Raw genomic sequence first — 133539 nt, 5'->3', positions numbered from 1 at the left:
CCCCCCCCCCACCCCCCGCCCCCGGGGGTTGGGCACACTGCCCTCACCACCCAACCGAGCAGAATAGGCTTCTTTTGGCGAGGAAGCAAAGGGCGAGTGCCTGCCCCGGAGCAGAGCCCAGGCTTAGCTGGAGGCTCTCAGCTCCCTGGGATTGAAAGAAGGTTGGCTCCGACCCCATCCCTCACCCTCCGCGCGCGACTTCTGCAAAGTCTCAGGCTTCAATTGTGTGGCTCTGGCTTCCTGCTTCTGCTGAAATTCTAGCAGCTGTTCCCTTTATTTCTGCCCTGGAATTGACTCAAACATAGGATGCGGCCCATTTCTTCTCCGGAGAAACCATGAATACCAGGCTGCTTTGTGAGCAGAATTTCACTGAAGATGTGTCGGTGTGAGGAAGTTACACAGCGCTGCTCAGCACCCGACTGAAAGTGGCACGGAGACGTTCCTGTTCTTCGGGGCTGTGGCCACCAGGCATTCCTCCCTCCTCCCTCTCCCTCTCTCCCTCCTCCCAGCCCCCACCCCTCCCTTCCACCCTGCCTCCGTCGCAGCTCCTGCCACCACGATGCCCCAGGGGCTTCCGGGCCTCAGATCCTCACGTGACTCCAAACAGTTTGGGCCGTTGGGCCTCCAGCCCCGCCTTCTCTTCCCCACTGCTACCGGGCTGTCTCTGCCGGACCAGACCCAATAGAGGCCTCAGAACAAAGGGGCCTTTTTATTTAATGCAGCAGGATTTACTCTCTGGAGAAGGAAGCTGTGGTTGTAAAATAACAATGGTCCCCTTCTGGGCTCCTCCAGGTGCATCGGAAATTCAAATTTCAGAATAAGCTGACAGCCAAGAGAGTCCTCCCCTGTGTCAGGACCTGCCCAAACACCCCCAAAGTTCACAGCGAAGGACACAGCCGCTTCTCCAGAGCCTGAGGAGGTCAAACCAACCTGCATTTGAAAGACACTGTCCTATAGTTTTCTAAAACACTGTCCTTCAAACTGGTGTCCCTGGATGCCTTCAGGGGTTCCTCTGCCTGGCCAGCAGGTTCTCTGCCTCTGAGGCTCAAAAGCTTCAGAGATTCCTTTTGGGAGCCTGTTGAGAGTGGTTTTGAGAGCTGAAGAAGAGGGGGAGGTCCCCCGCCCTTCTCGCGCAGCAGAAGTGCCAGCATCCCCACCAATGTTTCCAGAACCATCTCCGGACCGGGATAGCTCAGAAGGAAAGCCCACTCCGCACTCCAGCTCACCAGAAGGCAGGGTCCCACCCTAGCCCCCATGCATCTGCACACAACCTCCCAGGGACGGACCCAGAACCAGGTCTTGTCTGTTGCCTGGGAAGCGCTGCCTTCCCCCAGGGGAAGCCTCGACCTCAATATCCTCACTCACGCTATCCCACATGCATTTTCGTGGCTCTCCTGGGGGCCTCTCCCGGGGACCTCTCCCCTCTAGCAGGGGGATAGGGGTGGGGTTTGGCCACAGGCCTGATGAAAGCAGGGGGGTAGAGGGAGCTTCAGAGTTCTGGTTGCCCCAGGGGCAGCTAGGAGGGAGGGGAGCATTGGAGAGGAGGAAAGGAGGGAGAGGAGCTGGCTGGAGTGACAGACCCTGGGAACGTGAGAACCGAGAACCGCAGGGTCAGGTGGCCTCAGGGCTTTTAAGAACACAATGTCTCTTGAGCCGCTTTCTGCTGTGTGCTGTGCCGTTAGTAAAAGTCACACGACAGCCTGTATCCAGGACGGCTCTGGGAGCCAGGGAAAATATTCTCATCCCTTGTCCCTTGTTTGGGTCAATTCCAGGGAAGAAATAAAGGCAACAGCTGCAAGAAGTCAGCAGAAACAGGACAGTGGCCATGAGAACATGAGCCCTGAGGACAGGCAGAAATCTCCAGGCGGTCTTTGGCTAGTCACGGGGTTTGCACACACCTGGCTCCATCTCCTGGGGCCGAGGCTGCAGTTGGAGACTGGGTTACGTTTTGGGGGCAGACATTGATCCTTCTCTGTGCCGAGAGCGTCAGAATGTGGTCCCTGGACCAGGAGCATCTGGAAATTCGTGAGAACGTAGATTCCTGACCCCACCTCAGGCCCACCTAATCAAGCCCTGGGGTGGGGGTGGGGGGGGTGCGGCGCGGGGAGAGGGGGCCAGAAATCCGAGTTGTAACAAACCTCTGGGTGATTCTGACGCATCTGGAGTTTGAGAAGCACGGGTCAAGGCTAACAGAACCCAATTTCGTTCAGGTGTTCTGTAACTGGGCACTCCCATTCCTCTCTGCCAGGTGTGGGACCCTGTTCTGCTCAGTGAGACAGAAGCGGGTTCTGGAAAAACCCCCGTCTCTCACAAAACAAGGAAGACATCTGAGGAGAGAACTTGCTCTGGCCTTGTGCTTTTGGATGCTGTCAGAGGCCACGTGGGCAGAGGGCTTGAAAGTGGGGGCTCCACAGACTGTGGGCGCGAGTGTCCTTGGGTAGAGGGCAAAGGGAAGGAAGGAGAAAATAATAATGGCAGGGGCGCCTGGGTGGCTCAGTCGGTTGAGTGTCCGACATCGGCTCAGATTATGATCCCACGGTTCATGAGTTCGAGCCCCGCGTCGGGCTCTGTGCTGCCGGCTCAGAGCCTGGAGCCTGCTTTAGATTCTGTGTCCCCCTCTCTGTCCGCCCCACCCCTGCTGTGCTTTGTCTCTCTCTGTCTTTCAAAAATGAATAAACATTTAAAAAAAAAAAAGTGATGGTAATTTCCGCCCACACTTACAAGGGTTTTCCACACACCAGGTACTGTTCTATGGACTTAGCACATTTCACCTCATAACAGTTCTAGGATGTAGGCTCTGTTATGCCCGTTTTATAGGCAAGAAAACAGAGGCGCAGAGAGGTTTAAATCACTTGCATTCAGGATTCAGACTCAGGCCAGCGGATGCAGCCTTTGGAGATCTTGGCTTTTTACTAAGTACAACAGGAAGCTGTTGGAAGATTGTAAGCAGGGGTGGCAGTTCTGATTTGTCTTTCTTTTTTTTTTTTTTAAGTTTATTTATTTATTTTGGGGGAGAGAGAGAGAGAGAGAGCACGAGCAGGGGAGGGGCAGAGAGAGAGGGGGAGAGAGAGAATCCCAAGCAAGCTCCACACCGTCAGCACAGAGTCCAATGCAGGGCTCAACCTCATGAACCGTGAGATCATGACCTGAGCAGAAATCAAGGGTCAGATGCTTAGTCTACTGAGCCACCCAGGTGCCCCTGTGATTTGCCTTTTAAAAGTCGTGGGGGAAAAAATGTCACAGAAACACTTTGCTTATAAAATTTTCCAGGTGGCTGGGGACAAGCCAGCCACACTTGCCCCACCTGCTCTTCAGCCTCTCTCTTGTCTCTGAGACATCACCTTCCACCATCATTAGGGAAGCCAGAAGCTTGGGTGACTGTTTGGGACCAGGGTGACTCAGATGCTGACGGGTCCTGGGAGGACCACGGGTCCCAGTCACCCTGTGGGGAGGAAAACAAACAGCACCAGATCACCATGGTATTTGTTAAATACAAGAATGGAAAGACGATGTTTGGAGAGTGGGCTTGTGGGTGATTTTTTTTTTAATCTGAATTTTTACTCTTTCTACCAGTTGGCAATGTATCGCCTCTTATTTAAAAGCCAGTTTTATTGTGTATAAAAAGAAGAAAGAGGGGCCAGAACTCAGCCCTCTCTGGCTGGTTGGCTTCCACTGGTACCAGCTTCAGCTGGAATAGTCATAATGGTGGCTAACCCCGGGAGACTGTTGACAGTGTGCTGGCTCCTTTTCTCGGTGCTTTCTGTGACATGTAGTAGCTCATTTAATCCTCGCTAGCTTGGCCAAGGTCACGAAGCAGAGGCGTGCCAAGCTAGGGTCCCGCCTCTCAACTATGTACTAGGCTGCTTTTCTAGAAATTTTTTCCAAGTGCCTGTGGATGAAAGCCTGTCCATCCCTTCCTCCCTCCGTAGTGAAAATGATCTCGATTCTGTGCTATGTAGGATTCCTCAGGTGGGGAGCTGGGGGAGAAAACAGAGAAGACAGCCAGGAGGATCCCACAGTTGTTCAAATCCCTGAAAGCCTACACAAAACTCATTCTTCCTGCAGGTGTCTGTCCACAGAACCATCAGCCTAGATCCCGGGCTCCAGAGATTTTCATGATCCGTGTGGGTAGAGAGGGGTGGCTATTTGAGGCTATCTGAGCATTACGATTAAAAATTTGTGGCTTCAAATCCCAGCTCTGCCACATAGCGGGGGTGATAACTTTTTGGGTCTCAGTTCTTTCTTTGGTAACATTAAGATCTTGGCACCAAAAGGCATAATGTAAGTAAAGCTCTTAGCACAGCGCCTGGCACATGGTGAGCACTTATTCAATGATGGTTATTGTTATTAGTCAGCAAGAACCTACTGAGTATCTACTTTGTGCCCAGCGCTGTGCCCACAGCAAATTTCCCTGCAGGTGCCAGAGCCCAGCAATTGCCCCAGGTTCCAAATACCCACAGACATAACGTGTCAGCAGAAAGAAGAAGCCAGAGCTAGAAACCTCTAGCACGTCCACAGAGCATAAGATGGGGTTTGAGTGAAACCTCAGCCTTATAGAGCAGCCCTGCTGACCCCTGGTTTATAGACATCAGAATGGCATGTACACTTTCTTCCTGGCTGGCAGAGGTCTGACTTTTCAAGGTTTTGGGGGCAATGTACCCGGGTCGGGGGTGGCGGGGGGCAGGTTGTAACTTGTGTCTTGTCTCAACCAAGTATACAGGATATGATTTTCCTATTCCCTTTTGCCAGCACAGAGCTTGCTCAGAGTTGCTCAGGGAGTAAGCAGGCAAGGCTAATCTTTCCATCTGTGTGGTTTAGGGGTGGGTATGTGACAAAGAATGAATAGTGGGACCTACCTCACAGGATCGTTGGGAGAATTAAATTCAAGGTAACGTGTAAAGTGCTGAGAACAGTGACAGGCATTTAGTAAGTAGACAATTGGTGTTAGCTGATTTTATCTTTCACTTCTACCACCCTCTCCCTCTTTTTCAGCTACTTTGGACATTCTTTCTGTGCCTTAAATCACCATTTACAAACACTCAAGTAAATATTTGCATTTTTCCCTCCTCCCTTATAGCATATCTAACTTTATCACCAATGGAATGTAGTAGGAGCGGGACGCACAACTTCCAGGAATTGCCTTTAAGTGGAGGGATGTCTCCACTTTTGCCTGTCTCTTCCCCTTTCCTCTTTCCCGCTAGATGAAACATAGGTGTGATGGCTGGAGCTGGAGCAGCCATTTTGGACCATCAGGCAACAGCTGAATGTGGAGGATTTTGGAGCAAAAGTCTGGGTCCTGAATGATTGTGGTGCCACCATACCAGCCTGGACTACCTTTCTAGACATATGCATGGCAAAAGTAAACTTCTGTCTTGTTTAGGCCACTGTTATTTCTTTTTTTTTTTTAATTTTTAGATATTTTATTTATTTTTTTAAAGTAAAGTCTACACCCAATGTGGGGCTTAAACTTACAACTCCCCAAGAATTGCACACTGTACTTACTGAGCCAGCCAGGTGCCCCAAGAACCCTGTTATTTTGGTTAACTGAAATGATTCCAAACTAATACAGGGATAGAACTTGGATTTAGACCCAGGCTTGCCTGATTATGGCACTCCACCGGTGTAGATGGCAGACTATCTGAATCAGAATCATAGGGTGGGGAGCTTGGTTCGAATGCATATTCCAGGGCCCCACTTCAGCTCTGCTGATCCCGACTCTCGAGGGTGGGGGCTTGGGCAATTCTATTTTAAGCAAGCTGCTCACCCAGAGAGTTCTAATGTACACTCATGTGGGAATACAGCCTATCCATCTATCCCTTCTTGCAAGTTTTTAGAAAATCAGGAGTCCATTCTGATCCTTTGGGAGGAACTAAAGGCAGGTAGAATTGAGGGGCCTCACACAACAGGATTCTGAGGAGGAGGAAGGGTCAAGAATCAGGCTTCAGATAATCTACATCCTCCCCCTCTTCCGGGAGGCAGCTGTGTCCCCTGGGGTCTTAGATGGTGTGGAGGACCAGCTGCTTCCTCACCCCTGCTCTTACACATGGTCGTTGCTCCAAAGCTGGAGTCCTCTGGAATCCCGAGTGTCTATGGCATATTGAGATGCTCTTATGGAACCCGGGACAAGCCCCAGGAGGCAACTCTCAGCTCAGGAGCCAGGATTTTAGTGCTAAGCTGTGCCCTCTTTGCAAGCCACTAGTTTTTTGAGAAACAGCTCATGCCTTTCATAAGCTGTTGGGCCTCAGGGGAGACTAAAAGCCTGACACGAGGCACCTGGGGACCATGTGATGCGGGCTGAATGCTGTCTGACCTTGCCACAAAGTCAGGTGTGACCAGTGGCGTCTGTCGTCAAAGGGAGAAGGCACACGTGGGAGAGGGGCTGGGCCCAGGCATGTCCTAAAGCCTGGGCGAGCTGCTGAGCGGACATCGCATTCCCCAGAGTCCCTTCCTGGGCTTCCAGCCACCCCTCCCTTCACTCACACCTCAGACTCAGGTCCCCATGACCAGTTGCCCAAAGATTGAAAACTCGGGCCGGGGCCAAGCAGAGAGGTCGGGGTACGCTTGCGGCAACATGAGTGGGGGCCAGAGCTCACGGGCAGAGCACCAGCAAGGACGGGGTCCCTGCCTGGGGCCGAAGGCACCGGGGGGCAGAGGACTCCAGTCCCCAGCTATGTGTTCCATTTTCAAAGGCGAGTATGAGAATGACCTTGGGGGCAATGGAAGGGAATGAACGCTAAAGCGGTCGGTACTTAAGGGTCAGCTATTGGGGAAAGCATGGTCTGGAGGCCCGGGGTGGGGCCGGGGTGGGGGGCTGTGTCCCGCCTCACCCCACGGGAGACTGAGTTCAGGCATAGCCCCTCCTTTGGGGACAGGGAGCCATCCCCGGCTTGCTAGTTGCCAGGCAACCTAGGATGAGCCTTCGAGGTCATTTCTCAGACAATTCTGAGCTCTCTCCACAGCCTGTTAACAGATGGTTCCGCAAGCAACCAGCCCCAGCCAGAAATCGACTGCCGTGGCACGGCTGCCCGTTTCCGGTAGCACCAGTGACAAGAAACCCTTCCAGAACTTCCAGCACTACGTTGTCCATTTGGCACGGAAGGGGAGGCAGCCTGAGGTCAGGCTCTATGTCAACTCTGGTGGGGGCTAGTGGTCTTGCCAGGTGGGCAGGGCCCTGGAAGGAGGGCCACTGGAGGTTCGTGACAAGCAGGTAGCATGTGGCTCCATTCTCAGAATGGGCCCAGATTGCAAGAGAATGCTTGTCCCAAGTGACGGTCCTCCAAAGAACACCCCTTGAAAGGAAGCTCTTAATCGCACCTTCCCTTCTGTTTTTAGGACTTGGACAAAATTCGAGAAGGTCCCTCCACCTCAGCTGGGCCTTAGTATTGATGCTTCTAATCGCAATGGGACTTAAACTTTTAGGACAAGAGATACAGAGCATTCACAGTCCTTTCCCTGTCCCATTATTCAGATCTAAGATAATGCTGAGAAACATTTGACTATTATTCCCTGGGGACGGAACTGGGCAGAGCTGGGTCGTGACTCCTACTCATTTGAGGCAGCTTCAGAGGTGACATCCCAGTTTGACTTTCTTGCCTTATTTGAGGCACAAAGAGCTTCAACTTTCTAATAGAAATGTTAAACAGCAAGCCAGCATTTTTTTTTTTTTTCCAGGACAAGGACAAATTCCCGTAAGAATTTTGCAATCATCACATGTTCTCTTTCCCCTTGATGCAATATGTATAATTTATCTTCTGGTATAACTTGCTTGATAGCCACAGTTTGTTAATTCCATCTGCTTCCAAAGAGGAGGACAAGTTGTTACACAGCAATGTCCTGGGTTCTGAGTCTCCCATAAGCCACAGCTGGTCAAGAACCTAGTCAACAAAGGGCCAGCAACTTGCCTACCTGCAGGAGATCCTTATTGTAGGATTGGGTTTGCTGTCCTACCCTTCCTCTGCTCTCTCTGTACCTCTATTCATCAACTTACTGAATGCCACTGGTAGGCATTATCTAACACAGCATTGTCTCCCACCAAGAAGGTCATGTCTCTGTGAAGACTGAAGACGTACACCAATAGGGCAATGCCCATGGAGACCCAGTGGTTTTGCCTTGTGCCCATCACCTGGGACTGGGTGGCCTTAAAGCACAGTGGACCACCCTATGGCGGGCTCAAGTATGGTGTGAGCTGAGAGACAGTACCTCGTGGAGCCCACCAGTCTTCAGGTTGTGGGGTGTGCACTGAGCTAGTAACAACACTAGCTGGTTCTCCTGGAGTCAAATACGTGGGGCTGGGAGCAAGTTGGGGGAGGTCAGAGCGGTCCATACTTAGTACCCAGGGGAAGAAGCGGGTCTATCAAGAGATGCAAAAATGCTTCCTCTGAATCAGAAGCTGAGACTGGCCACTGAGAAAAAAGATCATAAAGTGCGTTATGGTGCTGGCTAAGGAGTTGACCTTGACTATGAAAAGGAAATGGAGGCTGCTATTACACAGAGATAGGGAGGAATCTGGAGAGAGCCCAAGGTGAGATGGGACCATCTGGGGCACCTCCTACTTCCTCCAGGCCCAGTGATAAAGTAAATGGAGGATTTTCGCCCGACATGGGTGGAAATACACCCAAGAATTGTGATTTTTTTCATCATGAGTGGATCCTCCAGCTGCGATGTTGGCTATGGGTGAAAACAACACAAAATAGGTAGAGCCAGAGAGAAATACTGTCCGTGGAGGACCAACAGTATCGGAAGCCTGTGGGCGGGTCCTGCGGAAGGTGGTGGGGGCCAGCCTGGGAGAGTGAGGGGAAGCCTGGCCCGATCAGACCAGTCCCTCCTGGAGAGTAACCCATGACCCTGAGTCCTTCCAGCCTCTCCTCCCTCCCTCTCTAGCCCCTGGTGCCAGCTCTCTTCCTGTAGGGATGGACGGGGACAACTAGCCCTAAAGAATAGTTTGGTCTGGGTTTCTTCCTCCCCACAACACCTTTCTGAAATGGTCCATAGTGGTATGTCCAAGTTTGGCTCTGGCGTGACTTGTATATAAACTTCAGTTGCTAAGTTTGTCATAATCGTTACATCGCAATAGATTTCTAGTTATAGAACTATTCAGATATCTTTTTGGGGGCAGATATCAGTTTTGGAAAGTAATAGTTTTCTAGAAATTTGTCTATATTGCCTAAATTTTCTTTTTTTTTTTTAAGTTTATTTATTTTGGGGGAGAGAGAGAGAAAGAGAGAGATGCACGTGCACACGAGTAGGGGAGGGGCAGAGAGAGAGAGAAAGAGAGAGAATCCCAAGCAGGCTCTGCACTATCAGCACGGAGCCTGACGTGGGGCTTGAACCCATGAACCATGAGATCATGACCTGAGCTGAAACCAAGAGCCAACACAACCGACTGAGCCACCCGGGTGTCCCCATGTTGCCTACATTTTCAAATATATGGGCATAGAATTGGTCATAATATCTTCTTTCAGTTTAAAAAGCTGATTATAACATACAACCCACAGAAAGGTGCATAAAATATAAATGCACAGTATAACATATAGTTATAAAGCAAACATCCGTGTAATCACCACCCAAGGCAAGAAATTGAATACTGACAGCACCACCAGAATCCACATGCACCCCTTTTCAATCCTATCCCCTTCTTTCCTCTTAGGGGTAATCACTCTTGCATTTTTATGGTAATCTCTGTCTAGTGTTATAGTTTTATCGTTCTTTATAGTTTATCCATCCTTGTGAGATACAGTGTGGATTTTTTCTTTTTTTGATCTTTATATAGATGGAGCAATTCTCTGTGTATCTTTTGTGTTTGGCTTCTTTTGCTCAGCATTGGACTTGTAACATTAATCCCTGTTGTTGGGAGGTTCTAGTTTGTTTCTTTTCATTGCTGTTTAACCTTCTGTGATGGGATTATAACAAAATGTATTTATCCCCTTTACTATCGATAGGCATTTTGATTGTTTCCAGTTTGGGGCTACAGAAATCATTCTTCTCGGAACAGTTTTGTATGTGTCTCCTGGGACACAGTGCACACACTTCTGACAGCATTTTTCCAGTAGTGGTGTTGCTGGGTCACAGGGTATGAAATATTTGTACCACTGTACTGGAAAATGCCAAGCTTTCCCCATAGTAGTTAGGCTAATATTCACCAACAGTCTGTGAGAGCTCCTGTCGTACCACACCCTGGTCACCGCCTGGTCTTGCCAGACCTTTGAATATTACCCAACTGGCTTGTGTATGATGGTATTTTGTTACAGTTTTGTGCTTTCCTGCTTTTTTTTAATGGAGTTTAGGACTTGTCCATATATTTATTGGCCATTTGGATTTCTTGTGTGTGTGTGTGTGTGTGTGTGTGCACGTGAAGCGTGTATTGATTTCTTTGCCCATTTTTCTATTGGGAGGGTTTGTCTTTTTCTTGCTGATTTCAGGAGTTCTTTATATACTCGAGACAGGACTCCATTAGCTGTTATGTATGTTCAAGTATTACCCCATTGCATGGCCTGTCTTTTTATTCTCTTTATGGAGTTTCTAAATTTTTATATAATTCAATGTATCTGTCTTTTCCTTTATGGTCACTCACAGTAGCTTTTTCCCTCATCTGTGTGGTTGGCAGTTCACAGTTTTAAGAACATAATTTGGTGAAACTCTTGAGGCTCAGGATGAGGGTGCATTTCTTCAGAGGGCATCTGCATTTGCTTCTAGCAGGTGCTAGGGGCATTAGAAGCCCAGGATCATTTTAAACTAAATTCACATCTGAGTATTTGTAGGCCACAGTGGGTGATGGGAGTCTGGTATGCAGTTCTGCTCGAGAATAGCTTCAGGACGCAACTTCTCAGGACTGAGATTTTTCTTTGTGACACTGTGGTATGTTTCCTTGCAGTCCCTGGTCGGGGGGGGGGTATAGGAGTGGTTTCTTCTGGTTCACTCTTGCACTGAGAATGTGGCCCTTAGAAGGTTCTCGTTCTTGGTTATGTCCTGGGCTTTGTGAGACCAAAGAAACCCAAAACCCCAAGGTATCTTATTGGCAAATGACCTCCAAAGCTTGGCTTCCGTCCCTCACTTCACTTAGATTTTGCCTGGTTATTCATTACAAGCTTGTTAGCTCTTTTCAGGAAGATGTTTTTGGGTAGATGCTGACCAGAAACTTCACTCCCAAAGACCTATGTACTAAGATGTTACTTGGCAAATTAAGTATAGTACATAAAAATGAGGTGTAATAGGTAATATTCAAAGAAAGGGAATTATTAAATTATGATTTCATATCTGACAATTACCATGCTTGTTTTCTAAAATACCCCCCGTGGCAAAGATTGCTGGATGTCCACCAAAACCTATTCTCTCCTTCTTTTGCATTTCGTAGAGTTATCTAGCTGCCCAGGTAGCAGCCATATTTTCCAGGCTCTTTTGCGGCTGGGTAAGGCCGTATCATGGGTTAGTGTCAATGGATGTGGACAGAAGTGATGCGTGGCATCTCCAAACACACACACCTTAACACCTCAGCTACATTCTCTTTCATGTCCATCTCCCTCCCTCCAGGCTGAACATGGACCCTGTTTTGACCAGAAAGACAACACCTTGGGGGATGTCAGAACCAGAAGATGGAAGGGACCTCGTCACTGAGAGGCTTCAGAGAGCAGAGCGGCCCCAGCAATCTGGACCACTCATCTCAGGACTGTTATGTGAAGAAAAAAAATCCCATTCGGTTTGCACATTTGGGGATATCTTTGTTACAGGCACTTTTGCCTTTTCCTTAACAACACACACCTGCTTAATAATGCTCCTGTCTCCTGGAGGTGTCTGGGCCATGTCCCTCTGCTCTCATCAACTTCCTTCAGAATTTGCTTCTCTTTGGATCTCCGCTATATTTTATGGTTCATTATTATAATCACACCCCTGCAAACATGAACTCCTTAGCCCCTCTTTTGTTTTGTCTTGCTTACTTGGCGAAAGCCATTCTGGTACCTGTGCTCAGGTGTCTGAAGATCACTGAGAAAGTCATACAACTAGGCCAACCGGTGTCTTATTCTCAAACATCCAATGGACCCAACATGGAAAAGTCTACTGTTTTTCTAGTAGGAATGATTTCCTTCTTCTCCACTCTCTTGAGATGATTATTGCTTTCCTTGTCCTCATTCCTCAGATTCCCTACCTCTTTTCCTGGATATATTCTCCTTTGGTGACCTTGCCTCGTTCTTTTTTATTTTTTTACTTATTTTTTATTTTTTTAATATATGAAATTTACTGTCAAATTGGTTTCCATACAACACCCAGTGCTCATCCCAAATGGTGCCCTCCTCAATACCCACCACCCACCCTCCCCTCCCTCCCACCCCCCGTCAACCCCCAGTTGGTTCTCAGTTTTTAATAGTCTCTTATGCTTTGGCTCTCTCCCACTCTAACCTCTTTTTTTTTTTTTTCCTTCCCCTCCCCCATGGGTTTCTGTTACGTTTCTCAGGATCCACATAAGAGTGAAACCATATGGTATCTGTCTTTCTCTGTATGGCTTATTTCACTTAGCATCACACTCTCCAGTTCCATCCACGTTGCTACAAAGGGCCATATTTCATTCTTTCTCATTGCCACGTAGTACTCCATTGTGTATATAAACCACAATTTCTTTATCCATTCATCAGTTGGTGGACATTTAGGCTCTTTCCATAATTTGGCTATCGTTGAGAGTGCTGCTATAAACATTGGGGTACAAGTGCCCCTATGCATCAGTACTCCTGTATCCCTTGGGTAAATTCCTAGCGGTGCCTCGTTCTTTACACAGACCATTAAAGTCCTCTATCACACCGACACGGTTTCATCTTCCTCCCACAAAGTCTGCACACCCACCTGTGTGTGCGTGCTGCAGACAGCTGCCCCTGCTTCCCTCCGGGGCGGTTGACTCTGAATCTTTACCCCTTTTGCTTGCTCAAAGTGTTTCCTTACCGGCTGGGTCATTTCCCGACAGCCTAGGACCATCTCCAATATCCTTCATCTTTCCCAATAAAACAAAACAAGCATCTGTGTTGGTCTTCCGTTCCACGTAACACACAAACACAAACTCAGTGGCTCGGAACAACACAGACCGATTGTGCCACAGTTTCTGTGGGTCAGAAGTCCAGCATGCTCTTGCTGGGCTCTCTGCCCAGGGTCTCACCAGGCTGAGAGCTAAGTGTTGGGCGAGGCTGTGATCTCTTCTGAGGCTCGGGCTCCCCTTCCAAGCTTACTAATTGGTGGCAGAATTCAGCTCTTTGCAGTTGTAGGGCTGAGGTCCCCGCTTTCTGGCTGTCAACTGGAGGCCATTCTCAGCTCCTAGAGGCCACCAGCTGTTCTCGGCCACATGGCCCTCTTCACAGCATGGCAGTTTGCTTTTTCAAGGCCAGGAATGGAATCTCTTTCGTTAAAAAAAAATTTTTTTTAATGTTTATTTATTTTTGAGAGAGAGAGCACGCACAAGCAGCGGAGGGGCAGAGAGAGAGGTTAGACACAGAATCCAAAGCAGGCTCCAGGATCTGAGCGGTCAGCATAGAGCCCGACGAGGGCTCGAACTCACGAACCCTGAGATCATAACCTGAGCCATAGACACTTAACCAACTGAGCCGCCCAGGTGCCCTGGAATCTCTTTCTTTTAAGGGCTCATCTGATTAGATCAGGTCCACCAGAATAATTTACCTTATGATTAACTCCAAGTCAACAGATTAGGGACTTTAATTATATCTGCAAAATCCTTCACCTTAAAACAATTTTTTTTAATGTTTATTTATTTTTTTAAGAAACAGAGAGACAGAGCGTGAGTGGGGAAGGGGCATAGAGAGAGAAGGAGACACAGAATCCGAAGCAGGCTCCAGGCTCTGAGCTGTCAGCACAGAGCCTGACGCGGGGCTCGAACCCACCAGTTGTGAGATCATGACCTGAGACGAAGTCGGATGCTTGACCGACTGAGCCACCCAGGCGCCCCCAAAATCCTTCGCCTTTGCCATGTAATGTAACCTAATCACAGGTGTGATGTCCCATGATGTGGTTTCTGCCCACACTCGAGGGGAGGGGATTTATGCAAGGCATGAATCCCAGGAGGCAGGAATCTTGGGGGCCATCTTAGAACTCTCCCTATCACAGCATCCTTGACTCTTACCTCTGTAGGTGCTGCCTCAAGTCCCTTCTCCCCAACCCAGAGAACTTAAAAGTGCAGTGTAGACGTGATGTGTCTGTTTCCCATCTGCTCCTCAGCCCACTCCAATCTGGCTTCCATTTACTGAGATTTTCCTTGTCCGGTTAACTGGTGCCCACCTTGCCGAATGCAATAGGCACATTTCTTTTGAATTCTTTCTTTCTTCTAATTTTTAAATTTATTTTTATTTATTTATTTTTTAAGTTAAAAACTTTTTTTTTTTTTGTTATGGAAAATACCAGACACACGTAACATAGGGAGAACAATATAACGGATGTCCACAAACTCAAATGCTCAGCTCCAACAGACGTCACTGTGTGGCTAATGTTCCATCTCTGCTCCACCACTTCTCTCCCCTGGATTCTTCTGGTTATTTTAAAGCAAATCCGAGGTATTCGCGTCGTTAGCAAATATACCCAGTACTTCAGTATGGATTCCTAAGACGATGACTTTTTTTTTTTTTAAGATTTTATTTTTGAGTAATCTCTATTCCCAACGTGGGGCTTGAACTCACAACCCCGAGATCAAGACTCACACGTTCCGCCGACTGAGCCAGCCAGGTGCCCCTAAGACAGTGACTTTTAAATAGGAGCACAGTAGCCTGGGTAATAAGAAAATAATAATAATCCCTTAACGTTACCTAATGCCAGTCGTCACATTCCCCGAGTGCCCCATAAATGTCTTTTGCAGCAGGTTGGTTTGAATCAAGGTCGAAACAAGGGCCATTCATTGTATTTGGCTGATATCGTTTCCTTTAAACTACAATAATCCTCTTTTTACTTTTTAGTTTTTGGTCTTGCCACTTATTTTTTTAAAGAAATGTGGTTATTGTTCCAGAATTCCCCCACTTTCTGGGTTTGGCCACTTGAGTCCCTGGTGTATGGTGTGTCACAGGCTCCTCTGCCCATGAGCCCTTTTCTGTTCTCATCACACTTACGGTCCCAGCCGCATTTAACGCTGCTGCCCGTTATCTCCTCCTTGACATATTCTCCTTTTGATGATACCACACACTCCTGACTTTTCTTCCAAGTCCCTGGCCAGTCCTCTTCAGTCTTGCCTAGTTTACTCCTCTTCTACCCAACCTTGAGACACTAGTGGTTCCCTAGACCCCTGGCTGGGCCCTGGGCCCTTCTCTATCCACCTGCTCTCTCCCTAGGTTAGTTCACCTGGTTCTGTGGCTTTTAATGCCATTCAGATACTGTAAGACTCACACCATTTTATCTCTAGCCCAGCCCTCCCCCGAGCTCCAGGTCCTTATGTGAGGACTTACTCGATAGTCCCACCCAGCTCTGCCAGTGGTATCTCAAACTCAACGTGTGCTAAAGGGAACACAGGATTTCCTGCTTCCCAGATCAGCTGTCCCTCGGAGTGAACAGCACACCCCCACCCGGCCAGTAGAGACTGGATGCTGGAGTCTCCCTAGAGTCCTGCCTTTCTCTTACTTCCTGGTTTGCAGCCCATCAGGGTCTGTCATCATACCTCTAAATGACGCACTGATGTAGATGTGTGTCCCTAGTCCTGGCCACCGTCACCTTGACTTGGGACATTGCTCCTGTCTCCTCACTTCTTTCTTCCATTCCAGAACCCCTCCAGTCAATTCTCCACATGGCCCAAAGTCATCTTTTAAAAGCATCCATCAGATAATGTAACTACCCTGTTTAGATCATGGGAGTACGTCTCCAATGCACTTCAGAGTCACTCCCTGCTCTCCTGTGCTTCTGTGCTTTTCTCCCTCTGCTCTCCAGCCACAAAAGCCCGTCTCTCAGGTCCTCGGAAATGTCATAGTCCTGCCCATCTCTCTGACCGAACCTTCTTCTTCCTGCTCACCATAGCTGGTGCCCTCTTTCCCTGGAGCTGCAGCTTACACAGTACCTCTTCAGAGAGCCCTTCAGGCTCCCCTGGATTTTAAGGGCTCTCTCCTATTATTCTGTCTCCTTCAATGCACTGAGCACAAACGTATTGATGTGTGCACATGTTTATCGTTCCTCTGCACTGCCAGGCCATGAAAGGTGGCCCGTTTCACCTTTGCACGAATGGCGAGCTCGTGGAGAACCGGACCCTATTCCAGCTGTGGGACTGGGCTGGCATCTAACCAGCCAGGCTCCCAGAAGCCTCCCAAGCAGCAGCGGGACACTGGGCGCTGCAGGGATTAATTATTCAGAATGTGAATCCCAGGGCTGGTGGCTAGATTTTTTTTTTAATCTCATTTTTAAAACACGGGCATAAAAACAAAAAACACGGGCATAAAATTTATACATAGTTATCTACATAAATCCTAAGTGGCAATAGTCTGATCGAGATAAGGAACATTTCTATCACCCCAGAAATCCCCTCTTGGCCCCTTCCAGTCAATCCCCAAACTCACAGCAACCACTGTTGGTAGCTGGATTTTCCTACACTGTTCAGGCAAGGGCAGTGGAATGTTTTAATAATACTCCAGCCAGTCCCCATAGCTCGACACCACTACTGTTACCAATGAGACCCATTTCTAGTATCCGTGTGCTACCCGGCACAGCCTCTGAGGTTGATGGGAAATAAAATCAACCAAAGCTCTGATAGTGGCCAGGACTAGAGAATCGCCCTGCTGGCTAAATGGAGCTCATAACTTCTACCCTTACCCGTCTCAGTGTGAATTCCCAGCCAGAGCACGGGCGGCTCAGGGAGCTGAGCTTAAATTAACACACATCTAACATCACACCATTTATGCTCAAATTCAGACGCTACTGCAGAGCAGAACCAGCGGACCGGGCTAAGGAAAAGGGATCTTGGTGGGCTGGCTGGTGGCCCGGGAAACCACCAGCCTGGAAAGCTGGCTTCTTGGTGGCCCGGAAAGCCAGCCAGCAGGCCCAGGGCTAGGGATGTGCTGAAGCAGAGAGTCCTGGTTGATGTCCTGTGGGCCACAAGGTCAGTCCAGCAAACACAGACCACATTCGAACACAATCTCTGACCACCTGCCACCTAGTTTCAGAGCCGCCTCCGACCTCCCCTTCCCCCTTTCCTGACGCAGGTGGTATTGGGGACATGGAAGGAAAAACAGCTCCAGAGATGTATGACCAAGGATGTATGACCCTTCTTTCTCTCTGCAGCCCCCAGACTTTCCACCTTCCAGGAGTCCGGGGATTCCTGCTCCTGGGTTCAATTCTTCTGGTTTTCCTTCCTGAAGCCCCTCTCTGGGACACCCTGGGAGCTAAGAATGGGGGGTGTCTCAGCTCTCTACATGTGTTCCCCTCTCCCCTCCATCCTTCCCCTGAGCAGAGTGCAGCAAATAATAGACCCTCAAAAGATATTCCTTGATGGATAATTGCTTTCCTGGCTCTCCCATGATACTTTTATTGAGCTCATGATGTGGGTAGGAATTATGAAGACTTTGTAACAGATGAGGAAACGAGGATGAGTGTGGGTGTCTGCCTCACCAGCACGCTGATGCTTCCAGGACGGGGCTCTGTGCTCCTCTCTCTTCACACCAACATGCATGCACACACACACACACACACACACACGTGCGTGCACATGCACACGCACACATGCACACATGTCTGTGCACTCTGGACCTACTTGCTGAACTGCATGGGGGCAGCTAAGCCTTAGTTGCCTTGTTTGCAAAACGGAGCGTTGTGTCAGATGTTCTCCATTTGCCAGCACAGACCCACTCCCCACCTTTCTCCATTCTGCACTGCTCAGTGGAGGCTGACCTGTTCCAAAGCTGCAGTTCTCACCAGGTTCTAGACACTTCCCCTGCTCCCCAGGTGGTAAAATCTTCCTGTTGCCGCTAGCCCCGAGTGCTTCGCCAGCCTTTCTTGGCTCCAAGTCTGCCCACACTTTGTAAAAGTCCCTTCCTCAAACCCTTTTCAATTACCCCTTTAAATATGCCATCTGCTTCCATCCAGGCCTCTGATGGCTACCAGAATGATACCAGAATAGCCTTGGGAAACGGATCCTTGGATGGGATGCTGACATCTGAAATTGGGCTCCTCACACATCTTGATTAGTGCGTGAACAGCCTCCCCGACAGGGGGTAATGGACAATGGTAATCTGTGGCGTGTAGCGGTATCATGGCTCCTGACTTTAGGGCCAATGGTGGCAAGAGATGGACGGGTGAGATGTTGGGAGATCAGGAAGCTCTGGCCCTTAGTCACCATGGTGACAGTAGTGACTACAGACTGGAGTGGCCTTCCGACTCTGCATCTGACTGCCCTAGGAAACATACACAAAGAAAAAACCAGCTCGAAAGCCTTAAACTGGGCTACCCTGGGGGAAAAATTCTCAATATGGGCCTGTAGGCAATGAGAGGTGATGGGGTGAATTCTGAGGAGGATCAGCATCCCTTGTGAGGTAACTTCTCTGAGTGAAGTCACTGAATGACTTTTATGCTAGGAAAGGCTGGTTTCCTCGGACTGAAGGCAAGGGTGGCAGGTGGGGTGGGATGGTGGGTGGGTGGGGGTGGGGTTCTGCTTTCACCAACAGGGAAGATTCAGGGTGTGTTGGGGGCTCAAAGTTCTACCCAAATATCCCATCCCATGTCTGGGGTGGGGCGGGGGGACCATCCCATTCCTTCTGAACCAGTGGTTTTCCCTTAGCCTAAGATACTTGGTGAGCTACACGTTTCATTAGTTCTGCAACCTTGGGGTTTTGACAGTCAGGGCCCGGGCTTGGTTCTCTGCCATATCTGTGCCATGGCTACCAGAGAGCAAAGATCCCTTCGGAGCCACCCTGGGTGTGCTTTCTGAAAGTCATGAGTTCAAGGCTTTCAATCTGTTCACAGCCCCAGTGGATCCAAGGGACCACAGGCCTTGTGTCTGTAAATGAACTGGGAGAATCCCCCACTAATTTCCTGACTCATGGAATGAGAACTCTTAGGGCTGGAAGGGGCCACATGGAATCCCGCTGTGCTACAACGTCACCACCCATCAAATAGCCAACCAAGGGCAATACTATATTCCTAAGGGAATTTCAGAAATTAGCGCCACCATCAAAGATCGGAACTAGGCAGAGATTGTCATTCCCATCAAGACTCAGTTTATCCTCACTTATTTGGCTGGTGCAAAAACCAGTTAGGTCCTGGGGAATGATTGCAGATGACTGTGAAGTCAATTAGGTAGGACGCCGATTTGCAGCTATGGTTCTACACATGAAATTTTTACTGAAACAAATCAACACATCTCCTGGCCTGGTCTACATCTTTGACCCCAAGTGCTTCCTTTTCTTTTCCACTAAGTAAAGAGAATCAGAAGTCATTTGCCCTTGTGTAGCAGGGATGGTCCATCTTTACTACTTCGGGGTTTTGTCTATTCTGGTGATTTCTGTCATAATATAGTCCAAAGTGACAATAATCATCCTGATATAGCTCAGAACACTATGCTAGTCCATTACATTGATGAGAGTTTGGTAATTGGGCCTGGTGAGCAGGATATGGGGAGCACTTTAGATTCTTGGTCGAACCTATGCATGCCAAAGAAAGGGTGAGAAATCTCACAAAAATTCGGAGGCATGTCATGTCAGTGAACTTTCTAGGGTATCTGGTGGTCTCGGGGCAGGTCAAGACATCTGTAAAACGAAAGACAGGTTGCTGAACCTCATGGTGCCCACTGCAAAGAAAGGGGCAAAATGTTTGATGGGATACTGGATTTTCGAGGCAATGTTTATCACATTTGGTCGTGCCGTTCTGCCCATTTACTGAAAAACCTGCAAGACTGTAAGTTTCAAGTGAGGCCCTGCAGACAGAAGACTTCAGGCCCAGGCTGCCCTGTCACATGTGCTTTAGGGCTTGGAAGTGACTGTGGCCGAAAAAGATGCTGTACAGACAAGCTCCAATGGGAGAGTTGCAGCACAGTTACAGACCCTTAGGGTTTTGGATTAATTCATGCTCTCTTCTTCCAATAACTAGTCTCCATTTAAAAACAGCTCCTGGGTCCCTGAGTGGCTCAGTCCATTAAGCATCTCACTTTGGCTCAGGTCATGATCTCACGGTTTGTGAGTTAGAGCGCCACTTTGGATGAGCTTGAACCCTGCTTCGGATGAGCCCTGCTTCTCTCTGTCTCCCTCTGTCCCTCCTGGGATTCTCTTTTGCAGCCCCTTGCTCACTTGTGCCCTCTTTACCTCTCTCTCAAAAAAAAAAAAAAAGACAGCTCCTGGCTCACAACTGGACATAAATGGAGACTGAAAGCCTGACTGTGGACACCAAGTGACCCATGCAACCAGAACTGGATATTATCTGATCCAGCTAATCATAAAATTGGACATGCATGGTAGCATTCTATTATTAAATAGTATATAGGAGATCAGGTCTGAGCAAGTCCAGAAGGCACAGGGAAATTGCATGAGCAGGTGGTTCAAATTCCCATGGCATCTCCTCTCATTGCTTCACTGCTTCTCCCTCTAGTTGGGGAAGTTGCTTTGACCAGTTAACATGGAGGGAAAAGCACAGACGTGATTTCCAAATGGGTCTGCACGGTATGTAAGCACCGGCCACAAGTGGACAGCTGCTGCATTAAAGCCACACTGAGGGCATCTCTAAAAAACAGCGATGAAGGGATAACCTCTCAGGGTATCAGGGTAGAACTTCTGATTATATGGATTGTCCATTTTGTGGGGAAGGTGAGGTGACCTGAGGTACGGATCTACACTGATTCACGAACAGGGACTAACAAGTTTGCTGGCTGGTCAGAAACCTGAAAATAACAAGATTGAGAGATTGGTGGTGAGGTCTAAGAGAGGAATATATGGACAGACTGCCTGAAATGGGCACAGGTGGTAAAGCTATTTCTGACCCATACAAATGCCCTGAGCATCCATTATGAAGAAGCCTCTAAATAACTGGATGAGATCTATTCTGCAGATGTCAACTTCTTTTCCCAGCTACCTTGGTTCTTAATGGGCCCACATACAAAGTGGTCATGGTGGCAGGGATAGGGGCTATTCATAGTAAGGTAGGCAGGATAAGTGACCTCCCAGAGATGTCCTAATTCTTGGGATCTGTGAATATATTTTATATGGCAAAGGTGAATTAAGGTAGCAGATACAATTAAGGTTGCTGATCAGCGGACTGTAAAAGTAGGGAGATTATCTTGCAATATCTGGATGGGCCCAAAGGAATCACAAGGGTCTTGAAATGTGGAAGCAGGAGGTAGTCAGTGTCAGGGTGGTGTGGTGTGGGAAAGGATTGGCTGTGACTAGTTTTGAAGATGGAAGGAGGGCACACGCTAAGGAATGCAGGTAGCCTCTAGAAGCGAGAAAAAGATTCTCCTCTAGAGACTTCAGAAAGGAATGCAGCCTTGTTGACACCTTGATTTCAGCCCAGTGGGACTTATGCCAAGCTCTTGACGTCCAGAACTGTAATACAATAAATCTGTGTCATTTGAAGCCACTAAATCTGTGGTAGTTTTTTACAGCAGCCACAGAAAACTAATACACACAGGCTCAACTCATTTCCCTCACCGAATCGAATGGGCAGCTGGCACTGCTGAGCGCCCAAGCTGCCAGCAGCAAAGACCAAGAGTTTCCCATGTGGCACCATTCCCTGGGGCAATGGTTCTCAAAGTGTAAACTAGGAACCCCTGGGGGTCCCCCAAATTCTTCCAAGAGTTCTGTGAGGTAAAATCTATTTTCATATTAATACTAAGGCATTCTTTGCTTATTTCACTGTCATTGTTTCATGAGTGTATAGTGGAATTTTCCAGAGGCCTGACATATGTACAACACACTAAATGCTGAAGATTTGAGAAGCTAGCTGTCTTGTATTAAGCCCAATCTCTTTAGAAATTTGTAAAAATGTTAAGTAATGCTGCTCTCCTCACAGTTTTTGTTTTGAAAAAGTTTTCATTCAAAATTTTATATTAACATGCACTAGATTTATTCATTTTAAACGAGTATTTTAAAGCTTAATTTTTAATCCAGGAAAATAAATATGCCCCCCCCCCCAAGAATCCCTTTTTAATTTTTAAGAGTATAATTTTTCAGTAATTTTTAAGAATGTAAAGGATTTCTGAGACCAAACCTTTGAGAACCACTGTTCTAGGGTTACCAGCTAGCTAGCTTCCCATTGGCAGGTTGATTACGCTAACTCCTTCTTTTGCGAAGGGAACAGTTATCAGCTCACGGTAATAAATATGTATTTGTGGTATCGACTTGCCTTCCCTGCCTGCAAGGATTCCGCCAGCACCATCATCTCTGGACTTTCCAGAATGCCTTACTCATCACTGGGCCATGTCACACATTGCCTAACTTCATTTTATGGTGAGGGACAAACAGCAGTGGTCTTAATGCACTGTACTTACAACGTACCCTGTCACTCAGAAACAGCTGAATGGATAGAATAGTGTTAAAGCACCAGTTGGGAGGTACTCTGCAAGGTTAGGTTGACAAGTAGAAAGCAGTATGTGCTTTAAATCAGTGGCCAATATCCGGCTCCACCTCTCATAGCCAGAAGGCAGAAGCCCAGGGGCCAAGGAGTAGGTAGCAATGGGAGTGGCTCCTCTCAATATTATTCCAAATAACCCACTGGAGGAATTCTTGCTTTCCATCCCCTCAACTTTGTGTTCGGTGGGTCTACAGTCCTTAGTGCCCAAAGGAGGAATACTTCCTCCAGGGAGCACATAAATGGTTCCTTTAGATTGGAAGTAGGGTTTTCCCTTGGCCCAGTTGGAGCTCTGTATGTTATCTAATCAAAAGGCAGAGAGGGGATCAACTGTACCAGATAGTGTGATTGATCTAGGTTACCAGAAGGAAAGTGGGGGGTGGGCAGGAAGGCTATGTTTGGAATCCAGAGTACTGGGTGCCTCTTGGATCTCCCATGTCCAATAACGACCGTCTGCGGGAAACTTGGCAACGCTTCAAACCTAAGACCAAGAAGAACCTGAACTGTATGGCTCTTACCCACCAGGTAAAGAACCAAACCAGCTAGAGAGCTAGCAGCTGGTAAGAGGGACAGAGAAGGGGGTGGAAGAGGGTTGCCATTGAGTGGAAAATTATGCCTTGTGACCAGCGGCAGAAGGGGGTGCTGTAGTGGGTTTCTGGGTTTCTGTTGTTGGTTTTCTGCACCCACCCACCACCCCATCTTACTGGAAGAGCCCTGGTGATGGGTGACATTTTAAGTTAAAGGGTATGACCGGAGGATATCAAGAGTATGGTTAAGTATGAGAAGGAGGTGGTGGTTGATGAGACTGTGCTTCTCCTATTGAAGATGAGCTTTCCTTCCATTTTTAGAAAACTGAGGTGAAGTTTACATGAAATGAGCCATTTTAAAGTAAATGATTAGTGGCACTTTGTACCTTCACAGTGTTCTGCAACCAGCATCATAATCTATTTCCAAAACTTTCCATCACCCCAAAGAGAAATTATGTAATCATTAAGCAACAGAGACATGAGTTTTTCATCTGAAGGATCAGTGGATGGTGGGAGCAAAAGGCATGGCTGTTTGGATGTCTTGTCCCCTAAATCCACTCTCTCCTTGCTCCCTTTACTGCAGGGCTGACCCTTGTGGACTGAACTCCGTGAAGTTACTCAGGTGCCTTCCCTTCTGGCTCCCTAATGGATTTGGCTAAGGGCAGGCACCAGCAGGATCAAAAGCAGAATATTTATCTCCTGCTTCCCCATCTGGCAGGGGCTTTGCTCTGCTCCCTATGGCTGTGGCTCCAGCAGGGTGGCCCCCTCCTCTAGCAACAGCTCCTTCTTCTTGTTCTAGGGGGAGGGAGTCTAGGGGTTGTAATGGCTTTCTGAAGTGTGAGTCCCCTGGGCCCCATTCCTGGTAGGTTCCCTTAACCCTGCCCACACCTCTGTAAAGAATCCTTTAGTTGAAGGCTCTTCAGTATCCCTTTGGGTGTATCGTCTGTTTCTTGTTGAGACATCGATTGCCACAGGAACGGATGGCATGGTCCTTCCCTACAGTCCTTTTGCACTGACCACTCCTGACTCCCAGTCGAAGCAAACAAGATGATTTCCTGGACAGCCCACCTTCCAAGGGTGCCTGGGGCGTGTGCCAAGGCCCCACTGCCCTCTGGTGGTCAGCTCCTGGAAATGCACCTCAGGGATCCAACCTCCACTGAACTGAGCCCATTGGGCACCCTGCACAGTGCTGAACCTTACACATCTGAGCACTTTCATCCACGTTACTGTCCCCACTTTACAGGTACCAGAACCTTCCCACTGCCATTATGTATAAATCAAAATCTAGCCAAGGATTACAAGGTCCCATCTTTGTCTCCCTTCCTGTCACTCTCTGACCCAGCCAAACCGGTCATTTCTCAGATCCCAAGGTCTTCGCATGTGCAGCTCCCGATTAGAATATTCAGGAACTCTCTGAAACCTTCGTCACCTGATCAATCTCAGCTTATTCTCTAGTCCTTTCCTAAGATCACTCAGGATAGTCCTCCTTGCCACTCCCGACCCCCTCTCACTTGCTGTCATTCACAAACACACTGGGTTTTTCGTGGTCTGCATGAACGTCTGCTGGATAGTGCTCTCTCCTCAGGAGGCCGGAGGCTCCGGAGGGCAGGGACCATCTTGCTTTGCCCACTGCTGTTATCTCCAGGGCCTGGCACACAGCAATAACCACACCAGTGCTGACACGGATTAGGCATTTCTCTGCGCTAGCCATTGAGCTAAGTCCTTCAGGCGCCCAGGCCAGGCCACCCTCCTTCCCAAAGTCCTGGTCCCTAGGAAGCAGCCCTCAACTGTATAAAAACTCACACGTGTTTATTAGAATATGAAAAAGATTCGGTTTCTTCTGTACAGGCAGCAGAGCGGCAGCAGCTGTGGTGGCTTTGAACATGGTTGTCAATGTCACCCTTGCATGGGGACTCCTGCCCAAAACAGCACTTGCACGGAGAGGAGGGGGACAGATGAGCACCCACTGCCCAGTCCACTGGGAAGAGGGGCACTCTGACTATTGCACAATCCTGGGGAAGGACAGACACCAATAGGCCTGGGCCTGGCCATGGTGGCAGTGGGGGTGGAGTGTGTGCCTGTGAGCAAAGGCCCCTAAGGGCCCAGGACTCTGCCCACCACCAGCCCTGGTGGGGTGGGAGATGCTGGGGGAAGGCCTTCTCCCCCAAGGGCTGGGCTCCACAGCAAGCTGGGTGCGGTGCACATAAGAGGGGGAGTCTGGGGGCACATAAGAGGTCCAGGGGCCTAGGGGGTGGGTGGGGGGAATGAGAGAAAGAACAGGTCAGCAGGGACTGAGGGTCAGGCCCAAGAGCAAAGGAGGTGCCAGGAGGCCCAGCATCAGTGAGTTAGAGAGAATCATGAATCGGGATGTGTGTGTGGTCACTTCTAAAATCACGGCCTTGGGGCCACACTTAAGAGCCCAGGAGGCAGAGGACTGATCTGGGGGAGAGTGTTGGGCACACAGGCACAAATGAGGAGGGGTAATGCTCTGGAGTAGGAGGGCCAGAGCTCTGTTCAATCAGGGGTTTTCAAAATGTTTTAAAAACAGGAATGCCCTCTGTGCAAACTGAATCATACATGGAGTGTGAACAAACAAAACAGATAAAAAGGCAGCACTTTCTGGATCCCCTGACAGTCCCTCCCCTGACAGTAGCCCCTGAAGTGTCTGGTGGTCCCTGGGGAAGCAGTCTGGAAAGCTAAGTCACATCACTGTCCAAAGTGCCCCAGCTCCAGTCAGGGAAGCTCAGATATGCCCTCGGCCTGCAGCTCTGAGTGAAGACAGGTCAGGGTAGCTGGCCAGGTGACAGAGCCAGCAGGAGGAGGGTGGGCCTGCCGTGTGTCACTGATTCGTACCCCAGTCAGATACCTGGTCCCCTAGTCTTCCCACTGTTAATGTAGGGCCCAGCCTAGGCCAAGAGAGGTCTCGGCTCCTTCCCTTTCCAGGTGGGACCAAGACTGAGCCAGAGGCTCTTTGGTTAGGAACTAAGATTGGTTTGAATGAGAAGGGCGACGGAGTAGGAGGCAGGCCTCTGAGGGCTGGGAATCCCAGAGGCCCTGGACCAGGTTTGGGAGACAGCCTGGATCAGGAAGGGGCAGAATCTGCCTCCCAGCCCAACAGTTCTGCCAAATGGATTGGGAAGGCAGTTCTGGTGGGAGGGAGGGCGCTTCCCAGGAGGCAGGGGAAGCCGTGCTGCGGTTGGGGCTGTGGGCCCAGCTGCCATGCGGTCAAGGTAGGGGCAGGGCCAATCCAGGTCAGGAAGGACGAGGGGAGTCCCCAGCTCCCCCAGCAGCCCCTGTTCTGGTGGGAGAGTCTGTGGTGGGATGGGCACTGCCCACTGACTCCAGTGCTACTGCCCCTTGGGGATGAAAGGCTCTCCCTCCCCAGGCTCAGGGTGAGGACCTGGGTCACTAAGGCAGCGCTGTATCCTCTGGGAGCTGGGGCTGTCACTTGGTCCAGGGGTGAAGACATCATCGGTGCCTGGGGATGAGGGCTCCTTGGTCCGCATCACAATGCCCCCATCGTCCTCCTCGTCCTCCTCCACCACCCTCGCTGGATCCCGGTTCAGCCCCAAGACCTTGCCCTTCAGCTCCTCGTTCACCAGGTCCACAGACTCGGGAGACTGCGGGGAGGCTGGGTCGATGGTGATAACAGGCAAATCGGCCTTCGGCTCATAGGCCAGGGGGTCTGGGGACCAAGAGCAAGGCACACGTTGGCTTCTGCCCTGAGTCTGGCCTGGCGTGTGCTCCACCTTGATGTGGGTCAGCAACCCCCCCCCAGAACCTTCCTAGGAGCATGGCAATGCTGCCACGTTTCAGGATTACTCCACGTGGCTCCATATGAGCCCTTATCAGATGGTTTCTCTTCCCTTCAGGCTGGGGCTCCAAAGGTAAGACTGTGCTCCTCTCCTTAGACCAGGGACTCCCACAGGTGACCCTCCTCAGACCAAGGATTAGGGCCCCTTCCTGAGTCACCACCTGCCCCTGGGGCCCAGGCCTGGGAGAAGGTCCGCTGCCATTTCCTTCACGTGTTGGGATATCCCAATGGTGCAGACCCTTCTTGCCTCACCGCCAGGCACCAAACCCCTCCACGGTCCTCACCGTGAGCCCCACATGAAGCATCTCTGTCCCTAGGGAGGACAGCAGGGCCATTCTTCTGCCCCCTTGGGGAATCCCCAACTCCATCTGATGTAGGAGCTCATGGCTTGGGAGGAGGTCAGAGGGAGTAGCCTGTCCTCCCCAGCGGTTCTCTGAGCCCCATTCCTGTCAGAGCCTCATCTTCAGGAGACACTGGCAATGAGTGCCCCACCTCAAGGCCCCTCGTCGGGCACCCTGCACTCTGCCTTACCTGAGCCGATGCGGGCCCTCGACATGGTGGGTGAGTCCAGCTTGTGGGCCGGCACCGTCAGGTAGTTGTTGATCTGACAGAGAGAGGGCAGACAGGGGTGAGTGCGGGCAGCCCCTCTGGATGGCGCCTGAGGCCGATGGCCACACCCTCCTTTGGCGAGCTGGTGGTGCCCGGGTGCTCGCTCCCTCTTTGGCAGTTCCTCACTAGGCTCTTCACTTGCCTCTGCCAGCGCTGAGGCCATGCTGGCACTTTAGGGGTTCCTGAAGGCTTGGCCCAGCCTGTGGTCAGGCCACGCAATCTCCTGAGCAGCCTTAAACTGCCCTGCCTCTCACACAGTGACACTGCCCTGGTTTCTATCTACTCCAGTCCACACTCGCCCCTGAGGTCCATAAAGTCAGCTCAGGAGAACTGGACCCCAAATGGCCCTCAGGTATCTCAGTGCAATATGTCTAAACTGAACTCAGGTTCTTATCTTCCCTTAAGCCCTTGTTCTATCCTAGGGACACCTGGGTGGCTCAGTCGGCTCAGTCTTGATTTCAGCTCAAGTCCTGATCTCTCTCATATATTTTTTTAATGTCTATTTATTCATTTTTGAGAGAGAGGGAGAGCACAAGAGGGGGAGGGGCAGAGAGAGAGAGAGAGAGAGAGAGAGAGAGAGAGAGAGAAGGGCGGGGGCGGGAGACACAGAATCTGAAGCAGGATCCAGGCTCTGAGCTGTCAGCCCAGAGTCTAATGTGGGGCTTGAACCCATGAACTGCAAGATCATGACCTGGAATCCGACATGCTTAACGAACCGATCCACCCAGGTATCTGTCTCTCATACTTTCAAGCCCTGTGTCGGGCTCTGCTCTGACAGTGTGGAGCCTGCTTGGGATTCTCTCTCCCTCTCTCTCTGCCCCTCCCCTGCTCACATGTGTGCGTGCAATCTCTCTCTCTCAAAATAAATAAATAAACGTTAAAAAAAAAAAAAAGAAAATGAGAGGTTAGAGCACATGGATAGACTCAGATGTCTGAGGATACGATGAGAGAGCAATGGCCTCTTTGCTGCTCTGAGAGGGAAGGAAGTGGAGGAAGAAGCAGCTTTCTGGAACCTGCCCTGGGGCTCAGCCTTCAATACAAGTGGAGGAGGCCCCCCCCCCCCCAAAAAACCCCAAAAACCCAGACTGCAGTGGCTCTCTCTTCACAGGGGCTTGGTGGTGGGGGTGTGGGAAGAACCCAGACTCCCGGAAAGGCGGGAGCCAGCTCCAGTCCTAGACGCACCTTCTGCTCTAGTTGCCGGGCCTTCTGTCTGCGCAGCAGCATCTGGTTCCAGGCCTCCTCATAGGGATCTGCCACCAGTGTGTGTCTGTTGTAGGACCGCAGCTGTGGGAGGAACAGCCGTCAGGCACTAGAAGCTGGGCCTGGAGGAGCCAGGGGGGGTCTGGGCATGTGCGGGGCAGGGCTGGAGCAGAGAGACTCCTCTGCTGGAGGGGCACCAGGCGGAGAGCAGCCCCTCACCCGCTGCCTGGTCTTCTGCAAGTTGTTCCTCAGGATTTTGCGAATCTCCTCCTCCTTGTCCTTGGACAGAGCTGGCAGGATGCGCTCGGCAGGCAGGGACTTGGGGTGGATGTTCCTGGACAACAGGGCACAGGTTAGGTCCCCGGGAGAACTCCTGTGACCCTGGAGTGCAGGGTCTGGGCCAGGAGGTCACCCAGGGGGTGGCCTGGGGGTGGGGGTGGTCCTCACTGCGGCCCTGCAGCCCTCTCACCCACCCTGCTTGGACAACAGAGGGGCCTGCCCCTCCCCCCCCCCCCCCCCCCCCCCCCGGCGGCCTGCCAGGTTGGTGTGCGTGCAGAAGCTGCCAGCATCGGCCATGGGCACTCACTGCATGGAGACAGTGGAGACAGCAGAAGGGATCTTGCCCATGCCACCGCTCTCCACCAGCTCAATGGCCTGCTTCATCTCCATCTTGTGGTAGAAGGCGATGAGCTGTGGCTCCTTGGAGCGCTCCCCGGCTATCAGACACTTCTTCACATACTTCTTGTTAAACCGGTTGAGCCTGGCGGGAGGAGGGAGGAGGGAGAAGATGCGTGGAGCCAGTTCCTCAGGGTGGGATGACACCCAGGGCCCGGGAGACCCTCACCTGCCCCTCCCCGCCCACCAGGCCTGCCACCTACTTGTCCTTCCAGTGGTGGTGGCCGTAGTGGCCACAGATGTCCTCGATGCCTGTCAGAAGGTGGTCCAGGAACTGAAATGGGCCCAGGGCCAGGTCAAGCCTCACTACTGGGCTCCTTCCCTATGGAGACTTCTGAATGCCCCCCCCCCCCCACCTTCCACTCTAGTGTAGCTCTGCTCAGCCCAGCCCTGTAGTTCCAGGAGCAGCCAGGAGGTGGCACCAACACCTCACTCATCCTGAACCCATGGCACCTCAAACCCTCTGCCTCTGGGGCCTGGCTGAGCCCCCTTCCCTGAACCCACCTGTGCCCAATGCCTGCAATAGGTTCCCAGTAGAGGTAGAGATAGCATGACCCCCCCCCCCCCGGCACTCCTGGCTGCCCACACCACACCTGCCTATGGCACAATATGGTGACCTCAAGGGGCTGAAGGATGACCCAACACTGGGATGAGGGAGGAAGGAGCTGAGTGAGGCAACGGACATGAGGCCTGGCTGCTCCCCAGCTCCCTGAGCCTTTTGCAACCGAGCGCCAAGGCCCAGCTTCCAGTACCTGTGTGTGGATTTCCTCGTTGATAGAACGCTTTGTTTCTTGCTTTTTCTTCACAGCCAACAGGTCTACCAGGGGCCGAATGGTCATGCCCTGGGGGGCAGGTAGGTGTCAGGCACTCCAGTTCTGCTACCCTGGCAGGGAGGCCCAGCCTCCCCTGCCCCCACCTGCAGAGCTCCTGAGGCTGGTATGCCCTCTGCTCTGAGGTCCCCAATCTCCCAACCTCCGTGCCAGCCATCGTATAAAGGTAGGTCCTTAAGGGCTGCTTCTTCCTGAAGACACGAGCCCATCCAGGGGAATGACTCCCTTAGCCCGGGCGAGGGGTTGGAGGGCCTGGGTTCAAATGTGGGCTCCGCCACAGACATACTTTGCAAGCCCAGAGAAGTCAGGCCTGGCTGATAGGGAAAACTACTTCTGCTCTGCCTCCCTCACAGGACTGCCACTGATAACCTAGTAAGAAGTGACAGCAAATTTAACTGCATGTTTTCCAGGTGCCAGAGCCAGCTGTGATTTACTAGTATTAGTTCGTGAATACCCACAATGACCCTAAGAGGTAGATCTTTCCATTGTCCCCATTTTACAGACGAGGAAACTGACATAGAGGGTAAGTAACTTTCTAAGGTCTCTCAGGAGTAGTAACGCTGGATTCAGACCCAAGCAGGAAGGCCCTCCCTCAATGCTGACTTCATTGAAAATGGGCTTGGTAAACCATTACCATATACAACTGCAAAGTTAAGGTCATAAAATATTTTTGAAGATGGAAACAGGGCAAGCGGGTGAAAGAGGCAGCCCCCTATCCTTATTAAGGACAGAAGGTAAGTCTAGCCCCAGGAGGATGCCGCCATATCTTTTTCTTTTGAGAAGGCAATGCTGTTTCCCAGCTAAGGCTTTGCCACGATTTATATCTAGGAAAGACAGAGGGGATAGAAATGGAGGCCTAGACAGACCATTTCTCACTTGCCCAAAGTCACAGGTCAGGTAAGGTGGAGCAAATTTCCGCCATCCAGGCTGGGTTTCCTTGGGGATTCTGAGGGGTTTGGGGGGACTCTCAGCTAAGCCAGGTTCATTTAAATGCACAGAAAATACTGACCAGCAAGGCTGGAAGGACTCTGGGATCATCTAAGCTGATGCCCTCACTTCACAGATGGGGAACTGAACCCAGAAACGGGAGGAGGGTCTTTCCCAGGGTCACACAGGGGCAGCACAGCTCGGGCTGACTCCAGACCTCCTGCTGCCCAACTCAACAACCTTTCTAGCTCCCCCCGTTGTGCTATGATTATCCCATTTTACAGGCGCAGAAACTGAGATCCTAGGACATTAAATCACTTCCCCAAAGCCCTGTAAAGAGCCTGTGGGCCTGCTGACCACACCCGCTTCTCTCAATGCCTTCTGGATCTCTAACTAAGTTAGGCAGCATTCTGGCTGCTCTACTTTCTGATCGGTTGCTCACTATCATAATTCCCCCTTCACAATTAAGGAAACTGAGGCCCAGAAAGGGGGAGTGGCTTGCCCAAGATTGCACAGCAAGTGATCAGTGGACTAGAACCCGTGGCCCCCTCTCACTGGCAGACCCAGGGTCCCCAGGCAGGGCTGCTCCGCCCCGTCCAGCACCTGCACAAAGACGGTGAAGAAGATGACAGTGATGATGGCAGTGAGGAACAGGTCACACATGGGGAAGTGCTTCTTGTCCAGGAGGTAGCCCAAGGAGAAGGCGATGGCCCCTCGCAGGCCTCCGTAGGCAATGATGAACTGGTCCTTGGGGGTCAGCTTCACGATTCGGAACTTGTTGATGAACCAGGTCAGGCCCAGCACACCTGCCAGGGAAGGGCAGGAAGAGTGTCAAACTGTCCCCAGCCCCTCCCGGCTTCCCCGCAACCGCTCTGTCTGGAGGAAGCCTCCGCGAGTACATCCACCCAGCGCGCGCGCTCACTTCCTGGGTCCCTCAGCCGACAGCTGGGTGGATCCCTCAGAGGGTTTCCCAACCTGGATGTGCTTTAGAGATATCACAAGGCCTCCGGTGGCTGGATGTCAGAAGGGGGGTGGGAGAAGAGCTGAAACAAGGCTGGTCACATGTTGAATTATAATGGGTTCATGGGCTCAAAGTTTCTGTGTGCTTCAAATTTTCCATAATAAAAAAGTTTTCTTAGTTTCTTTTTTTTTTAATGCTTCTTTATTTTTGAGAGGGAGAGACAGAGTGCAAGTGGGGGAGGGGCAGAGAGAAGGAGACACAGAATCTGAAGCAGGCTCCAGCTGTGCTGACAGCTCAGAGCCCAATGCCGGGCTCGAACTCAAGAACTGCGAGATCACGTGTGACCTGAACCAAAGGTGGACGCTCAACCGACTGGGCCACCCAGGCGCCCCTAAAACGTTGTGGGTATTTTGGGTTTTTTTTGTTTTTTAAATGCAGAGACTTGGATGCAACCTCAAGCATAGAACCACAATCTCTGGAGGATGAGGCCCTGGAAGAAAGGGGATTTAGAACAGTGCACCAAGTGGATGTGACACCCAGTCAGGCTTGGGGACCAAAGACTGAGTCTCAGAGGAGAGGTGAGTGAGACCCAGAGGGGGAAGTGATACAGTCTCTGCGGTGAGGCGTGTCTGTATAAGTATAAGCAGGACCCAAGGACTGGAGGCCTGGTCCCTGGGTGTGGCCCTGGGCTGGCGGCGCGGCCAGATTTGGAGGAGCCGTCCCCAGCTTTCCAAGGGCTCGAGTCACCAGCGCCACAGGACCACGCAGAAAACATTCACAGATCCGAGCTCTGGGGCACAGGCTCCCCGAGGCCCCTCCGTGCACTCACACACGACTGTCTTCCCAGAGGTCACAGACTCACCGTGAGCATGGGCTCCTCTCGAGGACCCATCGTGGTCTCAGCGTGGCAGAGAGGGGCAGGGGAGCACCTGCTGCACAGCCAAGCAGGGGCTCTCCACACAGGGCACCCTTCCCTCCCCCCCAGCCGACCCCCTGCCCCCACCGTGCACGCTCGCACACACACCTCCACCCGGCTCCAGCCCAGGACCTCACCCAGCACTCGGGCGATGAGGCAGAAGAGCAGGGTGCTGATGACAAAGGTCCAGTTCCAGTGGTGGGAGCCAGCCACCGTGGAGACGCCGAGGAAGATAAAGATGAGGGTCTCACTGACACTGCTCCACATCTTCAGGAAATATTTGATGGTCGTGTGGGACTTGTGGGAGATGTTGGCCTCCACGTAGGGGCGCATCACCACTCCCGAGGCAATGAGTCTGGGGTCAGAAAAGAGCAGAGTTCGGGGCTCAGGCGAGCTGCACCTTCCCAAAGCCCTTCCACTGCCAGGGAGGCTGAGCAATACCCATTTACTGAGCTCCTCTGACGGGTCGGGCACTCACGGTGGGCTTCACGCGACTTTTCCAGCTCAATCCTCTCACTCAACCCTCAGACACCGTCGTGTTTTTGCAGTTTTCAGCTGAGGGACCTGAGAGTTAAGAGACACTTCACCCTTCCACTGTTACCCAGGCAGTGAGTGGCAGAGCTAAGATGCAAACTGAGGTCTGCCCGACTCCAAGGCCTGTGCCTCCTCCCCAAGGCCGTGCTGCCTCTCTGCCTAACAGGAGTCAATTACACATGTCCGTGGCCTTGGTTTATTACCCTGGAGTGCGGTGTCTCACAGATGGGGGTCTCCACAGTAGCTGCCCAAGCTCTCCTGGCCTGGGGTCCATACCTGAGCTCTGCTCCTGCTGGCCTGGCCTCCTCAAGGTCACCCTGAATCCTGTGATCCAACCCGGCCTCTCCACTTCCAATGTCCTGCTCTACCGGGCACACCTCACTGCTTCTCCACCTTACCCTGACTGCAAGGCCCAGCTGGGGCCTCAGGACCTCTACGACTCCTCACAGCAATGGAAGCCCCAAGCCTCCTCGCTAGGGCTACAGAAGGGCACAGTGAATGCAGGAACCTGTGTCTAGCTACAACCAAGGAACCCCCTTGGAGGCCAATGAAGGGAAGAAGTAGCAGGGCTGAGGCTTTCCAGAACTTTAAACTCAGTGCTTCCGGGGGCAGTCCCAGGAGCTGGAGCCTGGTGCATGAATCTTATCCCTGGAGCTGGAGGCTGGGCGATGGGGAGCTCCCTTGTGTTGGCAGGCCGCGCCCCCCACCCCCTACCCATGCCACGCCCAGACTCACGCCATGATACCCGACAGGTGGAAGAGCTCGGCTGATAGGTAGGCCATGTAGCTGTAGAGGAAGACGAAGAGCGGCTCGATGACACGGATGTGGGAGGTGAATCGGGACGTGAAGGCTGCGATGACCCCGTAGACCACGCCCACAAACACCCCGCCCAGGGACACCACGAAGAAGCTCAGGAAGCCAAGGACGATGTCCACGATGCCCACTCGGTCGTAGTTTGCAAACTCCTCAAAGAGATGATACAGGACCTGGGGAGGACGTGCAGGCTGGTTGGCAGGAGGGCAGGGCCCTGGCCCTCCAGCTCTCTGGGGTCCACCCCAGGGTGATCATGTGCCTTCCACTGACCACGGCCACAAGAAGAGGCCACGTGATAGCGGAGACACGCTAGTGCCAAGCAGGTGGTCCAAACCACTGGGCCAGGGGCTCGAGGGCCTCGCTTCCGGCAGGCAGCGTGCCGTGCTGACCAAGAGCACAAACTCTGAACCCAAACTGTCTGGGTTGAACAGTGGCTCTGCCGTGCCCTAGCTGTGTGCATGGGGCAGATTACTGTCTCCCTGTGCTGCAATCTTCCTAGCCATAAAATGGGATTACAGTACCAACCTTACAGGACTATTGTGAGGACTAAACTAGTTAATAAAGGCAAAGTGCCCAGGACCATGCCTATCACAGTGTTGGCTATTCCTGGCACTAAGGGGCCTCTCTCACTGTCTGACCTTGGGCAGGTCATGTCCCTGTCTGGATTTCAGTCTCTTCTTCAGCCTAAATCAGGGAGAATTCAGACAATGAACTAGAACAGGACTTCTTAACCTGTGAAAATTTCTGAAAATATACACAGGCAGGCCATACCCGCCTTGGATTCTCTGGAGGTGGGGCCCAGAAATCTCTACTCAACAAGCTCTTCAGGGGGTTACCGTGAACGGCCAAATTCAGATACTATGGAACTAGAGGCTTTCTAAGGCTTCCCCACCTCCTGGACTGGGAAAGAAACAGTCACTGTAATGCTATTGTCAGATGTTTAAATGGGACTTCATATATTGTAAAGCCCTTGGACAACGGTCACCCTGCCTGACACACAGCAGCCTCATGAGGTAAGCGAGCCAAGGATGCCCACTCCTTTGTTCAACTGAAGCCCACAGTGGTGGAGCGACTTGACACAGGGCCCCCAGACCCCATCAGCAAAGCCAGGCCCAGAACTTACTCCCTGACAGCAGTGGGCAGGCCCTCCCCAGCAGGTACAGCTCTGAGGATCCACCCCCACTCAGGTGCCAGCTCCCTGGCTACCAGGCCTTCTCCTAGACAGCTGTGCCAGGAAACCAGCTGGAGTTTTCAGGCCTGGGGGTGCTGAGGGAGAGGGAAAAGGACCTGAAGGTTACTGAAAGGGGACTCTCCAAAGCCCCCAGCACCTAGAGACAAGGAGGCCTGGGTAGGAGTGGTGACCTGTTCCAGGGCAAAAGCCTGAGACCATGGGACTCAGGGGGAGCCTTCAGCTTTAATGTTGGGAACAGGGCACTCACGTTTGTGGCCAGAGCTCCAGAAAGGGTCTGACTTGGGGCAGACAGAAGGGGAGATGCCAAGCACTGGCCAGTCTGCAGTGCTGCCTGGACCATAGCTGTCTGGGAGACAGGCAGGGCTCCCGCAGTGGCCAGCAGGTCCATTCTTAACCCTCGGCTACCTAAACTCACTCCTGGCCTGGGGAGGTTCATGGGTCCTCACAGTGCACTACCTGGGCCAGTGGGGCAGGTGAAGGGCGAGGTCCTCCTCTCCCATCCGGCTATAGACTAGAGAGGCAGTGTAGCATAGTGGTAAGTGTGTGGGCTCAGGGCTCCGACTGTGTAGATCTGAACCCCAGCTACCTCATTTATCAGCTAACATGACCCTGGATGAGCTCCTTAACCTCTCAGTATCTCAGTTTCCTCACTTGGAAAAACGGGATAGTTACAGTGCCAACCTCCCGGAGTTTCTGTGTGGATCAGATGAGGCAAATACATATTCAGACAGGAAGTGCTCACATAGGAAGTGAGCTTACTACCAGCACTGCCACCACCTTGGGAGGCATGGCCAGATACCCAAGTTGGCCAGACTGCGGTATCCACTTGACATAAGCAGGCCCCACTGCTCCCCGATAATGCCAACCTGAACCCCAACACCCAGATCCAACTGGGGAGGGCTTTGGCTTTGGTACTTGCTGGTAAGCGTGCCTCCTGTAAGAACCCTGGGAGGATGACAGGCTGGGTACTGCAATCCTTGTTACAGATGGAGAAACTGAGGCAAGAGCTGGTGCCAGAAGACCCAGCAGTGAGGCCTGCCTGCTTAGACCAGACTGCTGCTCCCCCAGCCCCACAAGGACCTGATAAAGGCAGCAGGGGAGGAAGAGGAAGCTGAGGCTGCCGGGCCCCCCCCACCCCGCTGCTGTCTGTCTCTTCTTTGAAGTGCGGCTTCCTGAGGGGCTGGGGTGGGTGAAGAGGGAGCGTGTGTGTGAGCATGCACTGGCGTGCAGGTGTCCTTGTGTTTTCCCGTGTGTGCAGTGCTCTCTGAGGGGGCCAGCTAGGAGAATTGGAGTGTTTTCACAATATGTGAGTGTGCACATACACATACCTGTTTCCTGAGGAAACCAGCTGGGAGGAAGGGCATGTGTGAGCACATACAGCACAGCCATGTGCCAGACTCTGTGTTGGGGGTGTCTGTTCTTATTAGATCCTGGGAGGAAAGCAGTATCTGCTCTGCCACTTTGCAGCTATCAAGGTGAGGCCCAGAGAGGTATGGTGATTTGCCTAAGGTCAGGTAATAAGCAAGTGGCCAACCCCAGACAATCTATTTTACTTATCACCTTCTGGAGGGTTCTTTTTTTTTTTTTTTGATAAATTTTATTTTTTATGTTTTTAAAGTAGGCTCCATGCCCAATGTGGGACTTGAACTCGTGACCCTGAAATGAAGAGTTGCATGCTCCACTAACTGAGCCAGCCAGGTGCCCTTTCTGGAGGTTTTGAGGGCAGGGTCCCTTTCCACCACTGCTGCCCCCAAACTGCACACACCTAACTATAACTCAAGACCCAGCCAACATAAAGCTGAAATGGCCCTCATAGACTAAATGGCCTATAAAGGACAAACTGAAGTCTCAAGAGGATATGTAATTTAACCAAGATCACATCACGATCTGAGTCAGGGACAGAGAATATGCCCCGGGAAGGCCAAGAGCTCAGGTCCGGACGTCTGACAGACCTGACTTCTAACCTTGGTTCTATCATATGTTAGCCAGTTGTTTAACTTCAGCGAGCCTGATGCTTCTTCGTTTGTAAAGTAAGAAGCACCTCCGAAGATCATCATCAGGATTAAATGAGATAATCCACACTGAGTGCTCAGAGTGATGCCTGGCACAGAGTAAGCAGGAGTGGACATTAGCTGTTTGGCTACTGTGATTAGCGGGTGGATGTGGGATTCACTCTGGACCTGGATTCAGGTCTGTGCCCAATGTGCACGTGTGTGTGGCCACTGCCCCTCACCACAGTGACGGCGTCATTGAGCAGGGACTCCCCAAAGACAAGGATATGCAGCAGCTCATTGATGTGAATTTCCTCAAAGACGGCCAGCACGGCCACGGGGTCCACGGCTGAGATGATGCTGCCAAAGAGCAGGTTGTCCAGAAGGCCAATGTTGTTGATCTGCTCGCCGCCCACCAGGCACACGGCGTACATGAGGCCGCCCAGGAAGAAGGCATTCCACAGTGTGCCCACCACGGCGAAGATCAGGATGGTGCCCAGGTTCTCTGTGAACTGCCGCAGCGGCAGGAAGTAGCCCGCGTCCAGGATGATGGGCGGCAGCAGGAAGAGGAAGAAGACGTCCGATTGCAGGAAGGGGGGCGTCTCGCCCACGCCCTTGATCAGGCCCCCCACCAGCAGCCCCACCACGATCAGCAGGCAGCTCTCCGGGACGATGCTGGAGATAGTGGGGATCACATGGAAACCTGCGGAGAGTGAGAGAACAGGAGGCCATGGTCTTGCGGCGAGCCAGGACGGAAGGTTGGGGACAGGGCTGGGGACAGAGGAGCAGCTGGTGAGAGGGGCACAGGCTTGGTCTCGGAGGGCCGCTCTGTTAACTCTCTGAGCCTTGGCTTCATCATCCGTAAAATGGAAGCAGTAATACCAGCTTCACCGGGTTTGCCGTATAAACTAATTGACAATGTTTTTAAAGTGTTTTTTCCAAAGGATATACAGATGCTATCTCTGGCTCTGTCATAAAATAGTGGAAAGAAGCAGCTCTGTATGCCTCCGGAAGACAGAAATCATACATTGATTACCGAGGCTCCAAGTATCTAAGGGCATTAGCTACACCTGAACCCAAGTCAGCTTTCTAGGTACAAGTTCAGGGTGGCAGATGTGAGCTCGAGACCAGGCACAACAATCTAATGATTCTGTCTGAGGGAAGGATGTGAGTTCCCCATCACGAAGGTGTTTAAGCAGAAAGCAGACAACCGGTTGGTCAAGAAATAACACAGGAGATAGAAGGAAGCACAGAAGAATCAAAGAACATCAGCACAGAAAGGAACTTGGGAATCAAACCACCTGACGTCTGCAAACCTACAGAATGTACACAGTGACTCCTAACTCCAGATTCGTGTGCTTTCCTGCTAAGCCCAGAGAGCTGCTCAAGAAGCCAATGGTGACCAGTCCATTTTGCATGTGAGACAAAACCTATATGCCATCCTGTTTTCTAGCCTAATCCCATCCACTTTAAAGATAGAGCAACCGAGGCCCAGAAAGGGGAAGGGACTTGCATGAGGGCAACGGCAAATCAGTAGCAGAACCAGGACAGAACCCAGGTCTGACCCCCGTAGCTCCCATCAAACTCCTAAGTTCTAGAAGTCAATCCTCACTCTCCCTCCTCCTCATCAAGGCATGAACATGCCCCTCTGCCTGTCACCTTCTCCCCAAGCTAGCAGCAGTGGTCCACACTGAGGCTCCAAACCCAGAGCTAGGAAGTAGCAAAAATCCCCTTCTGAGAGGTGCTCCTTCAATGCCAGGTTTGGTCCCAAGCTCCCTAAGGGTTTTGGGTTTATTTTTGGGTGGGGAGGTGGGTGGAGAAGACGCAGGCATCTAACCCCATGTTGAGTACCATAAAACCCAGGGTAAGCTTGGTTAAGAGAGTATGACGGTTTGTTTAAGGTGAAAGTTCTTGCTCCCGTCCCCTCCCTAGCCTGTAATCTGTGCAGGCAGATTCCCTATCCATTTATAATGAGATCCCCAGGGCTAGGGACATAGTAGGAACTCAGCAAGTATCTACTGATCTGAAAACGCACAGGGCTAGGCCATTACTGACATAATTCCTGACAACCCATCTGGCCAAGCTTTGGCTCTCATTACCCCTGAGATCCGTGAGAAGGAGAAGAAACACCCCTCCTCATGCCCAAAGCCCCTTCTACTCTCCAATACCGATCTGGGTAGTGCCAGTATAGCTACAAGTCAAGACTCACCCTCAAAACACTAGCTAGGCCCAGAACCGTTGGTACAGTGCCAAGCACCCAGGAGACACTCAAAACATGTTAGAAAAAAACACGTCTCCATTGTAGGCGAGGAGAGAACCCCAAAGCCACCAGTACAATTCTCTTGACTTCAAAACAGACCTGACCAAACTCACCTCTTGCTGAAAAATTCCCCAGTCTTTGTAGTGTCTAGGAGTAACACCTGGTGTTCAGTTGGCTGGTGCAATGGAAGGGGCATTTCGCCCAAATGAACCACATCCTCTCTTGTCTATAGATCTTTGCCTGGTCTAGTCTGTCTCTCCAGAACGCCATTCCTGTACCTCTATCCCCACGTGTGTGGCTGATGCCACATGCTTCTATCCTCCTGCGGCTCCAGGAAGCATTCCCTGACCATCCCTGTCTGTTCACATTAGGGCAGGAGTCCCTCTCTGGTGCCTCCCCTTCTCGAACCTTCAATCCACAGACCCTGTCCAGATTTCTCGCTCTCTCCGGCACCCAGCAAGGTCAGACAACCCAGGCAGGAGCAGTGGAGACGGGACAATGGTACCACACCCAGAGGCCTGCACTGCCCTGGAGTGGAAATAGGATGGCGTGGGACTTTGGGGGAGCAGAGCTCCTGCCGGCCACCAGGAAGCTGCTCCTCAAGGCCAGGAGTCCAGCTCCAAGTCTAGCCAGCTGACCTTGACATCCTGCCCTGGAACTGAGCACCAACAGCTAGCTGCCTTAGGAGAAGGCATAGTCTAAAGAGACAGCCCAGGCAAGCAGACGACAGCCTCCACCTCCATCTAGCACATTAGGCTTTGAAAATTCCTCCCTGCCCCTCCACCCCCCAATGCTATCAGTCCGATCCACAAAGCTTTCCTGGGACCGGGAAGTGCCACACCATGCATCGGAAACCCAGAGAGGAGTACCACATGGGAGGACGGGGTAGGGGGACATGAAAAACAAGCCAAGAGCAGTAACGTGAAGAATGTTCCTTGTTCCTAAAGATGCACTGTGAGCCAGGCACTGTGCTGGGAGCCTGGCATATAGCATCTCTTTAGTCCTCACGACAGCCCTGTGGGATAAGTATTGTCCCCATTTTGCAGAAGAGAAAGGTGGGGCCTGGCAAGATTCGGTGGCTTCCCCAGAGTCTAAGGGAAGAATTCTACTCTAGCTTAGAATATCTGTAGCAGAGAGAGCTAATTAATCTTGTACTGAAACATGGGTATTTTCTCTGAGCCCAGGCTGGTGCTGTGCACTGGGGACACTGAGGTTACTGAAAGTCAGAACCTTCACGAAGAACTTGTGGGAATGGCCATGCTTTACTCACCCTTGGGACTTTTAGGCCATCAGGCCTCCCTTGCTAGGCTAGGAGACAACTGGCACTCCTATTTGATGGAAGAAAAGCTAGAGCTCAGAGGAGGCAGGACAGGTCCCAGCTACCCAGGATCACTAAGTCTCAGGCCTCCTGACTTGAGTGCAATGCACTTTCTTCCACATAAGCTTGCTCCCAGAGTACCTGGGACTGGAGCCATGTTCCCAGAGTGAGTCTCCCCGGGTCTTCCTGTGCTGGCCTTGCCTCTTGGTGAGCAGACCCTGATGGGCAAGGACAGGGAAGGGCCAAGCCCAGACTGAAGAGGAAGGTCTGGGATCCACACTTGGCTCCTTACCCCTGGTAGGCGGTACATTACTGGAAAGCAGTTTCCAGTGGGGAGGGCGCAGTGGTACACCGGTGTGGGGAGGGGCATGAAGGCCTGTTCTGGCTTGTCCCTCTCCCAAGGCCCTGACTCTACTAGCTGTCCCCACCCTGTAGCCCTAGAGATCTCAAGGTGCGGGAAGTTTGCTGACACCACGTGTGGTGAAAGGGGAATAGTCAGGCCCCAATCCCCTGACAAAGGCCCAGCACTGAGGGGAGATCCCAAGATGCCAGGAAATGAGGCTGGACTTCCAGGGCCCAAACTTTGTGGCAGCAGTGATATCATCAGGATGGAATCTGGGGTGGGGCAGAGGCGGCTGGAATCAGATCCAGAGCCAGGAGAGTGGAACAGACCCTGGAGACCATCCAAACCCTCTGCCACATGGTCAGGGAAACTGAGACTCAAAGACAGCCAGTGACCTGTCAGTGTCACGTGACCATTCCACGGTGAGAAGCCAGGAAGCTCCAGGCCCAGTGATCTCTCAAACCACGTGGCCTCCCATGAGGGTGTGGAAATTCCACATCCCTGGGCCACAGGGCAAACCCACGGACATAGTTCTGACCATGGGAGGGGAGAGATGTTTCCCACTCTGTCCAGTGTAGGTGGCAGATGGGCAACTGCGGGGACTGGGGGACACACACACTCACCCACACTCTAACTCTCTCTCATAACACACTCTTACACACATTCACACACTCTAGTTCTCTCTCATACACACACACACACGCACACTGAGCAGACACTGACCGAACTTCAAAGTGGTGAGGGGCTCCCGGTGCCTCTGCAACCTCCACGAGAACATTTGATTTACATCTCCTGGGACGGTCCCCATCTGCTGAGACTGGTGCAGTGGAGCAGCAGGCAACGCTGTTGTACGTCACCCTCGGTTGCCAGGGTGACCGGACACCCCCGATCCTGCTTCCCGCATCTCGCCCCTGGCCTGGCCAGTCAGAGGGGAGTGCCGGGAAGAGGGGCCTCCTTGGGCCACCAGTGCTGGTCACCAGGGACCCAGGGGTGTGCGAGGGGCTCTGCCGCCCTAGTTCCGGGCCTGAGGCCTGCTCTGGGGCTGCAACTCGGCCAGGTCCCGAGGGATTCCTGGTTGCACACGACTCCGTTTCTCTAACTCCCTCTTCAACTGCCCCAGCAACCAGTCTCAACTCCCGTCCTGAAAGGTAATACCTCCCAATGAAAGCCTGGCGCTCTACAGTTTACAGCGGTGTGCTCTCGTACTTTCCATCTCGTTTGCACCTCACCACAGCTCCGGGAGGTCACAGTGACCATCCCCTCATTTTACAGATGAGGAGACCGAGGCACAGAGAGGTTAAGCAACTTGCTCAAAGTCAAGTAGCTGATAAGTGACTCAAACCCAGGCAGCGTGGCTCCAGGGTTTGTGTTCTTAGCCACTCAACACATTATCTCTGGTTTTATTCTTATTTTGTTTCTAAGGGGAGCATCAGCACCCAGGCCCAAAGAGGCCCGAAGTGGCCCTGAGAAGGCCAGAGACGGTATTCTCTTCACGAGCTCTCCTCCAGGGAAGTCTTACCACTGCTCCCCTTTCACTCCAGTGGCCTCGTAAAGACCTTGGGAAATCCTTTCTATCGTCTAGGTCTGTTGCCTTCAGGAAGCCCTCCCCGTGTTAACTCAGCCAGAAGCGCTCAGTCTTACCCACTAAACTCCTAAGGTAGGAGGTGGGAATTTTCAGACTGCTCAGCCCCTGCCTGCCTGATCTGTATTCAGCTCCGGTCTCCGCTGGGGCTGGAGGCTCCTTTGGGGTAGGAGGGGCTCTGATTCTTCTTTAATCTGATTCTTTCCACCTACAATGTCAGCTATGAGGACCAAGGAAAAAGGTAAACAGACCAGAACACACTCCCCACTGCCCCAGCTGCTTCACAGCCAGACCAGCAGAGACAAAGATATGTGGCACTAGTCTCTCCTCCCTGGGTTCCAATCAGGGCTCCCAGCTGGGCAGCCTTGGGCATTTATGTTTTATCTCCTATTCTCAGTTTCCTCATCTGTGTAAAAGCCTATTTCAGAGGGTTTATGGAGTACAAGAGGAAATAATCCAGGCAGAGAATGCCAAACAGTGCTTGGCACTCACCGTTAGCAAAAAGTGGTGACTGCTTTTACTATTATAATTTTCTTCAAAACCCAAGTATAATGTGAATCGCTCTACATTATCATGACGTGTCAGTGTAAACTTGTCCATCACTGGGCCTTAAGCTCCCCGAGGGTGGAAATTCTCTAGAGTCATCTGGGACTCCAGCTTCCAGCATATAGTAGGCATTAACTACTTGTGAACTGAGATAAAACTGACTTTTAGATGTCAGGAAAGAGGAAAGAGGAAAGAGGAAGAAGGTGGGGATGGCTACATTTGATTTAGGGTAGGTGTTGCTCCCAGGGCAGGGACCATTTCGACTGGGCTTTGAAGGATCAACACAAATCTGCCAGAGAGTGAGAGAGAAGCAGAAGGAATGTCATTCTAGGATCTGTATCCTCTAAAGAGCCCAGGACAAGTATCCTGCACATAGCAAATAAATATACAGGTAATGAATAAATGAAACATGAGGAAAGAGAAAGACAAAGGGGAAGGCAGGCTGACTTCAACGAGCCTCTGCCAATATCCAAGTATGAGTGCCGTTGTGAAGGTTAAATGTTACACGGTACACGTTACGTGTGTCTCTGAATCTTGGTCCTTCCTCTGTAACCGGGGTGATGATGCCACCCTCAGGGTAGCTGTAAGGGTCACTGAGATCATTTATTTATAGCTCCTGGCCTATAGGAGTCACCCAATGAATGACAACTTATAAACGTGTCAATCAATAGTGCCCACTCAATAATACTGTATTTGATCATGATTCACTTTAAGATACAATCTCTACACGGAGAAGAAAAAAAACACTCACTAGATAGACGCACTTAGAGTGTCTGATGCAAGGTGTGGGGCTGGAGCCTTTACGTATCTCCTTTCATTTCCCCTCTTTAAAAAAAATTTTTTTAATGTTTATTTATTCTTGAGAGGGAGAGACACACACACAGAGCGTGAGCAGGAGAGGCGCAGAGAGAGAGGGAGACACAGAATCCTAAACAGGCTTCAGGCTCTGAGCTGTCAGCACACAGCCTGACGCAGGGCCCGAACCCATGAGCTGTGAGATCATAACCTGAGCTGAAGTCGGACACTTAACCGACTGAGCCACCCAGGCACCTCTCATTTCCCTCTCTTGTATCCTGACCCTCATTTGATAGATGAAGAAACTGAGCTGACTTGTCCAAGGCCACCTAGAGCTGGCAAGTGACAGACTAAAAATTAGAACCCAGCTCTCCTAATTGCCAGTTTTTTTGTGTCGTGCTGCATTAGTGAAAACAAAGCTTGTCAGGACCAATGGGAAGAAGATTCAAGTTTGCCATATGCCTCCACTGTGGAGGGAGCCATAAGTAAGTCTGTTCCAAGGGTGATACTCAGGAAAAGGGGGTTCAGGGAATGATGGAAGTTTCCTAAAGGATGTGGGACTGAACCTGGGCCTCATGGGCAGGAGACTGGAGGGGGAAGAGTGTGAACAGAGGAGAGAGGGGATCTCAAAAGTCTTTCCAAGGGCCCTGAAACCTCCAGCCGGCCTGGAGATGAGACTGTGCAGGGAAGGAGACAACACTGGCTCACAGCTGGAGTGGGCAGGTCACAAGGGAATAGAGTCAAGGGGCCCCAGCTGATGCTGCAGGCCTCAGAGGGTCCCCTGACCCTTTAGGTCTGGCCCCCAATGACCATGACCCGGCCTTGAGCCAGGTTATACTTCTACCCTGCTTTTCATTCCCACTAGCCTTTTCCCTGGTCTCAGGGACACACATCAGCAGCCCCTACCCCACCTCACCCCACTAGGGCAGTACTTCTTGGTACCCAGCCCAGCCTCCCCAATCACCTAAGCGCCCCATAAACATTTGTGGGATGCATTTCACTCCAGCAGATTCTCCCCATCCCCCACAGGAAAGCTCGGGATTGAGAGTCCCTGTGCAGTGAGGTAGAGGATGAGTCACACGGCGCCGCGCCGGAGGTGGGGGGGAGGGGAATAGGGACAGGGACCAGGGACTGGCAATAAACAGTCGTGTGTGTTGACAAGATATAGAGCTCCAGCAGGCAGCAATAGGACCTGGCAAGCCAGAGGTTCCCAGGCAGCCAGTAAGGATAGCAGCTCAGGGGGGTGGGGTAAGACCTCAGGCTCCAAAGACCTGTGGCTGGTTTGGGTCCTTGGCAGGTATGTGTTACACATACTGTTTCTTTTGATTTTTTTCCAAAATGGAAATCTATTGCTTTGGTGATTTTAAACAGAACGCTTGGTCAATGAAAACTTTTCCCCAACGGGATATAAGTGCATTAAACAGGAAGAGGATGATCTCCCAGTGATTCTCCTCCTTTCCCTTTCCCTGCTGTACAAGACCCCTCCCCCTTAAACCCACACTGTTAACAGTTCAGTGTGCAAAATTCCAAACTTTTCGGTACCTATAGTTTTAGAATTTAGTATAAATGGTATTCTGTATACTGTGCTAGAACTGCTTTTATGGGGCAGGGACCGCACCAAGCACTTTACTGAAGCATCATCTCCCCCTAATGCAGTAGGCACTACTATTATCCCCATTTTAAGATAAAGAAAGAGAACATCAGAAGGATGACTGCTTACAGGCCCCAAGGTCACGGAGCCAGGGCCATGGAGCAGTGTTTCAGACCCAAGATTACCTTACCTCCTCCCCAGCCGTCCCATGGAGCCGTCTCATCATATACATGGCCTTGCCTGTGCCACAGTATATTGAACAGTCCCTCCCTGATGGCATTGGGGTGGAGGCTGGCTTCCATACTGAGATCCTCCTTAAGAGCCCCAGGCAGGCCTTGCCCCTGCGGCCGGCAGTGAAACCAGAGGGCCTCTGCTTCCATTTTCTCTGTACCTTCCCCTGATCCCATAGTATCACTGGCACCAGAAACATCTAAATCGTGTCCCTTGCAGAGGAGGCCCTCTGGGCTCCCTGAAATTTCAATCATGCGGGGTGGAGGAAGCAAAAGCACAGAATGCTTTAGCTGGAGAAGAATCTGGGCTCAGTCTGGATTCAAGCCACCCTCCCACTCCTTTCCGGGTGCCCAGGTGTGCGTCTTCCACTCCCCCACCCATCCGCATCCCTCCTCCTGCCAGCCTGCTCTCAGGACCTGCAGGCCCTACTCGCAGAAGCTCCTAGCACCGGTCTGCCCACACCAGAGGCAGGCGAAGAAACAAGAAGCTCGATAAGAGAGGTTCCATTTCCAGAAACTTTAGAACTTGGGAAAACTGGATTTCTCTTTTCTTTTCCTTTAGTGAGGGTAGGGTAGGGTTTGCAAAATGCAAATTTAGGAGAAAAACTGAAATCGAGTATAGCAAATACCTGTTGTTCTTAGTGTCCCTTCCAGTTGAGAGTCCCTTAGCTTAGAAGCTTAACAATTAGATCCGTTATATAGAACTTGAACTTGCTCACAAGATCATCAAAGCAACATAAAGAGAAATTCTGCCATTTCCAGGACAACAGCCCTGCGGAAAGCGAGGCCCAGCGTCCCATTTTCAGCTGCTCCAGGGGAGGGGGGGCAGCTGTGAAGGGAGAACAAGACAAGACTTCAGAGGCGCCGTGGGAGAGAACAGCACCCAGGGAGGCATCTGGGGCCCCTTCTACCCCTCCCAGCTCAATCAGTGCTTCACAGCCTCTGGGGGTGGTGATGAAGAAGGGGTGTTGGGCACCCCTCAACTTGGGCTTTTTGGGGACCTTTCAGAAAGGCCAGAAAGACACTGATGAAAGAACATGACCCTCAGAAGACTGAGCCTGGAATAGGCCTGAGAGGAGGAGGAGGTTTCCCAAAGGGGTGGGCATGGGTGACCCTTAGGCCGGTGTGTCCATGTGCACGTGGGGTGGACTCTGCGTGGCAGGCAGCACAGGAGCTGAACTCTCTCATTCCTCCACCTCCAAACACGCTCCTCCTACACTGTTCCCCACCGCTCCAGTATCATTCAGTTGCTTGGCCCCCAAACCCTAGAATCATCCTGACACATCTCACACCCCACATCCAACCCAAACTCTTGTCTGGCTCTGTGGCCTCCTTGCTTTTCCTTGAGCATGAGAACAATTCCACCCCAGGGCCTTTGCATTTGCTCTTCCTTCCTCCTGAACCACTCTGTGCCACATAGTTGAACAGCAGATTCCTTCCCTCTTTCAGGTCCTTGCTCAATTGCCACCTCCTCAGGGAGGTCTTCCCCAGGCCTCTCTATCCACTCACCCTGCTTTATCTTTCTCTACAGCACCCGTCACTTCCCGACGTCTGCATGTGCTCACTGATGGGTCCCCCACCCAGAACACAAGGTCCGCTGTTGAATCTCTAGCACCTGGAGTTGCGCCCGTCACACAGTAGGTTCACAATCAGTATTTACTCATCGAGATCATCTCCTGACTCGATGACCTAACAAGGGTGTTGTGGGGACCACGTGAGATCACAGATATGAGAGCACTGAGCAAACCATAGGCTTTGTCAGGTGGGTTACCGGAGAAATACTCTAGCTCCTCCAGCAGCTTTCCCTAAATACCCCACCAGGGAGGAAACTTGTCACTTTAGAGTCTGGAATCTTGTAGCCCTCCACATTGTGTGGTTGGCGGCGCGTCTACGCCTCCAGACTGCTCTCAAGGACAGGACCCTGTCCTAGTCATCTTTGACCCACCAGCACTTAGCACAGAGCCCGGCACATGGCAAAGACCAAAACTTGTTTGTTGAGCCTGTGTGACTGTCCAAGGGCAGAATTCAGGTCTGATTGAACCTCACCTCCAGGTTGTGGCACTAAGCTCCAGTGCACCAAACACTGGCTGAACTGGCCTGAGCCTGAAGGCAGGGCTGGGGTTGGGAAGGCACTGGGAGAGCCTTCTGGGCAAAGCAGCAGCATATGGAAAGACAGAAGGTGTGGGGAACAAACATGGTATAAGTAGTGGGTTTCTATCGGGCACAGGGGACAGTGAAGACTGGAAAGGAAGTGATGACTTAGGTAGGCACAAAGCAGCCATTTGTCTGGGCAGTAGACAACAGGTGAGGAAACAGAAGGTCAGTGAGATCCAGACACTCTCAAGATCACATGGGTAGCAGCAGAGCCAGGTCACAAATGTGGGACTGCTGCCTCCCAATCCGGTGTTCAGCCAGGGTCACTGAAAGGCTCTGGTCTGGGACGGTGTGAAAGTCCTGCCTGCAAGCACCTCAGGGAAGAAGGAATGGGAGACGGGGCTGGCAGTCTAGGCTTAGCACCCTGGGGTGGGGAGAGCTGTCCAGCTGCAGGGTTGTTAAGTCTAGGTTCCAGGAGCAGCTTCCACTGTCTCCTGCAGACGCCAGCAGGATGGGTGAGCTCACCCCCAGATGCCTCAAGAGACCAGAAAGCTACATTTGGGGGAGGAAGAGCCCAAGCCGCAGGAGACCTGGGTTCCGGCCCAGACCCTGTCACCAACCCACTAAGTGCTTTGAACAAGCCCGTGCCTTACTCTGGCCTTAGTTTCCCCATTCTCAGAGGCATGTTGAGAGCCTTTCCAGCTCTGACATCTGACCGATGAGCTCTGCCGCTGGACAAAGCACTTCACACTCACCATCTCTGTCCATATGCCAACAAGCACGGTGTCTGGGCCCAGGACAGTCTTCATGCGGAGTAAGATAGCACGAAGCACGGGCTGGTGTAAAGGGCCCTGGTCTGCCAACACAGGAGCTGGCTTCTGTCCCAGTTCTAAACCCGAACTTCTCTGTGATCTCTGGCAAATCACAGTATTGCCCTGCACCTCACTTCCTTCCTCTCCGGCATGGGGATAAGCAACGCTCATGGCACTGGGTGGCTGTGAGAAAGAGAAAGACCTGTCTTGGACGGAGGGGCGGGATGGCAAGGGGCCTCCCTGTTCCCGGGGAGCAGAGCATGTCTGCCCTCCAGGGCTCAGCCCGCTCTGCGGCCCAGCATGGTTGCCGCCTAGACGTGGGTTCCATGGGAGAGCACAGTAGAAATATCAAGACACCAGAGGGGCTGGGGGCCCTCCGCTGGAACAGAAGTCACTCACTGGCTCACATTGGAGCCAGGCCTTAGTAAGAGGAGGACCCAGCAGTCAAGTGACAGCCATAGCTCTGGAGGACTGAGGCCGAGCAACTGGGCCCGGGCCAGGGGAAGCTGTCCCACACGTAGGCCGGAAGATCCTCAGTGAGATGGCTGGGAAGGGTGACATCTGGAAAAACAAGCAGGGGTCCAGTCGCCTCAGGGATCTGTCCAAGGTTTCAACCCAAACTCAGCCAGCAGTGAGCCTGTGGTTAAGAGCGAACATGGTCAAGGGGCACCTGGGTGGCTCAGTCGGTTGAGCGTCCGACTTCAGCTCAGGTCACGATCTCGCCGGTCCCAAGTTCAAGCGCCGTGTCGGGCTCTGTGCTGACAGCGCAGAGCCTAGAGCCTGCTTCAGATTCTGTGTCTCCCTCTCTCTCTGCCCCTTCCTCACTCGCGCTCTATTTCTCTCAAAAGTAAATAAACATTAAAAAAAATAAACAAGAAAAAGAGGGAGCATGGTCTTGAGAACCGGCAGCCTGGTTTCCTGGCTCTGCCATCTCCTAGCCAGGTCTCCCTGGCAGGCACTCAACCTCTGAGTGTTAGGTGAAACTCAGTTTCTTCATCTGAAAAGCGGGCTCATAACCACTTGTCTCACAGGGCTGTTCTGAGGATCCAATGAGATTATGTGTCGGAGCAAACAACTGCCAAAGAAAGCGCTCAGTGGAAGGCACGGCTCCAATCTCCGAGCCCCTAGTCCCCAGGCCCAGAGAGGGCCTTCTGGCACCAGAGCACACTTGCCAGGGAGGGAGCTGGACTCAGGAGATGGGGCCACACTCTGAGAGAGCCCCTCTGAAACAAGGCTTCGTACCCTGTCCCTGTCATCATTGGTTCCAGGCTGAGCCAAGCTGGCAGAAGCCTGCAGGGGTGCTGAGGGGAAGTGGAGAAGAGGCGGGGCGGGAGGAGGGGGGGGAGGCAGAGGGAGGCTGGGAGGAGGCAGAAACCCTCTGGATCCCCACTGAACCTGTTTCTTATCCCCTATAAAATCTATAAAACTGCCTTCTAGGGCACCTGGGTACAGGTCGCAGGAGCTGTGGATGTGGCTGAGCCAGGCAGCAGCAGGTCCCAGAGGCAGGTTGGCAGGGTGGGAGGTCAGAGCTTCCCCTGAGCAGGTGCCCAGGGGATGCCCTGAAAGGCTCCCACACACTTCTGAAAACAGCCCAGCTGGCTGAGCATCATGAGGAGGGAGACACAGAGGGCACACTTGGAGGGCCTCTCCCTGCCCACTGGGACAGTTTGTCACCTCAGGCCTCTAAGAGCCAGGAGATATACTGAGTGGATGGGAGAGCTGAGCATGCTCAGAGGAGGCTGCCCTTTAGAGGACACTGCAGAGAAAAGATGAGGACGTGGCTGGCTGCAGGCCTTGGTCCTGGTGCCAGGAAGGCCCAGGGCTCCAGGAACAGCAAAGGGAGGTCAGGCCTCTCCCGGGGCTCAAGAAGAACCTCAGCATGAAGCCACAGGAGGTTAGAGGAGACAGGGCCTTCCGAGACCATTCCAATCCAACCCCTTCATTTCCTAGATGCAAAGAATAATACCCAGAGAGGGCAGGAACTCGGCAAGGTCACATGGCGAGGTGTTGGCAGAGTCGGGATTTATTCACACCGAGGACTCATACTCCAAAGCCAGTCCTCACTTAGAACACAGTGCCGCCCCTCCTCACTCCCACCTTTTCTTTACAACTACCTTTTACCGGGCACTTCAGTGTGATGTGTCTGCACACCTTAAGCTGCATGAGTCCCCGAAAATCTCTGGTATCACATCCTTATGCTGAAGCTGAGGAAACCGAGCCAGGGAGAGGTGGAGAGACTTAACCAAGGCCCTACCGTGGGGTCTTTCTGACTCCAGAGCCACGGCCCGGCATGCTTCCTCCAGCTCTGAGCCCTGGCTTTCTGTCCTGCCGTGCTCGGAACAGGAGGCACGGGTCGCTTCGGCTGTCATTTGCTTGCTACGTGACCTTGGGAGTGAGACACTCACCCACCCTAAACTCCTGGTTCCCTCTAAGACCCACCCCCAGCAGTACCAATATGCTCTGGTTCTGTGTGTGCTCTGCCAGAGGGAGGACCAGGACCTGTCTGTTACCCTGGGGAAGAGGAACAGAAATTTCTAGAGGCACCTCTCAGGCCTGGGGTGAGGCCTACGAGGCCCCTGCTGAACACTTGTGTGTACTGCCTTGGGGGACACAGTGCAGCCCACTAGTCACATGCCAGCATGGGAAGGGAGAATTGTCATCAAGCCCCGTGCTTTCTCATTTGGCCCCAGCGATGCCACGAAGTAGGCACTGTTTCTATTTTCCAGAGGAGAAACTGAGGCTCGGAGTTTAAAGAACTTGCCCAAGCAGCACACAGCCAGTAAGCAACAAGACTGGTACTTGATCCCAGGACTGCTTCATCCCAGAGGCTGAGCTCTGCCCTCACACCAGGCTGCTGGATAGGAAATGGCCCATAACGGCTTCCTGCTGCCACTCTCATCCGCAGGCACAGGTTCCGGAGTCCAGCCCCCACGTGGCTATGCGGTGAGGGCCTGGATGACGGCAGGCGCCCATCCGTGACGAGCCGAGCACAGAGAGGCAAGATACAGGCAGGCTGAGAGGCTGTCGGCCTGCCTACTTGCCTGCCATCGGTGTGCTCCATATAAGTCACTGTCCCATGCCCAGGAAGAAGCAAAAAAGGCTTCCAACAGCACCTGCTTCCACCTAAGCTGGGCCCATCATATGACTCTGCACACGGCACAGAGGTGGGGATTCCTGTGGCAGCAGGAACCAGGAAGCAGCACTGCAGGGCAGAACAAGAAAGGCCCAGAACTCAGGCTGGAGCCCTGGTTCTGATCAGCTCAGTCGCCGGCTTCTTCATGAGATGGGGACATTGATGATCATAGCACTCACTGAGGGCTCCTTAATCCTCAAACCATCCAGTGAGGGAGGCACTATCACACTCACATCATAGATGAGGAACCTGAGGCTCAGAGAGGCCGGGCTACTTGGCCAAGGCCACCAAGCTGGTAAGTGGTAAGGCCGAGCAGGAGTCGAGTCCAGGAAGCTGACTCCAGAGCTGACAGGTACTTGTCCTCCAGGGCATTTCTCAACCAGGTTCCTCACCTGAGCCACAGGAAAAATAAGGTGGATAATCATCTTCTCGACTCTCCAAAGGATGGGCCTAACTGGACTGTTTCAGAATGTTCAAAGGAGCAGGCTGGGGGTCTTACTATGGTACTAACTGTGGTTGTTATCAATGGAAAGGAAAGAATACTAGCCCTGAGTGCCAGTCCCCATGTGCCCTAACTCTGGGCCTTGGGTTTGCTCAACCATGAGGAGAGAGGGCCAGGTAACCTCAAATGACTCTCTCACCCTGGTTTCCTAGGATTCAAGGTTGCTCGGTTCCACCACTTTCTTGTGCATGTGACCCTGGGCGAGTTAGTTAACTCTCCAGACCTCAGGGTCCTCATTTATAAAATGAGGACACCTCCCCTCACCTCACAGGGTCAGATGAGGCCCACCCAAGATGCTGAAGGCAGAGGGCCCAGAACGGTGACATGCAAGGCAAGAGCTCCGGCACACGGTGGCGGTGCCTCCTATTCTCTGTGCAGGACGTCTGTGACATCACCATTCACTGCCATTTGAACATGTGTCCCTCTACAACCTCGCCCTGAAAGTGGATACAAGGGCTCACACTCCACCCTGGACCAACAGGGCACTCCCAGTGGCCCTGCCCAGCAACCTGATATCACTGCCATGGGTGCTTTCATAATGAGCTGTGGCTCCAAAAGAGGCGGGAGACGGAGCACAAGGAGCCACTTCCGCCTCTGTGTGCCTGGTACCGAGTGTGGTGGCCAAATACGGGGGAGAGTGGGGCCCACCTGGGCCGGTACAAATCTTATCATGCCAATTCTTCCGTGGGAGGAGCAGGGTGAATGAGGCACAGGCCCCAGCCCATACTGGTCAGGGTTTTGTTTCCAGATTCCTGACCTCAGCCTGGGCCATCGGCTCACAGGTCTGGGGGAGCCCTCTCTATCTGTTTATAAAAGCTGGGAGGGTGAAGGCTCAGGAGATCCAAACACCAAACTACAAGAAGTCTCAGAGACTACTCGCCTCCAGGCTGTCACCTGCAGGAAGGAAGAGCAGGGGTGCTTCTTAGCGGGAGGCAGTGAGCTCTGTGGGAATGGACAGAGGTCCGGGTTTGGGGGCAAAGTTAGGATAGAAAAAGTGCTGTAGCTTGGACTGGGACAGCATCTCCTCTGCCCCACCTGCCTGTTTCCCCACCCTCCTGGACCAGAGGATGGTGGACACCCCCTCCACTGGGAAGCTGCAGGGCTGATGTCCCCCTTGGCTTGATTCTGGCGCTGCAGCCTTCTCTGGGTCACGGTTTCCTCACGTGTAAGGCAGCGGGCTGGGTTAGCCTCTCAGAGGCTCCTCTGGTTCTGATAGCCCGTGATTTTGCAGAATAAGCAGCATACATGCGTCACCTCCCACCTTGTACTTTCTACCTTACACTTTCCACTTTGTACTTTGCTATATGTTATCTCCTACCCTGATATTGATCTTTCCTATATGTTATCGCATTTAGAGTTAGACTTCATGGCATCCTTTTATGAGGCAGGTGTGGGTTCTCCTGCGTTAAAGAGGAGAAAACCAAAGCTCAGGACATTTAAGCCCAAGAACACACCCAGGCAGGGCACAACAGAGCCTGCACTTTATACCCAGGGTTCCAGAATCCAAACCCTGGGTTCCACACGGAGGAAAGCCTGAGGGCAGCCCTGCCAGGCCTGAGTGGAAGGCCCCGAGCGACTGATGCAGGAGCTCATTCCAGCCTGTCCCTCTCGATGTTGCTCCTTTAACGCAGATAAGGGGACTCTTAAAAAGTCAGACTTAATAAAAAAAAAAAGTAAGTTGCAAAAGAGTATGAACAGTATGATTACCACTTTAAAATGATTTTTATTAAAAAGAACTTCACACAAAGCTAGGGAAAAGTCCAGGCAGACGCTCAGAACTGTGAAGTGATCAGCTCTAAGGAGCAGGTAAATAAAAGGGATAGGACTTGCACTTGGTTCTTTACATACTTAGGTCGCGTTTGAATTTTGTTTCCTTTTTATGAACAACAAGACCTGGGAGGAAATTTGTCTGAGCATCTGCTCTGAGTCCAAGCTCAGTATTAAACACTTTATTATAGGGGGCACCCAGATGGCTCTGTCAGTTAAGTGTCTGACTCAGGTCAGGATCTCGTGGTTTCGTGGGTTTGAGCCCCGCGTTGGGCTCTGCGCTGACAATGCAGGGCCTGCTTGGGACACTCTCTCCCCCCTCTCTCTCTGCTCTTCCCTCACTCAGGTGCACTTGGTCTCTCTCTCAAAATAAATAAATAAACTTAAAAAAAAGAAACACTTTACTGTAATAAATTATTTCATTTAATTTTCACAAAACCCCATGGAGTATAAGAATGTTCATAGCAGCTTTATTCATAACTGTCAAAAACGGGAACCAACCCAAATGACCATTAGCAGAAGAGTGAACCACCATGGCTTATTCATAGAAGGCAATGCTGTACGGCAACAGAGAGAACAAACTCTCATTCATGTGACGACAAAGAGGAACATCCCGAATAAGGTGAGCAAAAGAAGCCAGACACAAAAGAACACCTGTTGTCTGACTCCAGTTATATCAAGGTCAGGAACAGGTACAACAAACTGATGATGACGGGAGTCACAACAGCGGTTACCTCAGAGGAATGTGGGGGTACAGACTGGGAAGGGCAGGAGGGGACCTTAGGAGGGTACACAGATATCCTCTATCTTGATTTGTTAACATGGTCGCAAACATTTATAAGTAATCACTGAGCCATTCACTTTAAGAGTAGTGCACTCTACTGTATGTATATATGTATGTTATTCCTCAATTAAATAGAGGGAGGAAAAGGTTTAAAAAAAGACACGCAAGGGAGAATTATCTACAGAAAAATGATGTTCACAGGTCAGGTACTCAGCCTAACGTCCCACAGCTAGCAGTAGTGCAGCTGGGATTCAAAGCCAGGTCTGCTGGACTCTGAAAACCTTAAGCCACCAGACTCTACTGACCCTGACTGCACCAAAGGATGCCCTGAATCTCCACCATCCGGGCCCCTGCACAGGCAACCTTGTCTCTGCTTGCTCCTCACTGCTGATCAATGGTGGCTGTGGTTTAGTCACCTGCTCACACTGAGTGGAGCTTAGCTCCCTGGAAGCCTCAGCATACTGAGAGCTGCTGTTGAACCAGCAAGGCCGATGGGGAGCAGAGGCCAGGCCTACAACTAAAACTTCGGGCCTGCAGGGAGCTGAGATAGGAGGTGTGCTGTGTGCCTGGAGAGGGTGTCCGGTGCACCCACTCGCCATAACAGGCCCTGGCCCACAATGATGGAATTTCAGATGTGGAAGGACAGCTGAGCAGCAGAGCTGAGCCTGGACTTGGCTCTGACACTTGGACCAGTGCTGAGACTGCTGGGCCACATTGCCTCACAAGGACTCAGAAAAGCTGATCCTGCCAGTCAACATCACCCCTCTTTCCCACCAGGGGAGCAGAAGAACTTTGAGGAACTTGGCTCCCCGGGAGACACCCACTCTGATTTAAATTCCTAGCCTGCTCAGGCTCCCCTCCCTCCTCCTTCCAAGGGAGCCACCTCCTGCTGCTAGGCATGGATCCCGCCTCCTGCTACATCCTTTTCATTCTCCCCCCAACTCCTACACAATCCTTGTCCCAAACCATTTCCTGCAGTTTCCCATCTGATCAGTTTCTTAGGAAGGATAATTATCTATGGAGGGAGGAGGCGGAAAATTCCCAGAGCCAAGAACACTGTGAGAAACTTCATCTAGTCCATTCTCCACCTGCTGGGAGAACCTTCATCCTAAACACAGGCTGGTCGTGGTCATGCCTCACCCCAAACTCTCTGCAATTCCCATCACCACGAGAAAAGTGTCCACACTCCTCTACGCCGAATCAGAGCCCTTCTCAATCTTTCCCAATTTCGACTCGGGCCCTCGTCACCACTACATTCTAAGTGGCAGTGCCAGAACCGAGACCCGTCTGCCACCAGGGCCCACACTGCATTGTGCTGCCTGCCTGTGTCACTTCAGCCTGTCTTGTATTGTAGCTGTTTACACGTCTGTCTCCCGCACACAACTGTCAGCGCCACAAGGGTGGGAGCCACTGCCCACACTTCTGACACACAGTAGGTGCTCAGAGGCGAGCTGAAGAGCAGGTGGGAGCCAGGGGCAGCCGCCTCACCTGCAGAGGGAACAGGGGGCCGTCCCGGAGGGAATGGTGGAGGAAAGAAGACCCACACTTATACCATCACAGAGGGGCTCCGGACTAGGGGTTGGGAGACCTGAACTAACCCCAGCTCTGTCACCTCCCACTGCGGCCTATGGGCAAGTCATTTCCTCTCCGGCTCTCTGCTTCCTCCTCTGTGAGATGAGGGGGTTGGGCCCGGCTCCGTTACTGCTGGATGCTCGCCACAGCGCTGTCAATGACCGTCCCCAGGTCTACGTGCCAGGCCCCACCCCCACTGCTGCAAGAGCTGGCATCCCAGTCTAAGCCTCTTGACCCCCAACCCCCTTCCTTATCTTTCTCTGTCTCACCTCCTGGATCCCTCACTCTGTCCCTAGATCCCTCCCGACAATAAAGTCTACTTCTCTGATTCTAGGCCTGGTGTTTCCGGGCCCGGCAGTCCCCCAGGCCACGTGGGATCATAGGATTCGGCAGGGAACAGGCACGTCACAGCCCTGGTGCTCAGCCGTGCCAAGGCTCGCACAGGACAGGTCCGGTGACGGCCTGCCTGTGGGCACCGGGGTGGGGCAGGGGAGGAGAGGGCAGGAGTCCAGCAGGGCCTCGCGTCCCCACAGCCCCTCCCTTCCTCACGTGCCTTCATCCCCCCCTGCTCTGCCCTGCTCCCTATTCACCCCTCCCTGGCAATGACTCTCCCAGGCTGGAGCTTCCAGCCCACCGCTGGCCCGGCCACAGGAGCCTGTTTCAAAGCTTCACACCTGTTGCTCTCACAGACCTGGGCCGAGTGGCTGTGGGCCAGGGACCTGCTTTGCTTGGTTTACTGTGGCCAGCCCGAAGCCGGAGCCAACCCTCTATCTCTGGCTCCCAGGCTGCTCTGCGCATCCCTCCCCAGGTCAGACCATGTCACCCTGATCAAAAGCCTTCAGTGGCTCCACATAGCACCTAGATTCTCACACCACACCTCCTTCCCTCCCTCTCTCTCTACTCCAGGTTCCTCAAATGTGCCCTCTCCAGGGACGCTGGTCTTTGAAAGGCAAGCTCCTCCTTGTCATTTGCTCAGCTCAGAAGCCACCTCCTCAGAGAGGCCTTAGCTAACCATCCAAAGTAGCACATCTCTCTCCTATCTATTTTCTCCAGGATACTTATCACTGCCTGACACTGTTGTGTCTACTGTCCAACACCCCACACTGCCCTGGGAACCCCCTGACACCAGAAGCCTCCTTGTCTTGCTCCTGGCTATGTCTTCAGTACCCAGAATAGTGTCTGGCATGAGAGGAGGTGGGGGTTCTACACATTAGACTCGGTGGCCAGGGAGGCCTCTCTGAAGAGAGGACACCTGATCCAGGACCTGGGCAGGGAGCTGGCCTGCGGCAGCCTTCCAGGCTGGGGAGAGCAAGTGTGGAGGAACAGGCCTGGAGAGGCTCGTGCACTTGAGAAACCCAGGAAGACTGGAGTGAGTGAGGTCAGGAGAAGAGCAGCAAGGAGTGAAGCTGAGAGAGCTGAACGCCACACCTCTCCTGGATTGGATTTCACCCCAAGTTCATCAGGAAGCAACTGAAAAGTTTGAAGCAGGGGAATGGTGAGTTCTGGTTTACATTTCTTTTTTTTTTTTTTAACATTTATTTTTGAGACAGAGAGAGACAGAGCATGAACCGGGGAGGGTCACAGAGAGAGGGAGACACAGAATCTGAAACAGGCTCCAGGCTCTGAGCTGTCAGCACAGAGCCCGACGCGGGGCTCGAACTCACGGACCGTGAGATCATGACCTGAGCTGAAGTCGGACGCTTAACTGACCAAGCCACCCAGGCGCCCCTGGTTTACATTTCTGAACGATGCCCCTGGCTGCTCTGTGGAGAGCTGATTACAGGCAGAGGGGAGTGCAGCCAGGAGACAATTCAGGGGGCCCCTGGAGTCACCCGGTTAGAGATGCTCGTGGCTTGGACAGGGAAAGCAGAGGTGGAAATGGAGTGAAGGGTGTGTGATCGATGTGTGTGATCGAGCTTTCCAGAGGGCTGACCAGCCCTCTGCTCTGGCTGGAGTTCTAAATGCCTGGGAATCTAGCCTAGCCCACCCACCCAATCTTATTTCTCACTGACCCCCAGCCCAGACGTCCCCCGCAGCTGGTGGGCCTTCCTCTCTAGCCCCTTCTTTCCCCTTCCTCAGCCGGGTGCCCGCTCACACCCACTGTTCGGAGCCTCGGCTGGTGCCACGACCCTTGCCTGACCCGCTGCTTCCCCTCCCCTTGTCAAGGCCTTGTGAACGCACCTGCACAAAGGCCTCTGCCCCCTCATTCCGGCCACATCTCTTCTCTCCCTGAAGTCCTCCTGGGCTTTGAGGCAGTGGCACAGCTTCACTGGGCACTTTTATTTGCTCTTTCACTCCCTGAGGTGGCTGTAAGCTGGATAAAGGCAGACACCGGGACTCGTACCCTTCAGGGTTGCTGTGACACTCAGACAACCATGTACCACATGGAGCCCTTAGCACAAGGCCAGGCGCTCGGCGGGTCTCAAACAACCCAGCTGCTTACTCAACAACCTGCTTACTGCCTCCATACGGCAACATCCAACACTGGTGCTCACGGCCCCGCAGGGTGGCTCAGCTTCTCTGCCCAGCCAGCCAGGCAGGTGAAGTATGTGTGGGGCTGAGGTGAAGGGGGTGAAAAATGCCCCAATGGGTTTCACAAGCAAAGGTCAATGGCTCCTCATTATCTACGGCTCTGCATTATTCACGTCTCCGTGCCTTTCTCCAGCTCCACCCTCCATATGAGCAAACTCCTGCCCAACCTTCAAGGCTCAGCTCAAAGCTCTGGCATGTGCTCTGATCCACCACCCACCCAAAGCCTCCTGTGCACCCACAGCCCTGTGGGGCCCTGCTGTGGCACTTCTCAGCACATCCCAAGTGCTTGTTTAGACCTCAGCCTCTCCCGTGAGGCTGGGATTATATTTATTCCTCTTTCTGTCTTCATTCAGCACAGCCTTTATGAGGCATGAATCAGTGTTTGCTGAATGTGTCTCCCCCTCCCAACTAAAGACCAAACCTCAGACATTTCAGCTCAAGATCTCATCTATGTGCCCACCCCAGTCCTGGTGACATTCAGCATTGCCCGGTGCCCCCTGGCTCTCATGACTGAAACCACCTTCCAACCATAGTGGCAACTCCCATTTCTGAGCGCTTCCGGTGTGCCTGGAGCTTTACACGCATTATCCGTTTCACTGGAGAAACTGAGGCTCGGCCAGGGCAGCGCAGTTACAAAAGTGGCAGCACCTTCTGCCCTGCACACTGGCACAGTTCACCTGGTACCTCATCAGAGCTGGGCCTATTTTAAAAACCATCATCTGTTCTGCAAAATTTAGTGCTTTTATAGCTACACATCAAGTTGTCATACAAAATCGTGCTTTGCTCATTAAATGCTTCAAGTGATAAGTCTTGCTACTACAGCTACATGGTGAAATGACTGTTTTATAGGAGAAATTGCACAGGACTTGGAATGAGAAACCGTGGGTCTGGCTTCGGCTGTGCCACAGTCAGGCCATCCACTTCTAGGCAAGGCTCCTAACCTCTTGGGACCTCAGTGTCCTCATTCATAAAAAGGAGAAGAACAGCATCTCCCCAAAAGGTTTCCTGCTGCATCTGGAAAGTGCTCTCGCCACCTTAGGAGTGTGCTCATTAAAAGGATAAACATTATTTATCCATAGCTGCCTCACCCCTGCACTTAGCACAGCACTGGACACACAGCAGGGCATCAGTAAGTCTTGCTGAGTGATTATTCAGTTGCTGGGCGATTCAGGAGTCAGAGAAAACAAGCCAGCATCTCTCTCCCTCCCGATCCTAGAGGGACTCCCAAGTGAGTTCGGGATGTGCCAAACTCTGTGACAACCATCTTACACGGGTACTCTCCCCAAATCCTTCCGACATCCTGCCAGGTGTTACACCATCACAGTTGCAGGTGATCAAACTGAGACTCAAAGAGGGGAAGTGACTTACCCAAAATCATGGTGCCATGAAGTGGGAGAGCCGAGATTTGAACTCGAGTCTGTGGCGCTTCAAAGCCTGTGTTCCCAACCACCATGTTTCCAAAGGGAACTGCTCTAGGATACTCCTCTGTAATCCTCCCCAGGTAGAAGCTTCCGGATGTGCCCAGTAAAACCTGTTTCGCTCAAGCATCTCATCTAAATCCTACTTATCCTTCAAGGGTTAGTTCAACTGTTACCTCCACACAACCCCTTCCCCCACCCCCCACCGCTGTCCTCAGGTGGGAGGGTCTTTCTGCTTCCTCTAAACCCTCATAATTCCATCTGCACCTCAAATCACACCCACTTTCTATTGCCTGAGTGTGCTGTATCTATATGGCCTTTCTCAGACCAGCCCCTGATTCCTCAAAAGAAGTAGTTCTCGTGCATCCTTGCTTGGTCCACCAGCCAGGCTGGCCAGGGGAGGCTGGGCCACTCCTGCTGCCTGCTCCCCTCCTCCACTGAGCCGTAACGGGAGTCTCGGGCTATGCTCAGCGAGGTGAGCTGGTTCTGCCTCAAGCAGGCGTCCTGCCTACCTGGTATAGCATCCGGATTCCTGTAGGCCCTGGCCCAGGACACAAAAGATAAGATCTTGATGCCTGGCTTGATGGCAAAGATGCCCTAAAAGCACAGCATGCAGGCTCAACGCTGGCTTGGTTCTCCTGCAAGGGCCCGTGTGGCCAAGGCCAAGTAGCTTCCCTGCCAGGAACAGCTCTCGGACAGATACTCCAGCAGGAAGTTGCCCTTCTTAGGCTTAAACGGCCCATCAGAGTTACCAGTGCTTAGGAACCAAGAACCAAGCCAAAGACCACAGCCCCTCCTCTTGGTCCAGCTCTTACTGTCCAGAGCCCCCCGGGTTATTAGTTAACAGAGCGGGGAAAGCCCTCCCTCAGCCATTAACTCATGTGTGGCTCTGGGCACAGCCTCTCTGGGCCTCAATTGGAAAATGAGAGGATGGGACCAAAACATCTCCATCTCCCCTCGGGGCCCGGGGGCCACAGGTCACTTTCTACCTCTAGTATTCTACAGGCAGAAAAATTTCTCTACTTTACTCCCAGAAACAGGGTGAGAGCAGGAGATAAGGGATCCTCAGTCCCGGCAAGAGCAGAGGCCAACAGGGGCCACCTAGCACTGCGCCCTCAAAGCCTAGCACTGCGTCCCCTTCAGAGGGGATCCCTTGCTTCTGCTGCTTCCCCTAACAGAGGCTCAGAGGTATGTTTGGGCCCTAGCCACTTTAGGACAAAGGGCCAGAGGCCTGAATTACCTCCTGGGGTGTGAACTGGACTTACCACGGAAACCTAGCGGACTCCAGGGGCAGAAGGAGCCCAGCACCTTCCCCACCTACACAGGAGGGCAGCTACATCTGCTTTGATGCCCAACCCAGAAAAGCTTTCTTCAACTTTACAGGGTCAATTTCCTTTTTCTTCTCCCAGGACACAGCTTACTCATTCTGACTGGGTTCATTCCCCTTGCCTAGAAGGAGTTCTGCGGTCCCCCAGGCAAACTCCACTCATCCCAGGGTTAAGTATGACACTTTGCCCAAGGAAAATCCTTTACCCTTCTTCCAATTTGCACAAAGCGCCAAAGCTCTTCAACTTTGTGGGGCCACACATCCCTCGGAAAAGCTGTGGCTATTACTACTACTACTCCTCTGATAAAAATACACATATACAATGTCTGCAGACTATTTGAGGGGTCCCCAAATGCCATCATAGACTCAGAAAGAATTTTAGGGGCTCCTCGCTGGCTCAGTCGGTGGAGCATGCGACTCTTGATCTCAGGGTTGTGAGTTCAAGCCCCATGTTGGGTGTAGAGATTACTTTAATAAAAATTTAAAAAAAGGAACCTTAGAAATCTAGATCCTAGAAGAAAAGCCAGTCATCCAGTCCATTCTCCCACCTAAGCCAGAATCCCTTCCAACAGCAGCCTTACCAAATGATGTTCCTCTTCTCTGCCTGGCTCATTCCTCAGAACTACCTCCTTCAGGAAACCTTCCCTCATGTTTCCTCCTCCCATCCAATGTCCCCAGCATCTCAGGCTGAGCCACGTACTTTCCCACTTGTGATTTCTCCCTTTCTCCAACAACAGAGCTGGCTCTCTGCGAACCCATTCATTTAGTCCCATAACCCTGAGCTGGAGTTGCAGGAGACCATGACCCTGTACTTGAGAATTCTGTACTCTTGAAGCCAGGGCTAATAACAGTAGTGGCCCATCTCCCAAAGGATGGGCTGTGGAGATCCCCCTCCCAGGGCCTCACGGTCTGCCCAGGGCTCACCACACCAGGGACACCCCTGGGATGACTGCCTTTCCTGCTGAAAAGTCCTGAAGAGCCTCTTAACAACTGAAATCGACGGACAGGAAAACTAAGGCCCAGGAAGGCAAAATGACTTACCATAGGTCAACATGCATGAAAGAGGCAGAGCTAGATCTAGGACCCAGGTCCCAGCCTAGAACTCTTTTCTTTTACACACGTGGCTTTATGAAAACTAAATCTGCCCTCACACTCCCACACTCATATGTGTATAGAGAATTTATGAAAAGATACACAAGAAAGTTAACTCTAGAGAGCATGACAGTCCAGTAATCAGAGAAGTGAGGAGGGAAAATTTTACTTTTTACCTTAGTACCCTTCTGTACTGTTTTATTTTTGTTTGTTTTGTTTTGACCACAAACATGTTTTATTTATTCATATTTTAAAAATAAATCTGCCACAGAAAGGAGATTCTGGCCCCAGCCCACTCCCAACACACATAAAACAAAGAGAAGCCATAAGTCAACCTGTCTAGGCATAACCATAAATTAATGAGATTGCCTTCTTGCATGGTTTATGGCCACTGGTCTCATCCATTCACAGTCACAGAGCAGTTGATGGCTTGAAGAATCTTCCCAGGAAAAGCTTAATTCAATTAGGGCTCTTGACAACTCCCTGAGGAAGCTCTGGTATCTTGCTTTTACTTACACAAATCAAGGGCAGATGAACAGACCCACACTCTCCTGGAGAGACCCCACCCAGCCCACAGAGGTTGCCCTTGCAAGACCCTGCATTAGAGCCAAGCCCATGGAGGTGACAAGGGAGGGAGGGAGGTGGCCTTGAAAGCACCACTCACACACAGGCTGATGCCTAAAAGCGCTCTGAGTGTCACTTTCGGAGCTCAGTTAAACTCCTGGCCTGGCATTTGGTCTGATAACTAGCCTCTCCAACCCTTGCTCTCCTTCCCCTCTGAGCAAACTGGTTTCCTGTCTGTCCCATGCTTCAGTCACATGGACCCCATCTCTACATGGAAGTCAATCATGCACTCCTCCGTTCTCCAGATATTCAGGAGCCCTTAGTCTGTGCCAGGTACAGATGAGAAAGCAAACAAAGGCCCTGTCCTCAAGGGGCTTACATTCTTATGGGGATCATGCTAAGAATAACTCTCTTGGTCCCACATCTTTATCTCGTTCCTCTCCATCCTTCAAGACTGGCTCAAGTTCCACTTTCCCTAAGAAGCCTCCCCTACTCACTCCTGCCCCCAGAGACTGGTTGTTCCCTGAACTCTGCCTGCCCAGAGTCTGCCCATCCCTCGGCATGGACTGACCATTCTCTCCTGAGCACACTGGAAGCCCTAATGAGCAGGGCCCGGGGTTTCACTCTTCTTGGTTCCCTGATGGGCCACAAGCTAAACGCCTGGTGGCTGATTTTGGCCGACCTGCTTCTTCCATCCCGGCTTGAAGAGACAAATTAATTAGCTGCTCTCAGTCCTGGCTGACCAGTACAAAGACACAGCCTTTGTGAGCTTTGCTTGGCATACGGCAAGTGCTATGTAAGTGTTAGCTATTTATTATTTTGGTGAGCTCGTGGGCTCTGCCTGACACACAGCTGTGAGGTCACCGCTCTGCTTTCAGTGGCCTGGTCTCAAATAGGCTGAGTTCCCTAGAAGTGCCAGACTGGGCTTAGGGGCAAGTGTCCCCCCCAAGGGACTGAGAAGGGGGCCTGGGAAGGAACAGAACCGCTTATCCTGGACCTCACTCCAAGCTGCTTAAGGACATATCTTTTCAGAAAAGAACTCGCTGGGGGTAATTTGGGGAACTCCAAATTCTCAGCAAGTCAGTATCAAAACTCAGGGGTCAGGTCTGGCCTAATAGACCCCCAAACTGGCCCTGCCTGTTAGATGAGCTTTAGGGGGGAAGAAAATGAAGTCAGCATGGAAGGGGGGAGAGCCCACTGATCCAGGCCCAACCCAAAACTTAGTTCAGTTAAAATTAGATTAGCCCATAAGATTAAAAATACCCACATATAATCACGGGCTGTCTAAAAGTATCAGTTGATGTTTATCGGCATCTAAAGAGATGGTTTGGCCCAGGGCGGTGTGTGCAGACAACCTTGGGGAGACATGTCTGACTCAGACGTTTGCAGGGGGTGTGAGTTCTGCAAAATGAGGCCCACACAGGTGACGGATGACTCAGGAATAACCCAGGTCCTGGGTTTGCTGAGTGAGCCTTCTCTCCCCACCACAGAAGGAAAGGGGGCAGGTGAGGGGATGATGGAAGGAGGCAGGCCAGCCAGCTCAGTACAGGCTGGCATTCCCAAGGGAGCCTGAGGCCTCTCCACTCCAGTTCCCTGCCTCTCCTGTGTTTCTGAATGCCAACACCCCAGAGAAGGGCTATTTAATTCATGGTGGGGCTTGGGGGAGAGGAGTGTCACAGTCTTTCCCTAAACCCAAGAAATGATCCACAGATTGCAGCCAAGACTCAAACTCTTCCTTGTTCAAAATGATTATGAGAAAAATAAAACTTCGGAGTTGAAAGGGAGTCGGGGCATAATGAAGAACACGGGTTCTAGAGTCAGAAAGATCTGGGCTTAAACCCCAATATTTTCTAGCTGTGCAAGTACCTGACACAGCTTCTGAAACAGGAGCTTAATAAGTGGCAGCTAACGTAATTAACAAATACTTGACAAAACTGTTACGTGTATTTCCTAACAGGAGCTCAGAGAGGATGTGTCTTGCCTAAGGTCACACAGCTCAGCAAAGAGCTAAGACCAGATCGCAGGTTTCTTAACTGCCTCATTCCTGCCTATTTGTTCAGCATGTTTTAGGTTGTAATTCACTTCCCTGCCTCTCCTTTCTCCTCCAGGAGGGCCTACAACACTTCAAGGAAAAGGAAAAGCCCTCCATTTCAAAGGTTTGCTGTTCCACTGACCAGGGCTCTGAGAATGACAGGTCCCAAGGCTGAGTTCAGCTCTTACACTCTCCATAAGAACTTGGAGCTGATCTGGCCTGAGCTCCAGACTACCCCAGACTTCCCTGCTCCTTCAGCTCTTCCCTCCTACTGAGGGAACTGGTGTCTCTCCTGGCAACCATTCAGATTACCAATATGGATATGCCTACGAAACCCCTTTGGATCTCTGGTCTCCCTTGATCTTTATAATGACCCAGTGTGTTGGCCAGGCAGAAAAGAGGATGGGCCTTGGGTTAGAAGTCCAGGGACTGTGTTCTTTGCCACTTACTTGCTAAGTGACCTCAGGGTCCTTAGATGTTCAACGGGCAACATCAATACCACCTGCTAACCCACTGAGACGATCAGAATTAAATACTATATATGCAGTGCTTTGGAAACAAGTTACAGTAGTGATGATAATTACTACCAAATACTGCCTGCCTTACAGGGCTAAAAAAATGTGTGCCACCTGCTCCCAATACAGAGGATGCCTCTCAGGGGATCCTGCCAGGCCCTGAGGGTAACTGAAAGCAGCCCAGAGGCAGAAGATCACAATCACAAGGTTAGCCTCCCCCTGCTGGCTAACCCCCCTTCCACTGGCACTCCCCTCCCCAAGCAGGGAAGAAGTAAGCTCTGGTCAGACCACGGAGAGGGCAATGCCAAAGAGATGGCAGGTGGGGCCACTACCAAAGGACCAGGGAAAGGCCCAGCCACACTGCAGGATTCAGTTGTATCTGTGCAACTCAGAGGGACAGGGGATAGGCCCGATGCCAGGCACAGAACCCCAACAGCAGAGAGGGCTCCCACCACTGACGCCTGCCCCAACCCTAGAGGGAGTCCTAAAATTCCTGAGTGCCCGCGCAGCAAGCTGGGCCCCTAGTCAGTGGAAGGCTGTGTGCCCCTGTGGATGTGACTGTGAGGGACAGGAGACAGAGTTGCTGTAATCCTCCAACTTCACAGCACCCCTCTAAGAGGCTATGCCAAGTCTCAACAGAAAATAAATAGCAATTCAACATCACAGAAGATAACCTCTATGAGCTGTTTCCTCATCTGTAAAACAGACAGCCTTTATTTCATATGATTTTAGTAGGAATTAAATGAGACCACTTTTATAAAGTGCCTAACACTACTCTGTAGATACTCAATAAATGGTAATTCTGATTAAAATACAAACACACCCAACAGAAGAGATGTCACAGGGCAGGCTAGGCCTCATGCCAAAGTTGTGGATAAACAAGAAGGGAAACGGGTTCAGGGGGAGAAGTCAGAGCTGCTGCCGTGGACTGGAGTGGGCTGGGAAGACCGCCCATAGGGGTGGAGTCTGAACAGGCCCTAGAAGCTGCCTCATCAGCAGGGCACTGGGCTGGGCATTCCCACGTTTGTCCTCTATACCCGTCTTAGAAGGCAGATACAGTATCTTCGCCTTACAAGTGAGGCAAGTCAGGTACAGAGAAATGAGGCACCTGGCCAAGGTCACTGGTACCAAGGGGCAGGGACAGGGCCCAGGATTTCTGACCCTGTCTTTGCTTTCCCAGAGCTGCAGGAGCAGGGGTGGGAGCTCAGGTGAACGAAGTCCAGCAGCATGACCAGTCGAGGCCCTCCAAGTGTCCTGACGCTTCTGGAGACACATATTCAATACCTGAAGGCTTCCTCCCAGCCCCCAGCTGGCCCTCCCCTCCCACTGCCCTGCCGTCAGGCAGCTGTTTTTCCAAAGAGAAAAAGATCACCCCTTTCTTTTTAGAGAGTGCCATCTGGGCTTCTTGAGACAGTTTCAAGGTGACCTTTAAAGTTGTATCTCTCTCCTGAGAAGTGGGAGAGGGGAGTTCTGGTCTTATTTTTACAGGAGACCGGTTGTTGGGGCTGATATCCAGGTGTGTGAAGTGGGCAGTAGTGACCCCTACCTCCTCTATGCACAACTTGTTTAAGGAGGAAATGGCAGGATACACCTTGCAAAGACCAAAACCAAAAAAATTGTTATAACATGTGAAGAGACAAAGGAAGGCTTTTTTTTTTTTTTTTTTTTTTTTTTTTGTCCAGAGACAAGATGAATACCTGCCTTATGGGCTCTCGGGCCTCTGCCAGGAGTTCCAGGTCAGGGATATGGGCAAACAAACGCAGGGGGTGCCAGTGGTGAGTTGTGTTACCGTGAGGCTTTCCCTTGGAAAAAGGCTAGACTGGGAGTCCGGTGAACCAGGGACAAAGTGGAATTCACACAGGGTCCAGATCACAAGGTGGGGAGGGGGCCAGCGGCAGACACAGCCTAAGGCTTCTTGGGGGTCATTCTCACAAGACTCCCAATTGTCTAAACTCCCCCCTGCCACACCACCAGCCCCTCCCTACCAAGGAAAAGTCAAGAATCCCTGACTATTGGAAGGAGCAAAGAGGCCCAGAGACGGGCCAGATGTCACCCCCTGAGCCAGTTAGAAAAGAACCCAGAGGCATTGCTCTAGAACTTCAGCGCTGGCCAATCCCACCCTCCCACAACCATCTCCAACGGGGTCTACTTGAGGCTCTGCTCAATGATCAGGGCAGGAAGGAGAACTGCACACGGCACTTTCTAATCTTAAAGGAGGGGTACCTTGCAAGGGAAGCAGCTGCCAGAGATGACAGAATGAGGGCTCCAACACAGCTCCTACCCACACTGCGGTGCTGGGAGAACAGGCAAGACCCCAGAATGAACTCCTAGGTGCTTGGGGATCTGGGCGTGCAGAGGGAGTGTGGCCTCAGCCCCCACCCCCGTCCCCTAAGTCAGTAGGTGCTATCTCCCTTCCCCCCAGGACCAGCCCGGGAGGCAGCTGAAGTGAAAAGAAGAACAGTGGGTAGGACACACCCAAAACCCTGAAACCTTAAGGAAGGACACCCAGTGGCAGCCTAGGGTTGAGAGATTTGTAATCCTCCAACTTCACAGGAAGACGGCAGGGCACATGGGTGGCTGAGGTAGGGATGCACTTGCCTTCGGTGGTTAAAATACCAACAGGGGCAGCTGCCACTCACTGAGTGCTTCCTGTAGGTACCCAGTTGACTGTACATGCGTGAATTTATGTCACTGTCACATCAGCAGCACTATAACTAGGTACTATTACTTCCCCCATTTTTATATATGAGGAAACTGAAGCTCAGACAGGCTAAGTGGCAGAGTGGTGGAGACTTTATCTAACCGGAACTCTACCCTGCAAAGGGAAAGGGAAAAAATGGGCGCTCACTTTTGCCACCTGAACAGGGACCCTTGAGATCCTTTGGTCGTTAATTCTCTTGACTCTCTTCCCCAGAATGGCCAGGTGCTAGGGCCCCTCTGTTTTCAGAACGCCCTTCCAAGCCAGAGACACAGACTTTTGGAACTGCAAACGCCCTCGGAGATCATATCCAGCCTCCTCGTTTTACAATGGGAAAACTGAGGCCCAAGGCGGAATGACGTGCCAGGGTTACCCGAGTCAGTGGAATGGCAGAAATGTCGGTCCTGGAAGGGGCCAAAGATCAGCTGACAGATGGGGAGGCATGACTGGCCCAAGGTCACAGAGGGAGGTGGGATGAGAAGCCAAGTCCTAACTTTCTAGACTGATGCCCTTGCCATGGCATCATCTCTGTTCTCCACCTGCTCAGGGTCCCTGGCACAGGTTCCGGTGGGGACAAAGCAGGCCAAGCCTGACCCCATTAAAAACAGATATCAGGCCTGCAGGGACAAACTCCTTACTGCCCTGAGTAGGATCTCTGTGGTCATACTGTCGTCCCAATAGAAGGCACTGAGACTGGCAGTGTGTGTACCAGCTCCCGGTGCCCTAACACAATGCCAGATGTCGTTGGGAGGTGAGGGAGATGGAGAGAGAAGGGCAATTTATGAACAGTGATTGTGATCAGGTCTCCTCCTGATCTTACACAGACAAATGACACATCATGGTCACCGGTTTCTTACAAAAAATTCAGACACTGGTTTCATGACTCAATTGATATGGTCACATTTAGAGATTCTTGCCAGTTTCACGGCTGGGCAAGACCTGCAGAAAAAGGCCCCAGCTTGTTCAAGGTCATGTTGTTGTCAGAATCAGTACACATAGCTCCTCTTGCCCAGTCCTTGACTTTTACCAGGAAGCTGGCTGCCATCAGGGCATAGGTGCTGGTGGCCCAGCTCCATATACAGGCCCTGCTACCGTCACAGCACCAAAGCTACACGCCAGCCACCGGATCTGTCAAAACAGAGTGTCCTCCTGCAGCATGTCCCAGAGCCTGCCTCACACAAGCCTGGCATCACCACTCAGCTCCTACACGCCCTTGGAAAAGCTGCAAGGCTTCCTACCAAGAGTCACCAACTCCCCAAACCCAAATCTGCAGCATCCCCAATCCTCATGCCTTCCACAGCTAGCTGAGGCTAAAAACTCAAAGGCAGCTTCCAAAGCCCCCCGGACACACACTTCCAGGGACTTCTGGGCTATTCAGGCTCCGGTGAATTCCATCAATCACCCAGCAGAACAGAGTGTTCAGGCCTAGGAGGGAGGGAGCCCAGGGAGGGGAGGGAACAACTTTTCTAGTTCCTTCTCCCAAAAAGAACATTTCAAAGTCTCTTCAGACCGGAGCATCCCAAGCCAATCCACTTGTCCCTCTCCCACATGGTTGAGTGGGTGGCCAGCATGACTGGCCAGCCCATACGGCACCTTGAGACACAGCCGGGTGCCAACCTGGAGGTGAGCAGGGGCCAGACCAGGCTTCAACCTCCTCCACTCCCCTTCCACCTCCAAAACAGACTTCAGAAATTTCCAGGGCCCCAGTCCCATAAACTGTATAAGGGATGGCATTCCTGGGCCGGAAACTGACTCAGGGGCTCCCAGCCAGCCTGGGCAGGCAGAGCTGACAGATAACATTCTGGGAAAAAGGGAAGGTGATACTATGGGGATCCCTCATGTTCCGCCACACTTCTAGGTCTCCAGCACACGGGTCCCCTGCTATACTTAAACTCCTCAGACAGGCCAAGTAGATATACACTCCATCCTGGAATGCCCTCCCATGAAGCATGTAATTGCACTGGTTGTTGTTGACAGAGCAGGCTGTGCCACTTGCTGGAAGACACTCCTCTGGCTCACACACAGCTAGGTGCCTGGCTCCCCTCGGGGTCTGGCCCAGCCAGAGGAGACCTGCAGGCCTGGAGCCCTTGCTCAAAGTATCCAGTACCAGAAGCATCCCATGCTCTAATCCTGCTTTCTCCCATGCACAAAGCTGGCTCTGATCTCGGGAAGGCTCAGACCACAGAGTTCAAGTTTGAGAAGAACAAAGATGGCTGGATGGAGTGGTCCAGACCCTTATTCCCGGGCAGCCTCAAGGGGTAAGGATGGGACAAGAGGCTCACCAATTTGGTGTTATCAGAAGTGTCGGAGCAAACTGGACTTACCTATCTTCATGAGGCAGGCCAGCAGGATCCAGAGCGAGATCTCAAAGGGTGTGCGCACATGTGTGTAGTCGATGCCCAGGACTGGAAAGGCCTTTCGAGTCTTCATGCTGTGTTCAGTGACGGAATGATTAACAGGCCGGCTCTCGGGGGGAATCTCCGGTGGGGCGGTGGTGACATCCCCAATAGAGCGTTCCCGTGGTGGCTCTGAGCCTCGGATGGTGCTGGCAGTAGGACTGGGCTGGAGGCCATGGCTCCTGAGAACCGGAAGCAACCCCACCAAGGCTACCACCATGAGCAATGAAGGGAAGATTCGTGGGGGAGAGCGGCCACAGATGCCCGACCACAGAGGCATCATGCTGATCCCTTGGCTCAGCAGGCCTTGACCGTCAGCAAAGTGAGAGTAAGACCTGGGACATAGGTAGCAAGGGGTCAGCAGGTAGGAGACAGTCTGGGGCAGTTCCTAGGAAAAGTTCATGTTTTAGAGAGGTAATTGTGTGGAAGCAGATCTCTGGGAATGGAGGGAGGCTGGGTTTGCAATGGAGAACTCCAAACTAGGGAAAGGGGACAAGGACCCAGAAAGGACCACAGGAAGAGACTAAAAGGTCTGGAACTCCAGGCCTGGAAAAAGGGGTGGGGGAAGAGACTGCACCCTAGAGACAGAGGAAGGGACAGGATAGGCTGGACCCCAGGCAAGGAAAAGGAGGAGGGAAGGCTGGGACCCTTGGCTGAGGAAAGTGACTGAGGAGCTGGGACTCAGCTAAGGGAAGGGGCAGGGAGCCCGAGCTAAAGGAAGGGGAACGAAAGGGGTGGGAGCCAATCCAGGAAAAGAAGAGAGGGGGCTGGGAGCCCAGCCTGCGAGGAAGGAGTGAAGCCGGAAAGCGGCCCGGAGCTTCCCCACCCAGAGAAGGGCCGGGGTGCAGGCGCGCCGGGCTGAAATTCCGGGGAAATGGAGGGAGGCGGAAGGCGGAGGCAGGCGGCCTGGCAGGAGGGCACCTCGGCGCGGGCTGGGGGCGGCTCGCGGTGGGCCGGCAGCAACACACCCCTCCTTGCGGCCCCGGCGCAGCGCGGCGCTCCGCCCCGGCCCAGCTTCAGGTCCGCCGCGTCCAGTTCCAATGACAGCTCCAGCCCCGGCCCCAGCCCCGGCGGCGGTGCACTGATGCCTCGCTAAGCCCGGGGCTGCAATTTATAGGCACCAGCGAGCAGCCAGCGCAGCAGGCTAGAGAGACCTGTCAGCGCCCTCTCGTCGCAGCGACCCCTGTCGCCAAGGGAAGGAAGTACGCATAAGAAGAGGAAGAGTCAGAAATGGCAAAAAAAGGGACTGAAGAGAAAGTCTAACTAACAGGGGTGAAATGCTTTACCATTTGCAAAATGCTTTCACATGACATCTGCAGTCTCATGAAGAGTTCCTAACAGTCTTGTGAAGGATATATTATTACCTTATGTATTTAGTTATTATATAACCTCGAGCAAGTTACTTAACTTCTCAGTTCCCTAGCTTTCTCATCTGTAAAGTGGAAATAGTAGCAGTACCTATTTTGGAGGGATGCCATGATGACTAAATGAGATAATCTACATGAAGTATTTAGAATACAGCACAGCATATAGCACCATTATTATGATTCCAGCTTTGCAGATCAGAAAACTTAGTATATAGTTACATTCATTGGGTAGGGCTGCTGCAACAAAGTACCACAAACTGTGTGGCTTAAAGAACAGAAATTTGGGGTGTCTGAATGGCTCAGTCGGGGGGCGCCTGGGTGGCTCAGTCGGTTAAGCGGCCGACTTCGGCCCAGGTCATGATCTTGCAGTCCGTGAGTTTGAGCCCCGCGTCGGGCTCTGTGCTGACAGCTCAGAGCCTGGAGCCTGTTTCAGATTCTGTGTCTCCCTCTCTCTGACCCTCCCCCATTCATGCTTTGTCTCTCTCTGTCTCAAAAATAAATAAACGTTAAAAAAAAAATTTGGCTCAGTCGGTTAAGGGTCTGACTCTTGATTTTGGCTTAGGTCATGATCTCATAGTTTGTGAGATTGAGCCCCAAATTGGGCTCTGAGCTGAGTGTGGAGCCTACTTGGGATTTTTCTCTCTGCTCCCCACCCCCTCAAAATAAAATAAATAAAACATTCTTTAAAAATAAAGAGGGACGCCTGAGTGAATCAGTCAGTTAAGCATCCTTACTTCGGCTCAGGTCATGATCTCCTGGTTCATGGGTTCGAGCCCCACTTTGGGCTCTCTGCTGTCAGCACAGAGCCCATTTGGGATTCTCTGTCCCCCTCTCTCTCTGCTCTTCCCCAGCTCTCTCTCTCTTTCAAGAATAAATAACATTGTTTAAAAAAAATAAAGAAAGAACAGAAATTTGTCTCATACTCTGGAGACCAGAGGTCTAAAATCAAGGTGTCAGCTGAGTTGTTTTTCTCTGGGGCTGTGAGGGAGAATCAGTTCCCTGCCCCTTTCCTAGCTTGTTTGTTGACAGTCTTTGGTGTTCATTGATTGTGGCACCATAAATCCAGTCTTCACATGGTGATCTCCTTGGGTCTCTGTCTTTGGGTCTAAATTTCCTTTTTTATTTTTTTATTTATTTTGAGAGAAAGGCAGAGAGAGAGGGAAACAAAATCCCAAGCAGGCTCTGCTCTGTCAGTGTAGAGCCTGATGCAGGGCTTGAATCCACAAACCACGAGATCATGACCTGAGCAGAAATCAAGAATCAGCTGCTCAACCGACTGAGCCATCTAAGGGGAATCAGCCCCCAAATTTCCCCTTTTTACAAGGCCCACCAGTCAGATGGATGGGAGCCCACCTTAATGACTTCATCTTAACTTGATCATCTTCAATAATCCTATTTCCAAATACATTCACAGGTACTGAGGGTTAGAATTTCAACATCTTTTATGAGGGTACAATTCAACCCACAGCAGTAGTGGAACTGAGATTTGAATGTATGGCGTCCATTGGAACTAGTAAGATTCAAGAGGTCATGGTTGTACACAGGAATCGTTGGAAAGCTTAGAGCAGCACCTAGCAACACCACATATATTTATCATTATCTTTCTTTTTTTTTTTTTTTTTAATTTTTTTTTCAACGTTTTTTATTTATTTTGGGACAGAGAGAGACAGAGCATGAACGGGGGAGGGGCAGAGAGAGAGGGAGACACAGAATCAGAAACAGTCTCCAGGCTCTGAGCTGTCAGCACAGAGCCTGATGCAGGGCTCAAATCCACAAACTGTGATATCATGACCTGAGCTGAAATCGACGCTCAACCGACTGCGCCACCCAGGCGCCCCCCTATGAATAGAAAATCTTAATAAAGCGAATGCCAATTCAAATACAAAGATTAACTGCTAACTTTTATGTGGGCTTAGTAGATGTGCTAAGATTTCACCTCTCATGTATAATGTAACGTTTTTTATTTATTTTTGGGACAGAGAGAGAGACAGAGCATGAACGGGGGAGGGGCAGAGAGAGAGGGAGACACAGAATCAGAAACAGTCTCCAGGCTCCGAGCCATCAGCCCAGAGCCTGACGCGGGGCTCGAACTCACGGACCGCGAGATCGTGACCCGGCTGAAGTCGGAGGCTTAACCGACTGCGCCACCCAGGCGCCCCTATCATTATCTTTCTTTGTGTGTCCTGAGATGTAGACTTTTGGTGTTAAGACTACCTGAAGTTACACATTCAGTCACAAAGAATCATTGGTAGTCTAGAAGGAAGGCCTTCACATCTGCGAAATTGGTTCCATCATGAGACCACCCCACCTATATACTGTGCTATGAATTTAAGACTTTCAGACAAATCATATCACTGTGTATTATGCATGTTAAAAGCATGATCTTATTAGAGCTAAATATTAAATATACTGTAATATTCATAACCCTGTTTTGGCAAGTCCTCGGTTTTTAACCATTCAAGGCCCATACTTCTCTTGACTCAGAGAGTCACGTTTGGGCAGACCCTTCCCCCTGCAGATCTAGGGCAGTCTCAGGATGCTTGGACCCTGGGTGGCATCTCCCCCTGCCTAGGCCATGTCTGCTCCTCTGTCCCCTCATTGAATCTTTTCACTAAAAGTGATGGGAATTTTACAGAATTGCTGTAGCTATGACATCAACAGATATGTGGCAAATAATGTGTGGTATTAGGAAAGAATATGCTGGGTCACTTAATAGTTGTACATCATGACCAGGTCACATTTTGTTTCTGTCACTCAGTTTGTTCATGTGTATAAGAGGTGGGTGGGTGAGGGGGCACCCTGGCTGGCTCATTCAGTAGAACATGTGACTCTAGATCTCAGGGTCATGAGTTCAAGCCCCACATTGGACGTAGAGTTCACATTTTTAAAAAGTGGTGGGGGGTGCCTGGATGGCTCTATAAGTTAAGCATCTGACTCATGGTTTTGGCTCAGGTCATAATCTCACAGTTGTGAGATTGAGCCCCTCATCAGGCTCTGAGCTGGGCATAGAGCAATTAAGGTTCTCTCACTCCCTCTCCCTCTGCCCTTCCTCTATGCACATGCTCTCTCTCTCTCTCTCTCTCTCTCTCTCTCAAAAAAAGAGGTGGGTACAACCATAATACAGACATGCCTCAGAGATGTTGCAAGTTCATTTCTAGACCACTGCAATAAAGTGAATATTACAGTAAAGCAAGTCAGATAGATTTTTTTGTTTCCCAGTACGTACCAAAGTTATATTTATAGTATAGTGCAGTCTAGTAAGTGTGCAATAGCATTATATCTAAAAAAAAAAAAAAAAAAAAAAAAAGGGGCGCCTGGGTGGCGCAGTCGGTTAAGCGTCCGACTTCAGCCAGGTCACAATCTCGCGGTCCGTGAGTTCGAGCCCCGCGTCAGGCTCTGGGCTGATGGCTTGGAGCCTGGAGCCTGTTTCCGATTCTGTGTCTCCCTCTCTCTCTGCCCCTCCCCAGTTCATGCTCTGTCTCTCTCTGTCCCAAAAATAAAATTTAAAAAAAACCAAAAACCAAAAAACAAAAAACATTGTGCCTACCTTTTTTTTTTTTTTTTAAGTAAGTTAGTTCTACACCTAATGTGGGGCTTGAGCTCACAACCTGACATCAAAAGTCACATGTTCTACTGACTGAGCCAGCCAGGCCCCCCTGTGCATAACTTTATTAAAAAATACTTTATGGTTTTTTTGGCTTTCACCTTGCAGGAGGTGAAGGTGCAACTGTTTTTGGTCATCTCGAGTCCGGATTAATCCGACACCAGGTACCTCCGCCATGCAACCTCAGTTCAACCCCAACAAGATCAAAGTCATCTACCTGAGGTGCACCATTGGGGAAGTTGTCTGCCCTGGACCTGTCGGCCCCCTAGGTCTATCTCCAGAAAAGGTTGGTGATGACATTGCCAAGGCAACCAGTGATCGGAAGGGTGTGAGGATTACAGTGAAACTGACCATTCAGAACAGAGAGGCCCAGATTGAAGAGCTACCTTCTGCCTCGGCCCTAATTATCAAAGCCCTCAGGGAACCACCAAGAGACAGAAAGAAGCAGAAAAACATTAAACACAGTGGAAATATCACTTTTGATGAGATTGTCAACACTGGCCGTCATATGCAGCACAGATCTTTAGCCAGAGAACTCTCTGGAACCATTAAAGGGATCCTGGGACTGCCCAATCTGTGGGCTGCAATGTTGATGGCTGCCACTCTGATGACGTCAATGGTGGTGCAGTGGAATGCCCAGCTCATTAAGAACTACGAACGAAAATATTTCAATAAAGGATTATTTGGGACTTGTGGCTGGCTCAGTCGGTAGAACAATATGACTCTTGATCTCAGGGTCATGAGTTTGAGCCCCATGTGGGGTGTAGAGATTACTTAAAAATAAAAAGTAAGTTAAATACATTTTTTTTAAAAAGGAGTATTTGAAAACCCACAAAAGGAAACTTTATAGCTAAAAAATGCTAACCATCATCTGAGTTTTCAGCAAGTCATAATCTTTTTGCTGGTAGAGGGTCTGACCTTGATGTTAATGGCTGCTGACTGATGTTAGTAGGTGCTGAAGGCTGGGGTGGCTGGGGCAATTTCTTAAAATAAGACAACAATGAAGTTTGCTGCATCAGTTGACTCTTCCCTTCACAAATGATTTCTCTGCTATGCTGTTTGATAGCATGTTACTCACAGTAGAACTTCTTTCAAAGTTGGACACAATCCTCTCAAACCCTGCCATTGTTTTATCAACTCAGTTTATGTAATGTTCCAAATCCTTTGTTGTCATTTCAACAATCTTCACAGCATCTTTACCAGGAGGAGATTCCATTTCAAGAAACTACTTTTTTACTCATCTATAAGAAAACAATCTTTCATCCATTCAAGCTTTATCATGAGATCGCAGCCATTCAGTCCCATCTCGAGGCTCCACTTCTCATTCTAAAATTTTTTTTTCAACGTTTTTTTATTTATTTTTGGGACAGAGAGAGACAGAGCATGAACGGGGGAGGGGCAGAGAGAGAGGGAGACACAGAATCGGAAACAGGCTCCAGGCTCCGAGCCATCAGCCCAGAGCCTGACGCGGGGCTCGAACTCACGGACCGCGAGATTGTGACCTGGCTGAAGTCGGACGCTTAACCGACTGCGCCACCCAGGCGCCCCTCCACTTCTCATTCTAGTTCTCTTGCTGTTTCCACCCCATCTGCAGTTACTTCCTCCAGTGAAGTCTTGAACCTCACAAGTCATCCATGAGGGTGGGAATCAACTTTCTCCAAACTCCTGTTTTAATGTTGATATTTGGACCCCTTCCCATGAATCACAAATGTTCTTAATGGCATCTAGCATGGTGAATCCTTTCCAGAAGGTTTTCAATTTACTTTGCCCAGACCCATCAGTGGAATCACTATCTAAAGCAGCTGTAGCCATATGAAATGTATTTTTTAAGTGTCTTTCTGTTTTTTTAATTTTTTCAATGTTTATTTATTTTTGAGAGAGAGAGAAAGAGAGAGAGAGAGCATGAGCAGGGGAGGGGCAGAGAGAGGGGGAGACATAAAATCTGAAGCAGGCTCCAGGCTCTGGGCCATCAGCACAGAGCCCACTGCAGGGCTCGAACTCACGTGCTGTGAGATCATGACCTGAGCCGAAGTTGGACGCTTAACCAACTGAGCCACCCAGGCACCCTCAAATGTCTTTCTTAAATAATAAGACTCAAAAGCCAAAATGGCTCCCGGATTCATGGACTGTAGAATGGACATTGTATCAGCAGACATGAAAACAACATTCATCTCAACGTACATCTCCATCAGAGCTCATGAGTGACCAGGTGCATTGTCAATGAGCCATAATGTTTTGAAACGAATCCTTTTTTTCTGAGCAGCAGGTCTCAGTAGTGGACTTAAAACACTCAGTAAACCATGTTGTGAACAGATGTGCTGACATCCAGGCTTTGTTGTTCCACTGATTGACTACGGGCAGAGTAGATTTAGTATAATTCTTATGGACCCTAAGATTTTCAGAACAGTAAATAAGCATTGGCTTCAACTTAAAGTCACCAGCTGCATTAGCCCCTAAGAAGACAGTTGGCCTGTCCTCTGAAGCTTTGAAGCCAGCCATCAAGTTCTCCCCGGCTATAAAAGTCCTGGATGCCATCTTCTTCCAGCAGAGGGCTGTTTCTTCTCCATTGAGAATGTGTTGCTTAGTGGAGCCACCTTCATGAGTTATCATCGCTAGATCTCCTGGAGAACTTTCTGCAGCTTCTACATCAGCACTTGCTGCTTCACCTCGCACTTCTATGTTCCGAAGATGGCTTCTTTTCCTAAACCTCATGAACCAACTTCTGCCAGCGTCAGACTTTTCTTCTGCAGCTTCCTCCCCTCTTTCAGCCTTCACCGAATTGAAGAGAGTCAGGGACTTGCTCTGGATTAGGCTTTGGCTTAAGGGAATGTTGTGGCAGGTTTGATCTTCCAGCCAGACCACTCAGACTTTCTCCATATCAGCATTAATGCGATTTCACTTTCTTATCATTTTGTGTGTTCACTGAATAGCACTTTTAATTTCTTTCAAGAACTTTACCTTTGCATTCACAACTTGGCTAACTGGCACAAGAGGCCTAGCTCATGGCCTATCCTGGCTTTCGATGTGCCTTCCTCACTAAGCTTAATCATTTCAAGCTTTTGGATGAAAGTGAATGAGGTGTGGGTGCAAGGTGGCTCAGTCGGTTACGTGTCCGGCTTCGGTTCAGGTCATGATCTCAAGGTCCATGAGTTCGAGCCCCGCATGGGGCTTTGTGCTGACAGCTCAGAGCCTGGAATCTGCTTCGGATTCTGTGTCTCCCTCTCTCTCTGCCCCTCCCCTGATCATGCTCTGTCTCTGTCTCAAAAATAAACATTAAAAAAATTTTTTTTAATATATATAAAATATATAAAAATAAAGTGAATGAAGTGTGTCTCCCTTTCATTTTAACACGTAGAGGCCACTGTAGGGTTATTAATTGGCCTAATTTCAATATTGCTGTATCTCAGGGAAAAAGGGGGCCCAGGGAAAGGGAGAGAGATGGAGTGGGGCAGTCAAAACACACACATTTATCACTTAAATTTGCCATCCTATACAGGTGCCGTGCATGCCTCCCCAAAACAATTATAACAGTAAGATCAAAGATCACTGATCATAGATCACTATAACAAAGCTAATAATGAAGAAGTCTGAAATATTGTGAGAATTACCAAAATGTGACACAGGGACATAGAGTGAGCAAATGCTGTTAGAAAAAATGGCACCAATAAACTTGCTCAATGCAGAGTTGCCACAAACCCTCAATTTGTAAAAAACGCAACATCCACAAAGCGCAATAAAATGAGGGATGCCTGCACCTGCCTTGCAAGGTTATAGTGAGGACTAAATGACTGAAATATGTCAACCTCTGTTCCCGGCAAATAGTTAGCACTCAGTACCTGTTTATGTCTTTCCTTTGTTATGTAATCTCACACCCCTGCAAGGTTCTTTTTTCCACTCTCCCTTCACTTGCACCACTCCAACCACACTCCCTCTTGGTTATTTCACAGACACTGTCAGTCACACTTCTGCCTCAGGGCCTTAAGCGTTTGCTGTGTCTTCTGCCTGGAACACACTTCCCCAGATATCCACTTGGCTCACTCCCTCACATCCCTCAAGCCTTCCCATAAATCTCCCTTCTGCACATGGCCTATTGCCTGATAACTCTATTTAGTAGCGATGCTCTCCCTGCCCAACCACCACCACTACCCCCCAGTCTCAGCCCTTACTCTGCTCCTTTTTTCCCCCATAGCACATTCTCCCATACGGTCTAATTTACCTATCTGCTATATTTATTGTTTATTGCCATTTCCGCCCCCCCCCCCCCCACACAGGATGTCAGCTCCAGGCAGGAGAACCCTAATGAGTGAGTGAATGAATGAAAGAATGAATGCATGACAGGATATATTATTTGCACAAGGCTCTGGGGCACCTGAGTGGCTCAGTTGGTTAAGTGGCCGACTTCGGCTCAGTGAGTTCAAGTCCCGCGGGGGGCTCTGTGCTGACAGCTCGGAGCCTGGAGCCTGCTTCAGATTCTGTGTCTGCCTCTCTCTCTGCTCCTCCCCCACTAACGCTCTGTCTCTGTCTCTCAAAAATAAATAAACATCCTCCCCGCCCAGAGAAAAAAAAAATAAACATTAAAAAAAATTTTTTTAATAAAAAAAAAAAAAAAGAAAATCAAGGCTCCAAGAGGAGAGCTGTTTGTGCCCAGCAAGCTGGGGGAAAAAGGGGCCAGGTGTGGATCCAAGTCTGTCTAACACTGAATCATAAGCTTATCTCTAGGCTGATAGCCAGTGTGAAAGCACACACACCCTGGGCAAGTAGAAGAGAGTTGGAAGGAAGGTCAGGAATTAGAATTTGGAATTCAGCGAGGGAGCTTTTAAGCTAATTCATCGTAATTCACTCAATAAACATTTAGTACCTACTATGTGCAAGTCCCTGTGTTTCTTGCAATGGGAGCTTGATGATGAAGCTGATAAACACCTGTCGGTGAACTTGATACTCACATCCACTCCCCCCCCCGGACATCCCATGGGCACTTCCATCTCCAGGTACAAAACACAGCCTCCCATAGTCGCCTGAACTTGCTGCCGCTCTGTGTTCCACATACAGATTGCTTGGCCCTGCTGGACAGGTTAGAATTTAGCAGGCTGGAAGGGAAGGGTCCAGGGCTGGAAATTTTATTAAGTGTTTCGGGAGGTTTTGAAGCCGATGGTCCCATCCTCACTCTGGAAAACTCCGGCCTGATCCACTAAAGTAGACTTTGTATCACTCCCACCTCCAATCTGCTGTACACAAGCTGGCCACACACACAGCTTTCAGGGAGAACTTTCTGAGCCGTGGTCATCCTCTGTTTAGACAGCTGGATACCCCCATTCTCGGCATGGGACACAAGGTGCTTCATACGTTCGGGCCCATAAACTTTTTTCCCCCTAGTGATTTATAAGACAATTTGAAAGTAAAAAGATAATATAACAAACACCAAAATTTTCACCTCTCTGAATTATCAGCTGTTAGTTTCTTTGAAAAAAAAATTTTTTTTAATGTTTATTTATTTTTGAGAGAGAGAGAGAGACAAACAGACAGACAGAGCACAAGGGAGGGAGGGGCAAGAGAGAGAGGGAGACACAGAATCCAAAGCAGGCTCTAGGCCCTGAGCTGTCAGCACAGAGCCCGATGGGGGTGTTCAAACCCACGAACCATGAGATCATGACCTGAGCCAAAGTCAGATGCTTAACTGACCGAGCCACCCAGGCGTCCCTTACAGTTTCTTATATTTGCTTTCAACATGTATATATGTATATATACATATACATGTATGTGTGTGTGTGTATACATATATATATACATATATATACATATATATACATATATACATATATATACATATAACAGTTATCTGTACTATTTTATCAAATCTTAAAAAGTCTCTGAGTTTTTATTGACATCAACCTCTCTCATGAATGTTATATACATCAACTTCTATCAATGGCAGGCAACTTCTACTGTGGGGTAATGTATTATTTTGACACTTGAACACACACATCTCTGTATCCCACACACCCTCCAGCTACTGCCACGAGCGAGAGAGCTGTCTGTACTGTCTGCATCATCTCACCTCCCATTCTCCCCAATCCAGTCCAGTTAGGTTTTCACCCCCATATGCCATACCCAAACCCTCTTGTCAATGTAACTAATGGCCTCTGTTGGAGAGGAAAAAAGTCTCTCCCTCCACCCCTCTTGGGTTCTCCAGCTGAGGCCCTGTAAATGAGACTGGCCAAAGACAGGTTAACAAAGGAAAAGCAAACGGTAGTTCCCGAACACACGGATCACGCACCCAGCAATGAGAGACTCAAAGGTTTAGTTGGAGCTTGGGCTTATATATCATCTTAGCAAAGGACAATACATTTTTAGGGAAGTGACAAGACAATGGAAAAGAACCTGTCTCCAGGGGCAGCAAATTGTGGGAAGGCAAACATATGGGAAACTAACGATAGAGAAAGGTTCATTAGTGATGTTTGTTATACAGACTCCTCTGGTGCTATCTCCAGGCTAAGGGTCTAAGGCTGTCTCGGGGATTAACTCTTGTCCTTCCTGGTAGAGAAGGAGCAGGGACACGTTTGGAAATCTGTGTCCTCCTTTCATCCAAAGAGGGGGAGGGCAGAGAGCCTTCCTTGCATCTGCTTCTTCTCAGTTACCTTCAGATCAAAATAATCCTTTTGGAGCACCTGGGTGTCCCAGTCAGTTGAGTGTCCCACCTCGGCTCAGGTCGTGATCTCACGGCTGTGAGCTCAAGCCCCGCGTTGTGCTCTGTGCTGACAGCCCAGAGCCCGGAGCCGGCTTTGCATTCTGTCTCTGACTCTCTCTGCCCCTCCCCCACTTGCACTGTGTCTCTCTTTCTCTCTTTCTCAAAAAAATGAATACATATTTTTAAAAAAAAACAAACACCTTTTACCGAAGTGATATTTTTTGGGGAGGCCTACTACTTCCCCTCCACATTTCCACGTTGCTCAAACAGCCACTCCTCAATTCTCTTCTTGGTTTACCTATAAGAGCCTTCAATGCTTGTGATCACTTGTTCCTTCTTGAACTCATTTCTTCAATTAGCTGATGAAACTCTGCTCTCTCCTGGTCCCCCCCCCCACCCCTGCCCTTCCTCCTCCGCCCCACTGGCCTTTTGGTCTTGTTGCTGAATCCTCCCCTTCTCCACTCTCTCCTCCTCAGCTTCCTACACAGACTCTGCATATCCTGGGGCCCCAGGGCTTGGTTCCCACCTTTGCACTGCTCTGCATTGATACTCATTTCTCTGGTGATCTCACCCTTTCTTGAGGTTTCGAATAACATCTAAGTACATATCATACACAGATTTTTATCTCATCTGATCTAAACTCCAGGCTACGGTGTCCAACTGAATACTCCACATGTCCACCTGGTTGTTGGATGGAAACCTCAAACTCAGCACGTCCAAAAGGGAATTTCAAGGCCTTCTCCCCACCACCTTGGCCCCAAGCCTGCTTTTCGTACTGTCTTCCCCATCCAGGGAACAGTCACTCCATCTTTCCACTTACTCAGGCCAAAAACCTGAGTCATCCGTTCTTTCTTTCATGTCAATCCTCAGTCAGACTTCACTAGTGAACCTTTTTCATGTCAATACTGCCAATTAGATCTGCAAAATATGTCCAAGACCCAAGCACTCCTTAGCACCTCCACCGCCATCATTCTGGACCAAACCACGACCATTTCCTGCCCAAGTTATTCCAAAGCCCCTGAGCAGTCTCATCTCAACAAAGCAACCAGAGGGAGCCCTCTAAAGCCCAAGTCATATGCTGCCTCCCTCTGCTCAGGACCTTCCAAAGTCCTCATTATGATTTCTAAGACCCCCCATCCAATGTAGCCCCCACATCTCTCTGGCTTCATCTCTGACCATTTCCCCTTCCTCTCTCTGCTCTAGCCATCCTGGCTTCCTTGTTATTTTTCAAACACTCCATCCAGGTTTAATGGACATTGAAGTTGCTCTAATTTTATGGTATTGTGAACAATGCCATGCCATATCAATTGCCCTTAACACATGCGTCTTGGTGCACATGCTTAAGAATTCCTCTCCCTAAGGGCTCCTGAATGGTTCAGTCATGAAGTGTCTGACTTTGGCTCAGGTCATGATCTCTTGGTTTGTGAGTTCAAGTCCCACATCGGGGGAGCTTGAGCCCTGCTTCAGGTGAGCACAAGCCCTGCTTCGGGTGACCCCCACTTCTCTCTCTCTTTCTCTGACCTTTGCTCACTTGTGCCCTCTCTCTCTCTCTCAAAAAAAAAAAAAAAAAAAAAAGAATTCCTCTCCTATATACTTGAAAATGATTTCTGGATTGTAGGGTTTGTATATTCTCTGCTTTACTAGACAAAAGTGTTTTCCTAACGTATCTTTTTTTCTTTAATCTCTACACCCAATGTGGGGTTCAAACTCACAACCTTGAGATCAAGAGTCACATGCTCTACTGACTGAGCCAGCCAGGCACCCCTTCCTAAGGCATCTTTTGCCCTCCCACCTGTAAGTATAAGAGACCCACCTTTCCCATATCTTCCTCAATACTTGTTTGAGTCAGACTTTCTATCCTTCATTAATTTGATGGGTATAAAATAGTGTCTCAGCATTTTTTTAAATAAACTTTTTACATTGGAATATCTTTAAATCAAAAGAGAAGTTGCAAACAAGTCAAGAGAATTCCCACATACCCCTCACTCAATTTCCCCTACTATTAACATTTTATATTACCATGACAGATTTGTCAAAACTAAGAAACCAACATTGGCTTATTACTTGTTTTTTTTTTTTTCCAAAGCAATCTCTATACCCAATGTGAGGCTCAAACTCAACCCTGTGATCAAGAGTGCTTCAGATTATTACTATTAATTAAACTCCAGATTAATTCAGATTTCATAACGTCCTTTTTCTAGTCCAAGATCCCATCTAGGAGACTGCATTGTATTTATTCCTCACGTCTCCTTAGTCTCTTCAAGTCTGTGACAGCTTCTCAGCCTTTCCTGGCCCTATGACCTGGATAGTCTTCAGAAACACTGATCAGATATTTTACAGAATGTCCTTAATTTGGGCTTATCTATGTTTTCCTCATGATCATGGGTGTAGAGGAAGGATAGCATGGAGGTGAAGTGCCCTTCTCATCACATCCTATCAGGGGGCACGTGCTACCCACGTGACTTACTACTGGTGACATGATTACCCTCAACCACATGGTTCATATGGTGCTTCCAGGTTTCTCCACTGGAAAGTTATTATTTTTCCCTTTTCTACACTTGTTCTTTGGAAGTGCTATCTAATCGTGTTGATCTGCATTTCTCCGCCTTCGGGAGTTCCTCTTACAGAAATGTCTGTTCCTGTCCTTTGCTTATGTTTCAACTTGCTTGCTTATCTTTAGTTCTTACCGATTTCTAGGTGTTCTTTATACATGAATTGCAATTATCTTCTTCCTGGGAGCCATTTAGTATTTTAACTTTGTTTATAACGCCTTTTGCCATGTAGAAGTTCTTTATTTTAACCTAATCATACTTACATATTATTTCCTTTATTCTTTGTGCTTTTTGAACCACCTTTGGAAACACAGCCATGACTCAGCAATCCTTTGATAACCATTGGTTCTCTATTCACGTTGCCCCTTTGCCTTGAATGCCCTTTCTCCCTTTTCCGTCCAGCAAGCTCTTACTTAACTTTGCAGCCATAAAACAAATGAAACCTCCCCGTGAAGTTATCCCCAGTTCCCCCAGGTAGAATTAGGGCTCCCACAACTTATTGTCCATACTTTTATTTATTTTATTTTTTTTTAAGTAGGCTTCACACCCAGTGTGGGGCCCAACGCAGAGCTTGAACTCATGATCCTGAGATCAAGACCTGAGCTGAGATCAAGAGTCGGATGCTTAACCCGCTGAGCCACCCAGGCACCCCTTGCCCATATCTTTATTAAAGCACATATCAGGGCACCTGGGTGGCTCAGTGGGTTAAGCATCTGACTCTTGATCTCAGCTCAGGTCTTGATCTCAGGGTCGTGAGTTCAAGCTCTGTGTTGGGCTCTGCATTGGGCTGTGGGTTGGGTATGAAGCTTACTTAAAAAAATAAAAGATAAATTAAAAAATAAAGCACATATCATTCTCCATTATGTTGCCTTTTGCTTAATTATGTGTGTGTCTTCTGTCCCACTCAATTATTATTACCTGAGGAGAGGGACCCCATGTAATTCATCTCTGTACTGGAGCACTAGGTATGATGCAGTTAATGTTTATTGAATGACTGGATGAGGCTATAGGGTGGATCAGTGGTCTTCAGAATTTTTGCTTTTTTGGCTCCCTTAAGAGGTTTTTAATTTTTTTTAAGTTTATTTATTTTAATTTTGAGAAAGAGAGCACGTGTGCGTGAGACAGGGCGCACAATCAGGGGAGGGACAGAGAGAAAGAGCGCGAGAGAGAATCCCAAGCAGGCTCTGCACTGAGTCTGACATGGGGCTCAATCTCACAAACAGTGAAATCATGACCTGAGCCAAAATCAAAAGTTGGATGCTTAACCAACTCAGCCACCCAGGCGCCCCAGGGGATTTTTTTCAAATTCTGCATCCCTTCTGCATTTGTGAGAATTCTAACAGAAAATGAATGGCACACTCAAATTAAGACAATTCAAGACAGTTATACCATATACAAAGGGGTAATTTAGAAGGTGTGGTCGAGGTAGAGAAAAATCACAAGGGATCCTGCAGGAAGCTGGGATAGGCAGCAGCCAGGCTGTTACCACCTGAGGCCTAGAGGGACAAGTCCTTTGCTTGAGAGAAGCACTAACTTTCTGTCCAGGGGCAGGGTCAGATAAACTAGACCTCCAGAGAGTAGGAACTAGAGCCATAGAGTCACTGACCTCACTTTGTTTTCCCCCTCTGTCTCCTGCTAAGGCTCCGCATTGGCCCAACCCAAACCAAGACCGGAAGACACAGAGCCATTGATGTCCTCCATCAAAATCAGACAACTAGGGGAGTAGAGGTGGGGGGGAGGGCAAAGAATGGGTCTGCAGGAGCACAGGCAGGATATCTGGCTTTTTTTTTTTTTTTAAGAGAGAGAGAGGAAACAGCGTGAGCAAGGGAGGGGGCAGAGGGAGAGAGAGAGAGAGAGAGAGAGAGAGAGAGAGAGTCTTAAGCAGGCTCCATGCTCAGTGTGGATCCCAGCCCATGACCCTGGGATCATGACCTGAGCCAAATCAAGTGTCCGATGCTCAACTGACTGAGCCACCCAGGTGCCCCTGGCATAGTTTTTAATTGACAACTAAAATGTTCATCTTAAATGTAAATCATTGTAAAGAATATACTTCCTAGAATACTGTAAATATCAATATTTTAAATAAAACTGTCCCAATCATCAATATACTATCATTCATTTTGAGAACATACTGGAACAAACTCTACTTTAACAGACAGAAATGCTATATCATTATTTTTTTCTTCTTGAATGTATAATTACATTTTGCTTCCTCTCACACATTGTTATCCTAGGATGATGTATTTTATGCTTGAAAGTCTGTTATTGATTACCTAATTCATACTTCAAGAGAAATTTACATATAAATTACAATTCGAAAAATTTTGAAATTTAAATAATACAAAGATTACCGGTATTATTATTATTATTATTATTATGTGTATTATTACACAACTGATCAAAGCAACGTAATATACATCTTTTGATACATGTTAAAAAGAAAACCACAGGGGCACCTGGGTGGCTCAGTTGGTTAAGCATCCGACTTCGTCTCAGGTCATGATCTCGTGGTCCGTGAGTTCGAGCCCCACGTCAGGCTCTGTGCTGACAGCTCAGAGCCTGGAGCCTGTTACGGATTCTGTGTCTCCCTCTCTCTCTCTGACCCTCCTCTGTTCATGCTCTGTCTCTCTCTGTCTCAAAAATAAATGTTAAAAAAAAAAAAAAAAGGAAAGAAAACCACAGGGGCGCCTGGGTGGCTCAGTCAGTTGAGCATCTGACTCTTAATTTTGGCTCAGGTCATGATCTCATGGTTTGTGGGATCAAGCCCAGCCCTGGGCTCTGCACTGACAGTGAGGAGCCTGCTTAGGGTTCTCTCTCTCCCTCCCTCCCTCTCTCTCTCTCTTTCTGCCCCTTCCCTGTGCGTGTGTGCAAGCTTTCTCTCTCTCTCTCTCTCTCTCTCTCTCTCTCTCTCTCTCTCCCCCCCCCCCCCAAATAAATAAATAAACATTAAAGAAGAAGGAGAAGAAGAAGAAGAAGAAGAAGAAGAAAAGAAAACCACAGGTCCCACAAGGCATTACTTGAGCCAGACCAAGTCACCAAACCAGGGCTTAATATCTAATCGAAATGCTCTTTCAACCTCCCTAAGAAATGTAAAATCCTAATCAGTCAGTCAGGAATTTTCTGATAAGCACCCTTGGGGTAATCCATGCATAGGCCTTCTCCATCCCATAAAGGAAGAGGAAGTAGTCTGCATATCAAGACCTTTTCCCCAAAAGGAAAAAGATCTTGCCTGCAACAAGGAAGGTGGTCTTGCCTTTCTTTTTTGTTTGTTTTTTTATAAGCTTTCATGGCCTGTGCTCCTTCCTATAAAAACCTTCCATTTCATACAACTCCTCCAAGCACCTCTCTGCTTGCGAGATGGGATCCTACCTGATTCATGATCATCAAATTTATTCAGTTGAATTTTGTTTTTTAACCTAAGTAATTATTAAGCCAACAGGAAAATAATACTGGAAATGCATTTTTTACTGAAATAGACTTTTTGTAATTAGTACATGTATTTCTGTGGTTTTTTTTAATTTTTATTTATTAAAAAAAATTTTTTTTTGAAAGAGAGTACATGTGCATGTGCAAGCGGGGGAGGGGCAAAGAGAGAGGGAAAGAGCATCTTAAGTAGATTCCACGCCTGCCTGCGGGGCTTGATCTCATGACTGGGAGATCATGACCTGAGCTGAAATGGAGAGTGGGACGCTTAACTGACTGAGCCACCCAGGCTCCCCAGTTCATATATTTCTGGATAAATATTATTATTGTTGGAATAAAGCTGGGTTCAACTACAATTTTATGTCTATTTTTTATGTTTATAAATAGAATCACTGAGAAACCATATTCACATAAATAAGCAGAAGAGAATGGAGAGAGCTTCGTTACAATAATATAATCATGTCACCTAATTATTTGAATTCCTTCTGGGTTACAAGACAAAAATCACATAGTGGTCTGTTATCAAAAGTTATTTTTAATGACAACAAAATTAGAACCTCTTTCAACTTTATTGAAAGCAAAGAACTAACAACTGCCTGATTTGCAAAATGCCTATTATTCAGTCATTAGAATCCTTCATCTTTAGTTGGTGCCCTGAAGTGCAACATCTCCACCCCCCAATGCTGTGGGAAAAAACTTGGGTGAGTGGCTTTTGTAAAGTGTAAGCTGGGGAGATGGGAAAGAAAATGGCCCTGGACCTCAGCGTGTGTTCTCCAAAAGGTGGGTCTTCAGAAAGAGCATAAGTAAAGTTTCAGGATCTGGACATTGGTTCTTACAAGTATCTGTGCCATCTACCCCTGCCCTCAACGTGCTTCCAATCTAGTAGGGGGATGGAAGTCAGCAAATTGCCAAAGTACAGAATGTATGGAGGGGGTGGTGGATAGTGGAGCTGGAGATGTTTAGAATTTACTTCTGGCTGTGAGGGGCCATGAAAGGCTTCATGGATGAGGTGGCATGTAAGTTGCTTTTCAGGTTTGGTAGGATTCTGACAGAAGAGATAGTAGAGAAGACATTCTAGATGGAGCATACCGGGTAAACAAAGGCTCAGAAACAACCAAAGGGAATGTTTGGGGAATAAGAACAATTTGGTTCTCTCTCTCTTTCTCTCTCTGCCCCTCCCCCACTCGCTCTCACTCTCTCAAAAATAAATAAATAGACATTTAAAAAAAAAGAGAACAATTTGGCACAAGCAGAGTGTAGGTATAGTCAAAGAGTGGGAGAATGACTAGAGGAATAGAATCATAAGCTCTCAAGGATAAAATCTACTTTAAAGATCAAGTAACCCTAGGGGTGCCCAGGTGGCTCAGTTGGTTAAGCATCTGACTTCAGCTCAGGTCATGATCTCACAGTTCGTGAATTCGAGTCCCTGGTTGAACTCTGTGCTGACAGCTCAGAGCCTGGGGCCTACTTGGGATTCTGTGTCTCCCTATCTCTCTCCTTCTCCCCTGCTCGTGCTCTGTCTCTCAAAAATAAATAAACATTAAAAAAGGGTTTTTTAATATATAAAATAAATAAGATCAGATAATGCCAAAAATATATAAATAAATAAAAATAAAGATCACATAATCATGGAGTCCCTGACTGGCTCAGTTGAAAGAGTGTGCACTCTTGATCTCAGGGTTGTGAGTTCAATCTCTGGGTGTGGAGATTACATAAAAATAAACAGACAAATAAATAAAACCTATTAAAAAAAGATCATGTAGTCCTGACGAAATAAATTGAAGATGACACAAAGAAATGAAAAGATATTCCATGCTCATGGATTGGAAGAACCAATATTGTCAAACTGTCCATACTGCCTAGACAATCTACAGATTTAAATGCAATCCCTATTAAAATACCAACAACATTTTTCACAGAACTAGAACAAATAATACTAAAAATTGTGTGGAACCACAAAAGACCCCAAGTAGCCAAAGCAATCTTAAGAAAGAAGAACCAAGCTGGAGGTGTCATAATCCCAACACATACTACAAAGCTGTAGTAATCAAAAACAGTGTGGTACCGGCACAAAGACAGACACATAGATCGGTAGAACAGAGTAGCGGCCCAGTAGTAGCTTATATGGTCAATTAACCTATGACAAAGGAGGCAAGGATACACAATGTGGAAAAGCAAGTCTTTTCAATAAATGGTATGGGAAAAACTGGACAGCTATATGCAAAAGAATGAAACTGGACCACTGTCTTACGCCAATCACAAAAATAAATTCAAAATGGATTAAAGACATAAACGTGAGACCTGAAACCATAAAACTCCTAGAAGAAAATGTGGACAGTAATTGCTTTGACATCAGCCATAGAAACATTTTTCTAGATGTGTAGGTCACCTGAAGCAAGGGAAACAAAAGCAAATTAAGCTATTGGGACTACACCAAAATAAAAAGCTTTTGCAGAGCTAAGAAAACCATCAACAAAACAAAATGGCAACCTGCTGAATGGAAGATGATATTTGCAAATGATATATCTGACAAGGAGCTAATATTCAAAATATATAAAGAACTTAGACAACTCAACACCAAAAACAAAAACAAAAATAAAAACAATCTGATTAAAAGTGGGCAGAGGACTGAATGGACATTTTTCCAAAGAAGACATACAGATGGTCAACAGATACATGAAAAGATGCTCATCACCACTGATCACCAGTGACATGCAAATCATAAGTCACAAATCAGCACATTATACCTGTCAGAATGGCTAAAATGAAAGACAAGAAATAACAGGTGTTGACGAGGATGTGGAGAAAAAGGAACTCTTGTGCGCTGTTTGTGGGAAAGTAAATTGGTGTAGCCACTGTGGAAAACAGCATGAAAGTTCCTCAAAAAATTAAAAACCGAATTGCCATATGACCCAGTAGTTCTATTACTGGGTATTTACCTGAGGAAAACAAAAACATGAATTTTAAAAGACATTTGCACTCCTATGTTCATGCAGCATTATTTACAATTGCCAAGGTATGCAAGTAAACCCCAACTGTCCATCTATAGATGAATGGATAAAGAAAAAAAATATATATATATATATACATATATACATGCAACAAAATGGATGGACCTAGAGGGTATCATGCCAAGTGAAATAAATCAGAGAAAGACAAATACCCTATAATCTCTTTCATATGTGGAATCTAAGAATCAAAACGAAGAAAAAAAGAAACAAACAAACAAAAAAACAGAATCTTAAGTACAGAGAACAATTAATAGTTGCCAGAGGAGAGGTGGGGAGGGGGAAGGGAGAAATAGGAAAAGGGATCAAGGGCACTATCTTAATGAGCACTGAGTAATGCATAGAGCTGTTGACTTATTATATACCTGAAACTAGTAGGACATTATATATTAATTATACTTCAATACAAAAATAATAAACAAACAAATAAATAAATGTCACCTAATCCAACCTCCACTGCTGCCATCACCACTCTACCAAAATCCACTCAGTGCTCAAATACATCTGGTCAAGGGGCACCCCTGTCTGACAGAAATATAATGCAGGCCACACATATAATTTAAATTTTTCTGTTAAATACCAGATAATAAAAGAAGAAGGAGGAGGAGGAGGAGGAGGAGGAAGAGGTCAACAGAAACAGGTGAAATTAATTTTAATAATGTTTTCTTTATTTTTTTTAAATTTTTAATTTATTTTTGAGACAGAGACAGAGTGTGAGCAGGGGAGGGGCAGAGAGAGAGGGAGACACAGAATCCGAAGCAGGCTCCAGGCTCTGAGCTGCCAGCACAGAGCCCGACACGGGGCTCGAACTCACGGACTGTGAGATCATGACCTGAGCTGAAGTCAGATGCTTAACCGGCTGAGCCACCCAAGCGCCCCAATAACGTTTTCTTTAATTCAACGTACTCAAGACATTATCCTTTTAGCATATAATCAATATAAAAAGCTGTTAATGAGGTATTTTACATTCTTTTTTGGTACTAAATCATCCCAACTCCGATCCAGCCACAGTTCATGTGCTCACTGGCCCCATGTGGCTAGTGAATGAAGCACAAATCTGAAAGAGAACCCATTATATTCTCATACCACTGTGGTCATTAGACAGTTTTCCCCTGGACCGTGGAAATGCTAGCTTGATTTCTTCCTTAAACATCTGCATCTTCTAACTTGTTTTCCATGGACATGCATCAATATAGAATCAGGACAGGAATAAGTACTAGGTGCTACAAATGCTCATATGAGGGGCACACAATCCTGGCCTTGCAGGTCAGGGGAAGGTTTCAGGAGGAAGATACAAAGGAATGAATATAATTAATGACTTTGTCCTGTGGCAGTGGGGTACAGCTCAAAAAACAAAACGATGAAGGTGTGGCAAAGGACACAAGAATCATCCTGACAGCGCTCCCAATGGCTAAAGCTGGGAGCCACAATTTGAGTAACAAAATAAATAACGTAGTATTGAGGGAGGGGTGCCTGGCTGGCTCAGTCGGAGGAGCATGTGATTCTTGATCTTGGGGATGTAAATTCGAGCCCCACTTTGGTGTAGAGATTACTTAGAAAAATAAAATCTTTAAAAAAACCACGACAGCATAGTATTGGATTTTAATCCAAAATATAATATAAATATATATGAGCTGAGTTCATTAGGACATAAATAAGTGATTGAATGAATGAATAGGGGAGAAGAGACAGATCTTTAAAGAATTACAAATAAGTAGACCTTAGTCCCGCTCTCTACTCCTTGAGTGTGGGCTGGTCTTGGTGAGTTGCTTAAGAATAGAGTATGGAAATAGCAGAGGGAGGGGGGGGAGTAGGGTATGCGGGTGGGTGTAAGTATCTTTACAGCGGAGGAACCTGGCAGATATCACGGAGTGATCCAGGGTGACGTCACCAGTAATAATTCACATGGGTAGCACGTGCACTCTGATAGGGGGATATGATGAGAAGGGCATTTCACCTCCGTGCTATTCTTCCTCTAAACCCATAGTCATCAGATAAACCCAAATTAAGGACATTCTGCAAAAGATCTGATCAGTGCTTCTGAAGACTCTCCAGGTCATAGGGACAGGAAAGACTGAGAAGCTGACACAGACTTGAAGAGATTAAAGAGACATGAGGAGTAAATGCAACATAGTATCCTACAAGATGGGATCTTGGAGGAGAAAAAGGACATTTGTGGAAAAACTAGTGAAATCTGAGTATGTCTGGAGCTTAGTTAATGAAATGTATCAATGTCGAGTTCTTAGTTTTAACAAATACACCTCAGTAATACAAGATGTTAATATTAGGGGAAGCTGGGTAAATCGTATATAGAAACTCTCTTGACTATCTCTGTACCTTTTCTTTATTTCTTTTTTTATTTGAGAGAGAGAGAGAGAGTGCAAGTGGGGTAGAGAGCAGAGGGAGAGAGAGAGAAAGAATCCTAAGCAGGCTCTACACTCAACGCAGAGCCTGAAGCGGGGCTCGATCCCACGACCCTGGGATCATAACCTGAGATGAAATCAAGAGTCAGACACTCAACAGACTGAGCCACCCAGGCTGCACCTTTGGGGCTGCCCCTACATCTTTCTTTAAATCTGAAATGGTTCTGGGGCGCCTGGGTAGCTCAGTCCATTGGGCATCTGACTTAGGCTCAGGTCATAATCTCACGGTTCATGAGTTCAAGCCCTGCATTGGGCTCTCTGCTGTCAGAGCAGAGCCGCTTCGGGTCCCCTGACCCCCTGTCTCTCTGCCCCTCCCCCATGTGCACTGTGCACTCTGTCTCTGAAATAAACATTAAAAATTTTTAAATCTAAAATTATTCTAAAGGAAAAGTTTGGTTTTATATACCCTATATATATATGATGTGTGAGTGTGTGTGTATATATGTGTGCATACTGAAATATAGACATATATACAACTACACATATATATGAAATGGAGAAAAGCATCAGAAAAAAAAAAAAAGACAGTCTTGCTTATTCTAAGCAGAAAGCATTGTAGGAAGCATGTGAAGGGGTAGAGTAGCAGGCCCGCCTGAGACTGTAGGCTGGGTTCTGGTTGAGCCTTTAGGACTTTATCCTGTGGCAATGGGGAACCATTGAAGGCTATTGAGCAAGGGTGTAACTGATTACACAATGACTCAGCCATGGTCACACAGATCAGCTTCCTGAGGCCCCCTACAATCCTCCCCTTCTGATGCCGCTTCCTTCCACATGCTCTTCCTTCTTTGCCTGCAGAGGCCAAGCTCTGGCATGAATCCAAGTCACTAGCACAGAGATGGCCACCTCCAAGATCCACCCTGCCACCCCTACTCGGTGCTGGTTCAGTGGTCCTTGGAGGTTCAGCATTTAGAATCTCAACATGTCACACCTGGTAAGGGTTGGAGCCACCCACCTAGCACAGAGACCCCTGGGCAGGGTGGAGCTTTCTTGTAAAAATCACCAAGCTCTGGGTTGAGTCATTTTTTCCACCACACCCTCTCTGTTTATTCCTTCCTCCCAGAGTAAACTGAAACCAGTCATCGGTTGGGACAGGGGGCTCGGGTGCAAAAGAGGGACTTCTAGATTGAACCTAGGATACCGTGCCGTCAGGAGAATTGTCCAATATCAGTGTCTCTTCAGCAGGCTTGCTTGGAAACAAATACATCAAGGTCAGAAGCTGGGAGAGGAAAAGAAGGGAGAGGAAAAGGAAGTGACAGAACATATTGGTGTGCACCAGCCAGTCGTAGCCATGAGAGTTCAATGACAGAATTTATCAGATTCTCACCTCAGCTCAATGAAATCGGTTTTCTCCATCCTATAACTTTTAATCCCTCCACGGAAAAAGAAAACAAAAGGCTACAGTTACTGAGAAATCTGTTCTGTGCCAGGCACTATGCATAACCTTGTTTGGTCCTCCTAGAAACTCTGTGGTAGTATACCCATTTTGTAGATGAGAATGCTGAGGCTCAGAGAAGGTAAGTGACGCACCCAAGATCATGCAGCTGGTAAGTGGCAGAACAGGGAGAAAGCAAAACCAGTTTCCGAACTCACCCCCTGCCATGGTTAGCGTGGCCCCAGCATACAGAGAACCTCTCCCTTTAAGCCCTGCCCTTCTTTCTACCCAGAAGGGTGAACCGCTGCTCCCCATATCACTGCCTCGCTTTGTTCAAATCTCTGCCTAAAAGTCAGAGAAGCCTTTCCTGATCACCCCATCCAAATGGCAGCCTCCATCACCCACCTCTCTTTACTCTTTGTCATTCATAGCAACTGCCCTACCTTAACATATTTACTTATTTATCTGCTTCTTGTCTGTCTCTACCCACTAGAATGTAAACTTCATGAGGACAAGGACCTGGTCTGTTTGGTTCACTGCTGCATTCCTGGTGTCTGACACATAGTAGGTCCCTAATGTATTGAATGAATAAAAAGAGGAAATTCTGCTTTCTTCCACTAAGAGTACCCCCTCATCCCCATCTGCTGCTAAATCCCCTCACCCTTCAAAGCCCCTCCCCTTTGCTCTCCCTGCAAGGGACTGCTTCTCCCTCTTCTTCCCCAGCCCAGGGATAAACCCAGCCGCCCACGAAACTGCTCCAGCTAGAAACCAGAAGTCACCCTCACCTCCTCTCTTTCTGCCTGACTCTCCCCGCCCCCCCAACACACCAGCAGTTTCCAATCAATCAGCAACTCCAGTCCATTCTGCCTCTTAAATTGTCTCCCAAATCTGCAAGATCTTCAGTCCCTGCTATGCTCTCTCCACCAGGCAGCCCTCCTTTCTTGCCTGGGTGCTGCGTCAGCCTCCTTACCAGTCTTTGTCTCCAGTTTGTCCCCTGCCATTCAGTCTCCACATTGCAATCAGAGTGATTTGTCTAAAGCTCAAATTACCTGGATAAACATCCCATTGATTCCTCAGTGGCCTGAAATAAAGTTTAAGATCTTAATGTGGCTTACAAGACTCTGCCCCATCTGGCCACAGCTTCACTTTTAACACACTCTGCTCCTGCCTGGTTGAACCAATTCCAGTTCCCCAAATGCGCTCATATTTCTTCTCCCTGGGAGGTCTAGCCAACACCTGTTCATCATTCAGGTCTCAGCCTAGATGCCACTTTCTCCGGGAAGCCCTCTCCAACCTCTTCTGCCCCACCAGGCTGGGTTAGGAATCCTTAGTGTATAGAATCAGGGCTTTCTCCCCACTCAGAGGGATCCTGGTGTTCATCTTGGCCAATTTCATACTCTCTTCCCCTGAATCCCCAATCCGTATCCCTGCTTGAAGAACCTCCATTGTTTCTCTGATGCCTGTCAACTTTTAAGACCATCCCAAGTCCAGACTTACCCAGAAAACCTTCTGGGGAGTGGAAAGAAGGATGTGACTGAGTCAGGATGCCTCTAGCTCAAGTCCCCTCTTTGCTCAGAGCCTCAGTTCCTTCTGTAAAATGGGGATGACAACATTAATATGCACTTCACAGCTGTTATAAGTAAAATTATAGATGTTAAAGAACAGTGTAAACACTGAAGTGTGATGAGACGTGAGGATGATTATTATCTTTCCTGGCTCTGTGCTCCTGCAGCACTCTCAGGCCATGACCCACCATTTTGCACTTAATTATACCCTGCCTTCAATTATCTATTCTTGCTTCCGCGTGGCAGGCTGCTGTTTACAACTGCTGTGGCATCCTCCTGGGATCACATCTTCTACAACTCTTCTGCATCCCCTAGAGTTCAGATATCAGCCCCAACCAAACAGAAGGTGTATATTATTACTGTGATTATAACCAACTGCCATTTATGGATCACCTATTATGCACTAAGTACATATTGTTTCTGATTCTCAAAACTACCCAAGAAATAGATATTTTTTATTTCTACTGTGCAAACTAAGGCTCAGAAAAATTAAATAACTTGTTCAAGGTCACATGATCCTGGGGGTAAGAACCTCGAGAATCTTTCTTGCACTGGTCTCCAGATTGATGTTAAGGACCTCATGGATTTCCACCTGCTTGGCTCTTTTCTTGGTCACCAGTTGAGCTGTGTCCAGAGAGAGAGAAAAAATCAAACCGGGGGCTTGGCAGAGGAGGTGGCTGCCATGCCACGGACCAGACACAGGGACTTTTGACATGTAAGTTGGGTATGGCTTCACCAAGAACAAAGCCACAAAGCTTGTTCCTGTGGTTGAAGGGTGTGGGAGGTGGTCAGGAAAAGCCCTGGGACATCTAGCAGTGCCAGCACCGAACTGCTGCCCAAGTCTGTGAGGAGAGTAGACTGGAGTGGGATCTGATGGCCAAATCACTCACAGTAAGGGAGTGGTCAACTCACAAGAGTTTCCATCCTCCATCAAGAAATTGATGGAGGAGGAGATGCAGGGTTCATAGAGCGCCACTAGGTGGCACTGTGCAAGGAGGGCACAAAAAGAGCCCTTTGGAACGTTTCAACGCGAACAATTAGAAGGGATTTTAGAGCAAGCAAATGCAACGTAAAAGCCTCCTTTTACAGAAGAGTTGTGAGGCCCAGAGAAGTTATTTGAGTTGCCCAGTTTCTTGGGCCTGAAACCACTACCAGAGACCTAGACCTGTCTCTTTCTAAGCTCTGTGCGCTTCACCTTCGGTACTCATCAAATCACATCAAGGTGCCCATCTACTCGCGGGGTGAGCTTACTCAAGTCACTGATATTTTTTTTTAAGCCTCAGTCTTCCTGTCCATTGAACAAAGGATTTGTCTAGGCCTGTGATGACAATGTGGTAGCCACTAGTCACGTGTGACTAAATTTAAATTAATTAAAACTACAACCTAAAATTCAGTTCTCATACTAACCAACGTTTCAAGCTCTCAATAGACAGTTGTGGGTAGCTGCTATCATATTTGACAGCACAGATATAGAGCACCCCCCCCCCCCCCGTTGTTGCAGGTAGTTTGAACAGACAGCATTGGCTGGTAACTGAGGTCCTCCCAGCTTCAGTATTCTATGGATCCTCTGTGAAAGCACTGGAGAGTGTAACACTAAGTGCATAAGGTTTCCTAGCTCTCAGCTTGGGTTTTTAATCATATGCAAGCACTGCGGGATACAGAAGAGAATAAGGTGGGTAAAAATCCTCCCTTCATGGAGCTGACATTTGAATGCGTGTAAGGTACTAAGTCCAAAAATTACAGCTTCTGCAATCAAGGTACAGTGCCTTAAGCTTTGATGTGTTTATTTATCTAGATAAAACACAGTATCTGGGGCACCTGGGTGGCTCAGTTGGATAAGCGTCCCACTCTTGATTTTGGCTCAGGTCATGATCTCACAATTCGTCGATTCAAGCCCTGCATCAGGCTCTGTGCTGACAGCATGGAGCCTGCTTGGAATTCTCTCTCTCCGCCCCCCCCCCCCCCCCCCCCCCCCCCCCTGCTCTCCCCCTCTCTCTCTAAAAAAAAAAAAATAAACTAAAAAGTTGGTCTGGGGTGGAGCCCATGAACTTGCATTTTTCTAACAAGCTCCTTGGTGATACCATTGTGGTCGGTCCCAGAGCCCATTTTAAGTAGCAAGGATTTGGAGAATTTTGTGGCAGGACAAGATGGGCATGTGTGATTCAACTAAAACATTGTGTGTTCATATTGTGGATCTTCCTGTGAAGCCTGGGTTCAAATCTCACTCCCGGGTAGCCCATTCTTCCTGATCCTCAAAACTAGAGTAGGAAGCCTCTTCTGGCCTCTATCATTCCTCACACTTCCCTAGCTTGGCGCTGTTCACACTACCTTGCCTTTCTTTCTAAAATCTTTGTCCCAGCCTCCCTCACACAGCTGCAACCTGTCACTGGTCTCATTTAGTTCTATATCCATTAATTCCCTCAATAAGTACTGAGAGCCCCTGTGTGCAGGTATCCACCAGGCTAGCTGCTGGAAATCCTGCAGGCAGACACGGTCCTGGCCCTCAGAGGGCTCACAGAATAGGAAAAGCCGACAGTGAAAAAAAAAAAAATCATGGCAGGTGAAATAAGAGTCACAAAAGAGGAAGTAGAAGATGCTATGGGAGATTATGACCAGGGACCTACCCCAGTTTTGCTCAGGGAAGACCTTCTAGAAGAAGAGGCATTTCATCTGAGAGCTGAACAAGTAGGAGCGAGCCAGGCAAAGAGAGGAGGTGTTCTAGTTACTATGGGCACAAATCAAATTCCCCCAAACCTTACTGGCATAGAATAACCATGGGACAAAAAAGACCACTGTGGCCAGTTTTGAAAAACACACTCTGCCCCCATGGGAAGAGTGTGACAGTGTAGAGAATGCTCGGGCAAAAATCTTCCAATGAGAGAAACAGAGCCCATCCGAAGACATAAACACAACTTAGTAAGACTGGCATGTAGCCAAGAGAAAGAGACTGGTATAAAGATGAAACATAAGAGGTCAAAACCCCAAAACCCTCATCCCTGCCCTTGGGGAGTTAGTCATCTCAACAGCTATCGTACCTCCCTGTGTTTCATGATTTACAATCAACAAAGCAGTGCCTAAGTTATTTCCTCATTTTTTTTTAAAGCTTACTTATTTATCTTGAGAAAGAGAGAGAGAGCAAGCAGAAGAGGGGCAAAGAGAGAGGGAAAGAGAGAGAATCCCAAGGAGGCGCCAAACTGTCAGTGCAGAGTCAGATCTCGGGAACTGATACCATGACCTGAGCTGAAGTCAAGAGTCAGACGCTCAACCGTCTGAGCTACCCAGGCGCCCCTTCCTCATCTGTTTTAAACCACAATCCTGTGAGGGATTTATTAGCCCTAGTTAACAGATGAAGACACAAAGTATCAGTGAGGGAAGTGGGAGGCAGTACAGGAAGAGCAGGGGTACTCAGCGATTTTAGTTGACGCATGGATAAACATCTTACGTGTTGATAAACATCTCACGTGTTGATAGTTAACATGTGTTTTTCATAGAAAGATAGGTCTAGGGCATCAAGCTCATGATGTCACTGACATTATGGCTTGGGACAAATCAAAGAAGTGAATTGATTTAAAGTGAACTTAGGGGAAACTATTAAATGCAGAATAGTATAGAGGGTCTGTGACTATGGTACTGATGAGAAAATTGGAGGCAGACGAGGAGAACTTGAAAACTACGGCCAAAGGAGTAAGTGTGGGATCTGTCTGGAGTCAGGTCAAATCGTGGCCAGGTTCTAAGGACAAACATCCCAAGAGAGAGCCAGCCAAGTTGTTTAGCTATCCCATGCCTCTGTTTTCTCATGTTTAAAATGAAAATACTCTATTACCTGCCTTCATAGGGTTGTCACAAAAGAGTAAACTAGTTAATATTTGTAGAGCTCTTAGACTAGTTCCTGGCATTTATTAAGTGCTTGTTAAATAACTAAATTAAATTAACTGACTTAAGAATAAAAGGGAATGTTTTGGCTCTTGCAACTGAAAAGTCCCCGGGTATTTGTCTGTCTTCAGGCTGGATCCGGCAGCTCTCTCTCTCTTCCTCTTCCTCCCTCTGTCTCCCTCCAACTCACTTCTACTCTTCTCCGTGTTGATCCATCCTCAGATGACCAACCTCTCACCCAGTGCTGGTCACTGCAGCTCCAGGGTTAGAGGACCTGGACACAGCTACCAGTCGAGAACAAACAGACACCCCCTTGCCATCATTGTAGGAAAAGCCCCTGAATTAGCTCTGATTGGTCCTACCTGAGTTTATTCATTTATTTTTGAGAGAGAGAAGGAGAGCACAAGAGGGGGAGGGGCAGAGAGAGAGAGAGAGAGAGAGAGAGAGAGAGAGAGAGAATCCGAAGCAGGCTCCAGGCTCTGAGCTGTCAGCCCAGAGCCCAACGCAGGACTCGAACCCATGGACGGCAAGATCATGACCTGAGCCGAAGTAGGACGCTACACCCACTGAGCTACCCAGATGCCCCTAAAGTTTATTTATTCATTTTGAGAGAGAGAAAGCACAGCAGGGGAGGGACAGAGAGAGAGGGGGAGAGAGAGAGAGAGAGATAATCTCAAGTAGGCTCTGCACTGTCAGCATAGAACCCGATGTGGGACTAGAACTCACGGACTAGAACTCATTCATGTGAAATCATGACCTGGGCTGAAATCAAGAGTCAGACGCTTAACCAACTGAGCCACACAGGTACCCCACTAATTTCTTTTTATCATTGATTAATATTCTGTTGTGTGGATGTACCATGGCTTATTTATCCACTCACTTTTTGAAGGCCATTTTGGGTGCTTCCAGTATTGGGCAGTTATGAATAAAGCTGCTGTAAATCTGTGTGTGCAGGGTTTTGTGTAGATGTAAGTTTTCAACTCATTTGAGTGAATGCCTAGGAGTGCAATCACAGGATCATATGGTAAGACTACGTTTAGCTTTATAGGAAACTGCCAGGCTGTCTTCCAAAGTGGCTGTACCATTTTACATCCCCACCAGCAATGAATGAAAGCTGCTGTCGCTCCACATCCTTGCCAGCATTTGGCGTTGTAAGTTTTTTGGATTTTAGACATTCTTATAAGCGTATAGTGGTACGTTGTTTTGAGCTGCAGTTCTCTAATGACATCTGATGCTGAGCATCTTGAAACATCTTTTCATATGCTTATTTGCTACCTGTACATCTTCTTTGGTGAGATGTCCAGATCTTTGTCCATTTTTTAATTGGGTTGTTTTTGTTGTTGTTGTTGTTGAGGTTTTTTAAAAAATTTTTTCAGAATGTTTATTTATTTTTGAGAGAGAGAGACAGAGCATGAGCAGGGGAGGGGCAGAGAGAGAGAGAGGGAGACACAGAATCCGAAGCAGACTCCAGGCTCTGAGCTGTCAGCACAGAGCCCAGCGCGGGGCTCGAACTCATGAGCTGTGAGATCATGACCTAAGCCGAAGTTGGACGCTCAACCGACTGAGCCACCCAGGCGCCCCTGTTGTTGTTGAGTTTTAAGAGGTCTTTATATATTTTGAATACAAGTCCATTAGCTGATATGTGTTTTGCAAATCCACACTCCCCCACACACTCTGTAGGTTGTCTTTTTATCCCCTTAACAGTGTCTTTTGCAGAACAGAAGTTTTTAATTTTAATAAAATCCAGGTTTCCATGTTTTTCTTTCACGGATCTAAAAACTCATCACCCCACTCATGGTTACCTAAATTTTCCCCTGAGTTATCTTCAAGAAGTTTTATAGTTGTGTGCTTTACATTTAGGTATATTATCCATATGAGTTAATTTTTGTGAAAGATGTAAGTAAGGGCAGTATCTAGATTTTTTTTTTTTGTTATGTGGATGTCCAGTTATTCCAGCACCATTTACTGAGAAGACTACCTTTTCTCCATTGAATAGTCTTTGCTTCGTTGTCAATAATCAGTTCATTATATTTGCGTGGGTCTCCTTTGGGGTTCTCTATTCTGTTCCATTAACGTACTTGTCTGTGCTTTTGCCAATACTGCACTGACTTGATTATTATAGCTTTATAATAAGTCTTGACGTTGTGTAGTGTCAGTCCTCCAATTCACTGGTGTTTTAAAATTTGAATTTCATAATTTCAGTGTGTCCCACATACATACTGCTAATTTCTATTTATAACTCTTGTCAAGTAGATAGCGGCATATGGTATACTCTATTTACAGAGGCATAAAGAGGCTAAATAACCTGTTCTTCCAACAGGTAACAGAGTCTTGGCTTTTTAGTGCCTTGATGCACTAACCCAGTCCCTGGGGAAGGAAACTTGATCTATTGCCTGCAAGGTTAACTATTCCTCATGTACATTAAAACACTGGAATTCTATTTGATCTGTTTTTTTTTTTTCTGAGTTTAAGTATCAGAAGTTATCTCCCTGATTTTTTATAAAAAATTTTAATGTTTTTTAAAAATGTTTATTTATTTTTGAGAGAGAGAGAGAGAGAGAGAGAGAGTGTGGGGGAGGGGCAGACACACACACACACACACACACACACACACACACACAATCCAAAATAGGCTCCAGGCTCTGAGCCGTCAGTCCAGAGCCTAACATGGGGCTTGAACTCACAAACCGCAAGATCATGACCTGGGCCCAAGTCAGACGCTTAACAGACTGAGCCAATCAGGTGCCCCTCGTGTTTTTGGTTTTTTTTTTTTAAGTTTATTTATTTGCGGAGAGAGAGCACAAGCAGAGGAGGGGCAGAGAGAGAAGGGGAGAGAGAATTCCAAGCAGGCTCCAAACTGTCAGCGCAGAGTCAGATCTCATGAACTGTGATATGACCTGCGCTGAAGTCAAGAGTCAGATGCTCAACCGTCTGAGCTACCCAGGCGCCCCTTCCTCATCTGTTTTAAACCACAATCCTGTGAGGGATTTATTAGCCCTAGTTACAGATGAAGACACAAAGTATCAGTGAAGGAAGTGGGAGGCAGTACAGGAAGAGCAGGGGTACTCAGCGATTTTAGTTGACGCATGGATAAACATCTTACGTGTTGATAAACATCTTACGTGTTGATAGTTGACGTGTGTTTTTCGTAGAAAAATATGGTTGTGTAGTGCTTCACTGTATGAATAAACCATGATTCATCCATCCATTCCCCTATAGGTTAGGTTTTTTTGACTTTTTTTGCTATCATAACGGGCCAGAAGTAGTGTTCCTTGCCGTGTTTTCTTGTGCACACATGTAATGTTTCCTCTAAACTCTTAGAAGTAAAATTTCTGGGTTGTAGAATAAGAGAATCTTCAGTTTTAGGTTGAATATACCCACTTTTTCCCAGGAGTCCAATCAGGAAATGAAAATGGTTGTATCAGTGACTGCCTCTGCAGAGCTGCTCAGTTGGGGCATTATCTAGTGCACCTAGGAGAGAAAAATGAAAATGGTTGTATCAGTGACTGCCTCTGCAGAGCTGCTCAGTTGGGGCATTATCTAGTGCACCTAGGAGAGAAAAAGGAGCTACATTCATTGTCACAAGCCTTATTTGAATAATCCTTGTCTGCTTCCAAAAGCCAAACAAGAGAATATTGGAAGTATCACTTAAATATCTACCCAATAGAATAATTGCTTCTGCAGTATGCTGAACTATCCTATCTTTGAATACTATCAAAGACAGAGAGCTTACCACCTCCCAAAGTAGCCCAGCTCTCTTGATTAGAAAGTTCTCAAACATCTATGGCTGGAAGCGAGAATGAGAAGTTTCCATTCTAAGAGATGACAATATCTTTTTTGAATCTGTTTTTTCTATGTAAAAATGGGAGTGGGGGGGGCACCTGGGTGGCTCAGTCAGTTAAGTATCCAACTCTTGATTTCGCCTCAGGTCATGATCTCACAGGTTCGTGAGATCAAGTCCTGCATTGGGCTCTGTGCTGACAGCTTGGAACCTGTTTGGGATTCTCTCTCTCCCTGTCTCTCTGCCCCTCCCCTGTTCATGCTCTGCTCCTCCCCGGTTCGTGCTCGCACTCTCTCAAAATAAACATATTTTTAAAAATGGGAGTAGAGGGGCACCTGGGTGGCTCAGTCAGTTAAGTGGCCGACTTCAGCTCAGGTCATGATCTCACGGTCCATGAGTTCAAGTCCTGCGTCAGGCTCTGTGCTGACAGCTCAGAGCCTGGAGCCTGTTTCAGATTCTGTGTCTCCCTCTCTCTGACCCTCCGCCATTCATGCTCTGTCTCTCTCTGTCTCAAAAATAAATAAATGTTAAAAAATTTTTTTCTAAAAAATGGGAGTAGGAATAATACCTAAATCATAAGGTGGTTGTGGGAATCAAATGAGATAGTGTGTGAATGTATGTGTGTATACATAGATAAATATATACACTTGTACATACATATATGCATATACATGTATAGATATGCAATATACTCATATATGCATATATATTCATATATGTAGAAAAGAGAAAGAGAGTGCATGAGAGGGCAAGCGAGCTCTTGGCAGAAAATAATCAATTAATTGTAGCTGCAGCTATTATTAATATTTTTCATCCTATCATCCATTCCGTAACAACAAAGTTCATTCTGCTAAACAAGTATTTACTGAGTGTCTACTATGTGTCAAACAAAGACTGTGCTAGTAATCACAGAAACATCACCCACACTTCTCTGTATTTATTTTTTTAAGTTTTGTTTATTTTTGAGAGAGAGAGGGAGAGTATGCACACATGTGCATGAGTAGGGAAGAGGCAGAGAGAGAGGGAGAGAGAATTCCAAGCAGGCTCTGGGCTTCAAGGGCAGAACCTGACTCAGGTCTCAATCTCATGAACCATGAGATCATGACCTGAGCTGAAATTAAGTGTCCCATGCCTAAACTGACTGAGCCACCCACGTGCCCCTCTGTCAGTATTTCTAAGAGTCTCTGTGACATTGCCAGCATAGAGCAATGGTTTAAAATGGAAGTTCTGGATTCAAATAATCTGGGTTTTAATCCCAACTGTATCAACTATGTGATTTGTGGGAGTATTGCTTAATTCGCTGATAAGAACTTATCTCTCATGGTAAATGTTCAATACATGTTAGCTATTATTCAATTTAATTGAGCCAGTGACCTTAGCCAGGGTTTCAGCCTGAGCCTGGAGAGCTACGGATAGATAATCTTAAAGCTCTCTTTTAGTCCTAAAGTTTATGATTTTTTATATTCAGTGGAACATCTGTGGGGGAGAAATGAGGAAGAATGACCCACATTTATAGGCATTTCACAAAGCTGAATTTGCAAGTAGGTTCTAACTCCTCCAAATGGGAAGAAATCACCCTTTGGGAGCTCACAGACTAATTTATACACTTGATGTGAGCAGAAGCAGGAAAAAAACAAGCAAGTCATGGAGTGATAAACATGGGACAAACACTATAAATGCTAAATATGTATATTCCTTTCTGAGAGTGGGTACTGCCTGGTTCTCACTGGAGGGACAGGTAGTGTTCAAAAGCTCAGACTCTGGTGTAATACAGATCTAGGTTTGAATCCCTATTTGGTTCCTTGTCAGCTATGTGACCCTGGGCAAGCAGCTTTTAACCTTTGTGTCTCAGCTTTCTTTTCTGCAAAACCCAGATAGTAAGAGTATCTAAAAATTATACTCAATACAGTGGTGACATAGTAAATGCTCAATAAAAGTGAATTATTTTTATCTGACAAATGGCACCCTACAGGTGAGTGACAAGTTTCCATTCTCAAGAGATGACAATATCTTTTTCTGACTTTAGGCGCTTCATGGGTGGGGCCCGGTCTCTGCCTTCATAAGTTAGGCACGATGCCTCCCTTGTCACCTTGGCAACTTCCTTAGAGAGGAGGGTGTCTCCTCTGTCAGACTTGGCACTCCACTAGGCTGGAACTTCCTCTTCCTTCGAGGTGGGAACAGTAGTGCCTCCACCAGTTAGTCTCAGATGGACCTTGTCTCTGTCAGCCTGAGGGTTTCCAGAGTTGTGTGTGGTTGGCTCCCCTCCAAGCCACTCTGCGTAGAACTGACTGATTACCTTTTCTCCTCTTCCTTGAGGCCCAGGAACAAGAGTGAGGAATGCGCCTCTTCAGTAGCCACCCAGGTCAGGGAGGAGTTAAGATGAAGGTCGGCTTTAGGGGGTGGGAGTCGGAGGCGGGGGGGGGGGGGGCACTGGGGCCCCAGCCTGAAAAGTCTCGCAATTCAGGGGATCTGAGGAAGTCTCGGTAAGGCTCTTAGGAGACTGCGCCGGGCTCTGAGAAGCATTTGGGTGAGTGTGAGAAGTGCCCCAGAAGCAACGCGAAGGAGCATTTTACGTGGATGTGGGGTGGGCGGTGCGTCAGGGTAACTAATGGCAACTGGGCGGGGTGAACCCGCCCGGCAGGAGCTCTTCGACGGAGAGAAACTACGACTCCCAGGATGCGCCGGGGCTCAGCCCGGCTTTCCCGCCTGCCCACTGGCTGCCGGTCCGGAGAGCGCAAGAGCGGATTGGTCGCGGCGGTGCGGGTCTCCCCCACTAGCAGGTTAGTAGGCACCGCCGGCAGCAGACGTTGACCGGGCGCGCGAGGGGGGAGGGGCCCGTCTAGCTATTCTGGAAACCGCCGGACGCTCTCTCCGTAGCGTAGCCGCCGGCTGTGAGGCGCGGGGCGGGGGCGGAGACTGCGTGGCGCAGGCGCAGTGCTGGGCTTCTCCCGGGTCCCCAGACAGCTGGAGGAGATAAACAGAGGAGGAGGAGGGAGGGGAGTGCGTGTGTGAGAGCGCGCGAGGGAGTGTGAGTGTGTGTGAGCGCGGGTGTGAGGCGGTGCGCAGGGGCGGGCGGAGGCGCTGTCCGGCCCGGGCCAGGCGCCGGGCGGGGAGCATGGGAAGGGGCTAGATCTGCCCGGGCCCCCAGCCCCCTCCCCGGGATCCGCGCCCCCCCTTCCCGGGAGAGGGGCCGGGCCCCCCGGACGGACATGGGCTCCTGAAGTTGCGCCGCCGCCGGTCCTGGGAAGAGGCCTGACAGGTACGGGTAGCCACCGCCCCCTGCCCTCGCCGGGCGCCGAAGCAAGAACCGGCTCCCGCAGCCCCGGCACACGGGCCGCTCGCTCTGGGCCGGCCGCAGCCCTGCCGGCCCGGGGGCCTGAGCCCGCCTGCCTCGGGGCTCCGGGGTGTCCCGAGAGGGGGCAGGCCTCGCTGGGGCGAAGGGCACAGTGGGCCGGGGGCGGGGTGGGGATGGAGGGCTGGCCGGGACGTGGGTGGTGCGGGAGGCTCAGGGAGGCTCTGCCAAGGGAGAGGTGGAAGTCGTCCCATCACGGGACTTTTTTGCGGACTTTTTTGTTTGACATCTGATCTGGCGCGGGTCTCAGGAAGCAGGGGGCAGGTGGAAGTGCTGGGAGGGCTACGTTGACCTGACCTGCTCTCTTAGTTTCCTGCTCTCCTGCTCTCGCTCTGTCTCGCTCGCTCTCGCGCTCGCTCTTTCTAGCTCTCTCTTTCTGTGTGTGTGTGTGTGTGTGTGTGTGTCCGTCCGTCCGTCCCGTGTGTCCGTCCGTGGTCAGGCTTCTTGCAGCTGCAGATGCCTTCAGTGGCCCATCCTGGCACCAAGCTGAAGTCTGCCAAGGTGTTTCCACCAGGCGACTGCAACGCCCATACAGAGGGCCTTTACTTGGGAACGGGCTCTTCAGTACCCACCTCAAAGGGAAATAGGAAGTGTGGAAAAGAAGAGAGGTTGAACCAGTAGGATCCGTGATTCTTGTAGGATTCAGTGATTCTTGTCACTGAAAGCTGCAGTGGGTCGTACCCCCCTTCCCCCTTGCCAGCCAGGTTGAATTTGCTTAGTGACCTCTGACTCTCCTCTGCAGGTATACTACCAGGGTCTCTAGAAAAGACGTGTCAGGACTTATGACTAAAGTCTGACTGCCTAATTTGACTGTTTTCCTCAAAGTCCTTTTTTTCGGTGACTTCCCTTAACTTCCTGAGGTAGTGGTAGAGCAACTTTAAAGTTTTCCTCTTAGGTTTGTGAGTTTAGAAGCCTGATCGGGTGGCTGTAACTTCCCCATTCTTTGCAAGGATGGGGTAGATGATCAGAGTAAAGTGGCAGTTAAGTGTTCCCTTTTAACAGAGCCTGGAACAGTTTTGAGAAGAAAACTATTCGGAAGACACCTCCTGACTCAAAAACATTATGAAATCTCTACCTAGGGCACAGATATGCTCAGTGGTCTGAACAAAGCTTTTCTATACCTTAAAGTCCCTCCGGAGTGGCCAGTCTCTTCGCTAAGTGAAGGAACTACTTAAGGCTATTTCTGGTTTGAGTTTTGGCCTATTCTTCCTTGTAATTCTTATATTTTTAAAGAGATTGAATTGAATCTTGGCTGTTGAGTATAATAATTTGATCCTTTATCACAGACCAAAGAGTAACTGGTAAGGCTCATTTGGGCTAACTCTGAGACTAACAGTGAATCATCATTACAGGTTGTTGGATTTCATTGGCAGATGGGAAACAACCTTTTCTGCCATAGTCTGTGATCCTGCTGCTTTAATACTGGGGTCCTGTTATCCTTCCCTCTTTTGACCTGTTGGGGGGCACTTATGTTCAAGCCACATCTCAATTTGTAGAAGCAGTGCTTTGGGTCACCTCTGAAGAATAATTGAACAACAACTCATATGTCTGCCCGAGACTCTTTACCTTGGAGTTACTGAAAGAAAGAGAATATGTGTAATGATTGTGGTGATGGTATTAACATTGGCAATTTGCCACTTTTGGGTTTTAGAGTTGTCATGCAGCTGACAAATTTCCTAGCTTAAAGGAACTCAGTAGTGACTCATGGGACATCATATTAGGGTTTTTTTTCACACATGTAGACTTTAGGATCTGGAAGTATACGACTGAAGATCTTAAAGCCCTCTGCTAAACATCTTTGGATTTTGAGGGGCCAATTGCTACGAAGACCCCGAACTGTGACTTTTAATTATTTTTTAATTATTTTCTTCTCTTCTTTTTAAGTTAGGGAATGTGGCCCACGTGTGCAGTCCTGGGTCTCAGAGAGGGAATCCTAGACAACATGTAATATGGTGATACTTACCTTTCTTTTGGGTCACTGAGTGATCCTGACTCCTTTCTTCTTTCATCCTTACCTTTCTGGATTCCACTGCATCTTTGGGCCGCCATTGCAGAGGGACTCCCATAACTCCTAAGTTTCAAAACTCCTGATGGTTTTCATCAGAAACCAATCCCTTGGTGGTACATTTAATTATGAATAACTTACTTTAAGAGGTATTTGCCAATTAGAATACATTCAAAAATGTGACTGACATTTATTGAGGGCCTGGTATGTTGGACTGTGTGCTAGGTGGTGTTTTTACTTTATCTAATTTAGCCCTCATCACTGCTCTGGTAGGCAGAAATCATTTTCCCTATTATACATGTGAAGATACAAGTTCAGAGAGATTAAATAACTTGTCTAAGGTCACACAGCTAATAAAGGAAATGTTCAGAATTCAAACCAGGGTGTAGCACTAGGATCAAGGGATGGAAATTCGAAGAGGGTGCATATTGGCTGGATAGGAGAGAATTTGTTTTCTAAAAACAAAATGGGCCACCTTGTGGGGGAGTGAGTTACCCATCATTGTAGGTATTCAAGCAGAGGCTTCGCCACTTCTTATCCAGGATATACTAGAGGAGTTCATACTTATTTAGGTAACTTGACTGAGTAGTCTTTCAGTATTTTAAACCCTATTATTATATGGAAATGGAGTCAAACTCCTGTTTTTGTGATCTGTAAAAAAACTAACACATATTGCATACATACTGTGTGCCAGGCACTTGTTAGATACTTTTCCTACAATCCTTCATTTAATCCTCAAATCCCCTATGAAGTGGGAATTATTATTATTCCCACTTTACAAATGAGGCAGTGGAGGCTCCAGAAAGTTAAAAAAAACATGCTAGAGGTTACGCAGTTAGTAGTAGTAGGGCTGATATTTGAACCTTTGTACCATCTTCGCTGTGTAACATAGGGTAAGTTGTGTGTCTTCTCTGAGCTATAGTTTCCTCATCTGTGAAACGAGATGACAGTACCTTCCTTACGATGGGTTTATGAGTACTAAATGATATAACATACACTTTTCACTAAATGTCACTGACTGCCCTTGAGAGCTTGGGTTTGGGATAAAAAGGTACCACTTTATTTCTTTAGGGTGAATTCAGGCCTGAGAATTTTGGGGTTCATTCTTTGTGCTATTTGTAATAGCTGCTAACCCCTTCAAGGGCTTTGTGGCATTAGTGACTAATACCTTAAAAACTTGAGGCCTGAATGAGAGGAGGATTCAGCCAACACATTGGAGTATAGGAGGAAGTGTCAAAGGCCTTGTAGGGAAAAAAAGTCCTTACCCCACTATACGGTCAGATTCAGAGATCACTGTTTGCATTTTTACATTTAATGTCTTATTTTAGAATGGACAAGGTCACAATTGCTAGAGCTGTGATAGAGCTGGATGCCAAGAATAATAACCCTTAATCCTCCCTGTAGCCATCTGGGGAGGTATTAACCCCATTTCCTTGGGGAGTGGGGCAGAGCAGATCCGACCTTACCCAGGTAGCTGTCTAGGGGCTCTCCGGAGGCAGTGTTAGGATCAGGATGGTGGCAAAATTTTATCCTTGTTCGTAACCCCAAGATTCTATTTTCAGAAAGCTCTAAACTGTGCTTATCCATGAACCTTTAGGGAGCCTTTCTCAGAATGGGAATCAGGCCTTTCTGGTCTTGGAACTTCACCAGTTGAGACCTGAGTGTTTGGGTGCCAGTGGCTTACCTGGTTCCTTCTTGAGTCAGACATCTGGATGTAACACAGCTGCAATTGAATTGGAAAGGAAGCATTTCCACATTGATTGGCTTACTTTTCCTTAACCTTTCTGCTAGGAGGAAAGTTAGAGGGTAAAACTTCAAAGGCTTCCCTATGAGGCATACTTTGAATCAGGCAGAGTTTGGAAAGATGCAAGTTAAGGGCAAAATCCAAGACTGCAGATGCTCATAAATACAGTGAGAGAAGACAGCATTATCCAAATATGCTCTCTTTTCTCTTTCTGTTCCCTTCCACTATCTTAAGGTAATGGTGGCCCTAGGAGAAGGCAGATAAATTAGCTATAATCACTGCAAAATAAAGTTCTGAAAACATCAAGAAAGATTTTTCACAAAGCTTGAATGACAGTACAGAGCCCATTCATGCAGAGAAGCCATTGAGGTGAGTTTTCATCCAGAGTTTCCTACAAAGTGAAGCATTTATTTTTTTTTAAGTTTATTTATTTTGAGAGAGAGAGAGGGAGAGCAGGGAAAGGGCAGAGAGAAAGGGAGAGAGAGAGAATCCCAAGCAGACTCTGTACTGTCCGCATAGAACCCAATGTGGGGCTCAAACGCACAAACCATGAAATCATGACCTGAACCAAAACCAAGAGTCGGACGCTTAACCGACTGAGTCACCTAGGCGCCCAAAGTGAAGCATTTCTTAGGATGGACTTCACAGAGAAGGCTTTAGTCAACTCCGTATAGAATCATTTGAGCCAGGATCCTCGAAGATGGCAAAGAACTTTTCCAAAGACATTTTGCTGATGGGCCTGTTCCACCAACCAAACCTTTCCCAGATGCTGTCCTTGCGCCAACTTAGTCCATGACCTTGAAATATACTTTTGAAATTTGTGTCTGAGACCGTCAGAGTCTAGGTGATTTTGCTTCCTTAGTTAAACCCTAAATGCTAAGAGATGGTGTCTTTTAGGTAAGACTGCTTACACATGATCTAATTAAAGACAATAACTATTTTTCAGTGGCCAGTGACCTGGTCTTAGGGTCGAACTATTTAGTTTGACTCTCCATTTAATAACTAACTTTAGGGAAATTAACTTCTCTGTGCCTTAGATCCTTCATCTGTAAAGTGAGGATAATAATAGTACCTACCTTCATAGGTTTATGAGGAATCTGTTGGATAACACTTATGAAATGATTTGAATGTTCACTAAATATTTTTTACCAGGTGGGGCACCTGGGTGACTCAGTCGGTTGGGTATCCAGCTTCAGCTCGGGTCATGATCTTGTGATTCATGGGTTCAAGCCCCATGTCAGTCTCTGTGCTGACTGCTCAGAGCCTGAAGCCTGCTTCATATTCTGTGTCTCCCTCTCTCTCTGCCCCTCCCCTGCTCGTGCTCTGTTTGTCTGTCTCTCTCTCTCAAAAATGAATAAACATTAAAAAAAAATTTTTTTTAAATTTTTACCAGGCTTGATATCAGGCATTTTATGTGCGTGGCTCTTCACTCTGTGAAGATAGGCATTATCATCCTGTTTTGCAGATTAGAAAGCTGAGATTTAGAAATGTTGTCACACAGAAGATAGTTGGCAGAACTGGGATTTGAACTTTAGGTCTGCCAGACTCCAGTACCCAACTCTTTACTTTATTATGCCACCTCCAGTGACCTTTTTGCTTTGAAAGTGCATGTTTTTCTCTTCTGTAGGATTGCTCCAGTAGGTAAACCACTGCAAATAGAGTGAAAGGAAACTTGCATACATCCTTTGCATAATTCATAATGTTGGAAGGGGGCGGGGGCCAGTGGTCTCTCTAGCTGGGGACATCTCTCTACAGTGGGAGGCACTGTCCAGAGGAAAAAGAATACAGATGACTTGGGTTCCATCTCCACTCTACTGCTACCTGGCAGTGTGTCCTTAGGATCACAGGATAGTGGAAGGGATTTTGTAGCTCATCTTAGAGTCTGCCTCTCACTTTGCAGATGGGGAAATAGGCTGAGAGAGTGAAGCGCCTCACTCAGGGTGTTTAAGACACTTAGAGGCAGAGCCTGGCCTGGAGCACGAGACCCTAGATTCCGGTCCAGTGTTTCTTCCTCAGTAGCATTGTGCTTCAGTTCTCCCTTGTTAAACGGGGGTGAAAATAGCTTTCTAGCTTCCTCACTGGATTGTTACGAAGTTCAAGTTAAAAGCATGAGCAAAAGTACTCTGATAGTTACAAAGTGCTGTACATATGCAAGACAGTCCACGCTGTCATTCATTCAGCAAGTACTCATTGGCACCTGCTAAGCCCACATCACTCCTTGGAGACCTAGGAGGTTCAGTAGATGAATCAGATGAAGAGCTGGCCTTCAGGATGCTTTTAGTCTTTTAAAGAAGAGAAGCCACAAAATAATTATAGTTCAAGGCAGGAGACAGACGAAGGAAACGGTGAGAGCTAAATTTTTGTAAGTTCTGATTTTGAGGCAGAGAAAAGAAGAAAAGGGTTTGAGGACTTTTCTTCTTATAGTTGAGATATAATTCTTGTATCATAAAGTCTACCCTTTTAATTCTGCACTTTTTAATATATCCACAAAGTTGTGCACCCATCACCACTATCTAACTCCAGAACATTTTCATCATGCCCCAAAGAAACCCATACCCTTTAGCTGTCACCACCACCCCAGTCACTCCCATCTTCCTCAGTTCCAAGAAACCACTAATCTTTCTTTCTCTGTAGATTTTGCTGTTCTTGATGTTTCATGTAAATGGATTCATACAATATGTGGCCTTTTGTGACTGACTTCTTTCAAGTAACATTATGTTTTCAAGTTTCATCCATGTTGTCACATGAATCAGTGGTTCATTCCTTTTTATGGCTGATTGATACTCCATTATATGGATATATCACATTTTGTCCATTTATGGACATTTATCCATTGATAGACATTTGAGTTGTTTCTACCTTGGGGCTGAGAACATTCATGTACAAGTTTTTGTGTAGACATTTGTTTTTATTTCTCTTGGGTTATACCTAGGAGTGGAATTTCTAGGTCATATGGTAACTCTATGTTTAATTTTTTGAGAGGAGACTTTTCTTTTTTTTTTTTACATTTTTTATTTTTGAGACAGAGAGAGACAGAGCATGAACGGGGGAGGGGCAGACAGAGAGGGAGACACAGAATCGGAAGCAGGCTCCAGGCTCTGAGCCATCAGCCCAGAGCCTGACGCAGGGCTCGAACTCACGGTCTGTGAGATCATGACCTGAGCTGAAGTCGGACGCTCAACCGACCGAGCCACCCAGGCGCCCCGAGAGGAGACTTTTCTTAAACAATTTTTCTTATTGCAAATAATACTGTCACTCACGGTTAATAAGTATTTCCAGTGTGCCAGTTATCACATATAATCCTCACAACAACCCTGAGGTGGGTGCTATTATTATCTTTGTGTAACAAATGAAAAGTAGCCAGTGTTTCTTGAGCACTTACCATATGCCAGGTATTGTGCTAAGTGTTTTGCAATGCATTGTCTTATTAATGTTCCCAGTGACCCTATGATGTAGATATTACTTCATATACCTACATGGCAGGTAAAAAACAAACAAACAGACCAACAAAACCCGGGAGCTTAAAGGTAAATAATTTTACCCAAGATCACACAACCTAGTATATAGTAGAGCCAGATTTAGACTCAGGTTTCTTTCAGTCCAAAGCTGGTTCCTAATGGCTGTTTCTATATTAACTATAAGAACAATAAATGTTCACAATAGAATACTTGGAAAATACAGAGAAACAGAAAGAAAAAATATATATATTTTTTTCATAAGTTCTGATTTTGAGGCAGGAAAAAAATGCATGTAACACACACACACACACACACACGTGTGTGTGTGTGTGTGTGTATTACCTGTTGTCTTACCAGGGAGAAGACCACTGGCATATTTTTAATGCCTGGCCTTCTTTTTTTTTTTTTTTAATTTTTACAAATGTTTTTATTTATTTTTGAGACAGACAGAGCATGAGCAGGGGAAGGGCAGAGAGAGAGGGAGACACAGAATCCAAAGCAGGTTCCAGGCTTTGAGCTGTCAGTACAGAGCCCGATGTGGGGCTCGAACTTGTGAACCATGAGATCATGACCTGAGCCGAAGTTGGATGCACAACTGACTGAGCCACCCAGGCACCCCAAACACATATCCTTCTTGTTATAGCATTGTAGATATGTACACTTCTGGTTTGTCTTTTTTTTCCCTTCAAGGCTAAGATGGTCACATATATGTCTTGAACGTGATTTTTTAACTATATATGATTAACAGTTTTCTGTTTCATTAATCAGTCTTCCATGTTTTGAATGACTCTTAATAGGAAAGAAAGATTTTTAAAAGGACTTGATAAGAGAGGATTCCAAATATATATGAAGTAAACAGAATAGAACAGAATAATGAACCCCCATTTATCTGTCATCCTATTTCAATAACTGTCAACATTCTGCCATTCTTATTTTATCTATACCTCCTTTGCTTTCCACTTCCATTCTATTTTTTTAAGTGTTTATTATTGACAGAGAGAGAGAGGGAATGAACGGGGAAGGGGCAGAGAGAGGGTGGGGACAGAAGATCCAAAGTGGTCTTTGTGCTGACAGCAGAGAGCCCCATGCGGGGCTAGAACTCACAAACCCTGAGATCATGATCTGAGCCAAAGTGGGACACTTAACCGACTGAGCCACCCAGGCGCCCCTCCTCCATTCTATTTTTTAAGTAAAATTTACCAACATTAAAATTCACTAATCTTGATTGTACAGTTTTGACAAATGGATATACTCATGTCACCCATACCCCCAGTACCTATATAGCCATATTCCCCTCATATATAGAACTTTTCTGTCACTTAGAAAGTTCTCAGGGCTCCTTTTCTCATTAATCTGTATGCACTCAGGCAACACTTTTTTTTTTTTAACTGTATTTTTGCCTATTCTAGAACTTCATATATAGTTGACTCTTGAACAGTGTGGGGGTTAGGGGCACCCACTCTGCCCAACCCCCTCCAGGCAGTCAAAAATTGGCATATAACTTTTGACTCCTGAAAAACTTAACTACTAATAGCCTACTGTTGATCAGAAGCCTTACTGATAACAAATAATTAACCCATATTTTGTATGTTATATGTATTATATCTGTATTCTTAAAGTAAGCTAGAGAAAATAAAGTTTTATTAAGAAAATCATAAGAGAAAATATATTTACAGTACTATACTGTATTTATCGAAAAGAATCCACATATAAATGAACCCACACGGTTCAAACTTGTGTTGTTCAAGAGTCAACTGTAAATGGAATCATACAGTATATACTTTTTTTTTAAATGTTTACTTATTTTTGAAAGGGAGGCGGTACTGAGGGACAGAGAGAGAGGAAGACATAGAATCTGAAGCACGCTCCAGGCTCTGAGCCATCAGCACAGAGCCCAACATGGGGCTCAAATCCAGGAACCGCGAGATCATGACCTGAGCCAAAGTCAAACGTTTAACCGACTGAGCTACCCAGGCCCCCCAGTATGTACTTTCTTAAGTCTGGCTTCTTTTGCTCAGAATCTGTGAGATTTATCCATATTGTTGCTGGTATCAATAGTTCCTTTTTAAAAATAGAATAACTTCATTGGGATATAATTCACATACCATACAATTCACTCATTTAAAGTGTATAATTCAGTGGTTTTTAGTATTCTCACAGATATGTGCAACAATCACCAGTCAAATTTAGAACATATTCATCACCTCAAAAAGAAACATCAAACCACAATGAAGTACTGCTTCATACCCGTGAGGATGGCTATAAATACATTTTTTTAAAAAGCAAGTATTGGTAAGGATGTGGAGAAATTGGAAGCTTTTACATTGCTGGTGAAATTGTAAAATGGTGCAGCTGCTATGGAGAACAGTTTGGCAATTCCTCAAAAAGTTAAATATAGAATTACCATATGACTCAGCAATTCCACGCCAAGGTATATGCGCAAAAGAATTGAAAACAGGTAGTCAAACAGATGCTTGTACGTGGACATTCGTAGCAGCACTATTCATAACGACCAACAGATAGATGAATGAATGGATAAACACGATGTGATATAGCAGTGCAATGGAATAGTATTCAGCCATAAAAAGGAATGAAGTACCGATGCGTGCTACAACATGGATAGACCTCAAAATAGTGTGCTAAGTGAAAGAGGCCAGTCGCAAAGGTCACATATTGTAGGATTTCATTTATATGAAAAATCTAGAATAGGCAAATTGACAGGTGCAGAAAGTAAATTGGTGGTTGCCAGATACCAGAGGGAGGAAGGAAGAGGGACTGACTACTTAATAGGTATGGGATTTTCTTTCGGTGTGATGGAAGTGTTTTGGAACTACCTAGAGGTGATGGTTGTATAACATGGTGAGTGTACTAAATACCACTGGATTATACACTTTAAAGTCCTCTCTAGCCCCAGGAAACCATAAATCTACTTTCTATTTCTATAGATTGGCCTGTTCTGGCCTTTGCATATAAATGGGATTATAGATATCCCTCGATTCTTGAAAGTTCATGTTATGCCACTTCACTTTTACGAAAGATCTACATCAGTACCTCTTACGCTAACCGAAGAGAATCCAAAGGGGATTTTTGCTTTTATGAAAAGGGTGAAAATCAAATATAGTGCTCAGCATTTGTTTTGCGGTGAGCCTATTATAGTGGCAGTGCGCACCCTGGCGAGAGTGGCGAGAGTGGCTCCTCCCAGCTTCCACCCTGGGAACTACACTCAGCATCCAACCACCACAGCTTTGAACTGTGTCTGTGAGCATCTGTGCTTTATAAAATAAAGTGTGCTTTATTTATTTATTTTGCTCATCCTTTAGCAAGATGGTAGCAGAAAAGCCTAAGAGAAGTTATTTTTGGGGTCTGGAAATGCCAAAAAATTTTTTCCATTTAATAAACTGATGGTAATTGCTTCTTCGCTTTATGCCCTTGCAGCTTAGGATAGGTTTCGTAGGAACACTTTGCTTTTGGATAGCAGGAGAAACCTATATACGACATGTGGCTTTCTTTCACTTAGCATAATGTCTTCAGGGTTCATCCATGTTGTAACACGAATCAGCACTTCATTGCTTCTTATGGCCAAATAACATTGCATTGTATAGACACAATAAACACCACATTTTGTTTGTCCATTCATCAGTTGATGGGCATTTGGGTTTCTACCTTTTAGCTGTTATGAATAATCCTGCCCTAACCATTCTTGTACAGACTGTTGAATGGAGTTTCTTTGTTTTTAGCAAAGTCACCATTTGCCTCCTGATCTTGCAATTCAAAGCTAGCAGAGGTGAGAAAGATCCCATTCTCTGTGCCCCACCATCCTACAATGGAATCCCCAATGTCAGCTTTGTGTCTCTGGTAGGGAAGGAAGTAAGAGAGAAATGTTGTAACCATGCCACTGAGCATAGATCAGGAGCTATCAAGTCTTACTAGAATTCAGATTTGGCTAATAACATCTGTTGAGCACCTGCTGTAATCCAGGTCCTATTTTGTACCTTCATATATATTTCATCATTTATTCCTCACAACAACTAATTGAAGTAAATGAGTATCCCCGTTTTACAAATGAGGAAATTGAAACTCAGAAAGGTTGAATAACTGCCTAAGTAGGTACTAATGGGTACAGTGAGGGGGCTGGACTGCAGGCCCAAGTGCCTAAGTATTTTAAGTCCACTTCCCTTTCTGCTACATTAACTCAAACAAGGACTGTGGCACACCTGAAATGGGTGTTTCCTCATGTTTATTTGGATGTTACTGTTCAATCTTTGGTTCCAGATGAGTAACATTTGCCAGGCGTACTTTGTTCTAAGGCCTGTTAACCTCAGGCTATTATATTAGTGGTACCCTTTGCATTATGGAGTAGATTAATTCCTCCGAATTGAGCTGTTAATTGAATTTTCTTATTAGCTTCCTTTGTAATAGCAGAGATGCCCGTGGAAAAAAGTTTCCCAGTAGCCCGAGTTAAAGGTCTGTGGAAGGGATAGGGTTAAGTGGCGACATGCTAGACATTCTAGGCTCTAGGAATGGAATACCTTTTGGGCAGTGTATCGATATACATGGCAGTTCATGTTTTCTTTATAACATTATGTCATATATTTTCCTCGGTGTCATAGGCATTTTATATTTTTCACATTCCCAACTCCCAGAAACTGGCTTCCTTCTTCCTCCTTATCATCGAGTATCAACTAGAGCTGGCCTGTAATGACAGAAGATGCCACGTTCAACCCTTTGTACTTTAGCTAGAGAGATTTTTTATTGAACTTTCATGTTCTGCAAAATTAGCCCTCAATATTACTAGAGCTTTAAGTGCAAACATAAGGGTATACTCAGTTCACTGTGCTACCTTTAGAATGAAGAATACACATTTAAAGTTGCTTGGGTCTGTTACAGTTCTAGTTTTTTGTTAGCGATTTCCAAGTCACCTTTCTTACTCTACTGCCCTATGTTTAGTTTGTTTCCCACCACTGTCATTTTGTTCTTTCTTCTAAGGTGTGTGAATAAATGAGTATAAATAAGATTTAATTTATTATTCCTTGTTGCTCCTTCTGAATTTACTGTCTTGGCTGTTCATTTTGGTCATTCAGTTAAATTAGCCTTTTTCAGTCCCTCTGAGGAGCCCTAGTTACAATAGTCTTGGTACCATTGGTATTCAATTCATGACAACTATATTGTGTGCTCTTGAAGAGAAGGGTCTGTGTTTGGCTTGTTCTTTGCTGGATTTTCAAAGTCTAGTGCAGTGCCTAGCATACTAGGCATTGAAAATTTTATCTTATGGATTCTTGAAGTCACTTATTTCAGTCTTTTTGCATCTCGGCAGAACTGAACATACAATTTGCATACTGCACCAGAGAGAAATCCCCTTGATGTAGTCTTTTCTGGTGTTTAATCATAAATATATAACTTCCTTTCTTCAATTCCAAATGTCTCCATCATGTCATTCTATATCCGTGAGTTCTTTTTGCTCCATAGAATTGACTATTCCAGGATACTCCTTAAAATAATGCTTTTAAAATTTGACCATAATTAAATCTCCTCATATTCAAATAACTATTCATTTATTGATCTAATTATTTATATTTGAGAAATTTTTGAAGTCTGAAACTAATTATACTTCTTGCAGATTTAGGGGTATTTCCCTCCTGATGTGAACCTTTAGAATAATCTCTACTTAGAAATGTTTTTTCAGTTACACATGCCTGCCTTAAAAAGTTTGTGGAAGATGCTGAATCCCTGTTTCCTGGGAGGGGGTGGTGAAGGTGGGCTGTGCTCCAGAATGAGCTATCGGCCAGTGTGCTGTCATTTCTTCTCAGGATGGGAACAGAAATGTTTACCACAATGCTAACTGAGCAGCAGTTATATTAAATTTGACATTTTGGTTTTTTAACCTCTACCTATTAGTCTGATACTGTTTTTTTTTTGTTAAATATTTATTTTTGATAGAGAGAGAGAGACAGAGCATGAGTGGGGGAGGGGCGGAGAAAGAGGGAGACAGAGAATCAGAAGCAGGCTCCAGACTCCGAGCTGTCAGCACAGAGCTCAACGCAGGGCCCGAACTCACAGACCAAGAGATCATGACCCGAGCCAAAGTCGGACGCTCAACTGACTGAGCCACCCAGGCGCCCCCTAGTCTGATACTGTTTTGAATCCCACTCTCTGTTTTACCATTTACCTGAATTGTAGTATGGGGTTTTTTTGTCTGCTTTCTCTGCTTTTTCCCTCTTTTATTCCTTTTCGTTTTTTCAAGCACACACCAATCTTAGCTTAAGTCCCTTGCCTTTGATTCTCTGCTTTTTAGGTGCTATGTCTTTCATCCTAGTCAGTATTCCTCCACGTCTAGCACAGTGCCTGGTATTTGGTAAAAACCCAGTTAACGTTTTAAGAAAATTAAAGAGTGAGTAGTAACAGATTAGTTGACCCTTATGGGTGGTCATAGTGATATTAGTCTGGGAAATTATGTACCATAGTAATTTATTCATACATACAAAATGGTTAAGAGTGTGCATACAGCTCTCCCTGCTCCACCTCCATTTATTACCTGTGTGACATTTATTATCTATTCCCTCCTGCTAGAATGTTAGTACTGTGAGAGTAAGGAACTTGCCTGTTTTGTTCACTGCTGTATCCCCTGGGTCTGCAGTAGTACCTGACGTAGAGGAGATCCTTCTTGCACTCATTTGTTGAACGAATAACTATATAAAGCTCTTAGCACAATTCCTAGTACATAATAAGTGTATATTTGGCAATTTACTATTTCTTAGCAGATAAAAGTACTTACATTCTTTTAAAAATAAAATTAAAGAAAAAACTTTATACCTACATTATTTCATTTGACCTTTCTAGTAGTCTTCCAAGAATAATGCTGTTGGGGGTGAAGAATGAGCCATTTTCTGGTGAGGCATCTGTGGCCCCTTCAGTGTTTATTCCACTTCTTCCTGTGCCTATGAGACACAGGAATGAGAACCTACTTGGAGAGATTGAGAGTTTACCAAGGCCACATAGCTGGTCCTACTTAATACCAGGTATACTCCATGACTTTGGTGTTCTTTCCATTATGATAAGTCTCACTCTATATTCTTGGTGATTGTGGGGGAAATTACTGTTGTTTTGGGGGGGGCAGGGAGGCTTGACCAGTATATCACAAACCAGAGCCATAAACATAATTGCAGGCCAGTGTTTAGTTTATGCCAGTTTGTCCAAATTCACATTTTTAATTTGATGGCCAGAGGCCCCTGGAAAAGTCCTCATGAAACCATAGTTGTTTACAGTTGGCATCCCTACCTGTTCTTCATGTTCACAGGTTTTGTGATCCTAAACAGTGCCGGTGGCTTCCGTATCTCCCTGGTAATGCTCACAAAGATGCAATGCTGGATGGTTTCCACATTGTGAGGGAAGGCTCTATGGTTTCCACATTGTGAGGGAAGGCTCTTGCCCTTTTTTTTTTTTTTTTTTTTTTTTAATTTTTTTTCAACGTTTTTTATTTATTATTTTTGGGACAGAGAGAGACAGAGCATGAACGGGGGAGGGGCAGAGAGAGAGGGAGACACAGAATCGGAAACAGGCTCCAGGCTCCGAGCCATCAGCCCGGAGCCCGACGCGGGGCTCGAACTCACGGACCGCGAGATCGTGACCTGGCTGAAGTCGGACGCTTAACCGACTGCGCCACCCAGGCGCCCCGGCTCTTGCCCTTTTAAGAGCTTATGATCCCCAAATCAATCATGGAGGCATAAGCCCCAAAGTACTCAGGCTGAATGAGAACATCTAATTAGATAGCAAGATTTTTATTGTCCTACTCTGTGCCTAGCACTAAAGAAAAAAATCTGTGATAACATAGTGTTTATATAGAGAGTTTCTTTTTGTGATTAAATGCCAAAGGAAAAGAAGGAGTCTGCTCACAGAACAGGTGGAGAGAGTGTGATTTCAGGAGGGTGTGCTAGGAGTCTGTAGGAGGGCAACTGATGGAAAAGCAGGGCCAGGAGATCCAGAAGTGGTCTTGGGAATCCTGCTGGCTTGGGAGAGGTGGCAGGGAGGTCTGGTGGGCCCTGAGAGCCATCATCACAGCACAAAGGGCCAAATGGGGAAGAAAGACGAGACCTCCTGCATGCCTTCAGAGGTGGAACCAGGACCAAAGGTTGGAAGTAACAGGAGGTAGAACTTTCTTTTAAAAGCTTTGGAGTTTTTTTCTGCATTTATTTTCTTTCTCAAGCATTTTTTTTTTTCTGATTGCAATATTAATGTGCTTATGTAGAAAAAAAAATTGAAAACCTCAAAGAGCAGAAGGTAAAAAATCAGTCACACTACTGTTTAAAGATGGCTATTATTATTTTTTATGTTTCCTTTTTAAAAAAAAAAAATTGTAACATTTATTTATTTTTGAGAGACAGAGCACAAGCGGGGGAGGGGCAGAGAGAGAGGGAGACACAGAATCCGAAGCAGGCTCCAGCTCTGAGCTGTCAGCACGGAGCCCAACGCGGGGCTCAAACCCGTGAGCCGCAAGACCATGACCTGAGCCAAAGGCAGACACTTAATGGACTGAGCCACTCAGGTGCCCCTTGTAATTCCTTTTTAAACACAGCTTTGATAATAGTATTTATTGAAAAAGCATCATGTTATCTTGGAAACATTTGGTATAATGTAAGCATTTTTCCTTCATAAGTAACATTTCTAATGCTGCTTAATATCATATGGCTATACATTGTTTAGCCATTCCTTTATCATTGAAAAATTTGGTACTTTCAGTTTTTTTGTTTTTACAAAATCTGTGATGAATATGCTTGGGTATAGACTTTTGTATTTCTTATATTTTGTAATTTCTTATGTAAGTTATCAGAAATGAGATTAGTAGGTCTTTCTAACCATCAGAGTTTATAACAAAGGAATAAGTTGCTTCAGGAGATGAGACTGAAAGCCTACCTATCAGGATATTGAAGAGGAATATCTTTATTAGATTGGATTGTGGACATGATCACCTTTACATTCCCGGTCCACTCTTTGATTCTATCAATTTGTTAAAGGGTTGAGTGCTCTGTCTGTGATACTGATTTGGTTTTGGAGAGAGCCAAGCTGAGCAGCAAGGATTCAAAATATAATTAAAAGACTGGTTGCCACGTTGCATATTGAGCAAGTGGAAGTTGACATCTTTCTTGCTTGCCTTGTTCTTACTTTTAGGATCTTCCTTCATACTCCTATCCAACCCCCCACTTTCTGGTGAAGCATGCATGACTCTTTCAATGTTTGTTCCAATACTTCCTGTAGCTCTGAGTCATTGTCTCCCCCCTCCCACCCTCTTTACCTTCCAAAAGTTCTTCAACACTATGGAGCAGAGCCAGCCCACCATGTCATAAATCACAGGCAATAGCCAGTTCACTGGGTAGGCTGGTGGGATATTTTAGGGGTGGAACCAGGACTCTGAAGCCACCTTATTCCATCCCCCAAGGTTTGATGATTTTTTTTCCCCCCCAGGTAATTAAATGTGTGTCTTGTGGACCTGGGCTTGGCTGGAATGCTCAAGGGTCCTGAAGATCCTTCTATAGCTTCCTGCTGTTGAATTCATTAAGAGAAGATGGCAAAAGTCAACATAACTAGAGACCTCATCCGTAGGCAGATCAAGGTAAGCAGCTCAGCCCTTTGAACCAGAGCATGAAGTCCTTTCTTCCTAACAGATTCATTTTACAGCTGAAGAAACTGAGGTCTGGAGTTGGTGACTTGCCTGAAGTCACATAGCTAATTAGTGGCAGACCTAGGACTAAAATCAAGGTCTCTTGACTCCCATCTTCTTTGCCCAAGAATATGGAATTCATGGAGACTCCTCTAGCCCAGTGCTTTGTACTTGGGCTGCTGAAATTAATGGAGGTCGGTGGGGAGGGGAGCTATCAGTGTACTGTGCATGTGTGTTGTGCATGTGTGTACACAACTGTGTGTACATATGTAGGTGTGTGTGTGGGGGGGGGGTGGGTGTAGCAGAAGAAAACATGACATCTTCATGTTGCTCCAGCTGCTAAGCTGTGCATATAACAGACCCTAGAAGAGTCTTAGTCCCGGTTCAGCTTAGACTCTTTTTTCTTTTCTTTAAGGGTCTTCTGCACCTGTCCTGTGCAGTTTGTACATTCTGTGAGATGAATGGATGATGGGGCTGTCAAGTTCATTTAGCAAGATAGCCCAGGCTTTGTCAGGGGAACCTGCAGTAAAGGAACACAGAGATTTAATGGAAGAAATTCTACCAGGACTTGATGTGCTCCTATAGTAAGAACCCCAAGCTGGGTCAGGAGCTTAATCTTACCACTGCCCTAATTACCTATAAGACTTGAATCATTTTACCTCCCTGTGTTTTCTGTTGTTAAATGATAATAGTGTCTGCCTTTAGGCTGATCATAGAGAATGAAGTCTGAAAGAACACAGGAAGTTCTTTGAAAAGGTTAAGTGCTAAAAATGTTTTTAATTAAAAATCTTTAAAAAATTAAGTGGCATGCAGCATAAGCTATGATCATCAAAAAGGATTGAGTGTATACATGAGCTATGTGCTTAGTGCACGGAGCACATCAATCTGTGTTTTGTATATTTTTCCCTTCATCCCTGAATCCTTTAGGGGCTTTGTCCATTTGTGGGAGGTTTTGTTTGTAATTTTTTTAGACTGGGTGGCCCTCAAGGGCAAGGACCATTTCCTAGAGGCACAGAATCATAGAGTTGGAGGGACCATGCAAATTATTTTTTTCCTTTGAATACCCCCCACATTATGTGTCCTAAAGGCGATGCCCACCCTCTCTCTCTAACCTAAAGATGGAAACTCCTTTATTTGTTGTTTTCAATTTTTTTTTCATTCTTTCCTTCCTCCCTCTTTCTTTCTTTCTTTCTTTCTTTCTTTCTTTCTTTCTGCCTTTTGTAACCCAACAAGCACAATTTAATGCTTATGTTTTTAATGTTTATTTATTTATTTTGAGAGAGAGAGAGAGCGAGCAAGCATGCATGGAGTAGGGACAGAGAGAGAGAGAGAGAGAGAGAGAGAGAGAATATCCCAATATCCCAGGCAGGCTCCACATTGTCAGCGCAGAGCCTGACGCAGGGCTCGATCTCATGGACTGTGAGATCATGACCTGACCCAAAATCAGGAGTCAGACACTCAACCGTCTGAGCCACCCAGGCACCCTATGCTTAATTTTATACTCTTTTATTATTCTCTAATCCCTGCCCAAGTATAGTGCAGGCTCCTGCAGCCCAATTTCTTACTGCCTTTTGTAGCTCCTGCAGTGCCCAGGACAGTGCTGGATATATAATAGGCACGTAGTAAATCATATTGAATTGAATCAATGAAACTGAGTTTGTTTCTGTCCCGCAGGAGCGGGGTGCTCTGAGCTTTGAGCGTCGCTACCATGTCACTGACCCCTTTATCAGACGACTGGGCCTGGAAGCAGAGCTGCAGGTAAGAAATCAAGTTTGCACCTTACATGCAGATGGCTGGCTCTTAATTCTCTGCCTGTATGTAGAGAACCCTTCTGGCATTATTCAAGGCAAAAACAAGTTTTTCTCTGCAGGTCATACCTAATGGTTTCCTGTCCTTTCTAGCAGTTTTATTAAGCAGGTAAACATAGGCAGGTAAATCAAGGTTAGCGATTGACGTGGTCACACAGAAGTTGTTTTTTGGTCATATTATTTGCTTCGTGTTTGGAAAAATACTGTTGAGGTGCATACCACTGTTTTTACTACTGACTTGGACAGTAATTATTCTTACCTTTGCAAAGGAAGTTAAAGTTTACAAAGTGTTTTTACATAGTGTTTTCTCATTTTAGTTTCAAAGAAATGCTGTGGGGAGGTATATAGGGAATGGGTATTTTCTTAAAAAGGGTTTAGTAAGGCCAAGCATCTTGTCCAGTGTTGTCCTGTCCAGTCCATGGAGAGCCAGGCCTTTAATCCAGAAGTCCAACTCTTTCGTTGTGTCCAACAGAGAGACTCCGTAGTGTTAATTCCAGGCCCTTTCCTTCCTCCGGATCATGTTTTGAATCCAACATTTAGCTGTCCTGTCCAACTTCGCATTACCTGCAGGTTGAGTAAGAATTCTCTTTGGTTCCTTCAAGTTAGTATATATAAGTGATCCTGTTGATCTTAGAAAAAGACTAGAAAGAAATTTATTGAATGTTCACAGTGTTATCTTAGGGTAGTGAGATTACAGATGGTTGTTACTGCTTTTTTAAATTATAAACTATTATCCATTTTAAAATATAACTACATTATGGGGCGGCTGGGTGGTTCAGTCAGTTAGGTATGCGACTTTGGCTCAGGTCATGATCTCACAGTTCATGAGTTTGAGCCCTGTGTCAGGCTCTGTGCTGACAGCTCAGAGCCTGGAGCCTGCTTCAGATCCTGTGTCTCCCTCTCTCTCTGCCCCCTCCCCCATGGGTGCGCATGTGCTTTCTCTCTCTCTCTCTCTCTCTCTCTCTCAAAATTAAATAAACATTAAAAATTTTTTAAAAATAAAATATAACTACATTAATGGTAATATGGAAAAGATAAGTAAAAATTACTTCTTAGTCCCATCTCCCTAAAACAATTATTATTAGCTTTTTGTGTACTTCCTTTTATCTCCTGCATATTTTCACATAATTGTAATCCTACTTTACATTGAATTTTGTATCTTAAATTAAGATACATATTAACATATGATTAACATATAATAAGTCTTTTCTCCATGTTACCAAGTAGTCTTCACAATTTTTACTTAAAATTTTTCTTTTTTCTTTTAAATGTTTATTTATTTTTGAGGGGGGGGACGATGTTGGCAGCAGAGAGAGAGGGAGAGAGGATCCGAAGCAGGCTCCACACTGTCAGTGCAGAGCCCAAGGCAGGGCTCAAACTCAAATCGTGAGATCATGACCTGAGCCAAAGTCAGACACTTAACTGACTGAGCCACCCAGGTGCCCCCCAATTTTTCTGATTATAGAAGTAATAAATATTAGCATAGTTGAAAATATGGAATAGACAGAAAAATATAGAAAAGAAAACAAAATTACCTTAAATTCTATCATCTAGAGATAAACATTGTTAACCTTTGGTATACTGCCTTTGTGTATTATGAAGCAGAATACTAGTTAAGAGATGGGTATTAGAGCTGCATAAATTTAGTTTTAAAACCTATCTCTTGGGGCGCCTGGGTGGCTCAGTTGGTTAAGCGGCCGACTTCAGCTCAGGTCATGATCTCGCGGTCCGTGAGTTCGAGCCCCGCGTCGGGCTCTGTGCTGACAGCTCAGAGCCTGGAGCCTGTTTCAGATTCTGTGTCTCCCTCTCTCTGACCCTCCCCCGTTCATGCTCTGTCTCTCTCTGTCTCAAAAATAAATAAACATTAAAAAAACAAAAACAAAAACGTATCTCTTCCCCAGCTATATAGCCTTGTGCATGTTACCCCTAGTTTCCCAATCTGTAAACTAGAACAATAACTGAGCATAGCTGTAATGATTATATGAGTTTTGTGTGAAGGACTAACACAGTGCCTGGATTATAGCAAACTAGTTCAATAAATAGCAATTATGATTCTTAAGTCTTCCAGTTTTTTTCCATGCTTATATAAATTTTCCCCCCACAAAATTGGGCTCATACCATTTACACAGTTGGGTAAACTGCTTTATACTTTTTATATCTTGATTGCTTTCCCGTATTTCTAAAAATTCTTTGAAGGCATAATTTCTACTAATTTGTTTATCCTTTATTCTGTAGTTTCTTTCTATATTTCCTTTGGAATATAAGTCAAAGTACTTCCCTCTAGTGCAGTTGGGGGTAAGGCATGGATGATTTTACCTACAAAGGGATTTTTAGCAATGTCTGAAAACAATTTTGGTTGTCCAAACTCGAAGGGTACTACTGGCATATAGCGGAAAGGGGATAGGGATGCTGCTAAACCTCCTACAGTGCACAGGACAGCAGAGAGTGCGCAGCAGAGAAATATGCAGCCCCAGTGCCAACAGTGCCGTGGTTGAGAAGCCCTGCTCTGGTGGATGCTGAGTAGACAGTGATCACTGACTGGCTCAGCCGTTTCTTTTAGCTGTACCTCCATCCAACCCATATTCTGTTCCATCTCTTCGTAGTTAAATAACTTTGTTCAGAATAGACTTGGAAACTTCTATGAACACAAAAAAGGATCCCATCTATTGTTTCCCAAAGGTTGGAACTCAAATACAAAATTACATTAAGGTGAATTATTTCAATTTTCACTTCCCTAACCTATGTAGCAGTGCATAGTATGAAAGAATGTCCAGATGTACAGATTTTTTTGAGAGAGAGAGAGAGAGAGCGCGCGAGCATGAGCAGGGGAGGGGTAGAGAGAGAATCCCAAGCAGGCTCTATGCCCAGCACGGAGGTATGGAGCCTGACATGGGGCTCAATTCCACAACCGTGAGATCGTGACTTGAGCTGAAAACAAGAGTTAGACACTTAACCAGCTGAGCCACCCAGGTGCCCAGGAATGCACAGATTCAGATGTAAAAAACAAACAAAACAAAAAAGAAACAAAAACTCTAGTTTAAATCCCAGCTTTGCCACTTGTGAGACTTAGAGAAGTGAGAGCAGATGGAAAGAAGAGGACTGGGAGAAAAATAGGTTTGGGAAAGATTCAGGGGTTGGACATTTTAAATTTGGAAGCCTGTTGGATAGCTTTGTGGAGATGTCAAGTAGGAAGTGATGGTACTAATTGGGAGAGAGAGCTGTGGACTGTAGGGAGAAATCCGGAGACTCAAATGTCTATGGACCTCTAGAGAATAGGGCCCAAGACCTGGCTGTGGAGACACTCCAGCTTTCAGGAGTTGATTACCAGCTACCCAAGAAAGTTACCCAAGAAGGGGTGGTCAGTGAAGTAGAAAGGAAATAAAACCAGGAGAGTGGAAAGCCCACATAATGAGAATATTACAAGAAAGGAATGGTCGCTTCTGCTCAATGCTTTTGAAAGGTTCAGTAAGATGAGGATAGAACAGTGACTGTGGTCTTTACTGGAGCAGTTTTATTAGAATGGTGGGAGTAGATGCTAGACTGGAGGGGTTGTGAGAGTGAATTGGAGGTAAAAAAGTGGCAACCACAGTGTAGAGAACTCTCTTTTGTCTCTCTTGTTTTTAAAATTACTTTATTATACTTTTTAATTTACATCCAAATTAGCATATAGTGCAACAATGATTTCAGGAGTAGATTCCTTAATGCCCCTTCCCCATTTAGCCCATCCCCCCTCCCACACCCTCCTCCAGGAACCCTCTGTTTGTTCTCCATATATAAGAGTCTCTTATGGTTTGCCCCCTCCCTGTTTTTATATTATTTTTGTTTCCCTTCCCTTATGTTCATCTGTTTTGTCTCTTAAAAATGTTTTTTTAATGTTTATTTCTGAGAGAGAGAGAGAGAGAGAGAGAGGCAGAGACAGAGCATAAGCAGGGAAGGGGCAGAGACAGAAGGAGACACAGAATTCGAAGCAGGCTCCAGGCTCTGAGCTGTCAGCACAGAGCCTGATGTGGGGCTAGAACCCACGAGCCGCGAAATCATGACCTGAGCCGAAGTCAGATACTTAAATGACTGAGCCACCCAGACGCCCCTGTTTTGTCTCTTAAAGTCCTCATATGAGTGAAGTCATATGATATTTGTCTTTCTCTGACTGACTAATTTTGCTTGGCATAATACCCTCCATTTCCATCCACGTAGTTGCAAATGGCAAGATTTCTTTCCTTTTGATTGCAGAATAATACTCCATTATATGCATATACCACATCTTTGTCCATTCATCCATCGATGGACATTTGGGCTCTTTTCATACTTTGGCTATTGTTGATAGTGCTTGGTATAAACATTGGGATGTTTGTACCCATCCCAACATTGGGATGCATGTGTCCCTTTGAAACAGCACACCTGTATCCCTTGGATAAATACCTATTTGTGCAATTGCTGAGTCTTAGGGTAGTTCTATCTTTAGTTTTTTGAGGAACCTCCATGCTATTTTCCCGAGTGGCTGCACCAGCTTGCATTCCCACCAACAATGCAAAAGAGATCCTCTTTCTCTGCATCCTCACCAACATCTGTTGTTGCCTGAGCTGTTAATGTTAACCATTCTGACAGGTGTAAGGTGGTATCTCATTGTGGTTTTGATTTATGTTTTCCCTGATGATGAGTGATGTTGAGCATTTTTTCATGTGTCGGTTGGCCAGCTGGATATCTTCTTTGGAGAAGTGTCTATTCATGTCTTTTGCCCATTTCTTCACTGGATTATTTGTTTTTTGGGTGTTGAGTTTGATAAGTTCTTTATAGATTTTGGATACTAACCCTTTATCTGATATGTCATTTGCAAATATCTTCTTCCATTCTGTCGGTTGCCGTTTAGTTTTGATGCTTGTTTCCTTCACTGTGCAGAAGCTTTTTATTTTGATGAGGTCCCAATTTCTCTCTCTTTTTTTAAGAAGGTGATGGAAATTTATTTATTACAAAATTGCCCCTAGGTGAAAGGAGACAGGATGTAGGCAGTAAAAAGGATAAACCGTAAAAGATAGTTTCTTCTCTTGCCCCTCTGTGTCTACTATTCAGCTTTCTTTTCTTCAGCTCTCTGTCCTCCGTCTTCGGGTTGGCTTTAACCAATGGGGAGTCATTTCAGAAAATTGGAGGAAGAATGACATCTTTTTTATCCCCCTCACTTCTTTCCTTCAAAGTCATTTTGTTTTTGTTTTCAGCTTTACTGAGTTGTGTAGACAACTCTTGAAGAAATTTATTTACAAAAGGAAGCAGAGAACTAGAGATGTGGCTAGGAGGGTCTGTGGGATTAAGGGAGGGATTCATAAGAATGGGAAGAAATACTAGCACATGATTGTATGTTGATGGCAGGAGAAAGTTTGCTGATTTAGGAGGACAGAATAATTGAAGGAACAAAGTCCTGGGGAATGCTGGAGGGGATAGGATTCAGAGTTCAAGCAGTTCGGGCCTTGGTAACAGCAAAGATATCTATCATTTTTACAGGGTCCAGTGGGTCTGGGATCAGGAGAGAGGCATAGACTGGAATAAACACTAGAGAGTGACTGACAGAGAGATAGTCTATAGTAGCATCTTTCAGTGTGGTCTGCAGACCCCTGGGGATCCTCATTGACCTTTCAAGGGAATCCATGAGGCCCAAACTACTTTCATAGTATTATTAAGAAATTGTTTGCAAAACAAAAGCAAAAACAAAAATTAGCTCATTTAAAATTTGCAAAAAAAAAAAAAAAAAAAGTGATGCACCGTTGCATGAATCAAGGCAAATATTGCATCAAACTCGATGACTTATTAACACCATGCATTTGCAGTAACCAAAAAAAACAAAAAACAAAAAACAAACAACAAATTTTACTTAAAACGTCCTTGATGTGAAGCAATAGAAGGTAGTAGTTTTATTAAATTTCAACCTTTAAGTACACATCTCTTTCGTATTCTGTATTCTGGGATGGGAAGTACTGCACCATGGTGGTTGTCTTGAGGAAAAAGCACTTGTGCTGTTGTTTGAGTTGCAAGCCCTACTAGCCACTTTTTTCATGAAGTGCCATCTTAAATAATGACTACCAGACAAAAACTGGGGTTATTCAAATATGAGTATTTGGGCAGACATTTTCTCTTTTTTTACATTTTTATTTATTTATTTATTTACTTTTAAGTTTATTTATTTTGAAAGAGAGTGTGAGCAAGTGGGGAGGGGCAGAGAGAGGAAGAGAGAGAATTGCAAGCGAGCTCCATGCTGTCAGCACAGAGCCCAACTTGAGGCTCCATCCCATGAACCAAGAGTTGGATGCTTAACTGACTGAGCCACTCAGGTGCCCCAATATTTTATTTATTTTTTTAAAGTAGGCTCCACACCCAACATGGTGCTTGAACTCACGACCCCGAGATCAAGAGTTGCATGCAGAGGGCACTTGGAATTCTCTCTCTCTGCCCACCCCCCTCCAATAAATAAATAAACTTTAAAAAGTAA

General features: G+C 47.8%; 2 protein-coding genes, 1 long non-coding RNA gene and 1 pseudogene across 5 annotated transcripts in view; 2 read left to right on the top strand and 2 right to left on the bottom strand.

The window, feature by feature from the left end:
- Positions 1-21238: 21238 nt before the first annotated feature.
- Positions 21239-72493, bottom strand: SLC9A1 (solute carrier family 9 member A1). Its single transcript, XM_049617688.1, has 12 exons — positions 71321-72493; positions 37732-38192; positions 34229-34479; positions 33097-33314; positions 31686-31888; positions 30078-30167; positions 29529-29599; positions 29237-29410; positions 28870-28984; positions 28633-28734; positions 27373-27445; positions 21239-26712 (listed from the first exon to the last, which is right to left on the bottom strand). The coding sequence occupies exons 1-12, from the start codon at positions 71673-71675 to the stop codon at positions 26375-26377; spliced, it is 2451 nt and encodes an 816-aa protein (XP_049473645.1). The 5' UTR covers positions 71676-72493; the 3' UTR covers positions 21239-26374.
- A 4005-nt stretch (positions 72494-76498) lies between these two features.
- On the top strand, positions 76499-77011 carry LOC125913707 (60S ribosomal protein L12-like; annotated as a pseudogene).
- Positions 77012-104239: 27228 nt separating this feature from the next.
- On the bottom strand, positions 104240-107902 carry LOC125912886 (uncharacterized). Its single transcript, XR_007454859.1, has 2 exons — positions 107342-107902; positions 104240-104735 (listed from the first exon to the last, which is right to left on the bottom strand). It is a non-coding gene; the product is annotated as an uncharacterized LOC125912886 (long non-coding RNA).
- A 193-nt stretch (positions 107903-108095) lies between these two features.
- WDTC1 (WD and tetratricopeptide repeats 1) overlaps positions 108096-133539 on the top strand; it is a 64300-nt gene continuing 38856 nt past the window's right edge. Inside the window, exons 1-3 of one of the 3 annotated variants that reach the window (XM_049617685.1) lie at positions 108096-108304; positions 125061-125208; positions 126931-127014. In XM_049617685.1, the coding sequence (XP_049473642.1) occupies positions 125161-125208; positions 126931-127014 (132 nt within the window). In that variant the 5' untranslated portion in view covers positions 108096-108304; positions 125061-125160. The remainder of the gene's footprint in view (positions 108305-125060; positions 125209-126930; positions 127015-133539) is intronic. The other 2 variants (XM_049617687.1, XM_049617684.1) reach the window with 2 other exon arrangements.

The sequence above is a fragment of the Panthera uncia genome, assembly GCF_023721935.1.
Source record: "Panthera uncia isolate 11264 chromosome C1 unlocalized genomic scaffold, Puncia_PCG_1.0 HiC_scaffold_4, whole genome shotgun sequence".
NCBI classification, from domain to species: Eukaryota; Metazoa; Chordata; class Mammalia; order Carnivora; family Felidae; genus Panthera; species Panthera uncia.
The sequence above is the reverse complement of the archived record's forward strand: the minus strand, read 5'-3'. Positions and strand labels throughout refer to the sequence as shown.

Excerpts from the sequence above, each read along its gene's own strand:
- SLC9A1 (XM_049617688.1), bottom strand. The coding sequence starts at position 71,675 with ATGATGCCTCTGTGGTCGGGCATCTGTGGCCGCTCTCCCCCACGAATC. Across the intron at positions 34,480-37,731 it reads TCAATGACGCCGTCACTGTG|GTCCTGTATCATCTCTTTGA; the intron begins GTGAGGGGCAGT and ends CGTCCTCCCCAG. Across the intron at positions 27,446-28,632 it reads CCCGGCAACTAGAGCAGAAG|ATCAACAACTACCTGACGGT; the intron begins GTGCGTCTAGGA and ends TCTCTCTGTCAG.